General features: G+C 44.0%; 1 protein-coding gene across 1 annotated transcript; it reads left to right on the top strand.

Moving 5' to 3' along the window:
- The first annotated feature begins 40,954 nt into the window (after positions 1–40,954).
- Positions 40,955–102,749, top strand: LOC126088456 (lachesin-like). Its single transcript, XM_049906597.1, has 6 exons — positions 40,955–41,294; positions 56,690–56,931; positions 63,875–63,976; positions 81,607–81,715; positions 86,837–87,121; positions 102,220–102,749. Exons 1-6 carry the CDS (start codon positions 40,955–40,957, stop codon positions 102,372–102,374), a joined length of 1,233 nt encoding a protein of 410 aa, XP_049762554.1. The 3' UTR covers positions 102,375–102,749.
- Positions 102,750–144,179: the final 41,430 nt, after the last annotated feature.

Below are 144,179 nucleotides of genomic sequence, written 5' to 3'. Positions count from 1 at the left end.
CGCTGTGCCGTGCGTGTGATCATTGCTTGTACAGCCCTCTCGCAGTGTCCGGAGCAAGTATGGTGGGTCTGACACACCGGTGTCAATGTGTTCTTTTTTTCCATTTCCAGGAGTGTAGTTTGCATATGCTATATTTATAATAAAGTGGACGATTTTTCCACTACACTTGTGGGTCGATTTTCTGTTAAGACTGGCTTGGGCCACTGTCCAGTGCTAATCACAAGGCTACCACCTAGTTATTTTGATTGCTAGGCTAGTTTCGGTTCTCAGTAATGCTTGCATTAACAGCTGTCGATCCAGACGTGTGGTGGTAATACAGTATGGATCTTCCGTGTATTCAAACAGCTACTCTCCAGTGATAATTACGAGGGGCATCCAACACGTAATGCAACACATTTTTTCTTGGTTCGTGTATTCAAAAAGCTACTCTCCAGTGATAATAACGAGGGGCATCCAACAAGTAATGCAACTCATTTTTTCTCGGTCAGTTTCGGTTAAAAATGAAGAATTTGTCGTGGGACATCGTGGAATATTCTCTTCTTCAGCTTCTGTAGCTTCATGAAGTTCCGATCGATGGCGAAACTATACACAGCATACAGAATGTCGTCTGTATCGGTGTTGCATTCGGAGCAGGGAGGTGTAATTGAGTTTCTTTTGGCGGGAATCCTGATTCTGGCGTATATTCATAGGCGCTTGCAGAAAGTCTACGGAGACCTGCCAGCGAACAAAAGCACGGTGAGTCGTTGTATGAGGCATCTACTGTCATCGCAACTATGTCTCTCAAGCCCGTCCTATCACCAGGGTGTCGGCCGGCCGCACGGCTATGACTTCTGCAACGTTGGAGGGTGAGGGCAATCTCACTCCAGGTGATCGACGGATCGAAATCGAACAGCTCGCTACGCAACTGCGCGTCTCCGTTGGTAGCGTTCCCACACTCGTCAACCGCTGTGCTCCTCGCCGTCTAGCAGACGACCATAAAGAACAACGAAATACCATCGGCGGAACTGCGTGTCCGTTAAGAGGCTGATCGTGACAGTTTCTTGCAGGACATTGTCGCAGGCTAAAATATCATTTTTGTGGTGGTCCACAGCCCCTACATTGTGAATGAATACGTGTCCAGGTAAGCTGTAATATTATTATTAATATTTTGCTATTCTATGCAGTTGGCCAATTTTGACCTTTGGTCATTTTCAAGCACGTATCTTAAGATTCCAGCTTCATTTTACATTATGAAATATGACTGGTACATCTGGACAGGAATACGTCTTACTTCTGTTCGTATGTGACACAAGAACTATACACGATTGTACAGGGTTTCGTCTATTAGCCGCCACAAACAGAAAGATGTCACTTCATAGTATACTCACATACGCACAGAAGTATTCCTGTAGACAGGTGCCAGAAATATATTATAATGTAAAATGAAGATAGAATCATAAGATATCTGGTTGAAAATAACAGTAGTTCCAGATTTTCAATCGCATTGATGATGAAAGAAGATAATACAACCTACCTGGGCCACGTTTTCATTCACATAACCTGGTCACCCGGCGATGAAACATGGGTTCATCACTTCTAACCGAAAACAAAACGTCAATAAATGGAGTGGCACCACATCACCTCTGCTCCGAGAAAATTATCCAACGTCGCACCCTCAGCCGGTAAAATCATTATGACGGTCTTCTGTGAGTCTGTAGGGTTATTGTGTTTGATATTCGCCTTCATGGTGCTACAGTCAACTCTCAAATCGCTTGTACTAACCTCAGGAAATTGAAGAAACGCATTCAGTGTGTTCGTCGCAATAAAGATGCAAACGATCTTCTCGTTTCCCATGACAACGCAAGGGCTGACATAAGTCTGTACTCCGGAGAGGAGCTCACAAAAGTCATTGGTTTGTTCTCCCTTGTCCACGCTATAACCTGGATCTCGCACCTTGCGTCTTTCATCTAATTGGCCCTTTGAAGGATGCACTCCGAGCGAAGCAGGATGATGGGAAGGTTATTGGTTGGTTCAAACGGCTCTGAGCACTATGGGACTCAACTTCTGCGGTCATTACTCCCATAGAACTTAGAACTAGTTATACCTAACTAACCTAAAGACATCACACACATCCATGCCCGAGGCAGGATTCGAACCTGCGACCGTAGCGGTCTGGCGGTTCCAGACTGCAGCGCCTAGAACCTCACGGCCACTTCGGCCGGCGGGAAGGTTATTGATGCAACAAAGTTTTTGCCCCGACGTTGACCAGTAGTTTTGTATAATGCGAAAATATATGACCTCTAAGAAAGGTGGCGTAAGGCCGCCACGTTGAACGGAGATTATGTCGAAAAATAGAGTTTTGTAGCCAAAACAGGAATCCCGAAAGAAACCAACGTACTTTCAGAAATGTCTGTATTACATAACTTATTAAGTGTCGCACGTAAATGGCCACCACAATAATTTTTTTTAATTGCTAGGTTGGAGAGTATACTCCCAGATGCTTGCTGTAATAATGCTCCTACAATGGTGTGCTGGTAACATAGTAATTTTTTGCAGCTGCATCCAGTCCGACAACGGCAACTCATATTTCAAAATATAGGACATTTTCCCTTCAACTTTTGGGTTAAAAATTGTGTGTTCTAGAAAAAAAGTAGGACATGGCGTAAAATCAGGGATGCCATGGCATCCACCAAACATGTAACAGCTTAATCCTGACGTAAAAATGAAACTAATTGGTCACGGGACAGCGACGCCACTACTGGTGGGTGCACACTGCTTTCGCATGTGGACGAGGGGGTTTGAGGTCTACGCTCATAGCCAGGGGCAGGCAGAATGGCGCGCAGTGAGATGCCACATACGGGTTTGCAGCAGTGGATTGCACGACGCCATGGGTTGCGAGAGCGGGCGCTTTGCCAACTTAGTAGAAACGCTTTTCTTAGTTGAACACGGTGTACGCGCCTTGATTCGTGCATGAATGCGGAAGTGCAAATGGGTCAACCTTCGAAATCAGATTCCAAGTAATACAATGTATAGAATGCTCGCTGCACAAATTGATACTTTAGCTGCACAACGTTGTGAACCAAACAGGGAAGCTAAGACGAAATGGCTGCACGAAAAATTTGAAGACATCGAAAAAGAAATGATTGTCGGACGGACAGACTCAGCAAACAGGAAAACCAAAAGAACCTTCGGTGACATTAAAAGCAAGTGTGATAACATTAAGAGCGCAACGTGAATTCCATTGTTAAATGCATAGGAGAGAGCGGATAGGTCGAAAGAATACATTGAAAGCCTCAATGAGGGAGAAGATTTGTCTGATGTGATAGAAGAAAGTACAGGAGTCGATTTAGAAGAGATATGGGATCCAGTATTAGAATCATAATTTAAAATAACTTTCGAGGACTTAAGATCAAATAAGGCAGGAGGCATAGACAACATTGCATCAGAACTTCTAAAATCACTGAGGGAAGTGGCAACAAAACGACTATGCACGTTGGTGTGCAGGATATATGAGTCTGGTGATATACAATCTGACTTTCGGAAAAGTATCGTCTACACAATTCCGAAGACGGCAAGAGTTGACAAGTGGGAGAATTATCGCACAATCAGCCGAACAGCTCATGCTTCCAAGTTGCTTACAAAAATGATATACAGACGAATGGAAAAGGAAATTGAGGATACCATAGATGACGATCAGTTTCGCTTTAGGAAAGCTAAAGGCACGAGAGAGGCAATTCTGGCGTTGCAGTTAATATAGGAAGCAAGACTAAAGAAAAATAAAGACACGTTCATAGTATTTGTTGACCTGGAAAAATCATTCGACAATGTAAAATGGTGCATCATGTTCTAACTTCTTAAAAATGTACCGTTAATCTATAGGGAGGAACGGGTCATGTACAATATGTACAACAGCCAAGAGGGAATCATAAGATTGGTCGAGTAACAATGAAGTACACGTATTAAAAAGAGTATAAGACAAGGATAGCAAGCAATGATGGAAATAGACACATCAAAAAAATTTTTGTATCATCCCGATTCCCAGAGCTCCTGATAAGAGACGTTGAATGTGGATATTCTATCACAGACACAGTCCATTTGACTCTTCAGAGATGTCACTAAACCAGCCCAAAGATGTAAACAACCATGCATGCGCAGCGCCTTTTAGACGGAGGACTTCCGACAGCCGATAATTTCCAGTCATACCGCCAGGAAGGAGGTACACGGCTCGTGTTGTCTGTAATTCAACCGTGCCAAGACGGTCAATACCGCGGTTCGATTGCGTCGGCATTGTTACTTTGTGCCAGGAAGGGCTCTCAACAAGGAAAGTGTCCAGGCGTCTCGGAGTGAACCAAAGCGATGTTGTTCGGACATGGAGGAGATACAGAGAGGCAGGAGCTGTCGACGACATGCCTCGCTCAGGCTGCCCAAGGGCTACTAATGCAGTGGATGACCGCTACTTACGGATTATGGCTCGGACAAACCCTGACAGCAACGCCACCATGTTGAATAATGTTTTCCTTGCAGCCACAGGACGTCATGTTAAGACTCAAACTGTGCGCAATAGGCTGCGTGATGCACAAATTCACTCCCGACCTCCATAGCGAGGTCCATATTTTTAACCACGCGCTGTACAGATGGCCCAACAACATGCCAAATGGACCGCTCAGGATTGGCATCACGTTTTCACCGATGTGCGTCGCATATGCCTTCAACCAGACAGTCGTCGGAGACGTGTTTGGAGCCAAGCCGGTCAGGCTGATCTCAGTAGACACACGGTCCAGCGAGTGCAGGAAGGTGGAGGTTCACTGCAGTTTTGGGGTGGCATTATGTGGGGCCACCGTAAATCATTGGTGGTCATGGAAGGCACCGTAATGGCTGTACGATACGGGAATACCATCCTCCGACCAATAGTGCAACCATATCGGCAGCACATTATCGAGGCATTCGTCCATGGACGACAATTCGCGCCCCCATCGTGCATATCTTGTGAATGACTTCCTTCAGGATAACGAAATCGCTCGACTAGAGTTTCCACCATGTTTCCCAGACAGGAACCCTATCGATCTTGCCTGGGATAGATAAGGGCTGTTTATGGACGACGAGATCCACCAACCACTCTGAAGGATCTACACCGAATCGCCGTTGAGGAATGGGACAATCTCGACCAACAGTGCCTTGATGAACTTGTGGATAGTATGCCACGACGTATACAGGCATACATCAATGTAAGAGGACGTGCTACTGGGTATTAGAGGTACCGATGTGTACAGCAATCTGGACCGCCACCTCTGAAGGTCTCTCTGTATGGTGGTACAACATGCAATGTGTGGGGTTCATGAGCACCAAAAAAGGGCGGAAATGATGATAATGTTGATCTGTATTCCAGTTTTCTGTGTAGATTCCCGAAAGCTCGGAACCGAGGTGATGCAAAACTTTTTTGATGTATGTAAAAGAAAGGTTCAGGAGTGGAATTAAAATTCAAGGTGAAAGTGTATCAGTGATACGAGATGCTGATGACATTGCTGTCCTGAGTGAAAGTGAAGAAGAGTTACATGATCTACTGAACGGAATGAACAGTCTAATGAGTTCAGAGTATGGTTTGAAAATAAATCGAAGAAACACGAAAGTAATGAAAAGTAGTAGAAATGTGAACAGCGAGAAACTTAACATCAGGACTAATGGTCATGAAGTAGATGAAGTTAAGGAATTCTGCTACCTACGCAGTAAAATAACCAATGACGGACGGAGCAAGGAGGACATCAACAGCTGACTAGCAATGGCAGAAAGGGGATTCCTGGCAAAGAGAAATCTACTAATATCAAATGTCAGCCTTAATTTGTGGAAGAAGTTTTTGAGAATGTACGTCTGGAGTACAGCATTGTGTGGTAGTGAAACATAGTCTTTGGGAAAACCGTAACAGAAGAGCATCGAAGAATTGGAGATGTGGTGCTATAGACGAATGTTGAAGATTAGGTGGACTGATAAGGTAAGGAATGAGAAGGTTCTACGCAGAATCGGAGAGGAAAAAACACTGACAAGGAGAGGGGACAGGATGATAGGACGGAATGACTTCCGTGGTACTAGAAGGAGGACATAGATTGGAATACATCCAGCAAATAATTGAGGACGTAGGTTGCAAGTGCTACTTTGAGATTAAGAGTTTATCACGGGAGAGGAATTGGTGGCGGGCAGCATCAAACCAGTCAGAAGACTGATGACAAAGAAAAAAAAATATGAACCAGCTTACCTAACACGTGAAGAAACTTTGTAAGAACAATACGGGTTTAGCTTCAACACTTCATTTAATGTGTGATGTTTCTATCTTCATCATTTACTGTCCAACTAAGTTAAGACAGGTCCTGGGTGGACATCGACTGCTAGAAGCACTACCAATTGATTATCCACCTTCAAAATTATCTTAAAGTCTCTTCCCAGTAGGCATATGACATCGACATGGAAAATGAAGGGTTTGTGCAGACGTAATGTACAGAAGTCGATGTCGCCGGGGGAGCTGCATCACTGAGATTGCCAAGAATTTAGTAGCAACCATCAGTTTGGGGAGAAGAAAGACTAATACTCAATGAGCAACATGTCAGTTTATACTCAGTAGTTGATTTAAAATCTGACGAATTCCAGTTTATGCAAAAGTCGCATGCAGTGGGGGACTAAGCCCGTCGGAAGCCCGGGTCGGCAAAACAAAATGAAGCCCCCGGTTTACTTACGAATTGGTGTATGTGAAACTTGTATTCTGTAAAAAGTGAATAATAAAGATGTAGTGACTGACAAAAAATTCAAGTGTTTATAGGATTGATGAAGTCATTAGACTTGCCAACATGATGTGCGTACCTCTCCACAAAATGTATGAGTTTAGAGGCAAGGTATGTCGCCAAATCATACGTAGGGGCGTCGATATTACTGACGATCAGCCGTAACGGAACTTATTCTTTATGGATCTCCGGAGACCATATAAACTGGGTGCCACAGAACATAATTCTTTGGTCACTTCCTGTGGAATAGAAGAAGAAGAATTCAGCAGTACTGATGTTTCCCTTTACACTTTCCCTGAGGGGTCTTTGTCAATCTTCCGATACATTGGTTCACTCAGAAAGATATAAATCTTCTGTTCATAAACCTCAAGTGGCAACAGCACTATGGAGTTTCTCTTATCCGCTGGTAAGACCACCGAGTGAGCATCTTCTCGTAGCTTTCATAGCGCGGCCCTATTCATGGCAGAAGTGTTGCTTCTTGTGAGGTGGAGCTTTCGTGAGCACAAGTATCTCGTACTATTACTTTTGCAGTATCGCTAGGAACCCTCAACAGCAAATCAGTGAGAGGCAAGGTCCTCGTCTTAGGGGGGTAGGTCAAACCTTTCGCACACACGGATAGTGCTACGTTGTACAAAACCGTATCCGTTAAACTGCACACGGAACATAAAAAACTAGCTTCCTGCGGTAACGTCGCTGGCAACCGGGCGAACTTCAAAAATAACATTGAGGTGGACACTTTGTGGACCCCGTCCGACTTTGCCCAGGCCACGCCGTCAACCCATTCCAAGGAAATTCGTGGCAGGCTCCACTTACCAGATGAAACAGGTGTTCCGATACGCCGTCCAATTCATGGCGACTAAAATGGATCCTCTCCTTCGCTAGTGCTAGGCTCGTCTTTCGTGTAATGAATTCTGCAACGCTAGTCTGCATATAATGTCTCCCTCTGTCAAACTTCTGAAAAAGGCCATTTGTCTCGACACTTGAATAAACAGCACCGAAAGCTTACAATCTCGCCCGCTTATTGCCTAGCACGTCCGACATCGGGATTTGTATTGCCATCACCTCCGCGAAGAGGTGTCCTACGTGATTCCTGAAGTTTTAGCGGCATTTTGAATATTCTATGAGGTTTCGGGATTGCAGCCGGATCGTGTTGACTTCTTGCCACAATATTTCGGCTGCAACCGTCCAGCCATTTTCAGGTGAGTGTCCGCCACTGGAGATTGCTATTTTACGGTGCAGCTTGACAGCAAAATAGGGGCGGAAACGCATGTTCACTTGCGGCCGTCACAGGAGCGTCCCCTGCACAATGTTATATCCATCGCACCTTTTCCAGCTGCTGTTCAACGTATTTTAACATAACCTGGGCAGTTTACACCGACATAAAAAAACCTAAGAAGGATTCTCTAATTTTCACGATCTGACTAATTTGATCAGTTGTATTTTGATCGGAAGAGCTATCAAAAATTATTCTACAATATGTAGCTTTTTAACATCTGTAATAGTTTTTTCCCTAATATATTCACCCAACACAAAATTAAATTCAGTTTTTATCCCTTTTGGCATATAATAAGGTACTCTCTTTGAACCAACAGCGGACTCTTCAAGTTTTAAACTATTCCCTTTCATTACTTGATCATATTTCACCGTCAACTGTACCACTTGTGAGAAATTTCCCCTGTTTTCCAATGAAAAGTCTTTACGATGGTATTCAGAATGTGAAAGTCTTCAGTAAAATCACATGCTGTAGACTTTTCAACCGTGTCTTGCTTGCGGGTCCCTAGACGGTATTAGGTAGGTGTATCAGTTTCTTTGGCTCTTCAGTATAAAAGATTTGGAAATCTGCACAAAGAGATTAACACAGGACATCATCCCCTTCACCGAAGTGCATCCTCCACTGACATAGTCACATTCACTGGATGAAGAACAGAAATGGTAGTCAGCTATAGCTACGCGGATTTAACTGAGAACAATTCAGAGAGACTAGAAATATGAGAAATAGCTTTCGGCAACGAGATTTGGGGGTGGAGACGGAGGTGGCAGATTTCGGTGAACCTTACCACATGGCTGGCGCTGCTGCTCTCCCTTAGTACCGCGAAACACACGCGGTCACCAAATGACCGAAACGGCACTCGAATCCGAACGCAGGTATTCGGCTCTGCCTGAAGTCACGAACCGTTAAGCTTTACTGTCGCGCAGCGGAGCTCACCTGTGGACAGTACGTGGTCGCGGGCGAGACGGTAGCTCGTGGATATTCCAAGAAAACGTTCCAGAATGGGCATGGGGAGCGATGCTCAGGGGTTATGTTAGCTCGTTGGCACCTCACACTAGTGGTCCGCCCCGACAGCTGAGTGGTCAGCGTGACGGATTGCCGTCCTACGGGGCCGGGTTTGATTCCAAGCTGGGTCGGGGATTTTCTCCGCTCGTGGACTAGGTGTTGTGTTGTCTTAATCATCGTTTCATCCCCATCCGGTGCGCAGGTCGTCTAATGTGGCGTCGAATATAATAAGACCTGCACCAAGGCGGCAGGACCTGCCCCGCAAGGGGCCTCCCGGCCAATGACGCCAAACGCTCATTTCCACGTACCTCACACTATTGCGTCTACGGCAGAAGGAAGTAGTTCCAGTGACCGCTTGATGAGTGGTCAAGCGGCTAGATGTCGCCTGCTGGGTCATAGACCTGGCTGCTTCCTTTTTGACCCAGAAGTTTCCTAACCTCGAGCAGCATCGCTTATTGGGACGACATCGCGTTCTGTGTTCGTGCACTCCTCGAAACGAAGAAGTCATTCCGTTTAAACTTGAATCTTTTTAAAAGCCGCAGCTGTTTTGAACGATTTACTAATTCTAAAATGACGGCAGACGAGATCCGTCTACACATTTCGGTTCCTCTGTGTGCAAGGAATTTTTATTATACGATTTCTTTCGTTTCTGTAATTACTTAAATGCTTTAATCCGCGGCTGAATCTTTAAATAGTTCGAAATAAAATTGATATGTAAATTATAGACAGAACAGCGGTTTGTTCCTTTTCAAAAGATCTTGAGTCTGTCACCTGATTTCCTGTTCATTTACTCCTCTCATCTTTTGTTTCCAGCCTTGTGGGGCTACCCATGCGCTCGTCCCTGCCAATGGCGTTCTTGGAAGGATTCGCAGTACGATGTATATCGTTACAGTACCGTATGTAAACGCTAATGTCAATAAACATTTCATACCAGATCGATTACATAATCATTAGTGTTCATACATTAAAGTGCCGCGAGGATTTACTTTAACCAAAAGACTTACCTGAGACGTGCAAAGCACGTTGAGAAGCCTCAGCAGTGGTCCTATCCAGTCCTCGTACGAGAAAAGAGAGTTCAGTTACAGTCATATCCCAGGCGAGGTTCGTCTTGCTTACGTAATCATGAGCTTAACGACAGTAGTCACTGATCTATAGATAATTTAACTAAGAGGGCGACGAAAATAATAACTCAAGGTATGCATTGAAGTCAATTCCGTTGCCAAACCGAAATTACTGATGGTTCGCCTGAGTAGAGGATCATCGAATTGTGGGGCTAGAGCAGTTTTGGGTATTCGCCAATCAAATAATTCAGAACGTCCATAAGATGTCTTAAAACTGCAGAAGTTCAGGACCATTACTTTCAAATTCAAGCTGCAGCCACGCCGACGTGGAAGGCCCCTGGTGCCATCAGCGTTGATGGAGCTGCCACCACTACAAGGTTGCCAACCATAAGAAAGCAGCAGACATCGTTTGCATTGCTACCCCCAGCAAAGTTGGCTGCAAGCACCTTTTCCTGTAATCGTGACTAGAGAACTACAGAGAAACGCTCTCCCAACCACGTTTCCTTGCAGTTCTTTGTCGGCTTCACATCGTTGTTAGAATGCGGGATATGAGCCTTTTTAGTTTGCGCATTGTGGCTACCTTGGAAGCAACCATGTGAACATTCAGTCAACTTCAGTCAAGACGTTTGCGGTAGAATGCTCGTGGCAACTTCGGGCGTGATTCAGATGCCAATATATTATCTCCATCGCGAGTAACCGGAATTACGATTCCATCGATGCTAAGGCACTAAGATTTGTCACGTTGACCCTGTCTATACGTTAGTGCTACGTTATTTCTCATGGCTGCCTACTATCTTCCGTCAATCTCAGTCCCCAAAATTTATCTCAGGGTTTCCGATTATAACTCTCTCTCTATTGTATTGGTCCTCTTTTGTTATCTTTGTTGTTATTGCGTATTTTGCCTGCCCTACATCAAATAGGCAGCTCGCCATGTGCTACACATTTGTGGATCGTGTAAACTCCATTCTTTGTGACTACTTCGCATTTATGTATTCGTATCGTGAATATATCTGCCTTAGTTTCAACTCATTTTTATTACTGGTATGTAGTTTTCCTCTGTCCCCTTTATTAATAAGGCATTTATCAAGGCGTTATAATTCCTTGCATTAGATGATGAAGGCTCATGTATCCATGGTCCACGGAACGAAATATTAGCAGGTGAAATTGCTTTTATCTGCTGTCATAGAGACAGTCACTGTCAATACATCTCATTACCATCCAATAAATCCACAGCTCCAAACCAAAACGAACATGAAGATATACACAACTGTTGCAAGATGTTCTTAAGTAGGCGATGATCTGTAGCAATGCTATTTTTACATTTTTTTTTTCTTTTCACGACCTAAGATTCGGAGGTGAACATCTGCTATGAATTCAGTTTCGCAATTTCATTTATATGATTGTGCTTTTGATAACTGCGAAATTAAAGATGCTAAATACTCGGTTGCGAACATCTGCCGCTGAGATCGGTTTCGCAGTTTCATTTACATGATTGTGCTGTTCATAACTGCGAGATAAAAATGTAAATCTCGTGTGACTAGGGTCTCCAATCGGGTAGACCGTTTACCGGGTGCTAGTCTTTCGATCTGACGCCAGTTCGGCGACTTGCGCTTCGATGGGGATGACATGAATATGAGTAGAACAACACAACACCCAGTCCCTGAGTGGAGAAAATCTCGGCCCCAGCCGGGAATCGAACCAGGACTCTTAGGATTGACATTTTGGCGCGCTGACCACTCAGCTACAGGGGGAGGACAACTGTGACATTAAAGATGTTAAATACTAAACGTGAATCTTATTTCTAAGACTTGACGCCGACAGATTTATTCACCACATTTTTCTTTGGTCATCAGTCTACTGACTGGTTTGATGCGGCCCGCCACGAATTCCTTTCCTGTGCTAACCTCTTCATCTCAGAGTAGCAGTTACAACCTACGTCCTCAATTATTTGCTTGACGTATTCCAGTCTCTGTCTTCCTCTATAGTTTTTGCACTCTACAGCTCCCTCTAGTACCATGGAAGTCATCCCCTCATGTCTTAGCAGATGTCCTATCATCCTGTCCCTTCTCCTTATCAGTGTTTTCCGCATATTCCTTTCCTCTCCGACTCTGCGTAGAACCTCCTCATTCCTTACCTTATCAGTCCACCAAATTTTCAACATTCGTTTATAGCATCACATCTCAAATGCTTCGATTCTCTTCTGTTCCGGTTTTCCCACACCACTATTGCAGTATAACGGTACTGTAACCAAATAATAGCCAGTTTCTGTTGACGAGCAACTACCCTCAGATCGTAGTTAGAGTAAAAATGCTACCTAAGTACAGCGATAACTGCAACGGTATTGTTACTAACCATAACTTGTCAACATTCAAATCGTGGTCAAAAGACAAAGCCTGTAGGAGACTACATCGACACCAGTTATCATCTAGTTGTAATTACATTATACTGCGATAAATGCTGTTAAAATTTATATAACCCCACTTTTATGACAGTCAGTTAAAAGTGCAGCATTTCCGAGGAACGCGGTGGGAGATTAACCTGTGCATGAGGGCAAACCCCTGGCAGAGTTTCGAAACGCAGTTCCCCTACACATTGATATTATAAAGGCCATATAGGTTCCATAACGACAGTCCGTACGATTATTTAGGAATCTGGGAGCTTCAGTGTGTAAGACATTAAAAGAAGCGAATGGGAACCAAGCTCAGGAAGATACTGGTATCTGAAGCAAGTTACACATGGAAAATCTGTGATCATGTTACGTAGAGTGAAATAGACAATTTCACTGTAGGGGATTTGCGCTTGAATATACTCTTCGACTGTTACCCAGAAACGGCTTCGCGCCTAATTCCCGGCAGGGCGTGCGTTGGTACTTCCCAGACTTATACAGACATACCAGGATCGCTGAGGGGAGTCTGTATCTGACGGTCAAGAAGGAAGTTACCAGCCGGAAACAGGAGCGCAGTGTCCATTCCGATCTTACACGCTAAGCTTGCTTAAGAAACGTCTTGTAACAGAGCAGTGTTTGGCTGGAGACACGACGCTGGCACACTGCCTATGTGACGTTGCGGACGGGAAGCGAAGTGCGCTGCTGAACTTCGAGCGAAGGAATCGTCGTGTAGCGGAGTGCTATCAATGGAAGACTGGTGTACCAGTTACCACATGGAACAGCAACCATCCGGCTAAAAAGAAATTAACCTTGTGAGCACTTTATGGAACATTTCTTGCTGCAGTGTTCTAGCATGACGGAGTCGACTTCAACGTACAGTGCAGTTTGTTTTAGTGCTACCTACCGGAACTTCACTCCTTATTGTTCTGTAGTCGATTTATTACTTAGTCTTTGTTACTAGCGCAGACAGATTTGAAAAGAGTTGATTATTCGTTCTTTGGTGTTAAACTGCTTCTGCCCGTTAATTTATTCTCGTTACTGTGGGTCGGAATAAAATGGTATTCGCCGTAAATTTAACTTGGTCATTTATTCGTTTGAGTACCATGGTGGTATTAGGGGAATAGATTTGAGTGGTACAGTTGGTGTGAACTTGCTCAGTGAGTGCGTCCGGTTTTGATATTTATTATGTGAAAATTGTAACTTATCGAAGTTGATGCAGGAACTTTTGCGTAATTCTGTTCGATTTGGCTTCCTTCATCAACACTGTTTCGATCAAGTCTCAGTCTAGCTGTCCTGTTCTTGTACCAGGTTTTCCTGGACTTGTAGTTAGTTTATCATTCCATAGCTAATGGCTAATGTGTTAGATTAAAAAAAATGGTTCAATTGGCTCTGAGCACTATGCGACTTAACTTCTGAGAACTAATTAAACCTACTAAACCTAAGGACATCACACACATCCATGCCCGAGGCAGGATTGAACCTGCGAGCGTAGCTGTCGCTCGGCTCGGTTCCAGACTGTAGCGCCTAGAACCGCACGGCCCACTCCGGCCGACTGTTAGGTAAATACACCGCTGTTCTAATTTACCTTATTCTCATTCTAGGTGTTTAAATAATTTATTAATATTATAAGAGGTTGCTTTACAAATATACAGACAGGAAAATATCGCAGCACCAAAAAAAGGTTAACGAAGAGTAATGAAATTTCCGGAACATATTTGTAAAGGTAACATATGTTAGTCGTTAACTTCGGAAGGTCACAGGTTAATGAAAGGGGGAAATCTGGTGCACTAATAATCGGCGTAACCGTCAGAATGTTGAATGCAGCCATGCAAACGTGCATGCATTGTGGTGTTAAGTTGCTGGTGTTCAGTTTGCGGGATGGAGTTCGATGCTTGTTGTATACAACGCTGGAGCTTCCATACGATGATTTACCACATGTGCTCGGTTGGAGACGGATATGGTTATCGAGTAGGCTAAGGCAACATGTTGACACTCTGTAGGCCACAACTAAGGTATGTGGACAAGTGTTATCCCGTTGGAAATCACCCCTTGCAATACTGTACGTGAGTGGCAGCACAACGAGTCGAATCACCAAACTGACGTAGAAATTCGCAGTCAGGGTGCGTGGGATAACCACGATAGTGCTCTTACTGGCGCACGAAATCGTGCCCCAGACCACAACTTCACGTGTATGTTCAGTATATCTTGTATGCAAACTCGTCTGTTAAAAGCCCTCAATTGGTCTCCTCCTATCTAACACACAACCATCACTAGCACTGAGGCAGAATCAGCTTTCATCGGAAGACGCAACAGATCCCCACCAAGCAGTCCCGTGAGTTCTCGCTTGACGCTACTAAAGTCGTAAATGGTAGTGGTTTGGTGTCAATGGGATTCACGCAACAGGACGTCTGGCTTGGAGCTGTTCTTGGAGGAACCGATTTGTAACATTTCGTTGGGTCACTGTGGTGCCAAATGCTGCTCAAATTACTACTGCAGAGGCAGTGCGATATGCCAGAGCCATACGCCGAACACGATTCTATGTCCGCTCAATAGTGCCACGTGGTCGTCCGGAGCCCCGCCTCCACCCCCGCCCCCCTTTCTAACGACCATACATTTTCGTGACTACCGCTGTCGGCAATCACGTTCAGTGGCTACATTCCTGCCTAATGATGATGTGTGATGATGATGTTTGGTTTGTGGGGCGCTCAACTGCGTGGTTATCAGCGCCCGTACAATTTCCCAATCTTTGCTCAGTCCAATTTCGCCACTTTCCTGGATGATGATGAAATGATGAGGACAACACAAACACCCAGTCATCTCGAGGCAGGTGAAAATCCCTGACCCCGCCGGGAATCGAACCCGGGACCCCGTGCTCGGGAAGCGAAAATGCTACCGCGAGACCACCAGCGGCGGACCATTCCTGCCTAATCTTTCTACCACATCACAGAAGGAACATACAGTTTCTGGTAGCCCTGTTACGAGACCTCGTTCAAACGCAATGAGGTGTTGACAATCACGTATTTGTCGTCTTAAAGGCGTTCTTGACTAACATCAACTCACAACCTCCAATTCCAAAGGACACTGCGGCTCCTGACCGTTCCAGCGTGTATTTAAAGCAAACGCGACTTACAACCTCATTGTGGTGCTACTACCACCGCTCGTATGTGGCTGAGGCGAAATCTAAATAGCCATCATCTTTTAGATGTAGAAACAAGTCTTCCAGCTTTCGTTTATGGCGCACAACTGCTTCTATGGATTGATTCTTCTTCCACCATTGTATCCTTGGACAGTGGCAATGCAATGTGTAATTTTGTGAAACTTTGAAGACCCACCCCTTTTTAGGAACAGGCTACTGTGTGTTTGTGAAATATATTCTAGTTTTAAGTTTCAGAAGTACCAGTGACCGCGCTATTTGACCAGCGTCCTATAGAATGGCGTGTCCAGTGCTGTGAACTGCTGCAGGGTTGGGGTCCTACCCACACTCGGTTTATAGTAAGAGGGAGCTAACTAGACGGTTGCTGACATTTATAAGTGAAGTGTAAACTTCTGGGCAACCATTTGTTCTTTGTTACAAAATGAATGCAATACTGGTTTATTTTAATAAAATTGTTAGTATGCGAAAACTGTTTACTTGACGATCTAGCACCCTCCTCCCTGGCCTTTCAAGAAGAGCTTGTTAAAATTTCTACAGACCAGAGAATGCAGCACTCATTGTGCCCTAATGCATAGACATCGTGGTGTGGGCGGATGAAGCTACACGCAAGCAACACGGTCATGATAATTTCCTTTCTACCACTGTTGTGGGAATAATGAAGGCAGTGCCGGCCTACAGCAATCTTCCTATTCTAAATTGCTTGATTATTGTCTACTTAACCGCAAATGGTCTATAAATATCTGCGATGGATGAAGAAATATGTTTCAATGCTGGTGCGATTCGACGGATTACAGTATATCATTAATAATAAAATTGTACAACCGTCATGCATGCCTGAAATACTACTTGACTTAATGCTGTCACCATCACAGCCATAATCATTTCGTACACCTTATATTTTATATGGTGCACTCAGGCATCGTGGTGTCCACAGTTAGGCATGACAGGCGTTTTTTGTATGACGAGGCGAGGACGAAACATCCACATTACCGTGTTTGTGTGAAAACTACGTCCACTGAAGTTACATATCTTTTAAGTTGTAAATTTCTTTTCATTTTATTGTGTTACCAGGTTTTGACTAATAAAAAGGCTCTACAGATGCTCACTTAGAATTAAATTAAGTCTACAATACTAATTTACGCCGTTATATTAGGTCATCCTCAGGTATAACTGAAACTGACATGGTTATTACATTATGTGATGGTTACATAAATATTTATTACACAGGGGATGGTAGACAATGCCTATACAAGTACAGTATAAGTATACAAAGGATGTACGAGTTAAGTATGCTGTAAGGATGCTACGCACAATTCTTTAAAAATCTGGGCACACCATAATTCGAAAAACTCATAAATATTGCGTTTTTATTGGCAGAACGCTTAGGAAATGTACCAGGTCTACTAAAGAGGCTCTTTACACTGCGCTTGTCCACCATATTTTGGAGTACTGCTAGTGTGGTGTGGGATCCGCATCAAATAGGTTTGACGGAAGACACCGAAGAAGTTCAAAGAAGGGCAGTACGTGGAGACAGTGCCACGGATATGATACACGAAATGGGACTGCAGTCACTAAAACAAATTAGTTTTTCGTTGCAGCAGTACGTTTTCATGAAATTTCTATCGTCTGCTTTCTCCTCAGAGTGTGGAAATATTTTGCTGGCGCTCATCCTCACAGGGAGAAATGATCATCTAAATATAATAAGAGAAATCAGAGCGCCGCAGAAAGATTTAAGTGTTCGTTCTCCCCACGCGCTTTTCGAGAGCGGAATGATAGAAGGGTGGTTTCATGGGCCCTCTGCCAGCCACTTAATTGTGAATTTCAGAGAAGCCACATAGCTGTGGACAAAAACGCAAGCTATGTTTCGGGATGCTCTTGAAATGGGCCATGGCTGAAAGTGGCAGAGCTGAATAAAATATTTTAAAATACAGCTAGGTGGAATGACGTTATTCCTAAAAATCTTTCGAGGCTGTGGTGCCTACTAAGAATAAAATGAAGATTAGACTGATTGAGGTTTCTACATAGGATTTTAGCGATCATTTCTCCTGCGCTCCACAATTGACTGGAAGGGGAAGAAGCAGTAATAGCTGGTACCGTGGGACGTACTCCCTGCCATGCACTTCACAGTGGTTTATACAGGGTGGTCCATTAATAGTGATCGGGCCAAATATCTCACGAAATAAACATCAAACAAAAAAACTACAAGGAACGAAACTCGTCTAGCTTGAAGAGGGAGACCAGATGGCGCTATGGTTGGCCCGCTAGATGGCTCTGCTATAGGTCAAAAGGATATCAACTGCGTTTGTTTAAATAGGAACCCCCATTTTTTATTAAATATTCGTGTAGTACGTAAAGAAATATGAATATTTTAGTTGGACCACTTTTTTCGCTTTGTGATAGACGGCGCTGTAATAGTCACAAACGTGTAAGTACGTGCTAACAGTTAAACATTCCGCCAGTGCGGATGGTATTTGCTTCGCGATACATTACCCGTGTTAAAATGGACCATTTACCAATTGCGGTAAAGGTCGATAGGGTGTTGATGTATGGCTATTGTGATCAAAATGCCCAACGGGCGTGTGCTATGTATGCTACTCGGTATCCTGGGCGACATCATCCAAGTTTCCGGACCGTTTGCCGGATAGTTGCGTTGTTTAAGGAAGCAGGAAGTGTTCAGCCACATGTGAAACGTCAACCACGACGTGCAACAAATGATGATGTCCAAGTAGGTGTTTTAGCTGCTGCCGCGGCTAATCCGCACATCACTAGCAGACAAATTGCGCGAGAATCGGGAATCTCAAAAACGTCGGTGTTGAGAATGCTACATCAACATCGATTGCACCCGTACCATATTTCTATGCACCAGGAATTGGCAAGGCGACGACTATGAACGTCGTGTACAGTTCTGCCACTGGGCACAAGAGAAATTACGGGACGATGAAAGATTTTTTGCACGCGTTCTATTTAGTGACGAAGCGTCATTCACCAACAGCGCTAGCGTAAACCGGCATAATATGTACTATTGGGCAACGAAAAATCCACGATGGCTGCGACAAGTGGAACATCAGCGACCTTGGCGGGTTAATGTATGGTGCGGGATTATGGGAGTCAGGATAACTGTTCCCCATTTTATCGATGGCAATCTAAATGGTGCAATGTATGCTGATTTCCTACGTAATGTTCTACCGATTTTACTACAAGATGTTTCACTGAATGTCAGAATGGCGATATACTTCCAACATGATGGATGTCCGGCACATAGCTCGCGTGCGATTGAAGAGGTATTGAATATCATATTTCATGACTAGTGGATTGGTCGTCGTAGCACCTTCACCGGATCTGACGTCCGCGGATTTCTTTCTGTGGCGAAAGTTCAAGGATATTTACTATCATGATCCACCGACAACTCCTGACAACATGCGTCAGCGCATTGTCAATTCATGTGCGAACATTACTGTTGAGAGGAACGTCGTTACACGTATTGCCAAATGCATTGAGGTTGCCGGACATCATTTTGAGCATTTGTTGCATTAATTTGGCGTTTACTGGTAATCACGGTGTAACAACATGTCTTCTCAGAAATGATAAGTTCACAAAGGTATATGTATCACATTGGAACAACCGAAATAAAATGTTGAAACGTACCTACGTCCTGTATTTTAATTTAAGAAACGTACCTGTTACCAAATGTTGGTCTAAAATTGTGAGCCATATGTTTGTGACTGTTATAGCGCCATCTATCACAAAGCGAAAAAAATGTGGTCCAACATTAATATTTCCTTAGGTGTTTCACGACTATGTAATAAGAAATGGGGTTCCTATTTTAAAAAAAAACGCTGTTGATATCCGTTTGACCTATGGCAGCGCCATCTAGCGGGCCAACCACAGCGCCATCTGGTTTCCCCCTTCAAGCTAGACAAGTTTCGTTCTTTGTAGTTTTTTCGTTTGACGCTTGTTTCGTGAGATATTTGGTCCGGTCACGATCAATGGACCACCCTGTAGAGTATAGACGTAGATGTAACAACAATTTCTAATAGCAATAGCTACTTTTACTAACGTATATCTCTTTCACCTTTCAATGGATACAACGAGATAGTAGAAATTAAAGCAATCTTCAACCGCAGATTAGGCGGTGTTTCACAGAGACTTGGAAATGCTTCGGTTAGTATCCAGAGGCTACGATGCGGTGAATGGAGGCAGCTGGTCCACGGCAGTGGACGCAGCACGGTGAGGCGGCGTTGTAGGACGCCTCTCTCCCCTGTTAGGTTGGCCCGACGGCTAATGGACTTCCTAACCAAGGAGCCGCGACTCTTGTAACGCAGTTATTGCTCTTGCAGCGCAGCGCGGCGTCGTGTCGGCCAGTGGAAACTTGCCACGGGCAACTTGGCGGCCTCCGCATGCACAGACCCCAATAACAGCGGGGCCGCCCCCCCAGGCAGCAGGGCTCCCCATCTTACAAGACGGAGCGCGCCTGAGACCGCGTCCCTAAACGCCTTAATCAAATATCGGCACCTGTTATCTCCAAGTTTTACCCACGACTCAGGCTCATCAAAATGGAAATTTGTACTCTAGCTAAAATAACGCGGTCTGCGGCCAGAAGTTTAATATCTTGACGCTATCAAGGTGAACGAAGAGTAAGTTACAGCGAAAGTTTTTCTGAAGGAACGTACGCAGGACTGGAATACCCTCGTCGAAATTTTGAAGGTAACAGCGATAAGAAGCAGGAAGCAGAAGTTCATAGGCAACTTCTGCAGAAAGCAGCCTGCAGTTAAGAAAGGCGAAGGGCGTGAAAGGGAAGCAGTAGTTAAGATGGGAGTAATACGGGTTTGTAGCATATACCGTCAATTTGACTGTAAATTTTGTTATATCAGTCGCTCATTTTCTAGGAACCTTGAAGCTGGAGCACATATTTAGCCTTGCCATGCTCTGACGCGGCCATTGACCAATAAACACTAAAACATACTGATAATGACATAAAAGTAGTAACAGGTGCCGGCCGCGGTGGTCTCGCGGTTCTAGGCGCGCAGTCCGCAACCGCGCGACTGCTACTGTCGCAGGTTCGAGTCCTGCCTCGGGCATGGATGTGTGTGATGTCCTTAGGTTGGTTAGGTTTAAGTAGTTCTAAGTTCTAGGGGACTGATGACCGCAGCTGTTAAGTCCCATAGTGCTCAGAGCCATTTATTTAGTAACAGGTATAGCCAATAAACAAAAATTGCATGAGCATTGATTGATGGCCGGCCGCGGTGGTCTAGCGGTTCTGGCGCTGCAGTCCGGAACCGCGGGACTGCTACGGTGGCAGGTTCGAATCCTGCCTCGGGCATGGGTGTGTGTGATGTCCTTAGGTTAGTTAGGTTTAAGTAGTTCTAAGTACTAGGGGACTGATGACCGCAGCTGTTAAGTCCCATAGTGCTCAGAGCCATTTGTTTAGTAACAGGTATAGCCAATAAACAAAAATTGCATGAGCATTGATTGATGGCCGGCCGCGGTGGTCTAGCGGTTCTGGCGCTGCAGTCCGGAACCGCGGGACTGCTACGGTGGCAGGTTCGAATCCTGCCTCGGGCATGGGTGTGTGTTATGTCCTTAGGTTAGTTAGGTTTAAGTAATTCTAAGTACTAGGGGACTGATGACCGCAGCTGTTAAGTCCCATAGTGCTCAGAGCCATTTGTTTAGTAACAGGTATAGCCAATAAACAAAAATTGCATGAGCATTGATTGCTGGCCGGCCGCGGTGGTCTAGCGGTTCTGGCGCTGCAGTCCGGAACCGCGGGACTGCTACGGTGGCAGGTTCGAATCCTGCCTCGGGCATGGGTGTGTGTGATGTCCTTAGGTTAGTTAGGTTTAAGTAGTTCTAAGTTCTAGGGGACTTATGACCTAAGATGTTGAGTCCCATAGTGCTCAGAGCCATTTGAGGTTCGCAGATGACGGAAAACAGTGACGGAAAAAGAGTGGAAGGAGTATTTGAACGGAATGGATTGTGTTTAGAAGAGAGATTAAAAGATGAAGAGCAACAAAAGTAGGCAACGTCCTTGCCGCAGTGGATACACCGGTTCCCGTCAGATCCCCGAAATTAAGAGCTGACTGGCGTGGCCGGCACTTGGATGGGTGACCGTCCGGGCCGCCATGCACTGTTGCCGTTTTTAGGGATAAAGCAAAAAAAAAATAAAACATCATAACGACCTGGAGAGCGGTGTGCTGCCCACACGCCCCTCCTATGCGCATCCTCAGCTGAGGATGCCACGACGTTCGGATGGTCCCGATGGGCCACTTTTGGCCTGAAGACGGATTGCTGTGCAACAAAATTAAAATAATATTAATAGACTCTAATCGATGATGACGAAAACAGATTAGTAAATCACAGTCAAATGACATTAGAAGTATTGTGTTATATGGACAGCAAAGTAACTAGCGATGGCCAAAGTGGCGAATGTAAGTGCAGACTGGCCGTAATAACAAATGCATTTCTGTAAAAGAGAAATTGGTTAACACTAAATATAAAACAAAATTGTTGAGGCTTTTGTGGCCACTTGTTGAGAAACTGCCTATTGGCTTCTGTCTCGGGTTCTTCGGCCGACGTTCATCTAATGATATAAAACTTAAATGTTAGAAAGAATTTGTCCAGTGTGTAGCTTTGAACAGAAGTGGATGGTATGTCACACAACAAGTGACCAGAAACTTCTGAAATATGGTGTACTATAGGACTTCGGTGGAGTCGGATTTGGGTAGGGACTGTACAGGCGTCGGATCAATTTAACAACTAATGCATAAAAAACAAAATATTCTTCAGAACAAAAAATATAAATAAAATGGAAGTTAATTTTCAGATCAATATAGTCCTTAAAAGCAGGGGTCAAGCAAGAGAATAATGTTTAAAATATTGGGCAACAACGATAATAATTAAAATACAGGGTGATTCAAAAAGAATACCACAACTTTAGGAATTTAAAACTCTGCAACGACAAAAGGCAGAGCTAAGCACTATCTGTCGGCAAATTAAGGGAGCTATAAAGTTTCATTTAGTTGTACATTTGTTCGCTTGAGGCGCTGTTGACTAGGCGTCAGCGTCAGTTGATGCTAAGATGGCGACCGCTCAACAGAAAGCTTTTTGTGTTATTGAGTACGGCAAAAGTGAATCGACGACAGTTGTTCAGCGTGCATTTCGAACGAAGTATGGTGTTAAACCACCTGATAGGTGGTGTATTAAACGTTGGTATAAACAGTTTACAGAGAATGGGTGTTTGTGCAAAGGGAAAAGTTCTAGACGGCCGAGAACGAGTGATGAAAATGTAGCACGCATCCAGCAAGCATTTGTTCACAGCCCAGGAAAATCGACTCGCGGAGCTAGCAGAGAGCTGCAAATTCCACAATCAACTGTATGGAGAGCCCTACGAAAAAGGTTGGTTATGAAACCTGAACGTCAACTACCCGAGGCGATGGATCGGCCGCCAGGCAGTCCGTGACAGAGCACTTCATCACTGGCCTCCAAGAAGCCCTGATCTTACCCCCTGCGATTTTTTCTTATGGGGGTATGTTAAGGATATGGTGTTTCGGCCACCTCTCCCAGCCACCATTGATGATTTGAAACGAGAAATAACAGCAGCTATCCAAACTGTTACGCCTGATATGCTACAGAGAGTGTGGAACGAGTTGGGGTATAAGGTTGATATTGCTCGAGTGTCTGGAGGGGGCCATATTGAACATCTCTGAAGTTGTTTTTGAGTGAAAAAAAACCTTTTTAAATACTCTTTGTAAAGATGTATAACAGAAGGTTATATTATGTTTCTTTCATTAAATACAAATTTTTAAAGTTGTGGTATTCTTTTTGAATCACCCTGTATATTGCCCTTGACCACAGAAAGAAAACTACAATTAATATCGCTTCTGCAATCAACCATAGACATTAAGACATGTCTGAGACGTAATTAAGATCACCCACATGACAAAGAGCTAAACATGGCTCTGCGAATACTCCCACGACAAGCTACCCCTATGAGAAGCTACTATTAACTATCTATAAGAATACTACTCACACATCTCAACACAGTCTTCTGTACAACAGAACATGAAAATGAAACACTGTCACAGAGCAAAATAACAAGGAAACTTTCTTTCTACAAATGGCATAAATCAGTTCACTCGTATTCACAGTGTAATAACTAAGACAACCTTATTTACAGCAGAACATAAAAATCAGTCAGATTGATGACGTGTAATTAACGAAATTAAAATGCCTCTCACCTTCGGAGAATACATTCGAGTGGCCAGTTTTCCATCACACAACAACCGTAACACATCGCACTCTAACTATGGGCTTCCTGTGGTTAATATTACTTGTTAACAAATACACTCAATGCTCCATTTTAACTGTGCACTGTACACTATATTGGATCACTTGAGCACCACGATGCCCCTTTCTCCATTTCCACTGGAATCGACGTTCTGTGTTCTGGGAAAATACAATAACTGCTCCACTGGACTGTTTGTAACCCATACAGCCGTTAGGGATATCCCTTGGTGCTCCAGCCTGCAGAAGGCTTCCGGCTCTTAGCCGGGCACCAGCTGACTTCCAGTGGTCCGTCGCTGCTCGAGCTCGCCCGCAGCGGCGCCCCCAACCCTCTCGCAGTGCCATTGAAACGGGCCGCCGAGTACGACACTCTAGCCGTCGCCAAAATGAATGAGCCATTCCACAGGGCACAGTGGTGGTACAGAATAATGACAAGATTAGTTAGGGAGGGTGAACTAATAACGAGGTACTAAATCGAAATAGTAAGGAAAGAATGTTATAGCACAATTTGACTAAAACAAGGGGTGGCTGATGGGACACATTCTGAGGCATCAGCCTATCATCAATTTGGCTACAGACGAAGGCCCAACCCTGACTGCAGTAAGCAGGTTCTACCGGTTATAATGTGCAAAAGTTATACGGTAGTATCCGCAGCTCGTGGTCGTGCGGTAGCGTTGTAGCTTCCCACTCCCGGGTTCGATTCCCGGCGGGGTCAGGGGTTTTTTCTGCCTCGTGATGACTGGGTGTTGTGTGCTGTCCTTAGGTTAGTTAGGTTTAAGTAGTTCTAAGTTCTAGGGGACTGATGACCATAGATGTTAAGTCCCATAGTGCTCACAAGGGAACGTCCCCACCGCACCCTCCTCAGATTTAGTTATAAGTTGGCACAGTGGATAGGGCTTGAAAAACTGAACACAAATCAATCGAGAAAACAGGAAGAAGTTGTGTGCAACTACGAAAAAATAAGCAAAATATACAAACTGAGTAGTCCATGTGCAAGATAGGCATGATCAAGGCTAATTCGGGCTCAGAGGCGCTGTGGTCCCGTGGTTAGCGTGAGCAGCTGTGGACCGAAAGGTCCTTGCTTCAAGTCTTTCCTTCTGTGAAAACTTTTTTTCAGTTTATGTGACAACCTCTTATGTTTTCAACACTTTTTTGGGAGGGTTATCACATCCACAAGAAAACCGAAATCGGGTTGTTGTTGTTGTGGTCTTCAGTCCTGAGACTGGTTTGATGCAGCTCTCCATCCTACTCTATCCTGTGCAAGCTTCTTCATCTCCCAGTACCTACTGCAACCTACATCCTTCTGAATCTGCTTAGTGTATTCATCTCTTGGTCTCCCCCTACGATTTTTACCCTCCACACTGCCCTCCAATGCTAAATTTGTGATCCCTTGATGCCTCAAAACATGTCCTACCAACCGATCCCTTCTTCTAGTCAAGTTGTGCCACAACTTCTCTTCTCCCCAATCCTATTCAATACCTCCTCATTAGTTACATGATCTACCCACCTTATCTTCAGCATTCTTCTGTAGCACCACATTTCGAAAGCTTCTATTCTCTTCCTGTCCCAACTATTTATTGTCCATGTTTCACTTCCATACATGGCTACACTCCATACAAATACTTTCAGAAATGACTTCCTGACACTTAAATCTATACTCGATGTTAACAAATTTCTCTTCTTCAGAAACGCTTTCCTTGCCATTGCCAGTCTACATTTTATATCCTCTCTACTTCGACCAACATCAGTTATTTTGCTCCCCAAATAGCAAAACTCCTTTACTACTTTAAGTTTCTCATTTCCTAATCTAATTCCCCCGGCATCACCCGACTTAATTTGACTACATTCCATTATCCTCGTTTTGCTTTTGTTGATGTTCATCTTATATCCTCCTTTCAAGCACTGTCCATTCCGTTCAACTGCTCTTCCAAGTCCTTTGCTGTCTCTGACAGAATTACAATGTTTCTTTTGTTTCCTTTACTGCTTGCTCAATATAGAGATCGAATAACATCGGGGAGAGGCTACAACCCTGTCTTACTCCCTTCCCAACCACTGCTTCCCTTTCATGCCCCTCGATTCTTATAACTGCCATCTGGTTTCTGTACAAACTGTAAATAGCCTTTCGCTCCCTGTATTTTACCCCTGCCACCTACAGAATTTGAAAGAGAGTATTCCAGTTAACATTGTCAAAAGCTTTCTCTAAGTCTACAAATGCTAGAAACGTAAGTTTGCCTTTCCTTAATCTTTCTTCTAAGATAAGTCGTAAGGTCAGTATTGCCTCACGTGTTCCAACATTTCTACGGAATCCAAACTGATCTTCCCCGAGGTCGGCTTCTACCAGTTTTTCCATTCGTCTGTAAAGAATTCGCGTTAGTATTTTGCAGCTGTGACTTATTAAACTGATAGTTCGGTAAATTTCACATCTGTCAACACCTGCTTTCTTTGGGATTGGAATTATTATATTCTTCTTAAAGTCTGAGGGTATTTCGCCTGTCTCATACATCGTGCTCACCAGATAGTAGAGTTTTGTCATGACTGGCTCTCCCGAGGCCATCAGTAGTTCAAATGGAATGTTGTCTACTCCCAGGGCCTTGTTTCGACTGAGGCCTTTCAGTGCTCTGTCAAACTCTTCACGCAGTATCTTATCTCCCATTTCGTCTTCATATACATCCTCTTCCATTTCCATAATATTGTCCTCAAGTCCATCGCCCTTGTATAAACCCTCTATATACTCCTTCCACCTTTCTGCCTTCCCTTCTTTGCTTAGAACTGGGTTGCCATCTGAGCTCTTGACATTCATAAAAGTGGTTCTCTTCTCTCCAAAGGTCTCTTTAATTTTCCTGTAGGCAGTATCTATCTTACCCCTAGTGAGACAAGCCTCTACATCCTTACATTTGTCCTCTAGCCATCCCTGCTTAGCCAATTTGCACTTCCTGTCGATATCATTTTTGAGACGTTTGTATTCCTTTTTGCCTGCTTCATTTACTGCATTTTTATATTTTCTCCTTTCATCAATTAAATTCAATATTTCTTCTGTTACCCAAGGATTTCTATTAGCCCTCGTCTTTTTACCTACTTGATCCTCTGCTGCCTTCACTACTTCATCCCTCAGAGCTACCCATTCTTCTTCTACTGTATTTCTTTCCCCCATTCCTGTCAATTGCTCCCTTATGCTCTCCCTGAAACTCTCTACAACCTCTGGTTCTTTCAGTTTATCCAGGTCCCATCTCCTTAAATTCCCACCTTTTTGCAGTTTCTTCAGTTTCAATCTGCAGTTCATAACCAATAGATTGTGGTCAGAATCCACATCTGCCCCAGGAAACGTCTTACAATTTAAAACCTGGTTCCTAAATCTCTGTCTTACCATTATATAATCTATCTGATACCTTTTATTATCTCCAGGATTCTTACAGGTATACAACCTTCTTTTATGATTCTTTTATGATACCCGAAATCGGGTAAGGTAGAAGATTCTTTTTACCCATTCGCCAAGTGTACAGGTTACGTGGGTCAGTAACATATTCCTGTCATGTGGCGCACATGCCGTCACCAGTGTCGTATAGAATAGATCAGACGCGTTTTGCTTTGGAGGAATCGGTTTACCTATGACCTTGTGATCAAATGGTTTCGGTTCCCATTGGAGAGGCACGTCCTTTCGTCTACTAATCGCACGGTTTACCGGTGCGGTCGCAAAACACAGACACTAAACTTATTACAGTGAACAGAGACGTCAATGAACGAACGGACAGATCATAACTTTGCGAAAATAAAGAAAATAAACTTTTCACTGGAGGGAAAACTTGAACCAAGGATCTCCCGCTCCGCAGCTGCTCACGCTAACCACGAGACCACGGCGCTTCTGAGCTCTAATAACCTTGATGTTGCCTATCTTGCGAATGGACTACTCATTTTGTATATTTTTCTTATTTTTTCATAATTCCACACAAGTTCTTCCTGTTTTTTCGATTGATCTGTGTTGAGTTTTTCAAGGCGTATCCAGTGTGCCAACTTCTTTCTAAATCTGAGGGGGGTGCGATGGGGAAGTTCCCTTGTCAGAGCCATTTGAGCCATTTATACAGTAGTGAAGACATAAAGTATACAGTAACATGGAGATCTGCATCAAGTATTCCAGCTGAACACCATAAGAACAGCAACATGGAAGACACACAGAATTTTTTTTCTTATTTTTCGCATTGTAAGTAAGGTGACACCACACAGCTATTGAAATATTGAAATATGACTAGTTTAAAATTTTTCGTTAATCCGTTAACAAAATACCTGCAAGAGACATTGCTCAACTATCCATCCATATTGTGGGGAGGCAGGTGGAAAAAATTATTTCTATTGTAGCCGTTCTCAGCACTGGCTCTCTAACTACAATGTTGGCAACCATGATCAGCAAAAACGTGATGCCTGTAATTAAAGTTAACTGTGCCCACTCTGATGGAGAAATGAAGTTATTGTTCATTGAAGTTATTTACGCTGAGGATATAAGATGATGTCTGGGATTCATAGAAATTGCAGTTTAACAATTTTCACTATATTCTGAAAACGATAAGTCGTATAGTTCCAGACAAATGTTTACCCAAGGAATGCTTCTACCAGCTATTGTACTATCAGAGCAGTTCAGAGTCTATTGCGTGGATCCTATTATCCCTAAATAACGAAACCTTTCAATAATCGTTATTGATGTAAATGTTCAAAGTGAATGCTCGCCATAATTTGATTTTAATACTCATCAAACGCCACGCTAGTAATGATAGAAGGTCTGTCCTGCGGCGACATGTGAAAATACGACATACGCAAACTGAGAATAAATCACTGGAGTCGTTCCGCAATTAACACTTTACCCTAATGCAAACTCATCGTTACGTGCATACCGAATTACGTAATACGGCATCCATGGCTGTTCCTTGCAACTGCATATTCGCTGAAGGCCAATGAAGCTCTGAATTTAATTGTGCAATCAGCACACAGGTAAGTATCTGTAACAAAATTCTGATGAGGCTGGGCTTAATACTTTTGGCGAGAGAATTATTTTAGTTGCACTGCACGCAGTAGATGAGTTCTGAACTTGCCCTTTGGAGAGGCACAACAGCTATAATTTTATAGCTACCTTTCTGAAACGTCTCACATCTTTGTTACTATAGCGTATCTCCATTCTACCTAAATCTAAACATCCTAGCTTCATCTAATCACTTACTTAATCTATCTTGCTTCCATACTCTTAGGACAAAAAAACAGAAAATCACGAATTTCAACTAAAATATTACTTTGTGAGATCCAGCTTGCTGTCTCCATTAAATTACAACGTAAAAGGAACCCAAATATAAATTTTGAAGTTTATAGCTCCTTCCTGTTGCGCAGATGATTTTTATGCAAAACAACCAAATTTCGGAAACTGTTAAAGTTACTAAACTTAAACGTAATACATTATTATTTTAGCAACAGTCCTGACATGCTATTAACTTTTCAGATTATTTACTTTACTTTTAAGTTATTGCACAACAATCGTGACGTCTTAGCTAGTTACAGCGGACTAGCTGACACATAATGGAAAGCATATGAATTCTATATGGCGTGAGTAGGCTGCTTCCCTACAGTATGGCAGTTCACGTTAACGTCAGAATGATCGAAGATAATAGCTTGGTTCACTAAACTAGCAGTCGTCAGGCGACGCGCAACCTTGATGGAAGGAGAAATAGAAGCCAACTGTAGATACTGTTGTGGCACCAAAGGTACCTTCTATTGACATGAATCTATGGTTACCTCTGTTACAGTGAACGACAATTTGTCTGTCAAATACTTTGTTATCGAACTGGACGATTAATACTGCACATGAATGGACACTAGTGTGTTGATGCACTGCCGAATGGACGGTTCATGTCCTCTACTAAAGTGTTCCAATTCAGCAATAGCTTCAGACGTTCTGTCTGTAATGTCTTCACAAGAAACGGTGAGAAAAAAATCCCAGGTTCCAAGTCATCTACATCTACATTTATACTCCGCAAGCCACCCAACGGTGTGTGGCGGAGGGCACTTTACATGCCACTGTCATTACCTCCCTTTTCTGTTCCAGTCGTGTATGGTTCGCGGGAAGAACGACTGTCTGAAAGCCTCTGTGCGCGCTCGAATCTCTCTAATTTTACATTCGTGATCTCCTCGGGAGGCATAAGTAGGGGGAAGCAATATATTCAATACCTCATCCAGAAACGCACCCTCTTGAAACCTGGCGAGCAAGCTACACCGCGATGCAGAGCGCCTCTCTTGCAGAGTCTGCCACTTTAGTTTGCTAAACATCTCCGTAACGCTATCACGGTTACCAAATAACCGTGTGACGAAACGCGCCGCTCTTCTTTGGATCTTCTCTATCTCCTCCGTCAACCTGATCTGGTACGGATCCCACACTGATGAGCAATACTCAAGTATAGGTCGAACGAGTGTTTTGTAAGCCACCTCCTTTGTTGATGGACTACATTTCATATTGATTAATATCATACAAAAGCTTTTGTTGTAAGTTTACTCACTACTGAAAGTTTAAAAGGATAACTGCATTGTTAGTTCATTTTATGATTCAAAGTTCTGAATAATTATTTGAACAAGAATACTGCTGCATTATGAATAAATATTTTGAACTAAATGATACTACCTGAAGTATTTAGCAACATTTAGAAAACTAAATGGTGAAGATTTCATGCCAGGAATCACCGCTGAATCATGTCTACTTTTAGAAGCTACCACGTTCAAATTAGCTAATATCGTCTTCTACAAAGTGTCGGAACAAAACTGAGAATGAATGTCTTCGACAGTCACTTCCTTCCGTTAGGTGCTGGAATATGTAGACATCACTATACCTGACAAATTGAAAGGCCGGAGATATCCTCATATGTAGTCTAAACATTTTTTTGTTGGGTATAATCTTTTAGCAACAGAGTCATAAGCTCGAAAAGAATGAAGTCAATGACTTCTCTACTCTTATGATCTGATACTGGGAATGTCTGAAAATCAGTATAGTCCGAGACCATCGTAGGACCTGTTCATCTCGTAATGCTGTCGAAAACCGCATGCTGGAGGACAGTAGTTATCTACTGACGACTCGTAATGCAGTGGACTGATAGGCTTATATACCAGTTAACAGTGTAATAAGAGATTAATCTCAGTAAGGTAGCAACTACATTTAAATGAGTGTTGATAAGGCGAAAGACAGTTTTCGACTATTGGCTGTTGGTTTCTGTCTCCTGATATTCGCTCGTCGTTTGTTTAGTGTTTTTCTCTGACTTTTCGCCTGTATTTGTGGCTGGCATTGCCAAAAGTTCGTCCTACTTTGATGGAATTGACATCGAGACTGGAGATTATTGTGTAAATGTCACATCATCGGAGTCCCTTTCCCTGGTCAGTACTGTTGCGGTCCGCCGTTGTTACGATCAAGAATCGTTCACTGCAGCACAAAATTCACAAAATGTCAACAGTTTTAACAAGAATTGCGCAAATACGTATAAGGAAAAATATGTATACACTATCTGATCAAAAGTATCCAGACAGTTACTAGCGACCAATAAAATGCTTGTCCACACTTCGCCTGCTTGGTTCACTGGTTTACTGACGTGTCTGAATGTCTTTGGAGTAGTAGCAGCCCATTCTTCCCAAGAGCCGAAAATTTACTTGTATAATAATCTTTGCTTCTCTGGGTGTTCTGGAAAACGACTGCAGATACACGTCTGGGACATGTTTTATTAGATTCACCAAATCAATAACAACAAAATAAATGGAAATCGTGCTTTACTTTAACCTCGTACACCTTTGCGATGACTTCATATTAGCGCAGTGGTTAAACTTCAGGCAAAATATTTTACTAGCCGTAACTAAATATTTGCGGACCTATGTTTATATGAACTATTTTCTTTAATTTTAGCTGTAGAACAACTTATTAAAATATTTGCATAACTTCGTGAATCACCTATGTCGGGTGAACATTAATAAAACCGACAAACTGCAAGGGCAGGCCGGGGTGGCCGAGCGGTTCTAGGCGCTACAGTCTGGAACCGCGCAACCGCTACGGTCGAAGGTTCGAATCCTGCCTCGGGCATGGATGTGTGTGATGTCCCTAGGTTAGTTAGGTTTAAGTAGTTCTAAGTTCTAGGGGACTTATGACCTCAAAAGTTAAGTCCCATAGTGCTCAGAGCCATTTATGTTTATGTAAACTGCAAGGATGAATTCCTCCATTTACAGTCAGGAATCCGTCCCTGCAGTTTATCGGTTTTTCGTGTCTTGTTGGATTATATGCAGTTCGATGATTTTTGTTACATTTGTTGCACAAGTTTCCACGTTGGCTATATTACGTCCACTGGTGTTCCTTTTGTACAATGAACTTGTGTCAGCGATTTGGTATTTTTTGTGTTTAAGTGCAGGTTTACACGTATGTCTTTTAAGTACATAAGTTGGTGCAATCCATTCGAATGAAAATAACCTTCCATTCTCGTCAAACGGTTTCAATAACGCTGCTATAGCAGTGGATACATATGATAAAAAAACTCATATACTCGACAGAATACCGCTCTTCACATTTTATTTTGCATTGTCCAATCCATATTCTGTACAAATTAGACTATTCCTTCCATTCAATACATAATGCTGTTCTTCTTCACTTTCACGGAGGACAGCAATGCCAACAGCGAATCATATCACAGATGTTTTTCGTCCTGAATTTTAATCCCACTGTCCAAAATGTCTTCAATATTTGTCATAGCTTCTTCGGAGTATGGACTAAGGACTACAGGTGCTTCCCCGTCTTAGTCCTATTTAGTCCGAGCACTTCGTTCTAGATCTCCTATTCTTACTGGTTCCTCTTCCTTCTTCCACATATTGTACATTATCCGTCTTTCCCAATAGCTTACTACTATATTACTCAAGATTTCGAACATCATGCACCATTTTACGCTGTAGAACACTTTTTCCAAGTGGACATATCCTTTTAACGTTCAGAGATTCGCTCACAGTGAGTCGGAATACTATTATCATTGGCCACAGCGAGATTAAACGACGTCTGATGGCGTTGGAGTCACGTGACGTAGGACAGAAAGTACGTAAGTGGATCAGAGGCGGATGCGTAATTATTCTAGCATCGATATAGGCCTCAGCTGGAGAAATTCACTGATTGAGCAATTTTGGTAAAGGACAGTGAGGCGTGTCGCGAATCGATTTATCGCTCCGGGCTTTAGTACGCGCTCACGCGTGGCTTGTACAAATTCTCTGGCGAGCTCGCTGTCTCTAAGAGAGTTCGCCGAGGAAGCAGGTGGTTCTTAGCCAGAACGGTCGTGGACCATGTGGAGCACCTGGTGCTCCGGGGTTGTCGGCTGTGCCTTCGACGTCGGGCACGTGAGCTGCCTTCCGCCGTATCTGGTGGTATAGTGGGAATGGCCACTTTTCCACCGCGGCCTAAGGACTGATGCTGCAAACCGCCGTCTTCGCCAGATCTCTGTACTGTGTTCCGTCACGTTACAGCAAGCTGCATGTCTACGTCTCTCCTTTAATACCCTGTGAGGAGCATGAATTTGTTTCTTACATTTAGTAGTGCCGCAACGCTGCTGTAACTGTAGTTGCGACACGGTATAACAGCTGAGTGTCTTGCAAGGTGCGCTGACTTGGATAATGCTCTTTAACTGGGAGGGCTTCAAAGAAAAACCCATACCTGCTAATTACCATCTTCATCTTTAAAACTTTTGGTTTGTTTGACAAGGTTCAGCCTGATATTCTGAAACTTCCTACTAATAACAGGCTTGGTGTTTATTGTTCTGGTCCTTCGGTGAGACAGGTGCATAAGCGCATGCAATCTGGCATTCAGTAAATTATTCGGCTGTGAACAATCTTAAGTTTGGTGTGATTATTAACGCTTCATCTGTGTTGTTGTGGCCAGTCTTGTAGAGATGGTGCAGCCTGGGATCTGTAAGCATTGATGGAACTATCTACTTAAGACCGTTAGTGTGGGTCTTGCAACCAGAATAATTTCGGTTTCTTGAAATGAAGAAAAATTTTATTGACTTATTGTAGCTGCGTATTATATCATTTTCTACCACGAATTTTTTTACTTGTCCTTTATTACACTGTAAATCCGAGTAGTACTGAAAGAAAAGTTGCAGCTTGTCCCTAAATCTAATCTCCAGAGTGTGAGATTCACCCTATTTTGTGCCACGCTATATTGCGCGTGTTAATTTTGTTGTCTTTGCAATAATAATCTTGTTTACGCTTAATAACCAATTAATTTGGGCTGCTGGGCCGCCTTCTTCTGGAGAGTCACGTTTGCTACCACCATGTGCGAACCGCTTGCAATACGAAAATTTTGCTTCGAATTTTTTGTACAAATATCAGCTTCAAAATTCTTATTACCGTTGTTGTACACGCAGAAGATTCACCTACAAATTTGTTGTATACGTAAAAACGTCACCTTGAAATATCTTATTGCAGTTGCTGTATACGACTGCTCTTAAAACATTTCTTAAATTGAGTTAAATGTTACTGGATGTACCCAGTTAAGTTTCAGTTTGGTGTTACTGCGAGTTTATGTGCATTATTTCACGCACTGCTAAAACCTTAGAAGGGTTCTTTGGTTTTATTTAAAGCCTGTACCGTTAATATTAAGTAATTTACTTTCATGTCCGCAGCTCGTGGTCGTGCGGTAGCGTTCTCGCTTCCCACGCCCGGGTTCCCGGGTTCGATTCCCGGCGGGGTGAGGGATTTTCTCTGCCTCGTGATGACTGGTTGTTGTGTGATGTCCTTAGGTTAGTTAGGTTTAAGTAGTTCTAAGTTCTAGGGGACTGATGACCATAGAAGTTAAGTCCCGTAGTGCTCAGAACCATTTGAACCATTTTTTTTCATATGTTTATTGATGTAAAGAGCAATGGTAAATTTCATCTTATCCCTAATCTTTACTCTGTAGTGCACTAAATTTCGAAATTTGTAACAGCACTGGTCAGCCAGAACATTATGACCACCTACCTAACAGCCGGCATACTCACCTTTGGCAAGGATAAGAGCAGCGACGCGTCGTGGCATGGAAGCAATTAATCCTTGGTAGGTTGCTGGAGGAAGGTGGCACGACATTTCACACACAGGTCATCTAGTTCCCATAAATTCCAGGGAGGGGGGCGATGAGTTCTGACACCATGTTAAATCTCATCCGAGACGTGTCCGATCGGATCCAGATCTGGCGTGTTGGGGGCCAGTACGACAACTGGAACTCCCCATTCAGTTCCTCGAACCATTCCATCACGCTCCTGGCCTTGTGATATGGCGCGTTGTATCACTTGAAAAATGTCACTGCAGTCGGGAAACACGATAGTCATGAAGGGGAATACGTGGTCTGCAATCAGTGTATGGTACTCCTTGGCCGTCATGGTGCCTTGCAAGAGCTGCACTGGACCAAAGGATGCCCACATGAATTTTCCCCAGTGCGTAATGGAGCCGCCACCAGTTTGTCTCCGTTTCACAGTAGAAGACGGCGTATTCGCGCCCTCTCATCGGCACGTTGAAGAAGACATAAGCATTCAGCAGACCGTGCAAGGCTGTGCCACGTCCAATGTCGATAGTAATGTGCCAATTTCAGTTGTGGTATTAAAACTGACACAAGTCTGCGGAGGCCCGTCGTTAGAAATGTATGGAGTACTGTATGTCCAGACACCCTTGTAATCTCATCAGCATTCAAGTCTAATGTTAATTCAGCCACAGTTCGCCGCCTGTCTTGTTTTACCAGTCTGCCCAGCCTGCGACGTCCGACATCTGTAAAGAGAGATGGCCACCAAACCCTGAAACGTCTGAACTTGATTTGAGCTTGGTTGCGCCATGTGTTCGAGACACTTACCACAGCACTCCTTAAGTATCCGACAAGGCTTGCAGCTTCCGATATGCTCGTACTAAGCCTCTGGGTCATTACAATCCACTCTCGGTCAAACTGAGACAGATCGCACACCTTCTACACCTGGACAGCACGCTCACTGATACTGCATACACCTTGCGTGTGTCTGACTCGCAGTCATTCCTCGCCAGAGCACGCTGGCACCTCGTGGACAGGTTCATATCGATAGTAGGTCCGAGGTCATAATGTTCTGGCATTTGTTTCGGAGGGAGGGGGGGGGGTGAATCTTTTTAAAGTTGCTGGTTTATGTGAAATTTTGTAAACATAATAAATCGTAAATAAAATGTGCCAAAACGAATGAGATTGAATGCCCTTTTGCCCGGACTTTCCTCACGCTTCTTTGTAGAGGCGCATTGAGGCCTCAGGCAAACTGGGAACTAGCGTACCGGCTCTTCGTGTGCAATTGTCTAAGTGATAGAAGGGCCGGCCGGTGTGGCCGAGCGGTTCTAGTCGCTTCAGTCTGGAACCGCGCGGCCGCTACGGTCGCAGGTTCGAATCCTGCCTTGGGTATGGATGTGTGTGATGTCCTTTGGTTAGCTAAGTGTAAGTAGTTCTAAGTTATAGGGGACTGATGACCTCAGATGTTAAGTCCCATAGTGCTCAAAGCCATTTGAACCATTGATAGAAGGACTGAGAAATAGCGAATTGGCGACTAGGTTCTGGAAGCCTACGCGTCACCACAGAGCATGATCGGAGGAATTCCGGCTCTGTAGAGCAGGACTAGCGCCCATCTGTGTGTGATCTGATGCTAGGGTCCCACGCTGGTGTAGACGTAAGTGTTTCGAGGGCACTAATCTGTGAACGTTGTTGAACTGTGGTCCTACGCAGCAGACGATCTGCAAATGTTCCTGTGTTGACCTTCAATCAGCGCCTTTTGCGATTACACCTAGCACATGATAGTCGAGGCTGGATCGTGGATCAGTCGAAATGTGTCGCCTGGTAGGATGAATCATGCTTCTAGTTACAGTTACACCATCTGAACCACAGATGATCATGTGTACAGTCGGACCACGGGGTCGTACAACTACCACACATTTAGCAAAGTAGGACAGATCTCGTCTTTTGTTTATAGTTATCAGTGTTCTGCTTAGTGTGATGCGGCCTGCCAAGAAGTCGTCTCCTGCACCAAACTCTTTGTCTTGGAATAGCAGTTGCATCCAACGTCCTCAGCTATTTGTTGCATATGTTACAACTCTCTCAGGTACCACGGAGCTTGTTCCTTAAAACCTTCACACATTACTTATAATGCTGAACCTTCTCTTGTCAATGTTTTCCACGTCGTTTCAGCCGAGAAACTGCTCACCATTATCATTATATCTCAGTGACCTTCTATTGCAGCATATCTCAAACGCTTTAATTCTCTTATATGCAGTATTGTGCTGCACACATACGAGGGCAGTTCAATAAGTAATGCAACACATTTTTTTTCTCGGCCAATTTTGGTTAAAAAACCGGAAATTTCTCGTGGAATATTTTCAAACATTCCCGCTTCGTCTTGTATAGTTTCATTGACTACCGACAGGTGGCAGCGCTGTACGGAGCTGTTAAAATGGCGTCTGTAACGGATGTGCGTTGCAAACAACGGGCAGTGATCGAGTTTCTTTTGGCGGAAAACCAGGGCATCTCAGATATTCATAGGCGCTTGCAGAATGTCTACGGTGATCTGGCAGTGGACAAAAGCACGGTGAGTCGTTGGGCAAAGCGTGTGTCATCATCGCCGCAAGGTCAAGCAAGACTGTCTGATCTCCCGCGTGCGGGCCGGCCGTGCACAGCTGTGACTCCTGCAATGGCGGAGCGTGCGAACACACTCGTTCGAGATGATCGACGGATCACCATCAAACAACTCAGTGCTCAACTTGACATCTCTGTTGGTAGTGCTGTCACAATTGTTCATCAGTTGGGATATTCAAAGGTTTGTTCTCGCTGGGTCCCTCGTTGTCTAACCGAACACCATAAAGAGCAAAGGAGAACCATCTGTGCGGAATTGCTTGCTCGTCATGTGGCTGAGGGCGACAATTTCTTGTCAAAGATTGTTGCAGGCGATGAAACATGGGTTCATCACTTCGAACCTGAAACAAAACGGCAATCAATGGAGTGGCGCCACACCCAATCCCCTACCAATAAAAAGTTTAAAGCCATACCCTCAGCCGGTAAAGTCATGGTTACAGTCTTCTGGGACGCTGAAGGGATTATTCTGTTCGATGTCCTTCCCCATGGTCAAACGATCAACTCTGAAGTGTATTGTGCTACTCTTCAGAAATTGAAGAAACGACTTCAGCGTGTTCGTAGGCACAAAAATCTGAACGAACTTCTCCTTCTTCATGACAACGCAAGACCTCACACAAGTCTTCGCACCCGAGAGGAGCTCACAAAACTTCAGTGGACTGTTCTTCCTCATGCACCCTACAGCCCCGATCTCGCACCGTCGGATTTCCATATGTTTGGCCCAATGAAGGACGCAATCCGTGGGAGGCACTACGCGGATGATGAAGAAGTTATTGATGCAGTACGACGTTGGCTCCGACATCGACCAGTGGAATGTTACCGTGCAGGCATACAGGCCCTCATTTCAAGGTGGCGTAAGGCCGTAGCATTGAATGGAGATTACGTTGAAAAATAGTGTTGTGTAGCTAAAAGATTGGGGAATAACCTGGTGTATTTCAATGCTGAATAAAACAACCCCTGTTTCAGAAAAAAAATGTGTTGCATTACTTATTGAACTGCCCTCGTACATTATCAGAAACTTCAACTTCAAATTAAGACCCTTGTTTGATACCAGTAATGTTCTCCCGGCCAAGAATGTTGTCTTTACCGGTGAAAATATGCCTTTCATGTCCTTGTTTCGTACGTAAGGTTTTCTTCTTCGTCCAAGCTAGCAGAATTTCTTTACTTCTTTTATTTTGCGGTCCAAAACAAAATTTATTTGGCAAATTCAGTGGTATTTCAGCTCCTCGTCCTTTCAGTTTTGTTTGGTTTACTCAGTCCACATTGAAACACTTCCAAAAAGACGACTTTCAGTTCCTTGCCACTGTTACTGGCCAACATTTTGGAAGGCAGGTGACTGTTGGAATCACGTTTCTTCAGGCCTTCGAATGAAATATATGTAACTTCCGTGGAACTTTTGTCACTTTAAAAGCGGTTCTTCCCTCGTTTAGTGCTCGCCAGGAGCCACAACGCCCCATCGTTTCCCCCACCATACACACACACACACACACACACACACACACACACACACACCGGCACCCCAATCCCTCTCCTATTACACTGAAACAGACGCAGATATCGGTAAGAGCCTGACATAAGGAGATCGACCATGGCGTTTACTAACGAATGATTCACTGAATGCTACATAGTCGAGATTCGTCATCATTTCATAATTTCTTCATGTCCGACCTTGAACCTTTGTAAGACGATGGGTGACCACCAAATTCGCTCCAACAGATTGTCTGCTGTTTGACTAAAGCTATTAGAGTTTCAATAGAAAAGTGTCGGGAGGCAAGTGCTTGAAATCATGGGCTTTGAAAAGTCAGACATAGGTATACTGCGTTTGATGATTTCTCCAGTCCTCCCAAACCGTATTACCTCATTCCTTCCGAACTCTCACTCCAACTGATACAATCATCGATTTTTGTCGAACCTGCTTCACATGTCCCAGGTATATGTTTATGTATCACCTCTTCTTCCCATTCCTCTGCGCCACGCCCTAACCCACACTAGAGGATACATTTCAACAGGACTGTCAGAAATCAGTCTGCCGATGCCCAGAACAGTGGTTTTCCCGATTGTATTCACATGTCCAACATCAGTTTATGATGAAATTTCTCCAGGCGATCCAGACTTATACATACGTGTTCAACGACCTCTACCCGCACAATTAGTGTTTTATTCCCACTGTAATTGTCTACTGGTGCTAAATCGTAGTTACATGTGAAGGCGGAACACTGGATCTTGGCAGCTCAATTGATAAGAAACTCGGAAGAGAAGAATGGCTGCAGTGTTCAGAAAGATAATAATGGCAGGGAGATTTTCTTTGAAAATATGTGGCCCCTCCACGTCCCCACTAACGTGGTGACGAAACCAAAAGTTCTACTGTCACCTCCGCACAACATGTTAGTTTTCAAGTCGTGAGTCACAGGATGCGGGCTGTGATGTTATCCATGCGTCTGGGTAGGTTTACTCATTGACGTGGTCCATCACGAGACAGAAAGTGGACGAAAGCTATCGAAGGGTAGCGGTTTGTAAGGGCAGAAGGAAAAAAGTGCCCAGGCAAGCGCCAAGGGGAATAAGACCTCTGCGACAGTAGGACGGGTAGTAAGAGGAGTAGCGGCTTGCTAGCTGTGACAGTGCACGCAAGGTGTGGTTATGTTAGTGCGAGGTATCGTGCATTGTCACTTTGTCGTTGCGGAAGTTCGTTGAAGGGCTTGCTGCAGCTGCTGCGCCGCTGAAACAATTCAAGGTCGTCATACATTAGTGGGCGATCGGTCATAGATCAACTCACAGTGTAGAGAGTGTGTGTGGTTGGTTTTCATGCTGTGTACAGTACGGTTTCCCTGCGATAGCGTGTGTGTCGGCGGGTCGAGCATCTGGGGTTGCCAGTAGTAGCTGTGTTGCAGGGGCTCGCCAGTACTGTCGTTTTAGCGTGCTATGGACCATAGATGTTTAATTTCTTGCTAATAGTGGCTGGGATAGTGGTCAGCTAACCACATAAAGTACCGTACTGATGCAAGTGGCACCATTAGTAGAGAATTACGCGAAGAAAAACTGATTATTACGAAGCCCTTCTTTCTGTCATTCTACTAAATGATAGGAAAATATGAAGAAAGGAAAAGATTTTCTGCATCTCTCACGAAAGACTTTATGTACTGTATCGTCAATAATTGGAAGGTAAGCTATATTTGCAACAAGCTGGTCGCTAGACAGGTTATTAACCGCCAAGGCTGCTACAGTTGCCGTCGTTCGCCGCACAGTGCCGTTGCCTGGGGGCGCAACCAGTTGTAAATAGGCGCAGCGCGGAGGGCTCCTTCGGCCCTTAAAGGCGGGGCTCGCCGCAGACGCAGTCTCGGGCCGCCGTAATGTGCCGCTATTTGTAGCTTCCGCCTGAGATACGGCCGCGGCTCTGCCGTACGTTATACGCAGTCCTGGGGATGCCGTTAAAACTGCTGCGCCGCCGCCGCAAACCCCCGGCAGGCCCAGAAAAATCGCCGCCCTACAAATTTGCCGCATCGATAAAGAAAAGAGCCAGGCCCAGCCGTAGCCAGCGCGGAGGGCGAATTTGTCGGCCGCGAAATCTGTCTGGGATGGCTCCTCCCACTCCTCGAGAGGAGCTGGCCTTTCAGCCGGCGCCGCTGTGTAGGGGGGACGCGCTCGCTCGGAGAGTGCGCGGCAGTTCCACCCCTGAATATCCCCAGCCTGATAAACGATGGCCGCTAGTGTCACTTTTTCGAAAATCTCTTAAGGGCAACGTGGTGCCGTTTGCTGATTTATGTGCGGCATTTGTAGCGATACCTAGCAGCGTTACCAAACGCACTGTGCTGCAAGGTCACACACTCCACAATGATAGCTAGCAGATGGCTCTTCATTGAAGCTATCCCCCTTTAATGCACGGATGTGTGAAACTATGTGAAATACCTTTTCTTGACTTAAAATATGTTAAAGCTTGAGATAAATATGAGTTGCTTCCACAATTATAGTGCCAAAGGAAAGTTGCTGTATACTTCACTGAATCGGTGCGTTTAGCCTGTAGGGAGGTGAGTACTTATTGATGTTACACTCTTTGACTAACTTTGCACCACGGTGGCAGCTTGAGCTAACAACAATAAAAAAACTGATGTGCATTCGGCCAGTCAGGTGTGAGCTGGCAATGACACGTAGTGGATGTGTGGTCGTAGAGTGTCAAAGATGTCACGTGACAAATTGGAATGGATCTACATCTCTAAATCAAGTGTACAAGGCAATCGGCATCTTAATTCTGCAAAACACATGTACTGCAATATCGTATTTATTAGCCGACACAGGGCAAGCGACTATCGGTTAAAATGTCTCCCCTATACAGGAATATACCGGGTGATCAAAAAGTCAGTTTAAATTTGAAAACTGTATAAACCGCGAAATAATGTAGATAGAGAGATACAAATTGACACACATGCTTGGAATGAAATGGGGTTTTATTAGAACAAAAAAATTACAAAAGTTCAAAAAATTTCCCACAGATGGCGCTTCATCTGATCAGGATAGCAATAATTAGCATAACAAAGTAAGACAAAGCAAAGATGATGTTCTTTACAGGAAATGCTCAATATGTCCACCATCATTCCTCAACAATAGCTGTAGTTGAGGAATAAAGTTGTGAACAGCACTTCAAAGCATGTCCGGAGTTATGGTGAGGCATTGGCGTCGGATGTTGTCTTTCAGCATCCCTAGAGATGTCGGTCGATCACGATACACTGGCGACTTGAGCCAGTAATCAGTCACTGACGTTATGCTGTCCAGCGCCATCTGTCGGACATTTTATGTACTTGGTTTTTTTTCTTCTATAAAACCCAATGTCATTCCAAGCATGTGTGTCAATTTGGATTATTAAGTTTTCAAATTTATACTGACTTTTTGATCACCCGGTACATAATGAACGTGTGAGAACAGGTTGTAGACACACGGTTGATGACATATAGTAGTTGGGATCTGTCCGTGCAGCATGCTCGGATAGCCTAATACAGCCGACCAGTCACGCTAAGCGTGACGTCCGGGTTCGAGCTCCGGCCCGGCACAGATTATCATTTTCGTTTTTCCATTATATAGCTAAGGTTGTCCATATTCGCACTTGGGAACACATCTCATGTGTAATCTAAAAAATATTTAACAGAAGAGAAAACTGTATGGAAAGTTGTTCCGCATACCCTGCCTCCCGTCTAAACGCAACGAAGTCTGGACCCCCGGCGCGACTTGACTGAAATGCAAAACGCTGACCACTTTTTTCAGAAAATATCGTCAAACGTGACGAAACTCGAAGTTGCCAGTATGAAATTGCCACAAAGTGATAACGTGTAGGAATTCAAGCTAAGAGCCAATTTGGACGATTCAAGCAAATGTGATAAGAGACATGAAAAACATCCCAAAGAAGGACTTCCCTCACAGTTCCACATAATTGTGTGAACGTTCTGTGAGCTGTGCTCAAGGGCAGGGAGACTGTGTAGAACCCCTGAAGCCTTAAAACCACCATCTTAAGTTTTCTCTATTTTTATTAATCTGCTCAACTATTGGGACATCCTGACAAATCATAACTGTAATCTGGATGGGCCATGAAGCTATAATATTGTCAGTTCACTGATCAATCTCTATCAGGTCTATCAAGGAACTACCAATGAGTGTGCCTCACAATTAGACTTCCACCTGTACTTCTACGTTCGAAAAATCACAGAAGTAATGTCACTTTTACGAAATTATTCTTAATTCTTTATTTAATGAGAAAAAGTCTAGGTCACGAGTTTTTTTGTTATTGTGAATGGTTTAAACCGAGCGAGGTGGTACAGTGGTTATCACACTGGACTCGCATTCAGGAGGACGACGGTTCAATCCCGCCATCCTGATTTAGGTTTTCCGTGATATCCCTAAATCGCTCCAGCCAAACTCCGGTATGGTTCCTTTGAAAGGGCGTGACCGACTTCCTTCCCTTCCTTCCCCAATCCGAAGAGACCTATGAACTCGCTGTCTGGTCTCCTCCCCCACAAACACCCAACCCAATCCTTTACAATTATATCACTGTTATATATAAGAGTAGAAGCACTGTTTGTCACCTGTCGTCCTACCTATGTACAGAAATATATGAAAGAGATAAAAAGCGGAACTTCCTAACTTACACGAAGTACAGATCCGTTATTATCACCGGTGACACCTGGAGTAGCACGTTACCACTAAGAAGAAACAAAAGTCTTCTCTATTAAATCTCACTCTTGGCATTACTATTATAGTAGAATGGATGCAGCAAATCATGTACATATTGACGTGTGCTGTTGTATTACTTGTTAATTTCTTACAAACGCTACTGTACGAAAGAAATGTATTAAAATAGAGACATAAAGTTTTCTTTCCAAAATGAAACTGTCTTTTTATAGACACTGTGGTAGTTTGGCAACCAACAGACTGTTCAATATGGTGTGTTGGCGTTTGTGACAAATCTCATCGAACTTTCGCAAAAATATCATTCGCACAGTCTCAAAGATACCAAGAACAAGTAAGTTTGGCAACTGTCGTACATTGAGTTAAGCAGCTCGTACTGATACTGCGAAGAATGCTATATAGAGGAATCGAAAAGAAAACTGAAGATGTGTTAGATGATCAGTTTTTGTTTCAGAAACGTAAAGGCACACTGAGGCAGACTTTGCGACTGATAATGGATGCAAGAATTAGATAAATCAGGATATGTTCGTAGGAATCGCAGATCCAGGGAAATCTTTCTATAGGGTAAAATGGAGCAAAATTTTCTAAGTACGGAGAAGACTAGGTATAAGGGCAGATTGGTAATATACGTTGCGTACAAATAGCCAAGAGGGAATAATAAGAATGGCGCCGGCCGCGGTGGTCTAGCGGTTCTAGGCGCACAGTCCGGAACCGCGCGACTGCTACGGTCGCAGGTTCGAATCCTGCCTCGGGCATGGATGTGTGTGATGTCCTTAGGTTAGTTAGGTTTAAGTAGTTCTAAGTTCTAGGGGACTGATGACCACAGATGTTAAGTCCCATAGTGCTCAGAGCCATTTGAACCAATAATAAGAATGAAGGAACGAGAAAAAAGTTTGTTCGATCACACTGCTCATTTCTGGTTCCCGTACGACTAATGGTACTTGTACGAATAAACATACTAATTGTATGTATTGTATAAACCAAGCGTGCTGAAGTTACTACTGTATCACGATGCCGCGATCAGAGAGCAGATGGAATAAGTTTTTATTATTACGCCATTTTCAGTGCTGGAATTGAGATACTGATATCATTAAAATTATTAATTTTAAGCAAATTAAAGGCACCAGTTAGTAGTTCTAATAATGTGCTTGCTAATGTAAGTAAGGATTAAGAAACCTCAAGGCACCGTAAGATTTGTTGATGTAGAGAAAGCGTTTGACTATGTTAATTAGTGCAAGATGTTCTAAATTCTTAAAAAAAAGGGCACAATCTGGTGAAATACGGACAAAATACAATCAGTACAGGAACAAAGAGGAGAAGATGAAGGTGGAAGACAAATAACGAAATATTCAGTTTAGGTAGAGTATAAGACAGTGACGTAGACTATGCCACTACTTTTCAGGCACCGTAGGATTTGTTGATCTAGGGAAAGCGTTTGACAATATTAATGGTGCTAGATGTTCTAAAGTCTCAAAAAGAAAAAGAAAAAAATACGCAAAATCTGTGGAAATACTGACAAAATACAATCAGTACAGGAACAAAGAGGGGGAAATGAAGGTGGAAGACAAATAACGGAATATTCAGATTAGGAAGAGTATAAGACAGGGACGTAGACTTTGCCACTACTTTTCAGTCGATACATGTATAAAAACAGATATAAAAGAAGGGTTCAACAGTGGGATTCGATGATAAGGTTCAATGATGACGTTTCTATGCTCCATGAATGCGAGGAGACTTACAGTACTTGTTAAAAGGAACGAATAGTCTGTTGGGTACAAAAGAGAAACAAACACAGTGATTAGTATAAATGAGATTTGCAATAAACTTAACATCAAAAAATGGTGACCATAAAGTAGCCGAAACTAAGGTATTCTTCTATTCTGCTTTTCTGCTATTCTGCAATCGTGGATGCAAAACAACGCATGAGGGACGAAGAAAGAAGGAACTAAAATGCGGAGTAGCACAAGCAATGAGAGCATACCTGGCTAAGAGAGGTACACTACTATCAAAAACTCACTTTAATTTTTGGAAAAAACTTATTAAAATGTACATTAGCAGCAGGTAATTGCATGTTATTGAACTATGCACATGGGGAAACAGGAAAGGAAGAGAATCTAAGCGTTTGTGATGTGTTGCTACAGGAGGATATTGAAAGTTAAGAACACTAATGAAACAGAAATAAGGTTGAAACTTCCTGGCAGATTAAAACTGTGTGCCCGACCGAGACTCGAACTCGGGACCTTGGCCTTTCGCGGGCAAGTGCTCTACCATCTCCTTTTTTTTTTTTTTTTTTTTTTTGTGGGCATGTGGTCTACCAACTTTTTTTTTTTTTTATAATACAATAACAAACATAAACTGCTTCTAGCATTTTGTTTTAACATATAAGACGATGACTATAAAAGAAAATGCTTCTGGGAAACGTAAATAAGTGGATTTTTTTTAACATAATAGTGAAAAAAATAAATAAAATATCCTGCTTCTGGCAGTACAAACAATAACGGTCTACGTTCCTCTTTTAGGCGCGTACCTCGCTAATCCCGTCACACCTCGCGTTGGTGTCGGGTACGTCTTCACGTGTGTTTGTGGATCCTCTCCACTGTCCTGGTCCTTTCTTGTTCTGATACTTATAGACAATAATTACATTCTCCTACCCGGGACACCCCAACTGGGTGGGGGATCAAGCAAGGCACTCCCTAAAAAATTTGCGTAATATGTTCGATATCTCGGATGTCTCATAAGCTGTGAGTGATGTTCCTGTAGTAAGGCCCAAAAGTCAAGCACATTCTTACTGCCGTCTCGGAAAAGATAACGCACAGTCAAACCTCGAATCCAATTCACTGCGTTTGTCTTCGTTCGGGGATAATATGTCCTATCTGGGAGAAGTAGTGTGCGTGGTTCTATTGTTTGCGGCCCCACCCGAAGGAGGAAGGCGATCATTTTTTTGACCAAACACCAGACGTCCGCCGAAGGACCGCATATCAGGCGATGCTCCTCAGTGTCTATAACATTGCACTGCGGACACAGTGGCTCGTCCGCCATATGAATTGTATGCAACCTGGAACGAGTCACGTATTTCCCATTTACCACCTGATACCACAATGCGCGCGTTCCCGTATCGAGGTGTGGGTGGTGCACTGTACGCCATACCACTGACCACGTAACCGTTGGTTGGCGGCGCTCTACGGGATTATTCGGCCGTCGTCGAGTGAAGATGTGATATATATCACGTGCCGTTGCCGTCCTGGTAGTCGGTAGTTCCATATGTACATAACTGTGTTCCACAAAGAAGGTTCGCATATGGGCAAGCGATGGTGAGATGTGAGCCACCGTTACCGGAGCCGAAAGAGAAGCTGGAGCGAGTTCGTCTATCAAGCTGCCCGTCAGACTTGTCTGGTGTCGTGTCCACATCTTTATCATTGTGGTTACATAAATAGCCACTGCTCGGTCGCGTACGTGGACTAGTCCAAGACCTCCACGACTACGAGGAAGGATGAGGGTTTCGTACCCTACCTTAAAAAGCAGACCTGTGCTCACAAAAAATCCGAGTGCCGCCAGGATTCGGCGGGCCAACACCACCGGCATAGGAAGAACTTGTGCCAGGTGGGGGATGCGAGAGGCTAGATAAGTGTTGGCAAAGGTGACCCGTTGTATCATATCCAGTGCCCTTAACCTGTGACTTCGGACACTCGCACGAATTGTTTGCAGAAGATTTCTGTAACTCAGTGCCACCGTGCGTCGAAAGTCGGTAGTGAAGATAATTCCTAGGCATTTCATCTTGTTGATCGGCTGTAATGGTGCTACACTTCCTGTTGGGAGTCCTCTCCCGATGTTCATCGCTCCCGACTTTGCCATGTTCAGGCGACTTCCCGTAGCCATACAATACAAATTAATCCAATGCAAGGCCGCTCCTGCCTCGTCGCCTGACCTTGCTAAAAACACTAGGTCATCTGCGTATGTTCGGCATACAAACTTGGTGTGCCGTATCGTCATTCCTTGGAGTCGATTCCGGAGCCCGCAAAGCAGCGGCTCGACAGCGATGGCATACAATATCGTTGACAGCGGGCACCCTTGTCTGACCGATCGTGAGATGGTGATGGGCCCCACCAAGCGTCCATTGATGAGCACTTTGGATGCGGCTCCGTGGAGTAGTCGCATGACGACGGTGACAAAACTTTCCGGAAACTTCATTTTCATCATCACGTCCGTGAGATAAGCATGACTCAGCCTGTCAAATGCGCGATCGAAGTCTATCGATACCAATACACCCCGGAGACGACATGTTGATGCCAGTGCGATAACATCGCGGTAGTCGCTGAGTGCCGTTTGTATATTGCTAGCTCCTCCTAGCTGGGTTTGGTCGAGTGAAATCACTTGTCGTATTACGCGTTTAAAGCGTGCTGCAAGTATCCTGGCGTAGATCTTGTAGTCGCAATTAAGAAGGGTCAGTGGCCGGTAGGCCTGTATCCCTGTGCCGCCAGATGGTTTGTGGATGGGGATGATCATTCCTTCCACGAAGGAGGGTGGAAGAGGCACGTTGGGAGACATCAATTCGCCGTACATGGCAGTCCATCGTGGAATCATGAGATCTTTAAATGTACGATAGAACTCCAACGGAAACCCGTCGGGCCCCGGCGATTTGTGCGACGCTCCCTTATCAATCGCTTCCATTACGTCGTCAACTGTGATTTCACCTGTTAACTCCAGGTTGGCCGACTCGTCGAGACACGCGGAGAGCGTTCGTCGGACCTCATGAAAGGCTGCCTGATCGTGTTCCGCTTCTTCATAGAGATGACCGTAGTGTTCCACGAAAGCGTTGGCAATGTCTTTTTGCGTTGTCATGCGGCGACCATCTGGCAGTACGACCGTCTGTATTAAGGTTCTGCGGCTACGTTGTTTTTCTCTAATAACGTGATACATCGACGGGGATTCTCCACGGACTCGTTCAAAGGCCCTTGCACGGATTGCGACACCCTCCAGTCGGCGGCGCGTTATGGAAATTATTTGGGCCTGTGCTCGTTTTATACCGGCACGACGCTCCTGTGAAGGTGCTTGTACAGATAGTTCGCGGAGCATCGTGAAATAAAATTCCGTCGTGTACCGCCTCCACATCATCTGCTCTCTTCCGTATGCAATGAACGCTCGGCGCAATGCAGGCTTAACGCATTCCAGCCACCACTGCAACGTCGTCGGATATGTCGGGAGGCGTCGTTTACACACATGCCAAGTGTCTTCGACTAAGCGTCTGCACTCAGGTTCCCTAAGGTGTGCTGTATTCAGTTTCCAAACACTGCGACTCCTCCACACCTGTTGACGACTCAGGGAGACCGTGCATATATATGCTATGTGATCTGAAAAGGCGACAGGCCACAATTCCGCATCGAGGATCGCAGGTTCGAGACGACGTGTTACGTAAATGCGATCGAGACGACTTGCAGAGTGACTCGTGACGTAGGTGTATCCACGTCTGTCGCCATGTATCTGCTCCCATGTATCAATGAGATTCATGTCCAGTATGAGTTGCCGCAGCTCCGGGCATGAAGTATAACGGGGGTGTTGATCTTTTGGTGCGAGCACGCAGTTGAAGTCGCCTCCAAATAAGACATGTTCATACCGACCTAAGAATAGTGTTGCAATCTCCTCTGCGTAAAATCGGGATCGATCGCGCCGTCTGTCTGACCCCGACGGTGCGTAAATGTTAACGACCCGTACTCCCAACACTGTGAGCGCTAGTCCTCGCGCTGACGGCAGGTACACCACGTCCTCGGCTACTATGCCGCTACGCAGAAGTATCGCTGTTCCGCTGCCGCCGTCGGTAGTAGGTGTAATGTACGTATCGTACTCATAGAGGTCGGGGAAGCTCTCAACACATACTTCCTGCAGCAGAACGATGTCGACGTCTGACGCATGCAACATGTCTCGTAATAATTGCAATTTGACAGGCGTTCTGATCGTATTAATATTAATAGAGGCTGTTCGATATGCCTGCCGCTGTTCCGCAGTGCGTAAAGCGCACATGAACGCTTATGTTAATTTGTGTGCTGCTGCCCGGTGACATGCTGTCTGTGCGTCAGTCTGCATCTTCTGCGCGGTTAACATCCGATGGACGCAGCACTCGCCATTGCGGGTGCGTCGTCGGTGTGGGGGTCAGTATCGGATTCGTCGGCCCAGTTCCTGTGCTGGAGGTCCAGCTCCCGTCGTGTCTCTCCGGCCGGGCTGACCGAAGGCGGTGGCGTTGCTGCGGTGGGTGGAGGGACTCCGTCCGTCGGCTTTCCGTCCGGTGTGTCTGTATTCAACCCCTGCGTAGCATGATTCGCGTCGTACTGCTGTGTGGGAGGTAGATCCTCCCGTTGCGCATCCGGATGCACTGAATCGACGTTACACCCAAGTCCGTCTGACGTGGACTGCAGTAAGCAGGTATCCGACGGCGCGAGCCGTCGTTTCTTGTGGCGCTTCGGTGATCGTTGTTTGCGCGTGTGCGCCTCCGTATCCGAGTGCGGAAGTGACTCCCGGTGCTCAGGGACGAAAGCAGCTGTCGGCACAACAGCAGGATCAATTTCCATTTCTCCTACAGATCCTTTCCGCTCGGTTAAGTGCGTCGTCGGCGCCGGAGCGGCAGAGGTGTGCGTCGTTTCGTCACTGGAGGCGGTCTCTGTCGCAGTCGGTTGCCGTAAACTGTCAGGATTCTGTAGCTGGTCATTCTTCGGGATGGGATCCGTTCGAAATGCGTCCGCATACGTTAGTGGCAGCGGCGTCAACGTGGACGGAGGTACGGGTTCGCCGTTTGGAACTTGCACTATCCTCCGCTGCATACATTCGGAACGGACGTGGCCCTCTTTCCCACAGCCTGAGCATGTTTTGGGTTGTCCATCGTAGATGACGATAGCTCTGCATCCGCCGATGAACAAGTACGAGGGTACATGTCGTGTCAGTTCTATTCTGATTTGACGCACCCCATTGAGAACGGGGTAAGTCGTGAAGTTGGACCACTTTTCCTCAACGTGGCTAAGCACTCTTCCATATGGGCGTAAGGCGTCAACGACCAAGTCAGACGGAACCTCGAAGGGAAGTTCGAAAATACGTATGTTCCGTAAGCCCAGTCCTGCATGATCAATAGTTACTTCTCCTACATGTCCATCAGAGTGACAAAATTTGAGTCCATGTTTAGTATCTCGGATGATTCTGTCACATACTGCGTCGTTAATCAGCTTGACGTAAACAACACTGCTCACTATGGAGAGGTGGATTCCGATAAGTTCGTTGTAGTCAAGTTTAACTTCGTCTCGTAGGAACCTTTCTATTTCGTAGGCTTTCGGTCTCGCATATTCATTCGAAAAACTAATCTTGAGAGTCGACTTTCGGTATGCATGTGCCATTCTATATCGAGTCGTCTAAACGCACTAGTACCCCGACGAGGTAAACAACCGCGCGAGCGCGAACTTCTCCGGCAGGGACGTAAACAGACGTCCGTGCCGTAACACTGCCGAAGGCAGACTACTACGGTCGCAGGTTCGAATCCTGCCTCGGGCATGGATGTGTGTGATGTCCTTAGGTTAGTTAGGTTTAAGTAGTTCTAAGTTCTAGGGGACTGATGACCACAGATGTTAAGTCCCATAGTGCTCAGAGCCATTTGAACCAATAATAAGAATGAAGGAACGAGAAAAAAGTTTGTTCGATCACACTGCTCATTTCTGGTTCCCGTACGACTAATGGTACTTGTACGAATAAACATACTAATTGTATGTATTGTATAAACCAAGCGTGCTGAAGTTACTACTGTATCACGATGCCGCGATCAGAGAGCAGATGGAATAAGTTTTTATTATTACGCCATTTTCAGTGCTGGAATTGAGATACTGATATCATTAAAATTATTAATTTTAAGCAAATTAAAGGCACCAGTTAGTAGTTCTAATAATGTGCTTGCTAATGTAAGTAAGGATTAAGAAACCTCAAGGCACCGTAAGATTTGCTGATGTAGAGAAAGCGTTTGACTATGTTAATTAGTGCAAGATGTTCTAAATTCTTAAAAAAAAGGGCACAATCTGGTGAAATACGGACAAAATACAATCAGTACAGGAACAAAGAGGAGAAGATGAAGGTGGAAGACAAATAACGAAATATTCAGTTTAGGTAGAGTATAAGACAGTGACGTAGACTATGCCACTACTTTTCAGGCACCGTAGGATTTGTTGATCTAGGGAAAGCGTTTGACAATATTAATGGTGCTAGATGTTCTAAAGTCTCAAAAAGAAAAAGAAAAAAATACGCAAAATCTGTGGAAATACTGACAAAATACAATCAGTACAGGAACAAAGAGGGGGAAATGAAGGTGGAAGACAAATAACGGAATATTCAGATTAGGAAGAGTATAAGACAGGGACGTAGACTTTGCCACTACTTTTCAGTCGATACATGTATAAAAACAGATATAAAAGAAGGGTTCAACAGTGGGATTCGATGATAAGGTTCAATGATGACGTTTCTATGCTCCATGAATGCGAGGAGAATTACAGTACTTGTTAAAAGGAACGAATAGTCTGTTGGGTACAAAAGAGAAACAAACACAGTGATTAGTATAAATGAGATTTGCAATAAACTTAACATCAAAAAATGGTGACCATAAAGTAGCCGAAACTAAGGTATTCTTCTATTCTGCTTTTCTGCTATTCTGCAATCGTGGATGCAAAACAACGCATGAGGGACGAAGAAAGAAGGAACTAAAATGCGGAGTAGCACAAGCAATGAGAGCATACCTGGCTAAGAGAGGTACACTACTATCAAAAACTCACTTTAATTTTTGGAAAAAACTTATTAAAATGTACATTAGCAGCAGGTAATTGCATGTTATTGAACTATGCACATGGGGAAACAGGAAAGGAAGAGAATCTAAGCGTTTGTGATGTGTTGCTACAGGAGGATATTGAAAGTTAAGAACACTAATGAAACAGAAATAAGGTTGAAACTTCCTGGCAGATTAAAACTGTGTGCCCGACCGAGACTCGAACTCGGGACCTTGGCCTTTCGCGGGCAAGTGCTCTACCATCTGAGCTACCGAAGCACGACTCACGTCCGGTACTCACAGCCTTACTTCTGCCAGTACCTCGTCTCCTACCTTCCAAACTTTACAGAAGCTCTCCTGCGAAACTTGCAGAACTAGCACTCCTGAAAGAAAGGATATTGCGGAGACATGGCTTAGTCACAGCTTGGGCGATGTTTCCAGAATGAGATTTTCACTCTGCAGCGGAGTGTGCGCTGATATGAAACTTCCTGGCAGATTAAAACTGTGTGCCCGACCGAGACTCGAAATCGGGACCTTTGCCTTTCGCGGGCAAGTGCTCTACCATCTGAGCTACCGAAGCACGACTCACGTCCGGTACTCACAGCCTTACTTCTGCCAGTACCTCGTCTCCTACCTTCCAAACTTTACAGAAGCTCTCCTGCGAAACTTGCAGAACTAGCACTCCTGAAAGAAAGGATATTGCGGAGAGATGGCTTAGCCACAGCCTGGGCGATGTTTTTAGAATGAGATTTTCACTCTGCAGCGGAGTGTGCGCTGATATGAAACTTCCTGGCAGATTAAAACTGTGTGCCCGACCGAGACTCGAACTCGGGACCTTTGCCTTTCGCGGGCAAGTGCTCTACCATCTGAGCTACCGAAGCACGACTCACGACCGGTTCTCACAGCCTTACTTCTGCCAGTACCTCGTCTCCTACCTTCCAAACTTTACTGAAGCTCTCCTGCGAAACTTGCAGAACTAGCACAGTAGAAACCGTGTCATTGCAAGATAATAAACTGATTCTCATGTCATATGATGAAAGACAAAATATAAAATAAAGATGTATTAAAAATAAAGATTTATAAAAAACAAAAATTTTGCTCGCTGATTATCATCGGTTATTTGCCGAACACAGAGCGTAGGAAATGAAACAAAAGTGTACTGTATTCGCATGATGAGAGAGACTATGTTCTTCTTCTAGCCGTCAGCTGTCCTGTAACTTGGCTTGATCAGTAGCTGTGAAGCTCAAAGCGCAATTATAACTTGTCTGGCGGAGTGGTCAAACTAAAACTGCACTGAGATGCAACTGACGGGACGTAGCTGACAGGCCAGTGGATGGGTATAAAGACTGAAACTTCATCAAAGCAACATTTCTGCCTATACACCACTTCCGTACTAGTGATAAGAGTTCGATTATTAACTTGGCCACTTGTTTAGCGTTGCTTCGATATAGGAAGTTGTCATATGCATTGACATTTAAAGTAAATGTGTCTTGCACCCGTTCCTGCAAAAGTTTTGATTGTGTTATCCTTCCTGTATTGGTATTATTTATATTGTCAATGACTAATTTCATTAATTGTTCCTGTGACAAATGCGATATCCAGTCGTTCAGTATTGTAGGTCTCTTAAGCTGTGCAGTTATTGTTAAAGTATGTAAAGTTTCTGATGGAATATGATTTGACGCACAAGTTGTGACGACGTCACCCGTTTCACCGACTACAGTAATGTATCCTTTAATATACTAATTTTTTTAATTACGTTGGCTGTTCACACTACATATTGGAAAAACCACTATTGTTAGGGGACAGAAATGTATCTTGGTACATTTTTCAAATATTCAGTTCCAAAGGAAGTTTAATATACTTTCTTATTCATTTTCTAAATGATGGCATTCAAAATTTAAGATTATCATTCCTTTTTCTGAAAGTACAAAGAATTCTCCAGAAAATTAAGGTTTCTCCCCAAACGTGAAAACAAGTTCCAAGGTACAATTTAGTTAAGTACTACTAAGAAACATTCGATTGACATTTAATAGCGTTACATTCGAGAAAGTCTTACGAGTATTGTGTTTAGTGGCCTACACCGTAATTCTGGTGCATACCAATAAAAGATGGTTCAAATGGCTCTAAGCACTATGGGACTTAACATCTGAGGTCTTCAGTCCCCTAGACTTTGAACTACTTAATCCTAAATAACCGAAGAATATCACGCACATCCATCCCTGAGGCGGGATTCGAACTTGCGACCGTAGCAGCCGCGTGGTTCCGGACTGGAGTGCCTAGAAACGCGCGACCACAGAGGCCGGTTGCACACCAATAATCAGTCAGTGAAATCAAATAAAGCTGAAGTATCGTCAAAAACCAGTTACAGGATAGATACGTTTTGAAACAGACGCTATTGGAAAATATCATAAATTTCTATTTTGAAGGCAGGAAAAATCATTACGGCATTTAAGCATCATTCATCTATTTGCAAACATCACATGATCCATGGTAAAACCTTCTTCAGTTTCGAGGTTCAACACGGTGCACGACGGACAACGTGTGTCATAACAGTTCACTTTATACATACACAGTTATAAAAATATATACAATTTTCTTCAACATAAAATTGTGTACCTGAAAAATATAATTGTATTCCAAATAGCTTTAATTCGGTCTCTTGTTCGGTTTTAGGAAACTAAAGGGAGAACGCGTTTGGGGTTACGATCTATGGCGACCAGTTTGAATATGCACGAAGAGCGGCCTTATTGACTAACTTCTGAGCTAAATAACTCGGTAAGAGCACCAAGTATCGAACTTTTACCTTAAGAACTATTTCTCAGGAGAATTTACCCTACAACACCCTTACAAGCTTTTCAGAGTGTTTATGACTGCTCTGTGTAATAATGTGATACGTCTAAGATCTTTCGAAATCTACTGTATTCACATTCCTAGTTTCAGCATTTCATTGCTATATCCATTTATAATTAATCCACAAATAGCTTGGTCGGAAAATATAATAAATCAAGTTAAGCATTCCGAACGTCATAAACTGTTACACGTCAATCGACTATACATCAGATCGACACATAATAACAGAGATTTATGTGATTATAGTATTTATAATGTTAAGTAGTTGAATGTCACACAAATTTTCACTTCCACACTTCTGTAGAGTACTCTGATAAACGTAAGTAAGGGATGTTAAATGATTTTCTCTTTGATGGTGTGTTGACGTGATAGCATAATAACTGTCATATGCACCTCACTGTGTACTGCATTCTTTTCTAGCAGGTTGGTTATTACCTCCTAAACGAAACTATTGTTTTCTTTACTTCTTTGACATGCATAAGCACTGATTCACTTGGGATCTGCGGAAGGAACACCAGCATATCTCTGTTTTTGTAAATATGTACAACCTACTACCGCAGTCCGCTTGCTCAGCTGAGTGGTAACGTGCTCTGCACTGAGTATTGTGTTGTCCTGATCATCATTTCATCCTCATCACCGGCAGGCAAGTCGCCCAATGGAGCGTCGACTGAAATAAGACTTGTACTTGGCGGCAGAACTTCCTAGAATGGGGCTTCCCGGTCAACAATGCCACACGATTATTTTTTATCTACTACGTTTCGTGACGTGTTCCATAAAACTGAGGATAGACGAAAGAAAAAGTACATCTAAACTGCATCAAACTGACCGTAGATAAGCTTGTTGCTAGGGAAAGCCGTCCGGTTGTGGCCGAGCGGTTCTAGGCGCTACAGTCTGGAACCACGTGACCACTACGGTCGCAGGTTCGAATCCTGCCTCGGGCATGGATGTGTGTCTCATGTCCTTAGGTTAATTTGGTTTAAGTAGTTCTAAGTTCTAGGGAACTTATGACCTCAGCAGTTGAGTCCCATAGTACTCAGAGCCAATTGAACCATTTGAATCAGTTCTAAGTTCTAGGTGACTGACGATCTCAGCAGTAAATTCCCATAGTGCTCAGAGCCAGTTGAACCATTTTTTGGTAGGGAAAACTGGACAGCGATCGTCGACTTTTGTCTATTTCATTGTTTGTTCATAATTTCTGTATTTGTAACTGTCAATGTACTTGTGACTTTCCAAGAGCATCAAACAGTATACCTGAAACAACGCCCTGCAGAACGTACTGTAAATAAACAAGCATGCTGTGACACGATGCAGCGGCACAGTATTTGCCTTGCTTGGACGGACGTGCCGTGTGTTGCAGGGCTGCCTAGCCGCGAGGCGCGCAGCTACGACGCCGGCGTGCATCGCGGCGGTGGCGGCGGCAAGCACCACGACTCCGGCTCCGCAGCGGCCGGCGCCGCCGCCGCCTCCGGGGCGAACGCGCTGCGGTCCGCGCCGGCGCCCACCTCCATATTCGCCACCGAGAACTCTACCGTGGCGGTGGCGCAGGTGGGCGGCACGGCCACCCTGCCGTGCGTCGTGCGCAAATTTGCCTCCGGAGTGGTAAGTCGCTGCTCTTACACACGAACACTAAAGTGATTCTTCTGCCCTTCCTTGTCATCTATCTTGACTGATTTTATGCGTTCTGGGGTAATATATATAGTTAAACCAGGGAAACAGTAATTTTCTCGGCATATTGCACATGTTGTAAACGCCGTATTTGATACTAAATACTCAACAGTGTGAATTCAGCTAGATGAGTACTAAAGGAAATCCGCTAAATTTCATTTACGCGATAAATGACAAAAATCTGAAGGTGTAAGTTCGAGAAAATAGTTAGACGTTACAGTCACGAATAACGTAAACTGGAACAGTCACATAAATAACGTTGTGAGTAAAACAACAAAGCCTGTAGTAGAGAAGCTATTTACTTCAAGATTGTCCGCCCTCTTCTGGAGACTTCTGTGCTTTGTGGGACCTGTATAATTTGGGTCCGATGAAGGACAGCGAAAAAGTTCAAAGAAGGACAGTTGTTTTGCATTATTGAAACTAGGGGAGAGATAGCCACGGACATGATATTTTAACTGAGGTGGCAAGCATTAAAATAAAGGTGTTTTTCTTTGCAGTAGGATCTTCTCGTGAAATTTGACTCTCAAACATTCTGCTATGATTGCAGAAATATTCTTTTGGCACCCTCCTACACAGGGAGAAATGTTCATCACACAGTAGTATTTAAGAGTTTGTTTTCCAACTCGCCATTCCAGAGTGGAATGGTAGAGAAAGAGTTTGGAGGTGGTTCGATGAACGGTCTGCCAGGCACTTAATTTTGAAGTGCAGAGTAATCATGTAGACGTAGATGTAGATTACACAGTTCTTTTAAAGTTTCTACACACAAACAAACTTCATTTAGGCTCATAAAAGGTCCCCTCTCACCACACAGTTTGACAGTAAACTATTGCCACGCGGGATTAGCCGACCGGTTTACGGCGCTGCAGTCATGGACTGTGCGGCTCCTCCCGGCGGAGGTTCGAGTCCTCCCTCGGGCGTGGGTGTGTGTGTGTTTGTACTTAGGATAAATTAGGGCAAGTAGTGTGTAAGCTTAGGGGTTGATTACCTTAGCAGTTAAGTCCCATAAGCTATCACACACATTTGAACATTTTGAGAAAACTATTCGTAACTCACCGTAGCTTTCAATATTAGCAGGACACCTTGAGATGTACAACGGAATATATGTATATTGATGCAGTCTTCTCTAGATTTGATTTCTTTGTCTCTCTCGATGAGATAAGAAGATGTTCAAGGTTTTTGATGAAATTCCTTCGCTGACGATAAAAATAGACATCGCAAAGTTGCGCAAGTGATGTGCTTTTTGGGGAATCATTTTGACATTGCACTATAATAATTATTCTTCATCTTAAAAATCCTGTCGCATAATTGTCGATTTGTTTTCCTCGCCAAGACTGTTAACAGAAGAAATCTTTTCTCCACGACCTTCTGATTACTGTTCCGCACTTTTTCTGCTGCACCAGTCGCTGCCTGGAAAACACGCTTCGATCAGTGGCTCATATCTCTCCCGACCCAAGCCAAAAACGCAATTATTTTTTCAACGCTTGGCCACCCGGAGGTTCCACTACTGTCACTTTCATTTCTGGCAAAACCTAGCCTATATCATATGTCTGAACGAAATCGGTTATGATGAATAGGCCCGGTCCCCTTGAAAGAGTAAAACCTAACCAACCATCCTCAGTTTCTTGTTACATTTCCGCTCCTGTCCATCTCCAAAGTATTTGGCCTATATTGAACCCTGTAACGCAGTAGAAGTTATTACCTCATGTCACAGCACTATTCTTTCGTCGCTGATTCTCCAAAGACCTTTTTCGTCTCCTATTAATCCTCATAATTTTCAGTAACCTTCATTAGGTTTGACTCTGTTTTCATTTCTATCATTCCTCTTTAGTTTTGTCCTTCTTCGATTTAGTGTCACAGTCTGTGCTCACTAGACATATCAGTGTATAGATCCATTTATAGTTCTTTATATTACAAAAGAGCAGCAATGCCATTTGCTTATTTCTCTCTCTCTCCCAGTATTTTCGAACGTAATCATTTCCTTTTATCGGTGTTTTGAATGATTTTCATATTGTCAATTTCGCATTACCATAAGCAAAACTTGATTATGAACACTAATTGTACGCTTTAGATTTCGTTACGCAAGTTGGAAGAAATACTGCCAAGTTTCACTAAGGCAAAAATACAACATTTTTCAGTCATAAATTTGGTTTCAGGAGACTAAATTACGTACAATATTATTGTCATTATAATCTAAAATCATTCTCGGTCATTTAGTGGGAGCATAAGATATTCTCCGCTTATGCTGCAATAGAATCCTCAGACAAAACACTGCTTTCTCCGGCATTTAAACTATTAATGGAGTACACCGTGCGAAAATGTGATTACTCGTTTTCGTCATATGATGGGCTAAGCCGTTTTTCCGTTGCCTTCTTCTGCGCTGGATCGAACAGAGTTTAAAACACAGCTCTCGAATTTGGCGAGAGTGAGATTAAAATCTCGGTCCGACCGCTTTCGAGACGTAGTTTTTCTGTTCTCTATTTACCTCTTCGGGCGAACACTGGGATGGTTACTTTGAGAAGGATATTGGTGCCAGCACACTCTTTCGTAAGGGAGGGACAAATGAAGATAGAGGGATTGTGCTGTTCCTACTGGGATCATGTGAACGATGGTAACAGAAAACGTTCTAAATGTCAAATCTCACATTTGTTAAGAGACACCAAACACATGTATCTTTTTTTGTACGTAACTTTTTTGAATCCAAAAAATTGAGGATTCATTCTGATACCACAGAATTACGATGGCCACCTCATCACAGGAAAAAGTAATGACAAATTAGGAAGTCAATAATTTGTTAAGAACATTGTAAATGTCATACCAAGAAACTGGCTGGTTGCAGGTGCCAATAACAAACTTGTTGTAAGAAGTGCTATTAATTCAGAGGCATTACTTTTTATCTGTGATAAAAGATAGGACAGATATACAGCAGAAATATTTTAACTAATAAATCTATAGTCAACTAAACCATTGCTCAATTCTTTTATATTTTTTACAAAGAAATCAATTCACGAAAAAAATCTGTAAATAGTGTCTTCGGATTCTTTAGCAACCATGTTCTTGGGATCAGATGTTTACTTTAAGACTCCCTGTGCTGTTGAGGAGAAAACAGCAACTCCGTCAAGAGGTCTCTAATAAACATGGTTGTTCTTTCAGATGAAGTGATGAAGTACGGCATGACATCAACTGCCACGGTCTTTCCTCTTTTGCATACACTGATATTTTCCTGTTCTTCTATTTCAGAGTTAAATGTTTTTACTCGTTCTTCGACATGGATGAAAGACACTTTGATAATGCTGCATTCGTTGATTTCACACGCTTACATTGACAACAATGTTTCAGTAGCATTTTTAAAATGAAAGAAGTCAGTTGTAAGCATTGGAATGGCATTTTGAACGCCTGAGTGACATGCTTTTAGGCACAGATACCATGCAGCTTCTAGTAATGAATGTTTGAAACATTTTCTCCATTTCGACAAGTTCAATGATTTGCATCAAAGTAGCGAGAACACAGTAGCAGTGAAAACGCGCTTTTTAATAGAGTCACACTTCTGACGCTTTTCTTATGCACTCTCCGTATGACTCATTTATTTCTGATAATTTCAGAATATACGCATGAAATACATTAATGTACAACCTGAAGATGCACTGTTTCTTCACATGTTATAATTTTCTCACTGAATTTTATATCATTTAGCCTCTCTTACGGGAAGGAATACCATCAGCTGTTTGAATGCCATTGAGAGTGCTATAGCCAAAATAATCATATTTCCATTTTTTCCTGTACTTCATTATCTTCTGTTCGTTCTCTTACTTCACTTGTGTTACATCCTGGCTAACTAATATAATGATACACATCTACGGCCTGGTTAAATTTTTTGCTTCATGTTACATATCTATCAGTCTCGTTGGCCGGCAGTGATAGTAACAACTATATATCCGGTAGCGGTGAAATGAGGAGATCTCGATGGAGGTAATTCCTATTATTGTACAAGAGCTGTACATTCATCACCGAATAAAACATTTTTCTCTTATATTTAAAAACATCTTTTGATCGAGTTTCTGATATAAAATCTCGAACATCGTATATCTAAACCAATGTAACGAAAGTAACAGTTTGAAAACACAAGGTACAAGATGTAGCGGAAAACAGAGTTCCTATGAGAGTATACAGGGTGAATCACCTAAAACTTGCAGCGGAAAAATTGCGAAAATAGAAAGTGCGGTTTTCGCAGAATGGATTGATAGTCAGGGGCTCGTATTGTTACCCAATAAACAGATTGTAATAATATTTATAAAGTATATTTTTGTGCAAACATGTACATTTTTTAGTTGAACAAAGCCTACTGACATTAACAAAGTGAATGTAGAGTAAATCAGAATGTAAGTTGTCTTTGTTGCATGATCCTAGAGCGAGTTGTTTGCGAGATATCGTACTTTGAAAATTTCGCATACCGACAGCTGTTCAGTAACTGAGGTAGCACACAATAAAGAACAACAAAAGCCGGCCGGGGTGGCGAATCCTGCCTCGGGAATGGCTGTGTGTGCTGTCCTTAGGTTAGTTCGGTTTAAGTAGTTCTAAGTTCTAGGGGACTGATGACCTCAGAAGTTAAGTCCCATAGTGCTCAGAGCCATTTGAACAATTATTTTTTTTTTTTTTTTTTGGACAACCAAAGTGGGTACATTACTTATGTGGATTCTGACCAGTAAAGAGACAGGTGACCATCACAGGTTGTGTTCAAAATGACCACCGGCAGCGGAAATACACGCTTCCCGTCTGATATGGAACTATTGCTGCACATCTGCTAGCATTTCTGGGAGATGTCCCAGCAGGCTGCAGTAATACGACGTTGCCTATCATCGGTTGTAGTCGACATCTCGTTGCAGACATTGCCTTTCAATATTCCCTACAGAATAAGACTGTAGGCGTCAAATCAGGGTAACGGGTCGGCCAGGGTCCTCTGTGTCCAATCCGACGATTTGAAAACATGCTGTAGTACTCCGTGTACTATGGGCTGGACTGCCATCATGTTGGTACCGCAGCTTCCTCGTTGTCTGCAGAGGAACGTCTTATAGCATCGATTGAAGATGGTCTTTTAGGAGGCTTCGATATATGGGCGCGTTTAGCGTTCCGCCTATGAAACATGGGCCAATGAGCCGATGGTTCACTACCATACAACACGTTTACGCTCCATGGACGTTGACGTTCCGTCTGACGATGCCAACAGGGATTGTCAACAGACCCATAGCGGATGTTTCCGCTGTTTACCTCGCAGTGATTGGTAAATGTGGCTTCATCACTAGACAAGATACATGATACATCTGTAGTACTCTCACTTAAGCCCATGTGCCCGTGCAGCTTTTGATGGATAAAGATGTGATACGTATGGTGTGGTGTCACAGCCAGACACCACACTTGCTAGGTGGTAGCCTTTAAATTGGCCGCGGTCCGTTAGTATACGTCGGACCCGCGTGTCGCCACTGTCAGTAATTGCAGACCGAGCGCCGCCACACGGCAGGTCTAGAGGCACTTCCTAGCAGTCGCCCCAGTTGTACAGCCGACTTTGCTAGCGATGGTTCACTGACAAAATACGCTCTAAATTGCCGAGACGATAGTTAGCATAGCCTTCAGCTACGTCATTTACTACGACCTAGCAAGGCGCCATTATCAGTTACTATTGATGCTGTAAAACATGTACCGTCAAGAGCGATGTTCACCAATTATGGATTAAAGTTAAGTATTCCAGAAGATACGTACGTTTTTTGCTAGTCTCAATTCCTTGTCCTGTTCCAGACCTCACGCCAGCCTGCGTGAGTTTAAACGCGTGCCTTTTGGCTTCCTCATAGTGGGTTGGCTGTCTTGCCAATCCACAATATATGGCACGTATGTAGATCGAGAATGCGATTGCGCTGAAGCTAACGTGCGAATCAACTGGAATAGCAACAAGATCATTAATTTTCCCCTTCTCTATCGTCACTTATTCCCTTCTGTTATGTTGTACAGGTATCACACTACCACGTTCAATTATTTGGTTGACGAGGTTGATATATAATAGCTTATATGGTTAATGTGTACTGGTATATCGTGAAGAATATCCATACAAAAATGAACTGCATCCTTCCCACACTCCCCGTAAACCATGAGCATGTCGGCTTTTTCTCCATAGGTAAGCCCCTTCTTCCTCTCACCACCTACTGCTTGGACTCTCACACACTAACTGACTAGCAAGTCGCAGTGCACACAAGGAACACACAAGCACACTGTAAGCAAACGTAACAACATCGTACTTAGAAACTACGCATTTTGAGTGGTGGAAACAAGTGCCAGAGTCAAAACCTTTCCAAATACGATGTCTCGTAAACGACTCGCACTAGAATCCTGCAACGAGCGCCAGTGACGTTCTAATTTACCCTAAATTCAATGCATTGATGTCAAAAGGCATTGTCCCATTTAACGAAGGGTGTGTTTGCACAAAGTATACACTTTCTAAGTATTATTACAATCTGTTCATTGGTTAACAAAACGAGCCCTGATTACCAGTCCATTCTATTAAAACCGCACATCAGTAGCCCTTTCCATTTTTGCAATATCTGAGGTGCGAGTTCTAGGTGACTCATACTGTGTGTTTATTTACTTTAAACTAAAAATTATATGGTGTCCAAACTAACTATACTTGCGAATCGTAAAACTACCTATATTTACGTCCCTCCAACGACGCAGAAGAATGATTAATACAAAATGTTTAAAATGGGGTAAAATGAAGTCACAATTTTACATTAAGTGCACGTCCAGTCCCATAGATATTAGAAGCATGTAATGTGTATTATTTAAATGTGTAGTTATTATTATGTTGGCTCGTTTTTCAAAAAATTATCTATTGCAGGTGTCCTGGATACGAAGGAAGGACTATCACCTACTAACGGTTGGCCTAGCAACATACAGCAGTGACAGTCGCTTCCAGATTGTGCACGCTAGACACCTTCAGGTAAGCTCACACTTTTAAAAACTCAGCAAATCTTCAGCGTGTTGTGCTTGTCGTTATACGACCCCAATTCCTCATTTCATTATCCTCTCTCTAAATCTCTCAATTTACGGATAATTGTTTTACGAACTGTGGACTTAATTATGCTGCCACATGCGAACAATAATAACGTTTGTACATAAGAACAGGTTATTCATAATTTTTTTGTGTTTGAATAAATGAAACCATAATTTCTCCAACCTTAACAAGAAGTAAAATGTTCAATCCCATTTCTACATGCGCAATAGTACTCTGTCACAAGTTGTTGCTGTTAGAAGCTATTACAATTACAAAGGAATTACTTGTCACTCACTGAAAATTTTCAGCTTTGTTCACATATATTGTATAATAAACATCAGATTCAGAGGCCACTAGAACAGAAAGTGACTTGTAAATTCGGTGATTAACGCGAAACGGTATGACTTACAGAAAAAAACTAAATTTCATGTGGCGGGAGAAGAACAATAATTAATCAACGCTCCAGAGGAACTGACCTCGACTATTTCTTTTTTTTTTTTCTTTTTAAATCCGTGAAGGTTACACAGACCCTCGTGAAAATATATGGAGGTATGCAGAAGTTATGGGAAGAGAAATTTTAACTCCAATATTTATAGCGGTATTATGTTCGTCTATATGTAATGCCATGCACCGTAAAATATGTTTTTTCATGGAAGTAGATGTATTGTGACGCAGTAGAAAAATTCTCTGGATTACCTGAGATTTTTATGCTGTTTGTCAGTGGATAATGTATCAGTAAGCAGTCCCAGGTCAGATTACAAGAAATAAACACCAGTTCTTTAAAGCATCGAACTCTCATATGTAAAAGAGTTTCAATCGTCCTATCACTTTGCAAATAATTTAATGAGTTAAACATTTGCCTTTAAGCATGGAAGCGAGAAATAAGGAAAAGCTGGAAATAATTCTGACAGTTCGTTGGCAGTCGAAGGGACTGAATATACACTGGGAAATCACCGTACCATTCGGAGCAACATCAAATTTTCCACGTTTATCTATGTTTATGACATGATATCTACTGAACTATGTGTTGTACTGCGAGGTAATTTTGCAGGTTCGTTTAGTGGTACATGTGGATACATTTTTCGAACTGTGTGGCGAACAGAGTTAGTAGTAAAGTAGTAAATTAAAACGCCACGCCTGATGCGGAAGTCTGACTGCACAATCAGCGAAAATGTAATGGACAACAAACGTTTTTCTTCCATCATTTTTCGGGGTATGTTAGCAAGAGAAAACGTCGTAATGGCTTGTAACTATTTATACACTGTGTTGGCAGTAGCTAACTGCTCTCATTCTCAAATACTGGATGGATGATGCCCGAGTATTTGCATGCTGTCATTTACACTGCCTCAAGACAAACACAACTTCTAACAGTAATATTTGTCATACTGTGCTAAATTCTTAATGTGACATTACGCTTATTAATGAGTTGATTATTACAGCATTTTAAATTTTAAAAGTCCATCAATAATTCATTACACAAAATACACTCCTGGAATTTGAAATAAGAACACCGTGAATTCATTTCCCCAGGAAGGGGAATCTTTATTGACACATTCCTGGGGTCAGATACATCACATGATCACACTGACAGAACCACAGGCACATAGGCACAGGCAACTGAGCATGCACAATGTCGGCACTAGTACAGTGTATATCCACCTTTCGCAGCAATGCAGGCTGCTATTCTCCCATGGAGACGATCGTAGAGATGCTGGATGTAGTCCTGTGGAACGGCTTGCCATGCCATTTCCACCTGGCGCCTCAGTTGGACCAGCGTTCGTGCTGGACGTGCAGACCGCGTGAGACGACGCTTCATCCAGTCCCAAACATGCTCAATGGGGAACAGATCCGGAGATCTTGCTGGCCAGGGTAGTTGACTTACACCTTCTAGAGCACGTTGGGTGGCACGGGATACATGCGGACGTGCATTGTCCTGTTGGAACAGCAAGTTCCCTTGCCGGTCTAGGAATGGTAGAACGATGGGTTCGATGACGGTTTGGATGTACCGTGCACTATTCAGTGCCCCCTCGACGATCACCAGTGGTGTACGGCCAGTGTAGGAGATCGCTCCCCACACCATGATGCCGGGTGTTGGCCCTGTGTGCCTCGGTCGTATGCAGTCCTGATTGTGGCGCTCACCTGCACGGCGCCAAACACGCATACGACCATCATTGGCACCAAGGCAGAAGCGACTCTCATCGCTGAAGACGACACGTCTCCATTCGTCCCTCCATTCACGCCTGTCGCGACACCACTGGAGGCGGGCTGCACGATGTTGGGGCGTGAGCGGAAGACGGCCTAACGGTGTGCGGGACCGTAGGCCAGCTTCATGGAGACGGTTGCGAATGGTCCTCGCCGATACCCCAGGAGCAACAGTGTCCCTAATTTGCTGGGAAGTGGCGGTGCGGTCCCCTACGGCACTGCGTAGGATCCTACGGTCTTGGCGTGCATCCGTGCGTCGCTGCGGTCCGGTCCCAGGTCGACGGGCACGTGCACCTTCCGCCGACCACTGGCGACAACATCGATGTACTGTGGAGACCTCACGCCCCACGTGTTGAGCAATTCGGCGGTACGTCCACCCGGCCTCCCGCATGCCCACTATACGCTCTCGCTCAAAGTCCGTCAACTGCACATACGGTTCACGTCCACGCTGTCGCGGCATGCTACCAGTGTTAAAGACTGGCTGACACTGACGGCGGCGGTGCACAAATGCTGCGCAGCTAGCGCCATTCGACGGCCAACACCGCGGTTCCTGGTGTGTCCGCTGTGCCGTGCGTGTGATAATTGTTTGTACAGCCCTCTCGCAGTGTCCGGAGCAAGTATGGTGGGTCTGACACACCGGTGTCAATGTGTTCTTTTTTCCATTTCCAGGAGTGTACTTAAAATCTAATTTGTGTTGCCATGTGGCTGCAACTAGTACCGCCTCCCGGGATAGTGTTTTAATAATATAGATATCAGACGGAAAGTTTATAGCCAGGAACATTTCTTTCATATCCATGAAACAAAACCAAAATCTCTTTGCGTTCTTGCGGAACAGCAACTCCTAAAATGGTCTCAGTACCAAACCATGATGTGAAAAAAATTTCTAACGGAAATGGCTTCGTGACACCTGATACCTGTTTCAGCTGTTATTCTATAGTTATTTATTCACAACTCTGTCTATCTCTTTGGCTGAAGTTAAAGTAGTTTACAGGTCTCGGTCCCTTGAGTCGTCAAGAGAACTAAAATTACGGAAAAGACAAAATAGGTCAGAATTGTCAAAAATTCTTAATTTCAGTTCTCTACAAATTAATTGTAACCGTTGGGACAGCTGCTTTCTAGGGGAAAGTGGACGAATTTTTGAAACCCCATACAGGGAACGCAACTATTTCTGAGAATCAAACAGCGTGTGGGGAGTATGTGATGTTACTGTTTAAAAAAGTACGGACTGTAATTTAAGTGAAGTTAATTAAAATAAAACTTTTATCTAAATCTTCCTGAAGAGCTGATCTTGTGCCCTCTGCGTTCACGTACCATGTAGCGCCACTCAGAATGACTGTTGTTAGTTATTTGGTCCCTGAAATGTATACTGTCCGACGCTCCTCCCATGCTTGTACGCCCTGCGAGAGCGCGGGACACAACGACTTCAGAGGATAACTAGAAAGCAAGAGCCAACCAGCTTATTCCGGATCCTAGAGGCTAAAATTGTGTGTTAAATCTTATGGGACTTAACTGCTAAGGTCATCAGTCCCTAAGCTTACACACTACTTAACCAAAATTATCTTAAGGACAAACACACACACCCATGCCCGAGGGAGGACTCGATCCTCCTCCGGGACCAACCGGACAGTCCATGACTGCAGTGCCATAGACCGCTCGGCTAATCCCCCACGGCACCTGGAGGCTACAACGATATATTTGTCACCTAGTCTTTTTGTGGCAAACGTGTTTATCTATTTAGCGTATTTCACTATAAACTGAAGTACAGCAACCACAAATGAATTGTATAATTTTACAATATAAATAGAACTAAAACATTGAAACATCAAGTTAATGTCCAACAGTTTAATCAGTACAGGGGCTGCGTCTGTCCAAACACATATAGTTTTCCGGAGTAAGCTCGATTGTTACAGGTTTTACAGTGTGTTTGATGATCTAATGGAAGTGGAGCTTTTCAACAGTGGATACTTTCTGCACATATGCTATGGCCTGTACGAATCCCGGTAACTGTGAATTGTCCTTCACACACGTCGCGGTAATTCCGTTTCGGATGCTTTAGTACCAGGTCTTATGAGAGCCTGTGTAGCGGCACTCAACGTTTATGCACATTTCCTTGTTACGTTGAAGTCCATTGCTTGTAACGATTCTACCAATACGATAGGTGACGGCCTGGAATTCAGTCGGCTTATTCCAATTGCAGGCAAGATAGAATCGACTGAGAACTGGCGAATTTTAATTAATATTTCACATTTTTCGAGAAGGGTATTCTACCTTTGAAGATCGGGTGGCTCAGATTGCCTTAGAGGTAGTAATCAGTGAAGACGAGTGGGTCTGATGCAGCCTTATATTCTCCTCACTGTTGCGTTTCGACTTTCCTCACAAGTGAAGAGGCCACACTAGAGGACGGTAATCGGCAGCAGAGTAGACGACTCCTCAGGAAGAAGATTGTAGTTTTTGTATCTTCTGCGCACTATGAGGTACCATTCAGCATCTGTATGTTAGTACGGCGATGAACCATGAACCATGGACCTCGCCAGCGGTGGGTAGACTTGAGTGCCTCAGCGATGCGTACCGTAGGTGCAACGACATTGAATGGGTATATGCTGAGAGGTCCGTGGTTCCTGAAGAGGGGTAAGAGTCTTGATGATTGCCTGACCTGGCCTTGTAACATCAACAGAAACGGCCTAGCTGTGCTAGTACTGCGAATGGCTGACATCAAGGGTAAACAATACTCGAAATTTTTCCCCAGGGCATGTAGCTGTACTGTATGGCTAAATTATGATGGCGTCCTCTTACGTAGAATAGTCCCGCAATCGGGGGGGGGGGGGGGTGGGGGGGGGACTACTCAGGAAGACGTCGTTATTAGCAGAAACGAAACTTGTGTTCTATGGATCTGAGAGTGGAATGTCAGATACCTCAATGGGGCAGGTAGATTAGTTTTTTTTTTTTTAAAAAAGCGAAATGGGTAGGTTAATGTTAGATACATTGGGAATTAGTGATGTTCGGTGGCAGGAGGAACAAGACTTCTGGTCAGGTGAATACAGGGCTATAAATACAAAATCAGCGTTAATGTTGGAGAAGATTTAATAATCAGTGAAAACAAAATTGGAACGCGGATAAGCTAATATGAACAGCATAGTGAACGCATTATTGTAGCCAAGATCGACACGAAGCCTACACCCGCCACGGAAGTACAAGTTTACATGCCAACTAGCTCCGGAGATGAGAAGAAGATTGAGGAAATATATGATGATGATGAGATAAAAGAAATTATTCAGATGTTTAAGAGAGGCGAAAATTAAATACTCATGGATGACTGGAATTCGATAGTAGGAAAAGAAAGAGAAGGAAAAGATGTAGGTCGATATGGACTGGGGGAAAGAAATGAAAGAAGAAGCCGCCTGGTGGAATTTTGCACAGAGCATAATTTAACAATAGCTAATACTTGGCGTAAGAATCATCCGAGGATATTGTATACGTGGAAGAGAGCTAGTGACACCGGAAGGTTTCAGATTGATTATATAATGGTTAGACAGAGATTTAGTAACCAGGTTTTAAATTGTAAGACATTTGAGGGGCAGATGTGGTCTCTGACCACAATTTACTCGTTATGAACGGCAGATAAAAACTGAGGAAACTGCAAGAAGGCAGGAATATAAGGTGTTGGGAACTGGATAAACTGAAGGAACCAGAGGTTGTAGAGGGATTCAGGGGGAGCGTTAGGGAACGATTGACAAGAACAAGGGAAAGAGATTCGGTAGAAGAAGAATGGGTAGCTTTAAGAGATGAAATAGTGCAGGCAGCAGAGGATCAAGTAGGTAAAAAGACTAGGGCTAGTATCAATCCGTGGGTAAAGGATAAAATATAAAAATGCAATAAATGAAGCAGCCGAAAGGGAATATAAACGTCTAAGAAATGGCTAAACAGGAATGGCTAGAGGACAAATGTAAGGAAGTAGAAGCACATATCACAAAGGGTAAGAAAGATACTGCCTACAGGAAAATTAAAGAAACCTTTGCAGAAAAGAGAACCACCTGTGTCATTGTCAAGAGCTCAGATAGAAAACCAGTCCTAAGCAAAGAAGGGAAAGCAGAAGGGTGGAAGGAGTATATAGAAGGTCTATACAAGGGAGATGTAGTGGAGGGCCATATTATGGAAATGGATGAGGACGCAGAGGAAGACGAGAAGGGAATATGATACTGCGTGAAGAATTTGACAAAGAACTGAAGAACCTACGTCGAAACAAGGACCTGTGAGAACACAACATTCCGTTATAGCTTCTGATGGCCTTTTGAGAGCCAGCAATGACGAAAATCTTCCATCTGGTGAGCAAGATGTACGAGACAGGTGAAATACCCTCAGACGTCAAGAAGAAAATAATTATTCCTGTTCCAAAGAAAGTAGATGGTGATAAATGTGAAAATTACCGAACTATCAGTTTAATAAGTCACGGATGCAAAATGCTAAAACGAATCATTTATAGGAGAATGGAGAATCTCGTAGAACCCGACCTGGGGGAAGATCATTTTGGATTCAGTGGAAATTTAGGAACACGCGAGGTAATACTGACCCTACGACTTCTCATAGAAGGCCGATTAAGGAAAGGCAAACTTCCGTTTCTGGTATTTGTAGGCTTAGAGGAATCTTTTGACAATTTTGACTGAGATACCCTCTTTCAAATTCTGAAGGTGACAGGGGTTAAATACAGAGAGCGAAACACTATTTATAATTTGTACGGAAACCAGATGGCAGTTATGACAGTCGAGGGGCATGAATGGGGGGGCAGTGGACGAGAACTAAGTGAGACAGGTTTGTAGCCTATCCGCAATGTTATTCAATCTGTAAATTGAGCAAGCAGTAAAGGAAAGGAAGTAAAAATTTGCAATTGGAATTTAAGTCCAGGGAGAAGAAATAAAAACTTCAAGGTTTGTCAATGACATTACAATTCTGGCAGAGACAGCAAATGACTTGGAAGAGCAGTTGGGCGGAATGGTCAGTATCTTGAAAGGAGGATATAAAATAAACATCAACAAAAGCAAAACGAGGATAATACACTCCTGGAAACTGAAATAAGAACACCGTGAATTCATTGTTCCAGGAAGGGGAAACTTTATTGACACATTCCTGGGGTCAGATACATCACATGATCACACTGACAGAACCACAGGCACATAGACACAGGCAACAGAGCATGCACAATGTCGACACTAGTGCAGTGTATATCCACCTTTCGCAGCAATGCAGGCTGCTATTCTCCCATGGAGACGATCGTAGAGATGCTGGATGTAGTCCTGTGGAACGGCTTGCCATGCCATTTCCACCTGGCGCCTCAGTTGGACCAGCGTTCGTGCTGGACGTGCAGACCGCGTGAGACGACGCTTCATCCAGTCCCAAACATGCTAAATGGGGGACAGATCCGGAGATCTTGCTGGCCAGGGTAGTTGACTTACACCTTCTAGAGCACGTTGGGTGGCACGGGATACATGCGGACGTGCATTGTCCTGTTGGAACAGCAAGTTCCCTTGCCGGTCTAGGAATGGTAGAACGATGGGTTCGATGACGGTTTGGATGTACCGTGCACTATTCAGTGTCCCCTCGACGATCACCAGTGGTGTACGGCCAGTGTAGGAGATCGCTCCCCACACCATGATGCCGGGTGTTGGCCCTGTGTGCCTCGGTCGTATGCAGTCCTGATTGTGGCGCTCACCTGCACGGCGCCAAACACGCATACGACCATCATTGGCACCAAGGCAGAAGCGACTCTCATCGCTGAAGACGACACGTCTCCATTCGTCCCTCCATTCACGCCTGTCGCGACACCACTGGAGGCGGGCTGCACGATGTTGGGGCGTGAGCGGAAGACGGCCTAACGGTGTGCGGGACCGTAGGCCAGCTTCATGGAGACGGTTGCGAATGGTCCTCGCCGATACCCCAGGAGCAACAGTGTCCCTAATTTGCTGGGAAGTGGCGGTGCGGTCCCCTACGGCACTGCGTAGGATCCTACGGTCTTGGCGTGCATCCGTGCGTCGCTGCGGTCCGGTCCCAGGTCGACGGGCACGTGCACCTTCCGCCGACCACTGGCGACAACATCGATGTACTGTGGAGACCTCACGCCCCACGTGTTGAGCAATTCGGCGGTACGTCCACCCGGCCTCCCGCATGCCCACTATACGCTCTCGCTCAAAGTCCGTCAACTGCACATACGGTTCACGTCCACGCTGTCGCGGCATGCTACCAGTGTTAAAGACTGCGATGGAGCTCCGTATGCCACGGCAAACTGGCTGACACTGACGGCGGCGGTGCACAAATGCTGCGCAGCTAGCGCCATTCGACGGCCAACACCGCGGTTCCTGGTGTGTCCGCTGTGCCGTGCGTGTGATCATTGCTTGTACAGCCCTCTCGCAGTGTCCGGAGCAAGTATGGTGGGTCTGACACACCGGTGTCAATGTGTTCTTTTTTCCATTTCCAGGAGTGTATATGTAGTCGAATAAAATCAGGTTATGCTGAGGGAATTAGATTATGAAATGAGACACCTAAGGCAGCAAATGAATTTTGGTATTTTGGAAACAAAATAACTGATGATGGTCGAAGTAGGGAGGATATAAAATCCAGCCTGGAAACGGCAAGAAAAGCTTTTCTGAAGAAGAGAAATTTGATAACGTCGAGTGTAGATTTAAGTGTGAGGAAGTCGTTTCTGAAAGTATTTATATGGAATGTAGCCATGTATGGAAGTGAAACTTGGACGATAAAAATTTCGACAAGAAGTGAATAGAATCATTTTAAATTTGGTGTTACAGAGGAATGATAATGATTAGACGGGTAGATCATATAACTAATGAGGAGGCACTGAGTAGAATTGTGGAGAAGAGAAATTTGTCGTACAACTTTAAAGAAAGAAGGGATCGGTTGAGAAGCGTGTGAGATAAGAGTCGTAGAGGGAGACCAAGAGATGTATACAGTATGCAGATTCATAGAGATGTAGGTTTCATTAGTTACTCGGAGATGAAGAAGCTTGCACAGGATAGAGTAGCATGAACAGCTGCATTGAACTGGTCTTCACACAAGACCACAACAACAACAATGTGATCTTAATGCTGTATCTCAGCTTTTCTCCTCTGTTTCTTGCGGAACAAGATTCGGTTAAGAGTTACTCCTAAACGCTAGGGGTATTCAATAAGTAACGCCACACACTATTTTTTCCAAAAGCATATTGATTTTATTCAGGATTCGAGTACTCCATATTACTCTTCACTCTTTTGAATGTAATACGCTATTTTTCTACATAATTACGTTCACAGCGACGGCATTAGACCAATTTCTTGGGGGAGCTCGCATGATACCACACTAGTGGTCGACGTTGGAGCCAATGTCCTCCTGCATCAGTAAGCTCCCCATCATCCTGGTACTGCTTCTCTTGGAGTGGATCCTTCACTGGTCCAAATAGATGCTAGTCGGAAGGTGTGACTTTCGGAGTATTGGGGGGGGGGGGGGGATAAAGAAGAACAGACCAATGAAGTAATGGGTGTGCGAAACTGCGTTGTCATATTTCTGAGGCGATGAACTTGCTGAAGTATTTTCTTCGATTTCTCGACAGTACAGCAGTACACTTCCGAGTTAATCGTTGCCCCATGAGGGAGGACATCAACCACAATAAACACTTCAGAGTCCGCCTGCTTAGCTAGATGTAAATTTCTTACCCCCATGCTAGCGGGACCGGGTTCGATTCCCGGCTGGTTTGGAGATTTTCTCCGCTCGGGGACTGGGTGGTGTGTTGTCCTCATCATCATTTATTCTCATCTCCGGCGCGCAAGTCACCAAATGTGGCGTCAAATGAAATAAGACTTGCACTTGGCGGCCGAACTTGCCCGAACAGTGGCTTCCCGGCCACCGATGCCACACTATCATTTCCTTTTTTTGTACACCTTCAGGGTCCAGAAGATCGTCGACAGGACTTTACTGGCTGAAGGTATTGCTTTGAACTTTTTCTTCGGAGGAAAGGTGCTGCGGTGTCACCCCAAGGATTGCCGTTTTGTCTCTGGTTCGAAGTGATGAACCAATGTTTCATCGCCTGTGACGATGTGAATGTTCTCGATAAAAACTTTTCACGATTAGCCTCGTAACGTGCGAGGAATTCCGTACAGATGGTCCCTCGTTGCTCTTTATGGTTGTCTGTTAACCGGAGAGGAACCCAGTGGGCATACTGCTTTCAGTACACCACCTGGTGCACGAGTGTGTCAGCACTACCAACAGAGACAGCCAGTTGTGCTGCGAGATGTCTGAATGTGATCCGTCAGTCACGTGGAACGAGAGTGCCTAGACGTTCCAACATTTCAGGAGTCACAGTTGCATGCGGCCAGCAGGCATGGGGGAGATGGGACAGGTTTGTGCGACAGTGTTGCGATGATAACAGACGCCTCGCCCCACGACTCGCCGTGCCTTTGTTCCTACCAGGGCACACGTTTATGAATATGTACAGTGCTCGTGTTTACCGCCAAAAGAAACCCTTCGTTGTAAAGAACCTCCGTCACGTATGTCATTTTGTACACTACGTATAGCGCCATCACCAATGGGAACTTCATGAATCAGTAGGGGATGAAGCGGGAATATTCCGCGATCTTCCATGACAAAGTTTGACTGAAATTGGAGGAGGAATAAAAGTATTTCATTACTTACTGAACGCTGCTGGTATTTTGGGGAGTCTTGGTGGTGGAGGACTAGACAATAAAAGAAGACTTCTAACTCTGCATTGACAATTCGATTGTTAATATGAAATTTGGTAACTTTGGTCTCCGTTCGACACGGTGTTAATCTGCAAGGGATATATGTTCAGCAGCTTCAAGATTGCTCCGTTAAGTGGCCAGAGCCAAATCGTCTGCATAAATGAACTATCATGACACTGTTTTAGGAAGAGAGATGAGTGTAAGTTGAAGATGACTGGTGCCAAAGTGGAACCCTGGGGATTAAGTATGTTCTACCTGATTAATCGATTGCCGAAGAGCACTTGGAATTACGTCTCAGATAACATGTTGTTTACGAGCCTGATTACGGATGCCACTGTATAACAACTGCTAGTTTTTACAGCAATTCTTGTTTCTATATTGTATCATAGGATGCTATACGATCAACAAAAGCCAGTGATGATTGAAGTAGTCGTTGGAACATAGCTTCTGTGAGTGTTGTTAATCTGAGTACACTGTCTGTACAGCTTCTTTTAGGTCAAAATGATACCTGTTCGATGCGAGTAACTTATCGGATTTTTGGACGTATTCTTTTAAGGGTGAGTCATTCCAAAAACCAGTAGCAGCAGGTTAGGAGGGCGACTGAACGACAGCTACCAGATTTAGTCGCCGATTTACCAGGTTCAGTGAAGCTATGACTTTTGTCCTTTTGAAGACATTTGGAAGATTTCAAGACAGCATAATATTGATTGAGAAACTCACAATCCAGTTGCGAGTCTTGTTTCCACAATTACGTTTTTACCGATAATCTTTTTCCTTACTGTTGGTTTTTGTACCTTTTACTGTTATATGTGGTATCTTCTTACAATAGCGGGCAAACGCTTTAGTCTCGTTTCACTGAACTAATGGTTAGCATGGTTTTAGTAATCGTTAGCTTTATTTCTGGAAATACTGAAAGTTATTAAATTGTGGTTATTTTTAAAGAAAGAAAAACAATAATTATGTTATACCTTGTTAAATGTAATTAGAAAACTGTAATTTCCCCCCATGTAATCTAAGCATGTTCATGCTTCATTCTACAAGAATAATTCTTTAATTTTGTAATTTAATTTCATAAAGGGAATTATTCTCTTAATTCTGTGTTTTTAAATTTTTTTATATTTAATTTAAATTGGTATTAAGTTTTTATTTATGTCTGATAATGACTTACAATATTGGTAATCAGTAAATCGTGTAAGTCGAAACAAAGGAATCAAAATTATTATGTAGAAATAAATCCTGTTGAAAGTACATTGCAATCCTCCAATTTGACATTGCTACATTTCCCTTTTACCATTTGTAGGTTAAAGCGACTCCACGATCTTTACAGATCAATATGCTATATGTCTAGACAGAAGGCAGATGCTATTGAAGCACTTGGTATTGTTCGAATCGGGGGAACATTGCATTGAATGTTATCAACGTGAGACTATGCGTTCTTCCAGGCTGAGAAAGAATTCGGGTGAACATTAATAAAACAGACAATCAGCAGGATCGTATTCCTGACTGGAAATGGAGCGAAACATCTCCTATGGACGTGTGTCTGGAAACGGTTGGAGTATGTGCAACGAGAAGAAATCGTCCCAGATCACACTACAGTGTGCATCGCATCCACATCACAAAAGATGTTCAAAGTGGCCTCCTTGTGATTGCAGGTGACCGGGGTGGAAGTGATTGGCGTGCTGGATATACATAATCGTATTTTGTCTCACACCATGTTGGTGGGCCACTTGCCTGGAGCTTATACTAGGGTTAGGGCCAATATCCAGTAGAACCTGGTTCTCCAAATCTGATGAACGTGCATTCTGCCGCCTCCTTGCACTTTAGTCTGTCTGAGAATACACATGATTACACAAACGCCCAAAAATCGCCCTAATTTTGTGAGATGTTGTTGGTGTCTGTGTGGGTACTTGTTTTGGCATGGCCATTTTGCTTCTCGACCGTTTCCACCTGCTTGGTCGTACACAAACACCATCTCGGCTTTTCCCCAACATGAATACCGGACTACTGGGCTGTGCTGCGTCAGTCACACAGCCTACAGCACACAAGGAACATATGGCACGTGGTCAGAGGGACTGTCACTCGTCAGCACCATCAAACATGGCAACGATGCGTTTTCGGACACATTTTTACAGGACCATTTTTTCTCTATTTCCAGTCAGGAATCCATGCCTTCTGTTTGTCGGGTTTGTAAATGTCCACCCTGTATTTCATTACCAAAGCAAGTATCACTTTCAAAATAATATCATGAATAAGGAAGGGCGAACTGACTGTGGAAATGATACAACACGCCATTGTATCAAAAGCTTTAGAAACGTATATCGAGTAAAAATATCACATATTTTTGGAGTATATGATAGTGAAGAGGTCTGTTTCGAGCAGTTGTAAGACAGCTTCTGGATTCCTTGTATCGGCACCGTACAATATTCTAAAACAGAGCAGCTTGTTTTGTGGAGGTCACCTACGATGGCTCATATTATCGTAATCGACTATAGACGTGAATAACAATATGAGGGTGACACAAAAAAACTTGTTGTTCGCCTCCAACTACTGTAAGTGGAAGACTTTAGTGATAGGTAGGAGACTGAAGTCAAATAACCCGAGTGTACTAGTTTCTCTCACAATTCCTTCAGTTGCATATGACAGTCTGTTTAAGCTGAGAGACTATAGAGAAAAACTACCTAGCACAGGTGACAGAGTTAGTTGTTTTCACATTACCTAATGTAGCCCGACAATTTCTGAAAGGCATTATAAAACAGACAAAATTAATGTATCCTAACACGGCGTTATGTCACAAAGAGTTTAATGGTACTCTCTTTCTAAGCATATTCATTTATGTTATTTACTACTAAACGCTGTGTAATGGTTGCATTATACATCAAATTGATGAGTAAGATGGAAACCTAGAATTCGCTCAAGCATGATCATAATATAAATAGTCACTGGAACACGAACATTTTATATATACGTACATTTTTCTTCGTTACAGCTGGAGTGTTTAATCACACATTGTATTTAACTGCTTTTGCCGTGCTTAAGAATTCGTCATACAGCATACCTGAGTGACCGGTATGATGCGGCCCTCCACAACTTCCTTTCCTGTGCTAACCTCTTCATCCCATGGTGCCACTTACGCCTAATATTCTCTATGACTTGTTGGTTATATTCAAGTCTCTGTCAACCTATACAAATTTTGTCCTCAGTGATTCTCTCTAGTTACATGGAAACAATTCCAGCATTTCATAGACGACATCCTTTATTACCTCTAAGTTAGGAAGCTACGGTAACTGAAAGTACAGACAACTGCAAGCACCTGTGTTTGCATAATGTGTAATTTGTCACAGGTTTCTTCCCGCGGTGTTTTATAGAACATTTTTTCGAGAGTATTAAGCCGTGGCCTACGGTTAGTGTCTTTGACTAATAATCGAACGTATTGGATACGGGTTTCGAACCCAACGACTGCTAAAGATTTGATTACAAATAAACAGCAATGGCCGCCGATGACTACCGCCATTAGAAGTCACCTTTGGTATGCCAACTGCCTTGTCAAATAGAGCAGAGAGGTTCAGGGCTTTCTATTGATCCTGAGATGGGACAATGCCCCTAAGATCAACAATGAGGAGTGATCAATGGAAACCGCTACGTTAAAGATGCATTGCGTGTATACACAGCAAATATGGCCTCTGATTTTTTTTTAAAAAAGGTGATGATGACCTCTCCATTGGCAAAAGATTGTGGATTAGTCCTTACATTCTGATCTTTGGTGTGGAGCTGCCGAGGAGATGATTATGAGAAAAAGGTGGAGCAACGAACGGAAGGCTAACATGGAATGTCAGAAGTTTGAACGCGAAAGGGAAGATAAAAAATCAGAAAAGGGTGATGTAAAAGATCAGTCTAGATATACTGGTAGTAAGGAAGCGAAATGGTATGAAGACCAGGATATCTGGCCAAAGTAATCCAGGGTGACGTCAACAGAAGCAAGAAATGGAAAAACGGGGGTTGGATTCGTTCTGAATAGGAAGGGAGGGCAGAGAAAAGTTACTGTGAACAGTTCAGTGGTAGGGTTTTTCTGATGAGCATCGACAGAAAACTTACACCGACAATAATAGTAGGGGTGTACATGCAGATGTCGTGAGCAGAAGATGAAGAGAGGATTTGTGTGACGTTTCTGAGTGGATAATTCAGCGCATAAAGAAGGTGAAAATGTAACAAGCATGGGAGACTGGACTGCGTCTGCAAAGATAGGAGTTTAAGAAAGGCTTACTTGGAGAGTATGAGCTCGGCAGTTGGAATGATTGAGTAAGGAGACTAATTTTCAGAAATAAATTTCAGCTGGTAATGGTGAATACTCCGTTCAAGAATGACGATCGGAGATGGTATACGTGGAAAAGTCCCAGAATGAGTTTGCTGAAGATGTCGATATTGCGATAAGATATACCAGAGGGGTGGACTTCTGTAAAAAGAACAGTCACAGATATTGGAAAGAGAAAAATGGCTTTGAGCAATATGGTACTTAACATCTGAGGTCATCAATCCCCTAGAACTCAGAACTACTTATACCTAATTAACTTAAGGACATCACACACATCCATGCCCGAGGCAGCATTCGAACCTGCGACCGTAGTGGTCGCGCGGTTCCAGACTGAAGCACCTAGAACCACACGGCCACACCGGCCGACTTGGAAAGAGAAACATTCGTACACGTAAGGTAACTGCTAAGAAACCTGCGGTAACAAATAAATAGTTCAATTGATCGGGGAATGTAAGAATACAAAAATGTTCAAGTAAATACAGAAACCGAGAAATATAAATTACTTAGGAATGAAATAATTAGAAGGTGCGGAAAAGCCAAGGAGATGACGGCACCAAATACGTGAAGAAGTAATCGACGGAAGGACTGGTTGACTGTACATATCAGTTAAAACAATCTTGGGTGAAATGGAAAGCAAGGTAGGCAATATGAATAGTGCAACATGCAGTCCACTGTTAAATCCCGAGCAGTAGCAGGAGAGGTGAAAAGGAAGATGTGACAGAAGAAGAAATTAAAAACGTTGTGAAAGAGATAGGGGAACCAATATTAGAGACAGAATTTAAAAGAGTTTTGGTAAACTTGAGAAAAAATAAAGCAGAATTGGTGGTTAACATTGTCTCAGTATTTATAATATCACTGGTGCAATTGAAAACCAAACGACTGTTCAGGTCGGTGTGTAGAATGTACGAGACTGACGACACGCTACCAGACTTTAGGAAAAGTATCATCCTCACAATGTCTGTAGATCGAAGGAAGAACGACGGAAATAAAGGAAAGGTTCAAGAGTGTGACTAAAATTCAGGGTGAATGGATATCAATGATAAGAGTTTCTGATGACATAGCTACTCGCAGTAAAAGTGAAGAAGAATGACTGAATTCACTGAATGAAAATAACGGTCTACTTAGTACAGAATATGCGTGGAGAGTAAACAGAAGAAAGAGGAAAGTAATGAGAGGTAGAAATAACGATAATGTCGAGAAGCAAAACAGGTGATCTCAAATTTTTAAAAAAATTAACGATTTCTCCTACCTCTGAAAAAAATTACCCATGAAGAGGAGGACATAAGAAGCAGACTAGCAGAGGCAAAAAACGATATCCTGGCCAAGAGGAGTCTACTACTATCAAACACTAATTTCGGTAAGATATTTCTGAGAATGTACATTTGGAACAAAGACCTGTGTGGTAGTAAATCATGGACCGTGGAAAGAAAATTACAAATTATTTGAACAGATAAGGAATGAGGGCGATCCCGTAGAATCGTCGAGGAAAGGAACGTGTGGAAAACACTGTGGTGGTAGAACATGTGTTAAGACATGCGAGAGAAACTTCAATGGTGCTAGAGGGAACTGTAGAAGGTAAAAACCGTAGAGGTAGAAGGAAATTGCAATGTATCCAACTAATATTTGAGGACGTATGTTGAAAATGCTGTTCTGACATGAAGAGGTTGGCACAGAGGAGGAATTCGTGGGGACCTCTGACTAGCTGGAAGACAACTTAAAAAAGTCTGTAAGTCAATGCTTAATCTTATTACGAAGAGCTTCTGCGCAAGTTTCTCGACATCATGTGGGGTTCTTGCAACAAGCATGCTGTCAATAATGATCCGTGTATATCTAACTTTAAATGTGTAACGTGATGATATACAAGCCTCAAAACACCGTATTTAGTCGTTTGTGGTACCCTTTAACAGTACTAATAGTTTCGGGAAAATTTAATTACAATACTAGTAGTGTTGTAAAGTATCAATCAGTTTTATGAGGGAATCTGATGATATATCTTTATCTCTTACTCATTGACGGTATTTTTACTTCAGTCTGACATCTCAGCGAAGCTATATTAACAAAGAACTCTGAACAAGCTTTACAACTACAGGAAACTTCCGCAGTCTTTAATTTTAACAACAGAAAGCAGAAATAAATCTTGTTAATTCAGTGTGTTTACTGACGTCTTCGTAAAACTGAAGTTTCACTATAAAATGTTTTAAGGTGCTCAGAATTAAAATGCAAACAAAATGTAGTTTAATTCCAATGTTTTGCTTCTTCAGATAGCCCATTAATGTCAGATGGTATTCTTAAGCATTTTTTGTCACGATCACAGTTTTACATATAACGTAACATTTCATTATTCACAGAGCTGGGCCTTGCAGATAAAATTCGTGCAACCACAGGACGCCGGCTGGTACGAATGCCAAGTTTCCACGCATCCGCCGACCAGCATATTTGTTGAACTGAAAGTCACAGGTTAGTGTCATGTAGTGTTTCAGATTTCTTATATTCCTTACAAAAAGTACCAACAGGACGATATTGGTCGAAGTACTTTATTGTTTTGTTTACTGTTTTTCAGACATGTGAAAAGAGTACATGAAACAGCGAAACTCAAGTGATTTCATAGTGAAATAAGTCGAAATCGTATGCTGCTTATACACTGAAGGATATTAAATTTTTCCACCATGAAACACTAGTTCAATACTTATCAAACGTAGTCGAGACTTTCATCAAATGGAGTGTATTTTAATGTCATCTTGAGCAATTTCGTACCATCCCTCAGATAAGTGATTTGTCAGTCTATAAAGATCACTGGATCTAGGCTGGTCTGGAAGTTTTCGTAGTGTCATCGCACACAAGACATGCTTTTTGAATGACAAATCTGAGGATCTGACAAGCCAGCCAAGTATCCATACATTCCTCCGATGGTCTGTTGTGTGAGCTGCATTGTCGGCTCGTACATTATCATGCAGGAATATGCCGTTTGGTACCCTCGTCATGAAGGGTTAATGGTCAACCATTTTTGCAGATACTGGTAGACATTCGGTATCCCTTCAAGAATTTCCGGATAAGATAAACTGCCATATTCAGTACCTCCCCAGCACATGAGTCCAGGGACTGGAGATACGTGGGTTTCTAGAACTGTCACTTCCGGAGAACTTTCAACAGGCCGTCAAACTGACCAATATAATGTTCGTGCAAACTGTCATCACGACGCTCCACTCTCAGTCATGCCAGTGATTTTCGCCTTTCTCAAGCACTGAACGATGGAGGTTAAATGCTCTTGTACATGTTGTCTGCAAGCTGGAAATTACCAGCAGCGTTTGACACGCCATGTGGCAATTATGTACTGTTACATCTGTAGGAATGGCCTTTTCCTGTACTGCCAATATAGAAAATAAGCTCGTATAAGAACGAAATCTCTATCAACGTTTCCTGAATTGATTGTTGGAGTGCTGACACCATAGTTTACAGACAGTCTGGGTAACCAGTTATGTTGGCCAGTGATGCAATAAATATAGGGATCACGTCAACCGCTTACGCATCAACTACGGCCTGAAGATGGCTCATTGAAGCGCCGAAACTGGTAGCTACAAAATAAATAAAATCATATTGATGGCTGAAGGCTTTTCATTTTCTTACAATAGTAGAAGGTCTTGATCCCCAAGACCTGCATTTTAGGTTAGCAATTTCGTAGTGTTCAGTGGAGGCGTCCATGGTGAAATGCTTCCCATTGCTGTCGGTGTAGGAAATCTGTCGCGAAGTGATAGGTATACGGCAGTGACCTACCTGTCTGTTGTTAAATGAAACGTAATAAGTGAAAACATTCTGTTTGTACTTAACATGAAGTATATTTTCTATACAGGATGGTTCAGATGCCCCAACCGTTTCGTTTTATGCAGTTCACACTGCGTTTAGGAGCGATACCCCGAAAGTAATCGAAATAAGTTCCGTCTCAGAGCTTTAAACGATTGTTAGCAAACGGAATCATACTGTAAAAAATACGAGTATTGGTCATGTGTTACGAGATATTTATGGACCAATATATACTTTACTTCTGCCACACTTTTCCAAGAGTTTCCAATCTTTCTTTGATGTAACTGAGTTCATGATGTATGTCAGGTGTTGATCTTTGCCCCAAGCGCTGACCACTTATCTTTCATCTGGTCTTTCGATATATTTTGTATTGGTAATTCCCTCAGTCTGTACATACACTGACGGAAGAAATAGCAGTACCAATAACGAATTTTGCAACGTAAACGATGTTAGTAGGCGTATTCTACATGTGAAAGATGATGTCTATTCAGATTTCAAGCCAGTCGCATAAGAGCCGTGTTAGTATAGCCACTATGAGGGTGCAAATCAGATCTGCTTTAAATGCACGCATTGTAACGGCCGTGAGCATTAGATACCATTAAGAGTGGATGTGGTGAGTTGATGTTAGTCAAGAATGGCTTTAAGGCGGCAAATACGCTATCATCGACATCTCACTAAGTTTTAACGAGGTCTTGTTAATAGGGCTACGAGAAGCCGGTTTTTTCTTGTGCGATGTTGCCGAAAGACTTGTCAGGGACCGAGCGAGGTGGCGCAGTGGTAGCACATGGGACTCGCATTCGGGAGGACGATGGTTCAATTCCGCGTCCGGCCATCCTGATTTAGGTTTTCCGTGATTTCCCTAAATCGCTCCAGGCACATGCTGGGATGGGTCCTCTTGAAAGGGCACGGCCGACTTCCTTCCCCATACATCCCTAATCGGATGAGACCGATGACCTTGCTGTTTGGTCTCTTCCCCAAAACAACCCAACCCCAACTTGTGAGGAATGCAGCCATTGTACATGATTGCTGGCAGCAGTAGTCAAGAGACTGTACAGTCGCAAGAAGCCCGGCCTCCAGCCAGCCACGTAGCACTACCGAGAGGGTAGACAATCGTGTTCTGCGTCGCACTACATCTGCGGCAGCAATTTGAGTAGTAGTCGGCATCACAGTGACACAACAAACTTTTGCAGATCGGTTGCTTTAAGGGCAGTTCCGAGCCAGACGCCCTGTAGCGTGTATTCCACTGATCCCCAGCCACCGCCATTTGCGGCTGAAGTGGTGTCGAGCCAGATCTCATCGCAGGAAAGGACAGAGGTCTGTTGTGTTGTCTCATGATAGCTGATTCTCAGTCAGTGCCATTGATGGTAGTGTGTTGGTTACAAAGAGGCCAGTTGAGGATCTGCAATCAACCTGATCCATGCTAGACAAACTGGACCCAAATCCGGAGTTACAGTCTGGGTTCCAATTTCATATGACAGAAGCAACGCTCTGGTGGTTATCTCACGAATCCTGACTGCAAAATTTGTATGTGAGTCTGTTTGTGCTGAGTTTCATGAACAGCATTCCAGAGGTGGGGGGGGGGGGGCTGTTTACAAGGGAATATCTTCCACATACGACTGTTATAACCCAACATACTGTAAAGAGTGTCGACGTGTTGCCTTGGTCTGCTCAGTCATCAGATCTGTCTTCAATGGAGCACATGTGGGACGTCATCTGATGACAACTCCAGTGTCATCCAAAGACAGCACTATTCGTCCCTGTATTGACCGATCAAGGGCAACAGACATTGAACTCCATCCTACAATCTGACATCCGGCACCTATGCAAGACGCTGCGTAGACGTTTGCGAACTTGCATTCAACATTCTGGCGGCTGTACCGGTTATTAATGTACCATCATTACGCATTTTCAATGGCTTACCTCGCGCTTACAATTACCTGTGAACTTGCAACGTTATTCATTGTAATTTATCGACATTAGTTTCGCCTCCCGTGAAGTCATAACACGGCAGTATCTCACCTCTAATAACGCTGGTTTCATGGGTAGACCTGATAGGTACTACACTCCTGGAAATTGAAATAAGAACACCGTGAATTCATTGTCCCAGGAAGGGGAAACTTTATTGACACATTCCTGGGGTCAGATACATCACATGATCACACTGACAGAACCACAGGCACATAGACACAGGCAACAGAGCATGCACAATGTCGGCACTAGTACAGTGTATATCCACCTTTCGCAGCAATGCAGGCTGCTATTCTCCCATGGAGACGATCGTAGAGATGCTGCATGTAGTCCTGTGGAACGGCTTGCCATGCCATTTCCACCTGGCGCCTCAGTTGGACCAGCGTTCGTGCTGGACGTGCAGACCGCGTGAGACGACGCTTCATCCAGTCCCAAACATGCTCAATGGGGGACAGATCCGGAGATCTTGCTGGCCAGGGTAGTTGACTTACACCTTCTAGAGCACGTTGGGTGGCACGGGATACATGCGGACGTGCATTGTCCTGTTGGAACAGCTAGTTCCCTTGCCGGTCTAGGAATGGTAGAACGATGGGTTCGATGACGGTTTGGATGTACCGTGCACTATTCAGTGTCCCCTCGACCATCACCAGTGGTGTACGGCCAGTGTAGGAGATCGCTCCCCACACCATGATGCCGGGTGTTGGCCCTATGTGCCTCGGTCGTATGCAGTCCTGATTGTGGCGCTCACCTGCACGGCGCCAAACACGCGTACGACCATCATTGGCACCAAGGCAGAAGCGACTCTCATCGCTGAAGACGACACGTCTCCATTCGTCCCTCCATTCACGCCTGTCGCGACACCACTGGAGGCGGGCTGCACTATGTTGAGGCGTGAGCGGAAGACGGCCTAACGGTGTGCGGGACCGTAGCCCAGCTTAATGGAGACGGTTGCGAATGGTCCTCGCCGATACCCCAGGAGCAACAGTGTCCCTAATTTGCTGGGAAGTGGCGGTGCGGTCCCCTACGGCACTGCGTAGGATCCTACGGTCTTGGCGTGCATCCGTGCGTCGCTGCGGTCCGGTCCCAGGTCGACGGGCACGTGCACCTTCCGCCGACCACTGGCGACAACATCGATGTACTGTGGAGACCTCACGCCCCACGTGTTGAGCAATTCGGCGGTACGTCCACCCGGCCTCCCGCATGCCCACTATACGCCCTCGCTCAAAGTCCGTCAACTGCACATACGGTTCACGTCCACGCTGTCGCGGCATGCTACCAGTGTTAAAGACTGCGATGGAGCTCCGTATGCCACGGCAAACTGGCTGACACTGACGGCGGCGGTGCACAAATGCTGCGCAGCTAGCGCCATGCGACGGCCAACACCGCGGTTCCTGGTGTGTCCGCTGTGCCGTGCGTGTGATCATTGCTTGTACAGCCCTCTCGCAGTGTCCGGAGCAAGTATGGTGGGTCTGACACACCGGTGTCAATGTGTTCTTTTTTCCATTTCCAGGAGTGTATTTGGCAATGCGTGCCGCAAGTGGATCAAAAATGTAAATGAAGTGATTATGATGAGCCCATGAACAATCAAGTTGTAGTGGTCTGAAATTTGACGTATCTCAGTATAAATTTGATTTGTGAATTACCTTATTTCTGGTGATTAGAAAAAATGGAAAATTTGTCCGTTCCGGACAGGAGTAACAGTTCATGTTATAGTGTTTTAGAACCCTTAATGCTCAGATATTACAAAACTTGTTCTTCTGGAGGTGCAACATTACGCTTCTTACAACAACATCGTTTCTGTACGAAAATCAGAGGCGGTGGCAGAGATCGCCGGAGCTCCGGACCTGCACCTGCGCAGCGGCAGTGAGCTGCGGCTGATATGCAAGCTGAGGCGGTCCACGGAGGCGCCCGAGTTCGTCTTCTGGTACCACGACGACCGCATGATCAACTTCGACGAGGACCGCGGCGTGGCTGTGAGCAAGGGGCGCGGCGGCAGCCAGCTGCTCATCCCGAGGGCGGAGCGCACGGACTCCGGCAACTACACGTGCGCGCCCTCCAACGCGAGGGCCGCCAGCATCACCGTGCACGTCATCGAGGGTGAGTGCGATCCACAACAAACCGCGACAATGACAAGAAGTACTGATCCGAACCGAATGCGGACAAGTTCTAAAACAACCATTTAACAATTTTGCTTCCGAAACCAGTATCTCCTTGTGATGGCATGTCTCCCTGCTAGACTTTGATCGTCTCCTAGGCTTCACTAAAACTGTGTAATTTTCTGTCATTAATATTAACTTCAGGGTTTCATCCTCTTTCACTCTTTTATAATCATCATGAGCAGGGGCTAATCTCTCATCATCTCACAATTACCTCCATTGTGACCGTTGCGTCTACTGTAAGCTTTAGGGTCTGGTCGGTAAGACAAATGAGCGTGAAAATGGAAAGCATGTGCAAGGAAGTGGAAACATGAGGTATTTAGGATAAATTATTGCTTCTAGTGATTGTCAGATTTAGCAGATACGAAGAAATGACTGAGGAAGCACTATTTTCAAAATATGCCTACAAACTGGCAGTAAACTTAAACAATTGGTAATGTTTACTCGTAACCCTTCCTAAAAATACCTTCCAGGCTTCGTTGTGCTAGGGCGAGCATGTAATTGAAGCTTCCACAAGTTAACAGATCATCCTGCAAATTATACATCGTCAAAGAAAATATTTCCTCAACCCGACCTTAGCTGGTAAAACAGACAGATGATATTATGGCCTGAGGTCCAGATGCACAGAGTGAAATAAGCAGACATTGGAATCATAGAAATTTCCTGGTGGATGAAAACTGTGTGCCGGACAGAGACTTGAACTCGAGACTCGTCCCAGTCCCGAGTTCGAGTCTCGGTTTGGCACACAGCCAGGAAGCTTCAAATCAGCGCACACTCTGCTGCAGATTGAAAATCTCATTCTGGAATCGGAAGCAAATGGTAACATATAACATTCAGGTTAACCTGGTCGTGATATGTACTAATAATTACAATGCAGAGAAAACGTGAAGAAATTAATGAAATAATGAAAAGTATAACATGATGTGAAGTTGAAAGTACTTGGAAATTGGAATGTGCACGTAATGGAGGTAAATGTAGCCATAAATAATGTGAAAAATGGGCTACTCGCAATCGAACGAGAGAGGGAGTGGTTAATGATGTTATGGAGATATCCTTCATTTCTTAAAGTTTTATTCATGAACCCCGTCAAACAGAAACATAATGGAATCATGGTACTCTGGAAATATGGTAGTAAAAGTCTGAAGGGCCCATAGGGGTATCATTTGGACTGTAAAAGGGTTAGCTGAAATTTGCCAAGGTAGGACAATTTCTTTGAACCTGAGCATAACTAACTCAGCACGTCGGTCTTAACGGAAAAATGGCTCTGAGCACTATGGGACTCAACATCGTAGGTCATAAGTCCCCTAGAACTTAGAACTACTTAAACCTAAATAACCTAAGGACATCACACACACCCATGCCCGAGGCAGGATTCGAACCTGCGACCGAAGTAGTCCCGCGGTTCCGGACTGCAGCGCCAGAACCGCTAGACCACCGCGGCGGTCTTAACGGAACAAAATCGATAGATGTAAAGGTAATATCCGGAGTATCACAGGGAAGTGTGAAAGGACCGTTGCTGTTTACAATGTACATAAATAATCTAGTAGAAAGCGTCGGATGCTCTTTAAGTTTATTCGCAGATGAATCAGTTGTCTATACCAAAGTAGCAACGCCAGAAGGTAGTAAGAATTTGCAGAACGACATGCAGAGAATTGAGTAATGGTTCAGACTCTGGCATTTGACTCTGAACGTAAATAAATGTAAAATATTGCGCATACACAGGAAAAGAAATCCACTACTGTACAGCTACACTATCAATGACAAACAGCTTCAGACACTGTCTGCCGTAAAATATCTAGGCGTAACTATCCAGACCCACCTTAAGTGGAATGACCACATACAACAGATTGAGGGGAAAGCAGACATCAAACTCTGATTCATCGGAAGAATCTTAGGGAAACGTAACTCATCTACGAAAGAAGTACCTTATAAGGCGCTAGTTCGCCCGAATCTTGAGTATTGTTCATGTATCTGGGATCCCTATCAGGTGGGACTGATAGAGGAGATAAAGAAGATCCAAGGAAGAGCGGCTCTTTTCGTCACTGGATCGTATAGCTGGCAGACGTTACAAGAGATGCGTTGTGCATCACGATGAGATTTACTATTGAAACTTCTTGACAGCACTTTTAAGGAGGATTCGGAAAACATATTACATCCCCCCCGCACATACATCTCGCGTATTGACCACGAGGAGAAAATTCGAGAAATTAGAGCCAACACATAGGCTTACCGACAATCATTTTTTCCCACGCGTTATTCGCGAGTGGAACAGGGTTGGAGGGATTAGATAGTGGTACCGAAAGTACCCTCCGCCATACATCATTAGGTAGTTTATGGAGTATGGCGTACATCTACATCTACATCTATACTCCGCGAGACACCTTACGGTGTGTGGCGGAGGGTACTTATTGTACCACTATCTGATCCCCCCTTCCCTGTTCCATTCACGAATTGTGCGTGGGAAGAACGACTGCTTGTAAGTCTCCGTATTTGCTCTAATTTCTCGGATCTTTTCGTTGTGATCATTACGCGAGATATATGTGGGCGGTAGTAATATGTTGCCCATCTCTTCCCGGAATGTGCTCTCTCGTAATTTCGATAATAAACCTCTCCGTATTGCGTAACGCCTTTCTTGAAGTGTCCGCCACTGGAGCTTGTTCAGCATCTCCGTAACGCTCTCGCGCTGACTAAATGTCCCCATGACGAATCGCGCTGCTTTTCCCCGGATCATGTCTATCTCTTCTATTAATCCAACCTGGTAAGGGTCCCATACTGATGAGCAATACTCAAGAATCGGACGAACAAGCGTTTTGTAAGCTACTTCTTTCGTCGATGAGTCACATTTTCTTAGAATTCTTCCTATGAATCTCAACCTGGCGCCTGCTTTTCCCACTATTTGTTTTATGTGATCATTCCACTTCAGATCGCTCCGGATAGTAACTCCTAAGTATTTTACGGTCGTTACCGCTTCCAATAATTTACCACCTATGGCATAATCGTACTGGAATGGATTTCTGCCCCTATGTATGCGCATTATATTACATTTATCTACGTTTAGGGAAAGCTGCCAGCTGTCGCACCATGCATTAATCCTCTGCAGGTCTTCCTGGAGTACGTACGAGTCTTCTGATGTTGCTACTTTCTTGTAGACAACCGTGTCATCTGCAAATAGCCTCACGGAGCTACCGATGTTGTCAACTAAGTCATTTATGTATATTGTAAACAATAAAGGTCCTATCACGCTTCCTTGCGGTACTCCCGAAATTACCTCTACATCTGCAGATTTTGAACCGTTAAGAATGACATGTTGTGTTCTTTCTTCTAGGAAATCCTGAATCCAATCACAAACCTGGTCCGATATTCCGTAAGCTCGTATTTTTTTCACTAAACGTAAGTGCGGAACCGTATCAAATGCCTTCCTGAAGTCCAGGAATACGGCATCAATCTGTTCGCCAGTGTCTACGGCACTGTGAATTTCTTGGGCAAATAGGGCGAGCTGAGTTTCACATGATCTCTGTTTGCGGAATCCATGTTGGTTATGATGAAGGAGATTTGTATTATCTAAGAACGTCATAATACGAGAACACAAAACATGTTCCATTATTCTACAACAGATTGACGTAAGCGAAATAGGCCTATAATTATTCGCATCTGATTTATGACCCTTCTTGAAAATGGGAACGACCTGCGCTTTCTTCCAGTCGCTAGGTACTTTACGTTCTTCCAGCGATCTACGATAAATTGCTGATACAAAGGGGGCAAGTTCTTTAGCATAATCACTGTAGAATCTTAAGGGTATCTCGTCTGGTCCGGATGCTTTTCCGCTACTAAGTGATAGCAGTTGTTTTTCAATTCCGATATCGTTTATATCAATATTTTCCATTTTGGCGTCCGTGCGACGGCTGAAGTCAGGGACCGTGTTACGATTTTCCGCAGTGAAACAGTTTCGGAACACTGAATTCAGTATTTCTGCCTTTCTTCGGTCGTCCTCTGTTTCGGTGCCATCGTAGATGTAGATGTAGATAACTAGAAATTCTAGAGAAGGAGACAGAAAATTGGGAATTTAAAGGGAACATAGATTTAAATTAATTATAAATGTGATCGTGTGAAATAAGTGCTCTAAATTTGGTGTAGCTGAGAACTGGTATAAATTAACGAATATTAACAAAGCTTCAGCTATCAAAATTATGAAAAATGTAAGTTCAATGGAGTTACGCCTAAACTACGAAACTCCCCCAGTTATGCATGAAGATGATCGTTCGCCTATTAGTGGGGATAGAATTTCTCTCCCTCAGTGACCTCTACTACGTCCCTTAGACAAGCAACATAAATGGCCTAGATAAGTTTCAAGCATTAGGAATATAACAGTTTGCATTATGCTACTGTTATCACAATCTGAAATAACAGTGTTAGCGTTGTTCCATTCATTTTAGTTTCTGAGCCCTGTAACGTGTGGAGAGCAAAGGTACACGTGTGGGGCTTGTCAACCATACAGTGAAGAGGTATGGTGGGTCTCGATGTTAGAGCTTCTCACTGGCAGTTGTTTTCCAACATTAAGCTGGCGAGTGACATGTTGCGCTACGGTCCGTCAATCCGCTGTTGCAAAACTCTACACTAGAACAACAGTCTCTGGCAACAACACTTTTTCCCAACTGAGAATTGGTTTCAGCAGAGCAGATTTTCGGAAATCGAGGTTCTCGCTGTAGATTCATGATACAGTGGACCGTGAAGAGTGTTACACGATCTCAATGATAAAGTATCTTGCAAGTCTGACAGCCAAGATCCGATCGTGTTTCAGTAATCTCGTACTGCAGGTACGAACGAGAGTGACGTCAATGGCCAGTACAAGATATGTCGATATGGCAGTCACTTGTCGTGCTAAAGTATTAAGTTCGGAGTGGTGACAGGGGCGCTCTCCTTGCAATGCTACAATTATCTATAATAAATCACTACTTTCGTGATTGTGTCTATGTGTTTATGAGTTTGCATACGTTTTTTTGTGTACTTTGACGTCTTTTTCGTAATTTTATGCTGTCACAAGACAGAATTTGTGTATCTTTACATATGTGAAAATAGTCATCTGAATTGACTACCCGAATGCGCATTTTCCTTTGACACGAGAATGAGAACCATGACGTAGAAGATCTTAGAACTAGACACGCACCTCACTTTGTCAAGGTACAGTTTCTACTGACCTGCCTAACTTCGTAGGAAGCAAGGATCATGAGAACCTGTACGCTTTTTACCCATCCATGTGTGCCTGAAGATAGTAAAGGCGATCAAATTTGATGACTGTAACTTTGACTGCCGGAGGTAATTGGATACAGTTACGCATTGTCACCTAATGAGCCACATAATGGCTAATGGAAGAATGGACGACTTGTTATGGATATCATCAAAAAAGTTTTGCATCACCTAGGCTCCGAAAGTTCCGGAACCAGTACGGAAAGTTTACAGATCAACATAAACATGATTTTCGGCCTTTTTAATGCTCATGAAAACCACTCATTGCATGTTGTACCACCATGCACCGAGACCTTCAGAGGTCATGGTCCACATTGCTGTACACACCGGAACCACTAATACCCAGTAGCAAGTCGTCTAGCATTGATGTATGCCTGTATTCGGCGTGGTACACTATCCACAAGTTCATCAAGGCACTGTTAGTCGAGATCTTCCCACTCCTCATCGGCGATTTGGCATAGATCCTTCAGAGTGGTTGGTAGGTCACGTCGTCGATAGGGTTCATATCCGGAGAACAAACTGGCCACTCAGTTCGAGCGATGTCGTTATCCTGAAGGATGTCATTCACAAGATGTGTACGATGGGGGCGCGAATTGTCGTGCTTGCAGACTAATGCCTCGCCAATATGCTTCCGGCACGGTTGCACTATCGGACGGAGGATGGTACTGACGAATCCTGCAGCCGTTATGGCGCCTTCCATGGCCACAGCAGGGAACCTCCACCTTGCTGCACTCGCCGGACAGTGTTTCTAATGTGTTCAGCCTGACCAGGTTGCCTCCATACAGGTCTCCGGGATTGTCTGGTTCACGGCATATGCAACATTAATCGGTGAAGAGAACGAGATGCCATTTGGGATGTTGTTGGATCCATCTGTACCGCGCTGCATGGTGTCGTGGTTGCAAAGATGGGCCTGAAATGGTTCAAATGGCTCTGAGCACTATGGGACTTAACATTTGAGGTCATCAGTCCCCTAGAACTACTTAAACCTAACTAACATAAGGACATCACACACAACCATGCCCAAGGCAGGATTCGAACCTGCGGCCGCAGCGGTCTCGCAGTTCCAGACTGAGGCGCCTAGAACCGCTCGGCCACACCGAACGGCAGATGGACCTCGCCATGGACGTCGGGAGTGAAGCTGCTCGTCATGTAACCTATTGCGCACAGTTTGAGTCTTAACACGACGTCATGTGGCTGCAAGAAAAGCATTATTCAACATGGTGGCGTTGCTGCCAGTGTTCCTCCGAGCCATAATCCGTAGGTAGTGGTCATCCAACGCATTAAAAGCCCTTGGGCGGCCTGAGCGAGGGATGTCAAAGTTCCTCTCTCTCTCTGTAATTCCTCTATGTCCGAACAACGTTGCTTTTGTTCACTCCGAGACGCCTGGACACTTTCCTTGTGAGGAGCTTTTCCTGGCAGAAAGTAACAATGCGGGAACAATTAAACCGTCTAGGCATGGTTGAACTACAGACAACACGAGCCGTGCCTCGGGCATGGATGTATGTAATGTTCTTAGGTTAGTTAGGTTTAAGTAGTTCTAAGGTCTAGGGGACTGATGACCTCAGAAGTTAAGTGCCATAGTGCTCAGGGCCATTTTAACCAACACGAACCGTGTACCGCCTTCCTGGAAAAATGACTGGAACTGATCGGCTGTCGGATCCCCTCGGTCAAATAGGCGATGCTCTTGTATTTTTGTTTACATCTTTGGGCGGATTTAGTGACATCTCTGAACAGTCAATGTGACTGTGTCTGTGAAACTATATCCACAGTCGACGTCTATCTTCAAGAGTTCTGGGAACTGAGGTGATGCAAAAAACTTTTCGTTGTGTGTATATTTTCGCACCTACAAGCTTACGTCCTGATCACAATCATTATTTAAAAAATTAAATCAAAGTTCCTCAGTTGAGTACTAGCCATGACAGATGTAGAAGCTCACAGAAAAGTGTCCAGTTTGCACGACGGTTGGAATACATGCCAGATTGTGTGCGGTTCCTGAGTCAAAACCGAAGGGCGTACTGTTTACAGGGGATACGGAAAAATTTCATTAGCTGCCTGAATACAGTGAACTGTTTTGGTACTTTCTGATCGAGTTTTGTCTAGCAGAGTGGAAGGGAAATGTCATCAGCAAACATTTTTTGAAACCAGTTCCTAGACAGACTGTTTTGAAGACGGAAGGAGCAATGAGTACGCTAATAGACAAACGCTCCACCATTCACCCTCAACTGAGGATTGATTACCTGCAATCATGCGAGGTCAGCGTGAACACTCTTCCTGCACATTACACACCGTGCCATGGGCCTTGACTGTGTCTTGCAAACGTGTAAGTATAGTGTGGTAGGCCGGTCAGCTCCGTAGCGACATTCATATCGTCTCTCGACAGCGGAAATGTGCTCAGACTTCAGCCGGCCGGAATGGCAGAGCGGTTATAGGTGCTACAGTCTGGAACCGCGCGACCGCTACGGTCGCAGGTTCGAATCCTGCCTCGGGCATAGATGTGTGTCGTGTCCTTAGGTTAGTTAGATTTAGGTAGTTCTAAGTTCAAGGGGACTGATGACCTCAGAGGTTCAGTGCCATAGTGCTCAGAGCCATTTGAACCATTTTGTTCAGACTTCCAGTTCCGTTTGTAACATGATGCTATTCTCCTACCCGTAACTAACTTTCGGAGCTATTATATCTCGATAAAAAATGAAATAGCTCTCTTTTGGGAATTTCAACTTGTAGACATAAAATTAAATTTTCTGTTCAAAAATGTTTTAAATGGCTCTGAGCACTATGGCACTTAACTGCTGTGGTCATCAGCCCCCTGGAACTTAGAACTACTTAAATCTAACTAACCTAAGGACATCACACACATCCATGCCCGAGGCAGGATTCGAACCTGTTAACGTAGCGGTCACGCGGCTCCAGACTGTAGCGCCTAGAACCGCACGGCCACTACGGCCGGCTAAATTTTCTGTTCCCGGTGGATATAATGTCGTAAACTCCTCGTCGCTGTTAGCGACTAACGAGGTTGCATACCAGATGTTTCACAATTCCTATTACGTGCTTCTTCGGGTTGTAACGCGGACTTAGTAGACGAAGTTTTGATGAGGCACATATGTCTTGAAACTTGATGTATGGATCGAAAATAACTTCGAAATCGGATCACTTTCCAATCTTTACGGCCTGTGCTCAGCGGAGACAATGAGCTCTGACCAGTATGCCCTTCTGGAGCCTACTGCATTCGAATGTTTCAAGTACTCATTGTCGGGTATTCTTCTACGTTGCAAACGACGTCCTCTTCAAAGTCGAAAGTGCGGAGCGACCGTGGAGTGCGTCAGTGCTCTCTCCAAGTTACTAACGTACCAGTTTCTGGCAGCTACCGCTGCAGTCGGATGAAAGTGGTATGTGATGACAGAATTGCAATAGTGACTACGTATGGAACCCTCTTCTCAAGTAGTGTGTGTTCCAGGCGCGAGAGATCTGAAAGTGATCCGATCTTCAAACTTACTTTATGTCCAAACGATACATTTATAGAGATAGGTTCCTTATCAAAAACTTCGTTCGATGAAGACTCAGTTAACACCAGTGCCATAACTGAGGCAATTGGTCTCAGGAAATAGCAGCTATACAACTAATGCTTCTGGTACCGGGTGTAAAATTTGGATCTCATCCCCCTCCCACGTTTGCGACCGCATCAAATATTTATAATCCTCACATCTCCCCTTTTCTCATCCGTCCTTGACCAGTTGCTATATTTCAATGTGAAGTACGGAAAAAGATTATTTTGACCAATAGTAATTTTAAATCTAGATCACATTGATTGCGTGTCCCGAGAAGAAGTGTCTCAAAGCTCAATTTCAAACTCCAAACAAAATAAATCGTCGTAACTTGTGTGTCGTTTCGGAATTGCAGTGAGCCAAAGCTTAATTGATTAAGAGCAATTAATCATTGCTAAACTTTGCTTAGTTCTTGAGTTGTTTGATAATACGGATCCATGAAATAAAACTTTTGTCCACATTGAGAGGACACTGGAGAATACTAAGTTTTTGATAACCTTTTTTATTTTTTTACGTGAAGCATCTTAAGTGACAACTCAAAATCTTACGCGAAACACTTGTGCGTTGCTTGTTAACTTCGCTTCTTTTAATTGGAAAACTTGTGACATCTCGCTGTATCCTAACTCTATCCCCACGCTATATGAGAAAAAAGTGGAAACTGTGTTGAAAGGGCAACTCTTTTGGCTTTTATGAAATTTCAAATCGATAAAATGGGTTTCTTATTTGCTTCGTAATGAAAAGCACTTCAGTCATCGTTATCACAGAAAACACTGAATAGACAAACAAACCCTCATTGCACTTTTTGCTCTGCGAATAATTAAGATATATTTATTTTAACGAGAACAAATGGAAACCTTTTAAGATTTTATCCCTGTTTGTGCTCACATGTGACTGACGTATTTTCTTCGTTGATCCAAACTGACTTATCATTCTGTTCCAAATGACATTGTTTCTATCTCCTCCATTTCGGTATAAATAGAACTAGTTAACTGAGACTGTTTTGTCTGATAGATGCTCTGAGATACGAAACTATGAGCTTATGCTGGATTAAGACTCTCTCGTAGCTATGAGTGTTCATGACGACTGTCAGCATGATGTAGAGGCTTAGTCTGACGTTTGGAAAGACTATTTAGTCACCGTATTTGAGAATGAATTGCAAGAGTAGTTCTGGTCTTGGTAGTTTGATGGAATTACTGCTGTGCAGCAGTAACCCGGAGTTCATAATTTTTCCTTACAATTATTCACCGTCCACCTCACGACTATAAGTTTTACAAAAACTCACGCGTTTAGTCTTCAGATATTTCTTGTTACACTCGTAGTAGAGCCCTCTTGTGTCGAGAACAAAAGGGTATATTTTATTCAGTAAAGGCAATCCACAGATAGTTTCAGTATTTCTTCTCCTTCCTTCCCTCCTCTTTCTTTCTCCCCTTTTTAATTACTGTTCAGTATTTTCAGTGGTCATAAAAGCGCGCTCTTTAGGAACGTAACGTATCCCTGTCACGGCACTGGGAGACACAAAACTTTCGCTACGCACACCGTTATGATTGGAAACTCGCAAATTTCGGGCTCGTATGGAGGAGAGAAGAAGACAGTCTTGGTTGCGATGCAGAAATTATTGTTTATTAACTTCATTACAGAAAAGTCATGGTTACTAAGTTGAAATTACTGTTAATTAACTTCATTAACTTATCATATAGTAGTTCTTTTTCAGCGTGACTTTGTTCAAGATTTTACTATTTGCATCGATGCTACCATTTGACTCGCGGTCCAGTTTCTAATTTATGTGACCATTTGCACCTAGTACTGTCTTTTGGTTTTATTTCAGATTTGACACATTTTTATTAAGAAAATTTATGCTGCAAATAACGTACGTTTTCCAGACTTTCTGCTTCAACAGAGTGGTTAGTTATTCATAAAATTTCCTGATTAATATTCTCAAAAGTAGCGCTTCGTGGTCAACTAACTCCATCTACCGTAGTGAATCCATACTTGCCACAGGCGCAGCGTGCCTCAGCGTTGAGTACTGTGCATGGGGTAGCAGGATGTAGGAAGACGATTAAAGCATTACAGGTCTGTTCTGCCTCGTAATCACATTACGTGTTCCGAAAGGTAATTACACTGAGGTGACAAAAGTCATGGAAAAGCGGTAGGCACGTATACGAATGACCGTTACCAGATGCTATAAAAGAGAAGTGCTTTGGCAGAGCTGTTATTTGTACTCACAAGGGAACCTCCCCATAGCGCCCCCCTCAGATTTAGTTATAAGTTGGCACAGGGCTTGAAAAATAGAACACAGATCAGTCGAGAAAACAGGAAGAAGTAGTGTGGAACAATGAAAAAAATAAGCAAAGTATACAAACTGCATAGTCCATGGGCAAGATATGCAATATCAAGAAGAATGTAAGCTTAGAAACACCGTGGTCCCGTGGTTAGCGTGAGCAGCTGCGGAACGAAAGGTCCTTGGTTGAAGTCTTCCCTCGAGTGAGAAAGGCTTGTTTTTTATTTTCAAACAATTATTACCTGTCCGTCCGTCCGTCCGATGCGATCACTTTTTTGGGAGTGATTATGACATCCACAGGAAAACCTAAATCGGGCAAGGTAGAAGAATCTTTTTACCCATTCGCCAAGTGTACAAGTTAGGTGGGTCGACAACATATTCCTGTCATGTGGCGCACATGCCGTCACCAGTGTCTTATAGAATATATCAGATGTGTTTTCCTGTGGAGGAATCGGTTGACCTATGACCTTGCGATAAAATGTTTTCGGTTCAAATTGAAGAGGCAAGTCCTTTCGTCTACTAATCGCACGGTTTTTCGGTGCGGTCGCAAAACACAGACACTATTACAGCGAACAGAGGCGTCAATGAACGAACGGACAGATCTTAACTTTGCGAAAATAAGAAAGTAAACTTTTTACTCGAGGGAAGACTTGAACGAAGGACCTCTCGTTCCGCAGTTGCTCACGCTAACCACGGGACCACGGCGCTCCTGAAGTGAGACTAACCTTGATGTTGCCTATCTTACGCATGGACTACTCAGTTTGTAAATTTTGCTTCTTTTTTTCGTAGTTCCACACAACTTCTTGCTGTTTTCTCGATTGATCTGTGTTCAGTTTTTCAAGTCCTATCCACTGTGCCAACTAATAACTAAATCTGAGGGGGGGTGCGATGGGGAGGTTCCCTTGTCAGGCGAGTCTTGTCAAAAGGTTTCCTGCGCGATTATGGCCTCACGACGACAATTAAGACTTTGAACGCGGATTGGTAGTTGGAGCTAGACGTATGGGGCATTCCATTTCAGAAATTGTTGGGAATTCAGTATTCCGAGATCCACAGTGTCACAACTGCGCCGAAAGTACCATATTACAGGCATTAGCTCTCACCACGGACAACGCCGTGGCCGGCCTATGTTCTTCATTTAACGACGGAGAGAAGCGGTGATTGTTAGGGTTGTCAGCGTAACAGAGAAGCAACACTGCGTGAAATAACCGCATAAATCAAAGCGTGACATACGACAAACATATGTGTTAGGATAATATGGCGAAATCTGACGTTAATAGACTACGGTGCTGACGGCTAGCAAGAGTGCGTTAGGTAACAGCACGACATGGCCTGCAGCGCCTCTAATCCGATCGTGACCATATTAATAGGACCCTAGACAACTCGAAAACCTTGGTCTGGTCAGGTGAGTCCCAATTTCAGTTGGTTAGAGCTGGTGGTAGGGCTCTAGTGAGGCGCAGATCCGACGAAGCCCTGGGACCCAAGATACGAGCAAGGCACTGTACACACAGACGGCGGCTCCATAATGGTTTGGGCTGCGTTTACATGGAGTAGACGGAGTCCTTTAATCCAACTGAACAGGTTAGAGACTGGAAATGGTTATTTTCGGCTACTTGGAGACCATTTGCAGCCGTTAATGTACACGGCGTCCCCAAACAACGATGAATTTATATGGGTGGTAGTGTACTGTGGCATTTGGCCACGGTTGTTCTTTGTTGGTTTGAAGAACATTCTGGACAATTCGAGCGAAAATTTGGCGAATCTCATCCCCCGATGTGAATCCCGTCTAACATTTGTGGAACGTAACTGAGAGGTCAGTTCCTGCACAAACACGTGCACCGGCAACACTTTGGCAGTTATCTGTCAGAGAGGCAGCATGGCTCAGTAATTTTGCAGCTGACTAATTTTTCAGCTGACTTCCAACGAATCCATGCGATGTGGAGTTATTGCATTACACCAGGCGAAAGGAGGTATCCGGTGATTTCTATTACGCCAGTGTACTACACATCTTTTCCGTTATTCCCTCCTTTACTTTGTGGACTATAACTTACACGAAAATGACAGGTCGCAGGTTTTGCTTTCTAAAAGTTCATTCCGTTTATTTCAATATATGAGATTTTCCTCTACTATTTCTCCTGCACATGACGGCGCCTTATTTTTGAGGATCTCGTATCATCCACATCTATAACTTACTTATCAACATATGCCGGTAATCCCAGATCCCAATTTTCCTAATTTCATCGTATCCCTAAGAACGGTCAAGCCCTTATAATTCGATTGTATTTCAGTATAGGCCAATGCGAAGAGGGCTTGAATTAGGTGAAATACGCGTCTTTGATGAATAAATAAAGAGTAATATGTGAGTCAGGGGACATACCCGCAGGCTTCAAGGAGAACAGAATAACAAGGAGAATAGAATAGCTGCATTTCCCAAGAAGGCAGGTGCTGATAGGTGTTGAAAGTACCGAACTATCGATTAATAAATCAGTGTTGCAAAATACTAAGAGATAGAAACCGACCACATGGAGATCATTCCGGAGAAATGTAGAAGCACGTGAGGTTAAGGAATTGCAAACATACGTTTATAGCATTTGTACACATATAGAAAGCTTATGACAGTATTGATTCGAATACTGTTTTTGAAATTAAGAAGGTAGGAAGGATAAAACAGATGTAACGAAAGGTTAATTACAGTTTGTTCAGCAACTAATCGGCAGTTAAAATAGTCGATGGGCATGAAAGGAAAACAGTGGTTGAGAAGTGTAAGGCAGGGTTGTAGCCTATTCCAGATATTATTCAAAAATGGTTCAAATGGCTCTGAGCACTATGGGACTCAACTGCTGTGGTCATAAGTCCCCTAGAACTTAGAACTACTTAAACCTAACTAACCTAAGGACATCACACACATCCATGCCCGAGGCAGGATTCGAACCTGCGACCGTAGTGGTCGTGCGGTTCCAGACTGTAGCGCCTTTAACCGCTCGACCACTCCGGCCGGCGATATTATTCAATCTGTACATTGAATAAGACATAAAAGAAACCAAAAGTAAAATCTGGAGTACGGATTACCGTCCAGGGAGAAGAAATAAAAAGTATAATGTTTGCTGATGACAATGTAACTCTATCAGAGACAGCAAAGGACTTGGAAGAACAGGTGAAATGAATGGACAGTGCCTGGAAATAAGATGAACTTCAACAAAAAACAAGGATAATGGAATGTAGTCGAATTAAAGTAGTTGACGACAAGGGAATCAGATTAGGAAACGAGACATTTAAAGCAGTAAATGAGTTTTACTATTTGGGCGGAAAAGTAACTGATGACGGCCGAAGTACGGAGGATATAAAATGTAGACTGACAATGCAAGAAATGCATTTCGGAAGAAGAGAAATTTGTTAACATAGAACATAGATTTATGTGTGAGCAAGGCTTTTCTGAAAGTATTTGTCGGAGTGTGGAATTTGAATTACGGACGACAGACAGAATATAGAAGCTATCGAAATGTGGTGCCACGGAACAATGCTGAATATTAGACGCGTTGATCACATTAACTAACGAGGAGATACTGAATATAATTGAGGACAATAGATATTTAGGGCATTAATTGTTAAGAAGAAGGGATAGGTTGATAGGACACATTCTGAGTCATCAAAAGATCACCAATTTAGTACTAGGAGGACGGCAAAAATCGTGGAGAATTCGAATGAAGAGGCTTGCACAGGATAGAGTAGCATGCAGTGTTGCGGTAGTCCAGTCTCCGGATTGATGAGCACAACAACAACAACAAACGACAACAATAACAATATCAACTTCGCAACCAAGACTGTTTGTTTCTCCTCATTCTACATACTGGACAGTGTATCACTGCGCCAGGGAGTTCTATACCTCATAAAGAGATTTACCAACTGTTTGTTCGTGAGTATAATAGGAAGTGGCCTAGCCGCTCGCCGGTGACTTCAGTTGCGACGCCCCGCGTGTTGCAGGCGAGAAGCCGGCGGCGATGCAGCACGACAGCCGCAGCGCGTGCCCGCCCCCGGCCGCCGCCCCCGGGCTGGTGGTGGCGCTGCTGGCGCTGCTCTGCCTGTGGCCCTCGCTCGTGCTGGCCCCTGCCTGCGCGGTCCAGCCTGCGAGCAGCTGACGCCGCTGTCTGCTCTGCGTGCGCCGCGGGCCCCTGCTGTGACAGCAGGGCGGCCACCCGTGACACAACAGCTACTGTGCGCCATCAGTGTCAAGCCAGTTCACCAGTGCTGATTACACGTCTCATGCCACTTGTCTATGTGCAGGTGACTAGTGATGACATTTCAGGCGTGAAGACAATGTATGGACGTACAGAGAATATTTGGTGTTTGGGGCCTGGAGATATTTGTATATTGGTACTTTACCCATCGACAGCGCCCAAAACTTACTGTATACAGCATTGAGTACAGGACTGTATTATTATATACAGTAAGTGATATTTTGTCACACGTCAGATGGTCTACTTTCTGTAAATTGTATAGTTAAATAAAGTATTTTGCCAGCAGCAGTGTCGTTACACGCCATGTTTCTAAAATTAGTTTCCACAACTGCAATTATTACTTTCCTACTCGTACACCTATTACAGTTCTATGATGAAACTGTCGTAGATGTGTTTGCTCATTCTTATCGATTTGTTCCATCGAACCTTCTGAATTATAAGCAGATTTTGTGTAAAATTGTAGAGGAGCAATTACAAGAATGTACCTTCAAATATTTGGATTTCTCTACTGAAGAATCTTCAAGAAGACGGACCTTCTCTTCATCGTAACTTGTAGTAGGAACCCAAGAAGTTCCTTTAACGCTACTGAATATCTATATTGATCATTGGTTTCGCTTAATTTACTTCGTTATTTAAATTTCTGTGTACCTCTCTTTCTCCGAGCAGTTTAGCACCGGCCGCCCGAAGTGGCCGAGCGGTTAAAGGCGCTACTGTCTGGAACCGCACGACCGCTACGGTCGCAGGTTCGAATCTTACCTCGGGCATGGATGTGTGTGTAGTCCTTAGGTTAATTAGGTTTAAGTAGTTCTAAGTTCTAGGGGACTTATGACCACAGCAGTTGAGTCCCATAGTGCTCAGAGCCATTTGAGCCAGTTTAGCACCGCTCCTTACCCCTTCCTCCTCATCCTCCACCTTCTGCATTTCCCCCAATATATCTTGGCTTGTTTCAGTGATCACATCAGTTTCAATCTTCCCAGACATATAACTATCAGCAGTTCTGCATTCAGGCGGATCTGTGCCACAATGGTAAGAGTCACTCATCAGGTAAGGAATGATTTTACTGCTCATATGTTGCGTATTGGAATTCATCCGTTATCAGAAATCCAGGATCGACTACTGCATGTAGATATAGCTTTCGAGTAGTATGTGAAAGAAACATTCGTATTGTCACATTTACACAGCAAATTAAAAAGTTTTACACCTGCAATAACGACGTCGATTGTGATCCTATGACAGCATACGCCACGAGGGGGATAGTAAATATACTGATAATGGTTTCAAAGACGTCCGCCAAAAGATAGCCTATTGGCATAGGTACTAAAGCCATCTGTTTCTACCCTTTATAAGGGAGTGCTCGCCACCAGAAGGCTCCGTGTGTTGCAAACATGTAAAGCAAGCAGGCAATTACGCCTCAGAGACGCTCTCGTGCTTCATACAGTCAACACGGGGAGTCTGAGAGGGTCCAACTCTGGCCCTTAAGTTCGTGCAGACCACATGCAGACTGCTTTCTTTCACTGCTGGTCTAACAGCTGAGAATGCGTATGTCATCGATAATAGTTCGTGTTAGGACAGCAACCAGCCACAAATTTACTTTCAGTTTCTTTATTCAAAGGGTACCGTCACCGGTTTCGAATCGTCCAACTGATTTATGAAAACAAACACTCGAAACCGACATTTCACGACAGTTTATCTGTAAAAAACACACCACATGTCATAAAGAAAGCATGTAAACCGTCTGAGGATGAATCACAACGATTAGAAACCGGTAACGGTACCCTTTGAATAAAGAAACTGAAAGTAAATTTGTGTCTGGTTGCTGTCCTAACACCATCAACATTTGTCTTCAAACAACAGCCACGGTCTCCATCATCTCATCATATGACAAAATTGCATGCGATAATAGTTCGATCTTCGTAGCAATGTAAAACAATGTAATACCGTTGACGAAGAAATGAGAAATCAGGCTCGGAAAGGCATTTCGGATGTCCGAACCACTCTCAAGTTGACCTGTGTACCAGAGAAGTGATCAACAATCTGGTGGGAAAGATCTGGATAATAAATTATAGCAGTAAGATCAAGCGCCTGATATATATTTTCAAAGTCAGTCTCTACTACAGTTTAGGCATTGGAAATGCTTCTTAGCAGCTAGTGGTGATGGCAATGGCAGTATAGCAACCCACGAAATTAGATAAGTTGAGTCAGAGCAGTGTGGCGAAGCAGCGAAATCACCAGTGGTGAACTTTGCTACGTGCACTGTGGAGACAATCCTGCATTTTGTTTGTTTCAAATAATGATGCAAGTGCATATCTCTCCCAGTCCTTTTCTAGAAGCGGAAACCTTCATACATGAATAGATTATGCACTCTTACATGGTATAATGTGAGGGACATATTGCCTTTTATACTTAGCATAGTGCAGGCAATATCTGTAGAATGGTTCTTAACATAATACTGCTACATTCATCACAGAAAAGTTACTGTATTGGTACATTATGCTGTACTATTGAGTTTAACAGGCAAACTACGTTACACTTTATACCTACCACAACACTGGCGATGTGTGCAATGTGTTTCTCAACATACTACTGTTATATAATGAAATAGTAAGCTACCAGTTGCATCAAGGAAATTCAATATCTTTACCGGTTTAGGTCACAAAGTACTCTTCTTCAGAAGTTTGTTCCTATCACACTATTTGCGAATGTGAACAATAAGGTACATAGTGCAAAATACCATGGTCCTGAAACGTATACAGGACCAATACGCACTACAATACTGAATCCACTAAATGGATTTAGCACTATGCACCTTATTGTTGACACTTGCAAATAATGCGAGAGGTATAACCTTATGAGCAGGGGCACTAAGTGCCCGTAAACGGGAACGAAATTAAATTTCCTTTAGGCTACTGGTTGCTTATTATTTCTCTATATATGATTCAGTTGCTGAGAATGGATAAAATACTGTACTACTGTTACGACTTGTCAGAAATATTCGGGACTATCTAGGACGTCTGAACCATAACTGACTATTAATGCTATAAAAATTTCAATATTTCATCCAGGTTCGGTTAGTCAGACTTTACTATGTACAGCTCAAAATTTCCAGAGTGATTGAACATTATACGTAACTGAGTATCTACTATTGGCATTATACAAAATTATAGTGAGTAACTAAAACCCATGCAGTGGGATATATATACAGGGTGAATCACCTAACGTTACCGCTGGATATATTTCGTAAACCACATCAAATACTTACGAATCGATTCCACAGACCGAACGTGAGGAGAGGGGCTAGTGTAATTGGTTAATACAAACCATAAAAAAATTCACGGAAGTATGTTTTTTAACACAAACCTACGTTTTTTGAAATGGAGCCACGTTAGTTTTGTTAGCACGTCTGAACATACAAACAAATACGTAAACCGTGCCGTTCGTTGCATTGTAAAATGTTAATTACATCCGGAGATATTGTAACCTAAAGTTGACGCTTGAGTACCACTCCTCCGCTGTTTGATCGTGTGTATCGGAGAGCACCGAATTACGTAGGGATCCAAAGGGAACGGTGATGGACCTTAGGTACAGAAGAGACTGGAACAGCACATTACGTCCACGTGCTAACACCTTTATATTGGTCTTTTTTACTGACGCACATGTACATTACCATGAGGGGTGAGGTACACGTACACACGTGGTTTCCGTTTTCAATTACGGAGTGGAATAGAGTGTGTCCCGACATGTCAGGCCAATAGATGTTCAATGTGGTGGCCATCATTTGCTGCACACAATTGCAATGTCTGGCGTAATGAATGTCGTACACGCCTCAGTACATCTGGTGTAATGTCGCTGCAGGCTGTCACATACGTTGTTTCATATCCTCTGGGGTTGTAGGCACACCACGGTATATATTCTCCTTTAACGTACTCCACAGAAAGAAGTCCAGAGGTGTAAGATCAGGAGAACGGGCTGGCGAATTTATGCGTCCTCCACGTCCTATGAAACGCCCGTCGAACGTGTACCTCACCCCTCATGGTAATGTACATGTGCGTCAGTGAAAAAGACCAATAAAAAGGTGTTAGCATGTGGACGTAATGTGCAGTTCCAGTCTCTTACGTACCTAAGGTCCATCACCGTCCCCTTTAGATCCCTAGGTAATTCGGTGCTCTCCGATACACACGATCGAACAGCGGAGGAGTGGTACTCAAGCGTCAACTTTAAGTTACAATATCTCCGGATGTAATTAACACTTTACAATGCAACATATGGCACTGATTACGTATTTGTTTATATGTTCAGATGTGCTAACAAAACTAACGGGGTTCCATTTAAAAAAAACGTAGGTTTGTGTTAAAAAATATACTTCCGTGCATTTTTTTATGGTTTGTATTAACCAATTACACTAGCCCCTCTCTCACGTTCGGTCTGTGGAACCGATTCGTCAGTACTTGATGTGGTTTACTGCCAGGTACTCCATATCAGCGACCTCAGTAGTCATTAGAGATAGTGAGACAGCAGAATGGGTTGCTCTGAAAAACTCTCGGACTTCGAACGTGGTCAGGTGATTGGGTGTCACTTGTGTCATACGTTTTGACGCGAGTTTTCCACAGTCCTAAACATCCCTACGTCCACTGTTTCCGATGTGATAGTGAAGTGGAAATCTGAAGGCACACATACTATACAAAAGCGTACAGGCCGACCTCGTTTGTTGACTGAGAGACTACCGACGGTTGAAGATAGTCGTAATGCGTAATAGGCAGACATCTCTCCTGACGATCACACAGTAATTCCAAACTGCACCAGAATCCACTACAAGTACTACGACAGTTAGACAGGAGGTGAGAAAACTATTATTTCATGGTCGAGCGGCTGCTCATAAGCAACACATCTCGCTGGTAAATGCCAAACCACGCCTCACGTGATGTAAGGAGCGTAAACATTGGATGATTGAACAGTGGAATAACGTTGTGTGGAGTAACGAATCACGGTGCACAACGTGGCGGCCTGATGACAGGGTGTGGGAATGGCGAAAACCCGGTGATTGGCATCTACCAGCGCCTGTAGTGCCAACAGTAAAATGAGGAGGCTGTGGTGTAATGATGTGGTCGTGTTTTTCATGGAGAGGCTTGCACCCCTTGACTATCACATCACAAGCCTACATCGATGTTTTATGGACCTTCTTTGTTCCAGCTGCTGAAGAGAAATTCGGGGCTGGCGATTACATCTTTCAACACGATCGAGCACCTGTTCATAATGCACGGCCAGTCGTGGAGTGGTTACACGACAATAACATCACTGTAATGGACTGGCGTGCACAGAGTCCTGACCTGAATCCTACAGAACACCTTTGCGATGTTTTGGAACGTCGACTTCGTGCCAGGCCTCATCGACCGACATCGATCACAGCAGCACTCCTTCCCTTAAGAAACCTTCCAGGAGCTGATTGAACGTATGCCTGCGAGAGTGAAAGATGTCAATAAGGATATGTTTCGAACATCACCATATAGAATTCGGGCATTACCGATGGAGTCCGCCATGAACTTGTAAGTCATTTTCAGCCAGGTGTCCGGATAGTCTTCACTATACGTCTGTGTGTGTGGATGTGTGTGTGTGTGTGTGAGTACGTGTGTGTGTACGTGAGTGTGTGTGCCTAGTTTATATGTTTCATATCTTAGCCAATTCACTCACCGAAACACAAGCTGTGCTCTCAAATTACAGTATTGATTTTATGCAGAAAACTTATAAGTACTTAACACAAGAAAGAAATAAGAAAAATCAATTAGGCTGTAAATAAAGGGATGAATATAAGATAATGTGTAAAAGTATCTCATATGACTTAAATCGAGCTCCAATTACATTTGAACCAAGTATTTCAATTCACTCTCCCTATAGTGGCCTTAGGTATCTCATATGATTTAAATCAAGCTCCAATTACATTTGAATCAGGTATTGCAATTGACTCTCTGGCCTTAGAAGAAAGATTTTTGATAATTCACATATCACTCCAAATAAGGTAATAACCCTTACGATATGTATAATAAAACCTATATTTTGCTTATATATTAACATTAACAACAATGGGTCTCTCACTTGAGTTGGTGATTGAAATAAACGCAGAATAAACTCTCATAAAAAATGAAGTTAGGCCATGTAGACACAACATTGCAATTTACTTTGACCCCATTTAACAAATAATACCACTTAATTATGTACACTCCTGGAAATGGAAAAAGGCACACATTGACACCGGTGTGTCAGACCCACCATACGTTCTCCGGACACTGTGAGAGGGCTGTACAAGCAATGATCACACGCACGGCACAGCGGACACACCAGGAACCGCGGTGTTGGCCGTCGAATGGCGCTAGCTGCGCAGCATTTGTGCACCGCCGCCGTCAGTGTCAGCCAGTTTGCCGTGGCATAAGGAGCTCCATCGCAGTCTTTAACACTGGTAACATGCCGCGACAGCGTGGACGTGAACCGTATGTGCAGTTGACGGACTTTGAGCGAGGGCGTATAGTGGGCATGCGGGAGGCCGGGTGGACGTACCGCCGAATTGCTCAACACGTGGGGCGTGAGGTCTCCACAGTACATCGATGTTGTCGCCAGTGGTCGGCGGAAGGTGCACGTGCCCGTCGACCTGGGACCGGACCGCAGCGACGCACGAATGCACGCCAAGACCGTAGGATCCTACGCAGTGCCGTAGGGGACCGCACCGCCACTTCCCAGCAAATTAGGGACACTGTTGCTCCTGGGGTATCGGCGAGGACCATTCGCAACCGTCTCCATGAAGCTGGGCTACGGTCCCGCACACCGTTATGCCGTCTTCCGCTCACGCCCCAACATCGTGCAGCCCGCCTCCAGTGGTGTCGCGACAGGCGTGAATGGAGGGACGAATGGAGACGTGTCGTCTTCAACGATGAGAGTCGCTTCTGCCTTGGTGCCAATGATGGTCGTATGCGTGTTTGGCGCCGTGCAGGTGAGCGCCACAATCAGGACTGCATACGACCGAGGCACACAGGGCCAACACCCGGCATCCTGGTGTGGGGAGCGATCTCCTACACTGGCCGTACACCACTGGTGATCGTCGAGGGGACACTGAATAGTGCACGGTACATCCAAACCGTCATCGAACCCATCGTTCTACCATTCCTAGACCGGCAAGGGAACTTGCTGTTCCAACAGGACAATGCACGTCCGCATGTATCCCGTGCCACCCAACGTGCTCTAGAAGGTGTAAGTCAACTACCCTGGCCAGCAAGATCTCCGGATCTGTCCCCCATTGAGCATATTTGGGACTGGATGAAGCGTCGTCTCACGCGGTCTGCACGTCCAGCACCAACGCTGGTACAACTGAGGCGCCAGGTGGAAATGGCATGGCAAGCCGTTCCACAGGACTACATCCAGCATCTCTACGATCGTCTCCATGGGAGAATAGCAGCCTGCATTGCTGCGAAAGGTGGATATACACTGTACTAGTGCCGACATTGTGCATGCTCTGTTGCCTGTGTCTATGTGCCTGTGGTTCTGTCAGTGTGATCATGTGATGTATCTGACCCCAGGAATGTGTCAATAAAGTTTCCCCTTCCTTGGACAATGAATTCACGGTGTTCTTATTTCAATTTCCAGGAGTGTATTACTGGGTAAGGTGTACACACAGGACGAGAATAAAGCAGTTGGCGTACTGCACAAAGAGGTGAGAGGAATAAATATCTTGTAAATCAGAAACAATTCTTTGAAATCATAAATAGCCACTCAGAGCATCAGCTTCAAAACCATTAGCTGCTTACTTAACGGCAACAGAATTACCAGCCATTACGTGCCTAATACCAAACAGCCTTACTGTTGCCTCTTCTGGACCAACTTACTGGGCACCCAGCAACTGACACCAGTATACACACGATATGCCACTAAGCATGCATAGTACTGGTCACTCCATCATGTTTACCGCTGTGGCGACACTCACACCAATGCACTGCCAAACAACTTGTTATTTTCACTTAAGGATGAACCCCGTACTTACACTGCTCACGTACCAACTGCCACACAGGTCAGAACACTTTCCCCATAATGGTACGCCACAACACCCACTGTGATTGACTGGAGGAAAAACTCCAGTGACATGGTCTGTAACATAAGGACAAAAATAATAAATGAGTATATATCAGTACTGATCATCAGGTATAAGGATTACTGGCGCACACAAAAATTTCGATGTTATCATATCAAATAGAAATATGGTTGAAACACCTCCACAATCTTGCATTCTTAGTAGCAAACTACCTTGAATTTTATGCTTACCATAGTGCTGACGATGTCTTCAGCATGTTTTTTAACATAATACTGCTTTATGCCCTAAATAGAGAGACCATGCTATCGTTCCTGGAGTTTTCTATTTTTTAAATGTGATGTCTTATTACACATCCAGATTTGGCATGTAAGTGTCTTCAGGCAGTTTTGGGTCATAAGTTACAGTATTTGAGTAATGAAGTATAGTGGCAGTGATCAGGAATTATAACAAATGAGCAATGAATTGCTTGATGAGGACTGAAAAATTCTGGCAACAATGCAGAAAGCACTCATAGGCCTCAGCCAACGGAACAACTACATGGATGCATTGTGTCTGTTCTTTTGGACTGATCTGAAGGATCAGACACCTCGAATTCATTTAAATGATTAACATATATGGACAATGGATCCACTTCCTTCAGGGTGGATGTCCAAGTACCTCTCACCTACCGCAGGAATGTATGAGTAACGAGTATGGAGAAACTGGACAGGGACTGCAGATACGGGATCATGGTAGGAATGTGGGTCGGCTGTGTGGCATGACGAGGTAGTCTGCACAGTTGTGATAACACTGTGTCCTGGATGGAGCAGTGGTTAGCACACATGCCCGGTACGCAGGCGATCCCGGGATGGAATCCCAGTTTGGTACACATTATCACTCGTCACTGCTGATTCCGCATAAAGCCCTGAAGCAGCTGGCATTAGTAATCCCATCCTTTTCCTTTCTTTTCTCCCCACCTTCAAATTCAATTTGCGTGTAATGTATCAGAGATGTAGATTCCACGTGGTGTCTGTTCTTTTGGACATGTGCAGAACAACAGACACCACACATTCATGAAACTGATATCCCTAGATGGACAAATACTTTCACTATCTTCCGAGCAGATGCACAAGTACCTCCAAGATCCCGCAGGAATCTCTGAGTAGTGAGCATGTAGGGAAAGGACAGGAACTGCGGATATATGGTGACCGGTGAGGATGTAAATAGGCTGTGAGTCATGCTGGATAGTCCCCGCAGTTGCAATAACGCTGGGTTCTGGGTGGTACACTGGTTAAAGCACTTGCCTAATAAGGAGGAGATCCTGGGTTCGAACCCCTGTCCAGTACAGATTGGCACTCGTCACTTCTTATTCCGCGTAATGTCCCTACACAGATGTCACCAGTAATCCCTTTCTGCCCCCTCCACATTAGATTTATGTATAGTAGAGCAACTCCTTACACCCATTTTAAATTTCTCACCGTTTATACAGTGTGTAATCGGCGTAGAAGGGAGTGAGAGGCCGAAGGGGACGGTAGTGACCTTGACCACAACCTTGAAGGAGATCTGGCAACAATTCAGACTCCGCTGATACTCCCCTAGTTATGCAACTGTGTTGGCGTGAGGTCCATCTGTTTTCATGCGCCAGTAGCTTGAACTGCAGAAGCTTCTTTCAGTTTGGTCAACATCCCAGGCCTTTGATATCCGCAGCTCCGATAAGACAGTTGCAGACACAGGGCGAGATGTACGTCCTTCAGCATGATATTGGAAGTGGCTGCTGGCACTATAGTTGCAGTTCTGGCGCTTGCTGTGATTTACACTATTTTAGTTAAAACTCTACAGACTGCATTTGGGTTTTGTAAAACTTGCTGAATACAGGCTGTTCTTAATGGGTTAATTTTTTTGGTTCCCTTGAAAAACCGATCAACAGGTAGCAGTACTGAAAGTAGTAGTATTAGCAGTAGATGTAGTATGATAAAATCTTCTCAGTTTGACAACCGAGTCAGTGTCTTGTTCTCCAGCAACGTTTCAGCAAGTTTCTTACTTGCCATCTTCGCCTGAAACGATGTTGGAGAACAACACACTGACTCGGCTGTCAACCTCCTAATAGACGTAGTTTAGTGAGGATGGTATAGGTAATCGGAACTGCAAATACCGTAATAACCTTCCCAGCACCTGCTGAAGTACTTCAGGGATACCACAGAAAACTTCAATCACAGTGGTTGAATGAAGTCTGGAGCTCCATTCTGCTACATTAGACCAGTATGTTGAAAATAGTGCTTTCTTATTTGGTTCACCGCTAGTGAACGATATCGTCTTGCAACGAAGTAGTGCTGTAAAACGTAGGTGCTACACTATTGATTAATTTCTCTCTCGTAGTAGCTGCACAATCTGCACTATCAGCTGCCGATAGGACCAAGGCAGTGAAGTTTCGTTTCCATTTTGTGTGCTGCTACTTACCAATCGCTGACCTGAAAAACTGACTCAGCATCCGTCTGTAAACAATGAAGTGCTGGGCTCAGAAGAAAATGGTAAGTGTTACCGTTATACAATTCATAGATTTGGGAGTAGGGTTTCTCCAAATCAGAAAAAAAAATCACGGAAAAGTAAAGAGAAGATAATTATAATGCGAATGTCTTATATAAGATGAAAGACGTTTTAGTATCGTTCTTAATCTTTACATTTGTTACATTTTCTACCAACCCCATACCCTGTGTAATCTAACTGATCCTTCACTTTATGGAATATGTTGGTTAAGAGGTACTTTTTAACTACCTTTATAAACAAGACTGTTTTAGAAATACCTTTAATCTCCAAGCGAAATATATTGTGGGAAACACGGCCTTACGTGAGGCATGCCACCCAACTGAATACATTCTTATCTTAGCGTGTCATCAATCGTATGCGTGATGAACAAATGTGTGAAAGAACAGATGCCATCTTTATATCGTTAAGGCTAACCGGCTGATGACCTTATTCTGTGTGGATGCACAAGAATTGCCTGAACTCTTACGGGACTCGGTGAATTGTCTGCCGCTAGTAATGGGTATAATGGCAGGGGCACTACGATTGTAGTGTGTGGACTATAATGTGAAAATGTAGGTCTCACTGAGAGCGTGTCGGTGAAAAGGCCCTGCAGTCGCACTATCCTCTGTGCCCTCAGTTACTCAGATGGGATACACATCGTCTTGCGGCTCCTCCGAGGTGCCACGTCGCGAGTGCTGGCCAATGGCCGTGTGGCGGACCCTATTTATGTCATGCGGTCGGTCCGTCAAGGATGTCCGCTGTCGATGCTTCTTTTCGCCGTCGCCCTTGAGCCACTGTTACACGGTTTGAGGAGCCGTTTCACACGAATAACAATGAGGGGGAATGCTTTTATCTGTCGCGTCTATTCAGATGACGTGGTGTTCCTGGTTCTATTGGAGGATGAAGTGCGAGAGGCACTGGCATGGATCAACCAGTACGGGACTGCTGCGGGCAGCCGTGTGAACCTGACGAAATCTAGTGCTATGTCCGTCGGTAGAGGTCTTCCAGCAGTAAGTGCTGCTCCATTGCACTTAGTGGACAAGCTCAAATGTTTGGGGATCACCTTCAAGCAGTGCACGATCTCATTTAACTATAAACGCCTGCTTCAAGCTATCCGCACGAACGTTCGTGGCAACCTCCTGAGAGCATTGGACGTGTTAGAAAGGGTGGATTTTGTTAACACTCATCTAGTCTCGCGACTACCCCATTTAGCACAGATTTTAAAGATGCCAGCCCGCATCTCGTGGTCGTGCGGTAGCGTTCTCGCTTCCCACGCCCGGGTTCCCGGGTTCGATTCCCGGCGGGGTCAGGGATTTTCTCTGCCTCGTGATGGCTGGGTGTTGTGTGCTGTCCTTAGGTTAGTTAGGTTTAAGTAGTTCTAAGTTCTAGGGGACTGATGACCATAGATGTTAAGTGCCATAGTGCTCAGAGCCATTTGAACCATTTTTTAAAGATGCCAAAGGCAATGCAATGGCACACAGACTTCAGGCGGCATTCTCCTACTTCGTTAGCGCGTGTCTTATACTCAAAGTCCGCTACGACATGCTGACACTTCCTCCTCGAGCTGGCGGCCTTGGCCTTGTCAACGTCGAAGCGAGATTAGCTGCCCTTTATGTAAGTACGATGGTTAAATCGTAGACCCACCACCGATCCGGATTATCGGGAAGCCTGATTGACGAACTGGCCCTCCCTCTTGAGTAGCACCTGTTGCAGTAGCCCATATTTCTTCCTCGCTCTCACATGTCAAAACCTTTTTCATCGAATACAGTTATGCCCATGCCGACTTGCCTAGTATCAGAAGCCCTACCCCACGTTATGTTTACCGCCTAATGATGAGAAATCATACTCGGAATGTTGTGGAAAGCCGACATCCTACGATCGGATGGCCCGTGGTTTGGCTTTCTGTGCACCATATCCTCCTCGACCCGAGCGCTCGTGCGACCTGGTATCTGGTCGTTAATGGAAAATACATGACACAACTTCGTCTCCTTTTTTTTTGTCATCAGTCTACCGACTGGTTTGATGCGGCCAGCCAGGAATTCCTTTCCTGTGCTAACCTCTTCATCTCAGAGTAGCACTTGCAACCTACGTCCTCAATTATTTGCTTGACGTATTCCAATTTCTGTCTACCTCTACAGTTTTTGCCCTCTACAGCGCCCTCTAGTACCATGGAAGTCATTCCCTCATGTCTTAGCAGATGTCCTATCATCCTGTCCCTTCTCCTTATAAGTGTTTTCCATATATTCCTTTCCTCTCCGATTCTGCGTAGAACCTCCTCATTCCTTAACTTATCAGTCCACCTAATTTTCAACATTCGTCTATAGCACCACATCTCAAATGCTTCGATTCTCTTCTATTTCCGGTTTTCCCACAGTTCGTGTTTCAGTACGATACAATGCTGTACTCCAGACGTACATCCTCAGAAATTTCTTCCTCAAATTAAGGCCGGTATTTGATATTAGTAGACTTATCTTGGCCAGAAATGCCTTTTTGCCGTAGCGAGTCTGCTTTTGATGTCCTCCTTGCTCCGTCCGTCATTCGTTATTTTACTGCCTATGTAGCAGAATGTCTTAACTTCAGTGACTTCGTGACCATCAATCCTGATGTTAGGTTTCTCGCTGTTCTCATTTCTACTACTGCTCATTACCTTCGTCTTTCTCCGATTTACTCTCAAACCATACTGTGTGCTCATTAGACTGTTCATTCCGTTCGGCAGATCATTTAATTCTTCTTCACTTTCACTCAGGTTAGCAATGCCATCAGTGAATCGTATTATTGAAATCCTTTCACCTTGTATTTTAATTCCACTCCTGAACCTTTCTATTTTTTCCATCATTGCTTCCTCGATATACAGATTGACGAGTAGGGGCGAAAGGCTACAGCCTTGTCTTACACCCTTCTTAATACGAGCACTTCGTTCATGATCGTCCACTCTTATTATTCCCTCTTGGTTGTTGTACATATTGTATATGACCCGTCTCTGCCTATAGCTTACCCCTACTTTTTTCAGAATCTCGAATAGCTTGCACCATTTTATGTTGTCGAACGCTTTTCCAGGTCGACAAATCCTATGAAAGTGACTTGAATTTTCTTTAGCCTTGCTTCCATTATTAGCCGTAACGTCAGAATAGCCTCTCTCGTCCCTTTACTTTTCCTAAAGCCAAACTGATCGTCACCTAGCACATTCTCAATTTTCTTTTCCATTCTTCTGTATATTATTCTTGTAAGCAGCTTCGATGCATAAGCTGTTAAGCTGATTGTGCGATAATTCTCGCACTTGTCAGCTGTTGCCGTTTTCGGAATTATGTGGATGATGCTTTTCCGAAAGTCAGATGGTATATCGCCTGACTCATATATTCTCCACACGAACGTGAATAGTCGTTTTGTTGCCACTTCCCCCAATGATTTTAGAAATTCTGATGGAATGATATCTATCCCTTCTGCCTTATTTGACCGTAAGTCCTCCAAAGATCTTTTGAATTCCGATTCTAATACTGGATCCCCTATCTCTTCTAAATCGACTCCTGTTTCTTCTTCTATCACATCAGACATATCTTCATCCTCATAGAGGCTTTCAATGTATTCTTTCCACCTATCTGCTCTCTCCTCTGCATTTAACAGTGGAATTCCCGTTGCACTCTTAATGTTACCAACATTGCTTTTAATGTCACGAAAGGTTCTTTTGACTTTCCTGTATGCTGAGTCTGTCCTTCCGACAATCACATATTTTTATTTGTCTTCACATTTTTCCTGCAGCCATTTCGTCGTAGCTTCCAGCACTTCCTATCTATTTCATTCCTCAGCTACTTGTATTTCTGTATTCCAGATTTTCCCAGAACATGTTTGTACTTCCTCCTTTCATCAATCAACTGAAGTATTTCTTCTGTTACCCATGGTTTCTTCGCAGCTACCTTCTTTGTACCTATGTTTTCCTTCCCAACTTCTGTGATGGCCCGTTTTAGAGATGTCCATTCCTCTTCAACTGTACTGCCTACTGCGCTATTCCTTTTTGCTGTATCTATAGCGTTAGAGAACTTCAAACGTATCTAGTCAGTCCTTAGCACTTCCGTATCCCACTTCTTTGCGTATTGATTCTTCCTGATTAATGTCTTGAACTTCAGCCTACTGTTCATCACTACTATATTGTGATGTGAGTCTATATCTGCTCCTGGGTACGCCTTTAACAATCCAGTATCTGATTTCGGAATCTCTGTCTGACCATGATGTAATCAAATTGAACTCTTCCCGTATCTCCCGGCCTTTTCCAAGTATACCTCCTCCTCTTGTGATTCTTGAACAGGTTATTCGCAAATTACTAGCTGAAACTTGTTACAGAACTCAATTACTCTTTCTCCTCTTTCATTACTTGTCCCTAGCTCATATTCTCCTGTAACCTTTTCTTCTACTCCTTCCCCTACAACTGCGTTCCAGTCGCCCATGACTATTAGATTTTCGTCCTCCTTTACATACTGCGTTACCCTTTCAATATCCTCATACACTTTCTATATCTGTTCATCTTCAGCTTGCGACGTCGTCATGAATACCTGAACTATCGTTGTCGGTGTTGGTCTGCTGTCGATTCTGATTAGAACAACCCGGTCACTGAACTGTTCACAGTAACACACCCTCTGCCCTACCTTCCTATTCATAACGAATCCTATACCAGTTATACCATTTTCTGCTGCTATTGGTATTACCCGATACTCATCTGACCAGAAATCCTTGTCTTCCTTCCACTACACTTCACTGACCCCTACTATATCTAGATTGAGCCTTTGCATTTCCCTTTTCAGATTTTCTAGTTTCCCTACCACGTTCAAGCTTCTGACATTCCACGGCCCGACTCGTAGAACGTTATCCTTTCGTTGATTATTCAATTTTTTTCTCATAGTAACCTCCCCCTTGGCAGTCCCCTCCCGGAGATCCGAATGGGGACTATTCCGGAATCTTTTGCCAATGGAGAGATCATCATGACACTTCTTCAATTACAGGCCACATGTCCTGTAGATACACGTTACGTGTCTTTAATTCAGTGGTCTCCATTTCTTCCTGCATCCTCATGTCGTTGTTCATTGCTGATTCTTCCGCCTTTAGAGGCAATTACCCACCCCTAGGACAAGTGAGTGCCCTGAACCTCTATCCGCTCCTCCGCCCTCTTTGACAAGGCCGTTGGCAGAATGAGGCTGACTTCTTATGCCGGAAGTCTTCGGCCGCCAATACTGATTACTTATCAAAATTTCGGCAGTGGCGCGGATCGAACCCGGGACCGAAGACGTTTTTGATTATGAATCAAAGACGCTACCCCCTTTTTTTCAACTTTTTTTTGCTCCTAGAACCGCTTTTTTTTATTGAGCAGACGGAGAGTACATATATATATATATACACAAAGCAACAGTTCTTCATGGTACCAGTTAAACATATACAAATGAGAGTTAGGTAAACAAATTATTAGAATAACATTAAATACAACAAAATATAACACATCCTGTTTTCTTTGTTTTTTTTTAATAATTTGTATTGAACAAACTAAAAGTACATATATATTCACTATGAAAGAGTTCTTCAAGGTACCATTTAAACATATACAAATGACTGTTAGTTAAACAAATAAAAAATATTAAAAAGAAAAACATTAAATACAACAAAATATAACATATTCTATCTTCTTCTTCTTTTTTTTTTTTTTTTGGTCGATGCATGAGAACGTGGATAAGGGTGTTGCATCATGTGACAAGGAGGCATGGTACACTCCAAATTTGAGGGGGGTCAAGGAAGACGCTGCGCAAATAACCGGCAAAAGTTTGTCGGTAAGATGGTTTTCTTGTGAGGGTGCTATGCGCGGTCACAACTTTGTACCAGAAGTCAAGGACTGTATGCGGACCACTCTGAAAGAGGTATTCTAAAGCCTGTCCTCGAAACCAGATGAGGGCATGGTGCTTAGCAAGAGGGTAGTGAAATGTCTGGGGCAACAACAGGAAATCCGGGGTTACCGTCGTTGGCGGGGCACGGAGGTAAAAGCTCACGATGCGTTGGATGAGGAGCCATACGTTTTGTTTCAGGGGGCACGTAAGACGGTGCTCGTCGGTGTTTCGAGCTGACAGTCAGGGCAGAGTGGGGAGGTTGCCAGTCCTATGCGATAAAGCCGGGAATTTTCCATAGACTAAAATATACCAGAGTGCAGACACAGACGACGGTAAAAAAGGTGCATGAACACACTCCCAAACCGTGCGCCAGTGAATGTCAGGAAGCTGTAGCACAATGGGGTCGCAAGGGCTGGACAGCATAAACAAACGATAATAATCTTTTGTACGGGGAGGACGGGTGTCTGGAAGATCGGCCTGAACGTAGCTGAGTTCTATGAAACAATTGGCGACGTGGTACAATAATGGAGAAATAGGTGCCACATCGATCGGTGGATCGAGAGAAGCTGGTCGGAGGATATTTAAGAGACTGTGTGTTAAGGACGGGACCGGCCCCTGCCAGTGTCGCAACAGAGTGTGGACAAAGAGTGCAGAGATCGTGCTCGCACTTTGACGAGTCCGAGGCCACCTTTTGCAAGAGGCAGTGTTAGAGTGTTGTAGCGGACTTTGAAAAGTGCCCCTGCTGACACGAAAAATCCAAAGGCTGATTGGATGCGGCGGCCAAGGGGTAACGGCATTGGGAGGATCTGGGCGACGTGTACCAGTTTTGGGGCGACATACATGCTGACATAGGACACACGTTGGAGTTGGTTTACGTTACGGTGCACTTGACCGCGGACATGGTGCCGAATCGACTGCAAAAGCCGCCGGTAAGCCAGGGCCACTGTGCGGTGTGTGGAGCTCGTAAATTCGATACCCAAGTAACGAAGGGTGGCACTGACTGGGAGTGGGGTCGGCACCATAGCCGGGAGGCAGCGCCCAATGTGCATCATAGTCGATTTACGGACATTAAGAATGCTACCAGAAAGACATCCATACTGGTGGATCCATTGGATGGCGTCATTAAGTTCCGTGGAGGAGCAGGTGAGAAAGAGGAGATCGTCCGCATAAGCCCTACAGTGAAAGGTGTAGTCACGCAAAGTGAGGCCCTGCAGTCTAAGGGTAAGTCCAGCGATGAGGGGCTCAAGTGCAATGGCATATAGTAAAGTAGACATAGGGCATCCTTGACGCACAGAGCGGCATATAGGAATCGGTCCTACAAGCCTCCCATTGACTTGTACCATCGAGACCGCGGGAAGTAGTAACCGGCGAATGGCATCGACAAAAAGTAATGGGAACCCCATACGTGTCGCCACCATGAGGAGGAATGGGTGTCGAACGCGATCAAAGGCACTCGTGAAATCGACGGATACGAGTGCTGCACGAAGGCGACAAACCGACGCCAGTGCAATGAGGTCACGGCATTCTCCTAGGGCTGTTTGTAAGGCGGCCCCACAACCACGTGCAGTCTGCTCAGGTGAAAGGACCGTAGGTAAGACGGTGCGTATGCGCGCTGCTAAGAGGAGTGCATAGATTTTATAGTCTGCATTCAGTAGTGTAAGAGGGCGATATGCAGACATGAGACCCCCCCCCCCCCCCCCTTCGGTTTAGGCACAGGTAGAAGAACGCCCGGTAAAACTCCACCGGGAGACCATCTGGTCCGGGTGATTTGTTCTTGGCCCCTTTGTTGATCGCATCTACCACCTCTTCTGCGGTGATTGCAGACATCATGGACGTTGACTCCGCTACGGTGAGGGTCCGATCAGGGGAAAGACGGAGATCATCAGGAATGGGCGCCGCCATCGGTTCATCATCATAAAATTGGCGATAATGTGTAGCAAAGGCAGACACCACTGCCGCCTGTGTTGTGTGGTGAACACCATCGGAGGTCGTGATATTGGGGACGAAAAGTCGACGTCGACGACTATGGTCGGATGCGGCATGGATTGTGGATGGGGTTTCGTCGTGGAGGTGGTCTTGTCGTCGGGAACGCACCACGACACCATGCAGTCGTGCACGTTGAAGAGTGAGGAGACGAGCTTTAGTACGTTGTCGTTCCCTATGGGTGTCAGGTGATGGAGGGAGTGCATCGAGCTCACGGAGGACGGCGTAGTGAAAATTTGTGGTGTCTCGATGCCATGCTGCTGCTTTCTTGCCACATTGTATGAAGGCCTTTCTGATTGCAGGTTTGGCACATTTGAGCCACCAATGGAACGTGGATGTGTACTGCGGAAGGCGTCTTTCGCAAGACGCCCATGTAGTGGCAATACATTGACGGCAGTGTGGATCATTAAGGAGGGAGGTATTAAGCTTCTAGTAATCTCTGCTGCGCCACATTGACTGAGGTGGCAGAGCCAGGGAGCAAATGACAGCGCAGTCGTCCGAAAAAGCAAGGGGCCATCGTTCAGCTTTGGCGACTTCATTGCCAAGGTGGGCAGAGACATAAAACCGGTCCAGTCTGCTCGCAGAATGTGCTGTATAATGGGTAAAACCAGGGTATTGCCATGAATTTTCTCCCAAACGTCCACTAGATGAAAATCTTCGATTAAGGTGAGCTGCGCAGGGCATGGCGAATAACCAGGCATTTGGTCTTGCGGATGGAGGACACAGTTGAAATCGCCTCCCATGATAAGGCGATCATAGTGTCCAGGAAACAGGGGCGCCACGTCATGTCCAAGGAAAGTGGACCGCTGCCGACGGTTCGTGGAGCCGGACGGAGCGTAGGTATTGATGACGCGCGTGTCGAAGATGGTAACAGCCATGCCTCTTCCACAGGGAAGGATTGTCGTGTCCTTGAGTGGGATTCCTTCGCGTATGTAGGAAGCCACTCCACGTCCTGATTGATCACATGTGGACGTGTATGAATCGTAGCCGTAGACTGGTGGTAGTGCGGCAAAGCGTACTTCCTGAAGAAGGGCGACGTCGACGTCAGACGCCCGAAGCATGTCACATAGGAGTTGCAGCTTGGGTGCAGTACCGATCATGTTGACGTTCAGTGTGGCATACCGGTACGTTTGTTTCAGTGGCGGTGGACGCGCATCTACCATCACCAAGGGAAGTAAGAGGAGGCCACCGACAGGAAGTCCCGTCCCATCTGCTGCAGTGCCTCGCTTTTGATGTTAACAGGCAGCCTTGTCCAGCGGAGGCAACTCATCCGGAGGAGGGGGCGTATCTTCGTCAATGTCGTCGGCCCATGCTCCTGTGCCGTGGGTCTGTCCAATGTCCATGGGAATTGCGTCGTGGTGAGAGAGGTCCGGAGTTGTCGGCGGGGAGACAGGCGTCTCAACCGGCGCACCGATCGTTACATTGTGCGTGGCGACCTCCATAGTGGTCCCGTCCTGCGAAACGTCTTGTTCATCGTGAAATTTGTCCGCCGACCTCTGTGTGGAAATGTCGGCTGGTTGGGTGTCGTCTTCGTCATCGCGGGTGGCGACGCTTTGAGAGCCCGTGGGTGAACGGCGACGGCGTTTGCGCCTACGTGGCGAGCGTTGTTTGCGCACGTGTTCCTCAGTGTCGGACGACGGCAAGAAGGAGCGTCGACCTGGTTCGAAGGCGTCGGTGGGTACAATGAAATTGTCAAACAGGTGTTGTGAAGAAGTACTGTTCTCCTCAGCGTCCGGTGCGGGAGCGTGTTCGGTGGCAAGCTTGTCAGGTGGGACGTCCGCACCGTCCATAGGTGACTGGGACGGTGGGACGTGCCGATCGGAAGGACCGGGCGACGGACTGGACGAAACTGTAGACGTGGCGAGAGCCGCTGCGTAAGTGACCTGTAGGGCGGTCATCGTGGGTGTGACGGACGCTTCCGACAACGGGAGCTGAGCGACACGTCGTTGAATGCATTCAGATCGTAGATGACCTTCTTTCCCGCAACCGGAACAGGTCCGAGGTTGGCCGTCGTACATTATAATGGCACGGCAGCCTCCGATACGTAGATAGGAATGCACGTGTTTCTGCAACTCGATGCGGACCTGTCGAACACCGTTTAAAACGGAATAAATTTGAAATTGTACCCATCGTTCGGCAACATGTTCCAGAACGTTGCCATAGGGACGGAGCGCCTCGATGACGACGTCTGCAGGTAGTTCGAACGGCAGTTCGAAGATCCTTATCGTCCGTGTGCCGAGACCTGCGTGATCGACGGTAACGGGTCCGACGTTGCCGTCGGAATGACAGAAGCGCAGTCCACGTTTTGCGTCTTGAAGCACCTTGTCGCACACCGCATCGTTGATCATTTTGACGTAACCGGTACTGCTAACTATGGACCAGTGGATACCAATTAGATCCGTTGATGGTATTTTAACTTCATCGCGAATAAATCGTTCTACCTCCAGGGCCTTGGGTCGGGCGAAGTCGGAACAAAAGTTGAAACGTAATGTCTTCTTCCGAAAGTCGTGCGTCATGGTGGTCTAGAAGGGAAAACGGCACTTACAGCGGCCGAAGTAAACGCAAACACACCGTGCGCGCCTCGCCCGCAGCGCTCTGGCGCGTGACCGCCTCGCAGCACTGCCGGCGGCAGACTGTGCCCCTAGACCATAGGTACTTCGTCTACATTCCATCAAAATGACAGATTCGCCACTGTGTCCTCGTTGGCACACGCTGGATACGGACGAACATCGACGGATTTGTGGATCTTCTGCAGAGGTGCGGCAGCTGATTCAGAAGATGCTTGTGTTTCTTCTACGTACGGCTCCCCATGACATTGCACCGAAATGTCTTCTGTTCCCAGATGAGACATACTTCCCAAGTACGAAGACTAACGCTGTGATGTCGATAAAAGGCCTCTCGATCTCTTATTTGTTCTGCGAATGTGATAAGAGTTTTCTTGATTTTTGGACGTTCCTGCAAAATCGCTTTACATTTCTCGCGCACTATCCGCGATACCGTCAGTACTATGCCAGCTTTTAGGGTAGTGCCTTCTTCGATCTCCCCTGCAGGCTGGCGTGTCCCAGGTATGAGAAGCTGATTTCAGTGAGTCTGTGTAATACGAGGACTCGGACCAATGTACCGGCAAATGCAATATTTGTCGTGAAGACGTGACTGGAACAAGTCTGACTGCCTTGGGATTCAGTATGCGTCTACCCACAGGTTGGCGGTAAGCAAATGACATTTTGTCTGTTCTGCCAGGAGGTCGTTTTCTTTAATTTATATAATTCCCTTTTTTTCCTTTACTATTTATTTTGTTTGTTATTGATGCTAATTACACATAATTGTTTTTGTCCTGATGGGCATCCTGTGTGATCGCAACAAATATATAAAATAAATAAATAAATTAGTATGATATATGTTCCAAAATCAAAAAACCTAATGTCGAAAAAGTATACTTGTTTAAAGTTTCAAGAAACATTTTTTTAACTTTATGCAGAAGGCAATAATTTATTTCAGAACACCAGAATTTTTTTTTTCTCAATATAAACAGAAAACAAGCGCTTCAGGTGGCTGCTGGCGTAAAGTACAAAAAAAAAAAAAAAAAAAAAAAAAAAAAGATAGCTAGAGCGTGTGACATGTAAGCAGGAGATCCCGGGTTCGATTCCCACTCGGGGCACGCATTTTCAACTGTCCCCGTTGATGTGTATCAACGCTCGTCAACAGCTAATGGTATTGATTTAATTGTAATATCGCAATAGGTTTTGGACGTTGCTTTGACCGACCAGTCTTGGTTGGTTAGTTTAAAACAGGGGTCGGGGGTGGGGGGAGGGAGGAAGGGACCAAAGAAACATTCGGTATTAGTGTAATTATGATAACCTTTATATTATTAGATTTTACTTTAGCTATCCATACAGCAGTTACGTCATTTGATTACTGTTGTTCATCCGTTATACAATCAGCCGGCGTGATAATTGCCTTTAAGCCTGTTTTGAGAATGGTGTAAGTGCTAAATAGTACTGTAACGGTAAGATGTGGGCCGCTCTACACATGTATTTCACGTGTACGATGACTAAATACATTGCTCTTGCAGAATATGGTTCAGGCATTTGGCAAAAGCAGTGAGCTGCTCGTACTGCAACACCTGTACAGAGTATTCATTAAATTGCACAAGGTGAACAACAACTGGGGGTTCGATTCCCGGCTGGGTCGGGGAATTTTCTCCGCCCAGGGACAGGGTGTTGTGTTGTGCTCATCGTCATCCTGCATCCTCATCGACTGCAGGTCGCCGAAGTGGCGACAAATTGAAAGACTGACACCCGGTGAACGGGGGACCCTAGCGGTACGATTAAATAAATTAAATGAAGTATGTAACTCTCGGGCAATTTATAACAACTATTAGGTCAAATACACATTAGATTCCTCGAATCAAAAAAAAGAGAGAACTAAGAGAACTATAGAAGTAATTAAATCTTCAGAAGTCGAAAAAATATTTACGGTTTACAAGACTTTCTTACATCCATCGTATGCGGCGGCTGGAGTGACATTAGTCCACCGATATAAATCGTTGCTAAGTGTAGATTAAGTAAACATTCTATTCACAGTTTTTGGAAACACGACGAGGAAAGAAAATTGTGGCCACACATAGTCCTTATACAAGCGAGAAGTGCACTCCAGCGCAGTCAACATGTTCTTTACTCGTATAGTTGCCTAACATAATAGACTACCGATCTGCTCTTTGTGCAACTTGCAGCATGAATCGTTCCCCTCCAGTGGCCACCAGCAAGACGCCATACTCAGATATCGGCAAAAGCCTCCATTCAAGAGTCAACCTCCAAAGGACGATGCTCCTTGTATCTAGCACCGATAGAGGTACTCAAGATGCCCTCCGCCACACACCACACACCGTTAGGTGGCTTGTGGAGTATGGATGTAGATGTTGATGTACATGTAGCATGTAAGTAGAGAGAGACACCGTGTACTGCTAAAACGTCGAGTGATTGTATAAGAGATGGTCGTCAGTGATATGTCGTCGTGTTGAGATTGTGACCAATGGTTCCAAAACCATCTGTCTTTACCTGTAAATGAGTCACGATACACAATATACACCTTGTCCACAAGAGTATTCTTTTTTAACGCCATTTGGTCAACAATGCTTATAAAAACAGCACCTCTAGTATTTTCCACAAGCACAGCCAGTAGCACCTCAAGACGGCAGCAGAGAGTCGAGTTTTGTCAATGGTGAATGTCATTTAATGGCTCAGAACTGTGCAGTGATAGTTCGTCGTGAGCTCGATCGATATCACTGACTGGCAATGTGGTTATAAGTTTAGAGTCACTTCGTCTGTGTCTAAAGTATGACAATGTCAAAAGATAAAAACGTGTATTGACCTCTCGAATGTTAATATGTACCTGTTATCATAAGTAAATCGTCTAGGGACCATTAAAATTTCAATACTAAAAATGATACCAAATAACGAAATAATACTGATTGCATGTATGTAGTAGGAAGGATAGTCGATTAAACTATTAGCTGAGTTAGGCTAGACAGAATGCGAAGAACAGTAGAAATGGCTGCCACTTTTGACAGTAATATTAACTCTAATTTGACTGGAAATTGGATCGAACTCATCCATAGATGACAGACACAAATATTCTGCTTCAGATATGTACCAGAGTTCACCAGTCGTAGCGGAGAGCGAGCACTATAGTATAAGTCTTTTCGGCAGCTGTTTTCAGCCGGTGAGAAATATGGAGATCGCGGTGGCCAGGTCAACAGTCGTACGCCGACTATAGGTCAAGACGGCACAGAAAACTTGTACTCTAACGTTACCTTGTTGGAAGATGTCATCACGGTGAGCTCGGAGGCAGTATAAAGCCACCCATTTTATCACCTCAGTTACCTATCATCTGCTGTCCAGTTTATCAACTTTGTGACCCACAGGTGATTGTGTTTGTGAACTCATAAACACCATACGAATATTGTTCCGTATGATGATGACCAATGCAATCTGGGAACCGTAGTTTGCCTCGAAGTTCATAAATACGGAGAACTTCATTATGATTCAGTAACCGGTCGCGGTGGCCATGCGGTTTTAGGCGCTGTAGTCCGGAACCGCGCGACTGCTACGGTCGCAGGTTTGAATCCTGCCTCGGGTATGGATGTGTGTGATGTCCTTAGGTTAGTTAGGTTTAAGTAGTTCTACGTTCTAGGGGACTGATGACCGCAGATGTTAAGTCCCATAGTGCTCAGAGCCATTTTTTATGATTCAGTACGCTTAACCGGGAATCATCCGCAAAGATTACGTACTGCCGCTCTTGTATCAAATGCTATCAGTGGTTCCACTAGTGCCATGTGTCCCAACACTCACTTACAACAATGGTTACTGTGCTGAGAGTCAGCGGCGCTGCAGACGTCGTAGCATTCACCATGGGAATAATGTCCATTTTGTGACTCAAGGTGCGCAATGCAGCTGTACGATCCTGCACAGCCGAACAAACCTTTGGTCTCTCCTCTCTGGCACAAGACAAGCGCCGCCGCTTAGATGGGCCGCAGCGTAGCTTTGGCCACTCCTTAGCTCACTACTTTCAAGTTTGCCGTTTAAGTCATATATGAAGAGCGGGAATAATGATTTAACACGTTCATGCTGGCCCTGCGAATTGTACTTCTCGCTGAACGACAACATGCTTATTCAGCTCCCCTAAATCTGGCATGTCCGCCCCCGGTAGTTGAGTGGTCGCCGGCACGGTAGCTCGGCGTGTTCGGTCAGAGGGTTAGCTGCCCTCTGTAATACAAAAAACTGAGTTAATCGATCAACAACGAACAAAACGGCTGCCTTACGAAGTCCGCCCCGAGCAGATGCAACGAACAAAAGTGAACAAAAATGAGTTAAAAAAAAAGAGTGGTCAGCGCGACGGACTGTCAATCCTAAGGGCCCGGGTTCGATTCCCGGCTGGGTCGGAGATTTTTCTCCGCTTAGTGAGTGGGTGTTGTGTTGCCCTATTCGTCATCACTTCATCCCCATCGACAAGTAAGTCGTCGGAGTGGCGTCAAATCGAAAGACTTGCACCCGGCGAAGGGTCTCCCGATGGCAGGCCCTAGTCACAATACATTTACATTTATTTCACCTGGAATCGCTGCCTTTTGTATTTGTCGACGTGGCACTGCGGTCGTGAACAGTCTACGTTAGTAAACAAGAAGTAAAAAAAAAAACGACGCACTATGAGGGAATTATCCGAATGAGACGGAGATCGGTATATTTGATGTACATATACAGACATACAAATCATTACAATTTAAGAAAATTTCGATCATTTTTTGAAGAGCAAGAGCACCACAAACTAAATGGTTCAAAAGGCTCTGAGCACTATGGGACTTAACATCTTAGGTCATCAGTCCCCTAGAACTTAGAACTACTTAAACCTAACTAACCTAAGGACAGCACACACATCCAAGCCCGAGGCAGGATTCGTACCTGCGACCGTAGCAGTTTCGCGGTTCCGGACTGCAGCGCCTATAACCACAAACTAAGCTAGTCAATAACACGTTGGTCAACCTCTCGGTCCGGCATGGCATCTCATTGTCTGGATTGTATGTATATATGTATTAAAGTGGGGATCTAGAAACGGAGAAATGGCTCTGAGCGCTATGGGACTTAACTTCTGAGTTCATCAGTACCCTAGAACTTGGAACTTCTTAAACCTAACTAACCTAAGGACATCACACACATCGATGCCCGAGGCAAGATTCGAACCTGTGACCGTACCGTACATGCGGTTCCAGACTGTGGCGCCTAGAACCGCTCGGCCACTCCGACCGGCAACGACGGAGAGTCTTCTTCCCGCTGTAGCCCTCAGCGGTTCACAACCACACAACAGATCACAGAAGTCCACCCAACCCACCACCGCCCCACTCTGAACCCAGGGTTATTGTGAGGTTCGGCCCCAAATGGACCCCTCCCCCCCTCTTGAACATCTGACACCAGAGGAGTGTAACCCCAAATGTTTGCGTGGTAGACTAATTATGGTGTACGTGTAAGTGAAAAGGTGTTTGTGCAGCAACCGTCAACGCAGTGTAACTGAGGCGGAATAAGGGAACCAGCCCGCATTCACCGAGGCAGATGGAAAACCGCCTTAAAAACCAACCACAGGCTGGCCGGCACACCGGACTTCGACACTAACCCGTTGGGCGGACTCATGCCGGGGACCGGCTCTCCTTCCCGCTCGGGAAGCAGCGCGTTAGACCGCGCGGCTAGCCGGGCGAGTGACATTGCCTGGATTAGTATTGTCTTCATTGATGAGATCCTCTTCGAACTGAGCACCAGTAACGAGCGAAAACTTATCTGGAGACTGCCTGCACTGTCGCCCTCCTGCAGCCCAACAACAAGGAGCGATGATCTGGGATGCCATTTATTTTCGAAGCAGAACCCCTCTAGCTGTCATCCGCGGCACACTTACAGCACAGCTGTACGTCGACGATAATCTACTACCCTTTTGGTTGCCATCTTGGCAAACTATCCTGGGCTTCTATTTCAGTACGATAATCCCCAGCCACACACAGCGAGATTCTACTGCTTTCCAAACCCCACCTTCGAACATTATGGGCTGGACCCTCCAATCAGCTCGAATTTTTGCCGATCTAACACGACAAATGGACAGAATTTGGCACAGTGCTTCTGAGAAGGACATCTTCCAAATCTCTCAATCATTACCAAGCCAAATAACTGCTTGGATAAGCTACAGGTGTGGACCAACGTCCTAAATAATTGTTCAGTTTCTGAAGCTGTTTCTCTTACATAGGTCGTCCAGTTTTTCTGAAATTTCAGTTGTTTGTCTGTTTTTCAAATACATCACGTCTCCCGATTTCTATCCCATTCGGATAATCTACTCTTGGTGCGTATTTTTCTTTAAATTTTTAGTACATGAACTTTTTTTAAACAGCGAGAGATCAGATACAATAATGTTACAATGAAACTATATCAAATTAAGTGGTATCTCATTTCTTCAGAGCGCTCTTCCGTTGAAAGGCCCCACAAAATTGCATTTAGAACTGTTCATTGTACCTTGCTGATATGGAATACATCACATGTTATAGTATTGATTCCAGTACAGCCAGTAGCGTGAGCCACTAGTGTTCACGCCACCCGATGGGAAAATCTAGCGTGAGCCACCGGTGGTGCACGCCGGCGTGAACGTGTTAAATATCTCTGTGCACGCTGTAATTTGTCTATCCCCGCGTTACGAATGAGATCGATACGTAATTCCCAGATCCATCACTTTAAATTGATTCTAGAAACCAAGTAGGCTTCCACGCGATTGTTTGCTGTCTTAAAGATTTGACAGTTCTGTCCTTTCAGACTTTCCGCTACACTCTCCAATAAGTGAAAACAAACCATTGGTATAGCCCTTCTTTTTACTACGTTCAGTATCCCCTACGTATCTAGAAAGAGTGGCACTAGCGTTTTGTGTTGCAAATATCACTTGTAGATTGATGGCATTTTCCTAGTATTCTCCTAATGAATCACAGTCTGCCACTTGCCTAAACCGTGACTGAGACTATGTGTTCGATCTATTTCATATATCTACAAACACCGCGGGATTTGCATGTGCTGACCTATTCCAACCGTGATCAACTGCTAAAGCTGTCACGGGATGCTAATGTTTGGAGCTTTGTAATGGACAAAACATTAAATTTCTGGATATTTACAACAAGTTCCCAATATGAGACTATGTGATCGTTCTATTTCATATACCTACAGACACTCATGTATTTGTATGCATTGACCGATTTCAACCGTGACTCGCCGGTACTGTAGTCACAGGATGCCAATTTTTATCGCTTTGTGATGAGCAAAACATTAAATTTCTGGATACTTAAAACAAGTTCCCAATCTTTGTGCCACTTTGAAATCTTATCAAGATCTAATTGAACTTGTGTTAGATTGTCTCCAAAAGCGGCACAATATCTACACTGGATATTTCAGATTGTTTTTCACTGCGGAAAATCGTAACACGGTCCCTGACTTCAGCCGTCGCACGGACGCCAAAATGGAAAATATTGAAATAAACGATATCGGAATTGAAAAACAACTGCTATCACTTAGTAGCGGAAAAGCATCCGGACCAGACGAGATACCCTTAAGATTCTACAGTGATTATGCTAAAGAACTTGCCCCCTTTCTATCAGCAATTTATCGTAGATCGCTGGAAGAACGTAAAGTACCTAGCGACTGGAAGAAAGCGCAGGTCGTTCCCATTTTCAAGAAGGGTCATAAATCAGATGCGAATAATTATAGGCCTATTTCGCTTACGTCAATCTGTTGTAGAATAATGGAACATGTTTTGTGTTCTCGTATTATGACGTTCTTAGATAATACAAATCTCCTTCATCATAACCAACATGGATTCCGCAAACAGAGATCATGTGAAACTCAGCTCGCCCTATTTGCCCAAGAAATTCACAGTGCCGTAGACACTGGCGAGCAGATTGATGCCGTACTCCTGGACTTCAGGAAGGCATTTGATACGGTTCCGCACTTACGTTTAATGAAAAAAATACGAGCTTACGGAATATCGGACCAGGTTTGTGATTGGATTCAGGATTTCCTAGAAGAAAGAACTCAACATGTCATTCTTAACGGTTCAAAATCTGCAGATGTAGAGGTAATTTCGGGAGTACCGCAAGGAAGCGTGATAGGACCTTTATTGTTTACAATATACATAAATGACTTAGTTGACAACATCGGTAGCTCCGTGAGGCTATTTGCAGATGACACGGTTGTCTACAAGAAAGTAGCAACATCAGAAGACTCGTACGTACTCCAGGAAGACATGCAGAGGATTAATGCATGGTGCGACAGCTGGCAGCTTTCCCTAAACGTAGATAAATGTAATATAATGCGCATACATAGGGGCAGAAATCCATTCCAGTACGATTATGCCATAGGTGGTAAATCATTGGAAGCGGTAACGACCGTAAAATACTTAGGAGTTACTATCCGGAGCGATCTGAAGTGGAATGATCACATAAAACAAATAGTGGGAAAAGCAGGCGCCAGGTTGAGATTCATAGGAAGAATTCTAAGAAAATGTGACTCATCGACGAAAGAAGTAGCTTACAAAACGCTTGTTCGTCCGATTCTTGAGTATTGCTCATCAGTATGGGACCCTTACCAGGTTGGATTAATAGAAGAGATAGACATGATCCAGCGAAAAGCAGCGCGATTCGTCATGGGGACATTTAGTCAGCGCGAGAGCGTTACGGAGATGCTGAACAAGCTCCAGTGGCGGACACTTCAAGAAAGGCGTTACGCAATACGGAGAGGTTTATTATCGAAATTACGAGAGAGCACATTCCGGGAAGAGATGGGCAACATATTACTACCGCCCACATATATCTCGCGTAATGATCACAACGAAAAGATCCGAGAAATTAGAGCAAATACGGAGACTTACAAGCAGTCGTTCTTCCCACGCACAATTCGTGAATGGAACAGGGAAGGGGGGATCAGATAGTGGTACAATAAGTACCCTCCGCCACACACCGTAAGGTGGCTCGCGGAGTATAGATGTAGATGTAGATGTAGATGTTTAATAAATCAGGTGTAACTGATGGAGCTGACGTGAGCGCTCTTTTCTCTCATACTTCGAAGCAACATAATTCTTCTTGTTTTATAGATTCATGCTGTAGATTTCGGCACCTGCTAAACACAGTAGGAAAAGTGAAGGGAACTTTTAAGTGACAGATTGAAACTGAGAACAGTAATCATTCCGCTATGGAGCATTTAAATCATTCAGCTTCCGGAGCTGCTGTTTTAACAACGTATAGTGGAGATTTGTGAAATACACAACTCTTGAACTCTGTGCTAGCAGAATTAAAAATGTGAAAGCGGGTTGTGAATCATGCTTGGGTAGGTCAGACGGCAAGGCCATTGTCCCTGAAAGCCCAGGTTACAGTCTCAGTTGAGCACTTCTAATGTCAAAAAGCACTTCTAATGTCACAAAGCTACATGTCTATAGATATTTCTCGTTCAGAATATGTCGTGCTGTCCTTTGTTTCCCTGTGACGATAATGTCAGATCACTTACTTGGTATCTCCACTGAAGTTTGCTACGTTTACACTACAACACTACAAGGGGCAATTAACGGTGATCTCTCATCGAAGCGGACATGCGGTCCGGTTCCATTAGCACCGTCACACTAAGGGAGACACGGGGCAGCGAACTATTTGCGATTGGCTCTGCAAATCACACCACAGTCGCACAATATGTGTGGAGTAATCGCCACAATCCGCTCGATAAGATCGGCGAATAATCTAAAATACTCATAGAAAAGTCCATGAACACGTATTTGTTTGATGCGTCCGACCAATATAGAATAAAATACTCTGTAAAGGAATGTCACACAATGAGAGGGCAGGAGACCACAGGCAGTGATTTGTTATAAATAATAATTAAGTTTTGAAGTAAACCAGAATTTGTAGGTTAAAATTTAAAAAAAAAAATTGTAGCCCTGATGAACTTACCTTTCGATAATCCTGTTACAACGAATGTATATGTAGCACCAAGACGTCTTGGGTCTGCGTTGCTATGAAATCTTCATTATTATCACTTTATATATGGCAACTGACATCTTGCGATGAGTGTGTACGGCAAATTGTTGTGAGAGAAGAGCACCTGCTTCGGAGTGAAGTATAGCGACAGAAGGCTCAAACTGTGTTCATGCTGCAGTCTGCTACACGTTTCTCACAAACAGAACTGTACGAGCATCGTTAACAACATCGCAGGGCTTTCTAGTGATTCTTCGTTTTGAGAGGACATATTGTGTAGTCTTCCCCTTTTGTAGTAACGTCAAATCAGGATGGGAGGAGTTGAAGGGCCTCTTTCCACCTTTCCTGCATTATTTATGCTCACATTTTATGTGACGACTTCAGTACTTTAAGTGTTCCCCACAACGACGCGGCACGCTTGAGTTGTGTAACACGTAGCATAACAGTGGGGCCGCTGAATTGTGAACGTGGTGAAGCCACGCACACAAAACCTCCATATTTGTCAAACGATTATGAGGAAACTATTCCATTAAATACTGTAATAATTTCACGTCAGGGTCTGACACCGCTGCTTGATTAGCGTCTGGCAATCTTTTTATTATTAGTCATAGTTATTACCATGTTTTGAATGTAATTTACCATTCCTCGAGTGTGCATGAAAAAATTTAGTCGCTGCTACTTCAGTTCTAGTGAACTGTAGGCTATACATTGTTGGGTAAGAAATGTAGCTAACATATCGAAGATGTTGGACTCCAACGCTACCATAGGCTACCGTTGGAGTTGCAAGGCTACCGTAGACATTCATACATAATCGGGAACTATGGTAGTTTTACTCGTAGCCTTGGTCAGTAAAGATTTTAACCGCGTCACCTGTATCCCAGGTGTATTGCATACTTATCGGGTGTTACCTCATTTCGACCACTTTTTTTGTGTATGCATTCACTATCTCAGTAGATTCCCCCAGAAACTGGTAGCGGAGAACCATCTGGAAACTGAGTGAGGATATATGTAAAATGCCACTAAACTATGCAACGTTTTTGTTCTACATAGCTAGTCTCCTGCTGTTAGATAAAAATAAATGGTATTTATAGCAGAATTGAAATTGTGAATCTTTAATTCAGGTTTTGTTCGAAAATTGTTGCTGTATAACGTGAAGCAGAGGGATATTGTAGCCAAAATATAAAAGTAAATCAATGTAGATTTACTATGTAGCCCTAAAAAACGCAACTTCCTCAAATAAAAGGCGGAATTGAAAAAAAGGTTCTAAAGAAAAACGTATCAACCATTGCTTCAGTACTTCGTCGAGCTGATAGGAAACGTATTTTCGTTACTCATAAACAATTTTGCACTCATCAGTCATAACAAGAACTCTTGCCTTTGATCTTTATGGAGAAAGTTCAATTGAGTACAAATGAACGATAATTATATACGTCTTTTTATGTTTGTGTCTGTAAACTGTACTCCAGTAAAAAAGTAATTGGTTTGGTCATATAAATACATAGAAGTTTCGCGAGCAAGTAATATTTATTACTTATAAATTACTATTTAAATCTTGTAAGGTTACAAAGTACACAGTCGACTAACACTGACACATGTGTGGTTCTGATTACGTGCAAAATAAAATGACAAAAGTATCGAACCTTCGTTTTGGTACAGCGCAGCTCTAGAAGGTAGTGTTACGTGTTGCTACGGAAAACAGTCTAGTCTAATTGCAATTTAAGTAGTGGAGACGCATCGCGTCGCCCTGCGATCGTGCTGCAGACGCATACACCGAGGAGCCAAAAGTCATAGGACAGATATATGCCGGTATACAGATGCTGGTTGTATCGCCTACACAAGCAATAAAAGGAAAAAGCATTGTTGGAGGTATCATCTGTATTCATGCGATTCATGTGATAACGTTTCCAACGCACGGCGGGAATTAAGAGACTCAGAATGTGGAATGATAGTTGGAGCGAATACAAGGGACGTTCTATTTTGGAAATCGTTAGGGAATTTACTGTCCGAAATACACATTAGCAAAAGTGTACCGAGAATATCACATTTCAGGCAATATCTCTCACTACGGACAAGCCAGTGGCTAACGGCCTTCACTTAACGACCGAGAACAACGGCGTTTGTCAGTGCTAAGAGACAAGCAGCACTGCGGGAAATAACGGCAGAATTGAATGTGGGACGTACGACGAACGCATCCGTTAGTACAGTGCTGGAAATCTGCGTTAATGGGCTACAGCAGCGAACGATCAACGCAGGCGCCGTTAACAACGCCACCATATCGCCTGCAGCGCGTCTCCTGGGCTCGAGACCATTTCAGTTGGATTGTAGAATGAAGGCTTTCACGACCGGGTGACATGGCTGTTGATACACTTTCCGGGATGTGAGGTCGTGGTCCAAGAACTTTTCTGCTCCTTACGTTTCGTCCAGAACTGCGCTGGACTTCCTCAGAGGCGCTGCTCCGCTGAGTCTTGCCGGCAAGACCTCACATCCCGGAAAGTATATAAACAGCCATTTCAGTTGGAGCCTAGATGACTGGAAAACCGTGACCTGGTCATATGAGTCCCGATTTCAGATGGTAAGAGCAGATGGTAGGTTACAAGTATGGGGAAAACGCCAAGAAGCCATGGGTTAAACTTGTCAACAAAGCACTGTGAAAACTGGCGGTGGAGTATGGTGTTGTGGGGAATGTTTGCATGGGATGGACTGGGTCCAACCGATCGTTGACTTGAAAACGTTATGTTTACCTAATTGGAAGCCATCTTCAGCCATCGATGTACTTCACGTTGTCGAACACCAGTGAAATTTTTATGGATGACAGTGCACCATGTAAATGGGTCTCAGTTCTACTCGATTAGTTAGTGGAACGTTCTGGACAGTCGAGCGAAACGGTTGGTCATGCTGACCGTCCGACATGAATCTCATTGAACATGTATAGGACATAATCATTCAGTTCGTGCTCAAAATGCTGCACCGGCAATATTTTCGCAAGTAAGGGTAGCTGTAAGGCAGCAGTGCTCTGTAGTTCTGCAAGGACGCCCAACGATTTGTTGAATCCAAGGCACATTAAGTTGCTGCACTACGCCGAGCAAAATGAGATCCGACCTGATATAATGGGCTATCCGGGGGCTTTTGTCATCTCAGTGTATATGGCGTGGTATACTTATCTCTACGACAGGTAGTCTATCCTATTGTCCTCAGTGTCAAAACCTTATTCACAAAACAACGTTTAGTAACTATTTCTTGTAGCGATATGTTAATTTGAAGAAAGACTTTAAATGTGTTCAGTGTGTGCACTGTCTAAGCTGAATCAGAAAAGTGACATCAAAAGATAAGAACATGAATGGTGGTCTTTTGATGTTATTTACAAATGATATATGCAACAGAGTGATAGAACAGAAATTGAAGATGAGGCAGTGTAGTAGATAGTGATTTTTTTAGGCTATCGATTCACACTAATTCATATTCTGTTTAGAATGTTGCTAAAAATATTCAAGGTTCAGTAATAGAGCTGTGTAGCCGTACTGTATTGTATTATATGTTAACAGGAGGTCTAGAAATGACGTAGAGCCTTCGTCCCCGCCGCAGCTGCAGTGGTCCATAACCCCACGACGATAACCGCACTTCACTTCACCCCTCCGCCGCCCCACACCGAACCACACTTTCAGGGTTATTGTGGGGTGCAGTGTGTGCACTGTGTCTCACACCAGACGAGTGTAACACCTATGTTTGCGTGGTAGAGTAATGATGGTGTACGCGTACGTGGAGAACTCGTTTGCGCAGCAAACGCCGATATGATGTAGCTGAGGCGGAATAAGGGGAACCATCCCACAATCACCGAGGCAGATGGAAAACCGCCTAAAAACCATCCACAGACTGGCCGGCTCATTGGACATCGACACCAGTCCACCGGGCGGATTCGTACTGGAGACCAGGCGCTCCTTCCCATTCCGGAAAGCCGTGCGGGCGCTGTGTAGCGGTACTGCCCACGCTGGCGCTGATGTCTGCAGATGGTGTACACACAATGGCAATGATAGTCTGCAGATGGTGTCGCCATGGTTGTTATCTGCCGCGGTGCTGCCTGTTCACTGCAAACCGCGTTTCCTGCCTCACCGCTTAGATTAGCGCATATGCTAGCCTTTTTCTATTCAGTTCAATATGTCAGACAGTGATTATAAAAATAATAGCAGGAAAGATGACATTTGGAATTCAGTAGGGAATGAACTTTGAAGCAACAACTGGAAATGAATAATAGGACTGCGATATGTGGATGGAAAAACCTCTAGTCGTTTAATGAGTAACTTTAAATATCTGCCAGGTAGTGAAGCGTATTTTACGGCCGAACAGTAATTGTTTCCCCTGTACAAGTCAAACCACGTACACAAATTTTTAATTTAAAAGCAGCAGCGTTTGTGACATTTTTGTTGCAAAACTTTAAAATGTCTGATTATTGGCATGTGTAATACGAAACGAATGAGATGTTAACTTTTGTTGAATAAATAACAGCACAGCAGATACTACATTACACTAATGTTTTTACTTTCATTGCAAATATACAGGCTTGTATGCTGTGACTGCAAACTGCCTCACTCAACATCATTTTGATACAGATAGTGCAAACCATTCATATTACGTGGAATTAACTATTCAACTGAGTTAAAAGAACATTCTCAGTTCTACAAATCAATGGCTGTAATTATGAAATGCCGCCCTGTCTTAGGTGTCTTGCAACGGTTCGAAAGGCTGCCCCCGTCAGTGGATCGAGTCCTCCCTCGGGCATGGGCGTGTGTGTTGTCCCTAGCATAATTTAGTTTAAGTTAGAGTAAGTAGCAGTTTGGTCCCACAGAACTTACCACAAATTTCGAATTTTCCAATTGTGAAATATACGTGGTGGAAAAACAATATAAGTAGTATATGATGACACAGAAATTCAAGAGAAACTAAGACCACCAAATTTTTTGGGAGTAAATATTGTCAACAATAACTACCTAAGGCTTGAAATAATTTACAAAACTTTCTCTAATGGCAAATGCAGCAATAGTAGCTTGTCGTATTCTAAATGAAGTGATGGAAAAATCGCAACACCAAAAAGTAATTTTGGGCATTGAAAAGCAAAGTAAACGCCAGACCCCTGAATGCAAGAATGCAAACCTGCGTAATTCTTTTGCCCAGGTGCCGGATTTCAGTTTTTGGAATAGTGTTCGATACCTGTTAGCCTTGGTCAGCCAATACAGGAACTGTTAATACTGTTTGTGGATGACGCTTGAGTTGTCGTCCTGTGATGTCCCATACGTACTTCATTGGAGTCAGATATGGTGATCGATCAGGCCAGGGTAACATGCCTACACTGTAGAGTATGTTGGGTAACAGCAGCAGCGGTACGTGGTTTGGCATTACCCTGTTGGAAAATACCCACTGAAATGCCCTTCATGAATGGCAGCACAGCAGGTCAAATCACCAGACTGACGTACAGTTTTGCAGTCATGATTTGTGGGATATCCACGAGAGTGTATCTGATGTCATGCAAAATCACACTATGGACCTCCACCGCAGGTATAGGTCCAGTGTCAGTGGTACATAGACAAATTCGATGCACGCCCTCAACTGATCTCCTTGTGACCAACACACTGCCATCACTGGCACCTACACACATTCAGCTTTGATGAGAAAACACAACAGAGCTATACACTTCCCTCCAATAGGCTTCGCCTCGCACCACTGAAGTCGCAAATGGTGGTGGTTTGGGATCAGTACAATGCACCCTACAGGGGGTCTGACATGTAGATGTCTTCGACGTAACCGATTTTCAGCAGTACGCTGTGTCACTGTGGTGTCAACTTCCCTTCATATTGCTGCTGCAAATGCAGTACGATGCGCCAGATCCATACGCCAAATACGATGATCTTCTCTCTCGGCAGTTGCACGTGACCGTCCGGAGCTCGGTGATCTTGCAGACTGTACATGCTCGTGGCCATCGCTGATACGATCTCTTTCAAACTAAGTGAGTATAATGGCATCTTTGCTGCCATAAAGGCATTCCAAATGGAAGTTGCACTCACTATCGTTACAGCATATTTATAAACCTGATTTAAATCGGCATAAAGGGCATAAAGGCGCTACTGGCGCCAGTCTTATGCAATTGCGGCGAAAACTTTCAGATTTAGAAACACGCCTACCGACCTCTGTTTCTGTCTCACAGCTACTCCTTAGTGTTGTGATTTATTTCCGTCAGTATACGTGAAGGCTTGTTGTCCTAGCTGTGGAGGGTCTAAAAATTAGGGAAATGCTCCATCTTAGTTTTTCGGCATTACAAAATTTTGTAAGACATACGGTCTTATCATGGTAGACTCCTTTGTCTCCTGGAGTGTGACGAGGGCCTCCCGCCGGATAGACCGCTCGCCTGGTGCAATTCTTTCGATTTGACGCCACTTCAGCGACTTGCGCGTCGATGGAGATGAAATGTTGATGATTACGACAACACAACACCCAGTCCCTGAGCGGAGAAATTCTTCGACCCAGCCGGGAATCGAACCCGGGCTCTCAGGATTGACAGTGTGTCGCGCTGACCACTCAGCTACCGGGGGTGGACTTTGTCTCTAGTGATCGATATAATATTCTCCTCTTATGAACCAGCACGCCAAAGATGCCCAGCTATATATCGTGATTTCCTTCTGCAGGATCGTTTCTAGCTATGGAAAAAGGATACATACGGAACAGCTTAAGAGCGAGACTTTCGCCACCATTCAGCACATGAAGGCAAGGTGTATTCTGTTTCAGAAGATTTTCCGGAGTAGTAACATTCATATAGTTCTCTACAGATTTGTAACGTTCCTTAGATGCTTCGGAAACTGCACTGTCACAATTTTTTCCATAACCATCTACATCGATACAAATTAATCCGGCCCAACAACGCCCATGAACACCACAGAAAATACATTCAGGTAGCATCAATAATTTGATCCATTGATACAATTTCGATATCCCTTGAGTTTTTAAACCTTCAATACACTTTCTCCAGGTTTCAACGTTAGGCTGTGGCAAATTTATGGACTTTAATTTCTTTTAGAATAGTGTTTATGTTATGGGAGACAAATGCATACACATTTGCTAATCACACTCGGACACTGTGACCTACGGTATGGTTCAAATGGTTCAAATGGCTCTGAGCACAATGGGACTCAACTGCTGTGGTCATAAGTCCCCTAGAACTTAGAACTACTTAAACCTAACTAACCTAAGGACAGCACACAACACCCAGCCATCACGAGGCAGAGAAAATCCCTGACCCCGCTGGGAATCGAACCCGGGAACCCGGGCGTGGAGAGCGAGAACGCTACCACACGACCACGAGATGCGGGCACCTACGGTATGAAACGTGTCACAAGAAGCGAGACGCGTAGACAAAGCATTAACAGAAATGACTGTTATAGATGAATATTACTGACATCGTAACTGATAGTGAGGAGTATACTGAAAAGCAATAAAATTAAGAGCATATGTGAGGGAGTAATATTTCGTGACACAAGTCTCATATTTACTTTGAGGGGAAGAATTTTAACCGCCCAACGGCGGGGGAATGAGAGGGATGCTTTATGCCTTTTTTTTTAAAAAAAAAAGCTGTAATCTGGTCAGGTACTTTATATTTTAAAATTACCAAAATTATTTTTATCCTTTTTTTAAAATGAAACCTGATACCAGATTCTATGTACGTTTTAAATCTGAGTAGTAGATTTCATTTTCAGCAATAAATGTCATATTCAATATTTTCAGGTTCAGAACCTTAATTAGACACCAATATCTCTTTAAAAGTAAGTGAAAATCAACGGTAAACAACAACGAACAAGATTAGAATTTTTTCGAATTTTCTTCTGATGGTCATGAAGTCTGAAGTAAGTCATTCAGAGTGCATTAATATTTCTAATAGTGCGCTAAAAATATTTTTCAGTTTTTAGATCCTACTACCACATTGCTATGTGTTTAAAAATTATGTTGTTAATATAATACAACAAATATTAGCGATTTTCCTTTTTTTAAATTTTTGTTAGTTTAGGCATGAAATAGTCTTTCCGAAACCGCTTGGTAAAGTGCATTATGGAAAAGTTCTTTGGTATTGCTAGAGTTAAGAAAAAAAATGAGAAAATGTGACACCTACCACAAATATTTAAGAAACTGTAAAACAAAAACCGGGTACTGCTGATAATAAGAAATGATACGTTCTAAAAAAAAAAAATGAGCAGCCGCTCGACCATGGAATCAAAGTTTTCTCACCTCCTGCCTGTCATAGTACTTACAGTGAATCCTGAGGCAGTTTGAAATTCCTGTGTGATGTCTGCCTATTACACATTATGACCCTCTTCAACTATTGGTGGTCTCTCCCAATCAGATGATATGGGGCTATCTCTGTATGAACAGTATGCATGTACATGACTTAGAATTGTGGGTCAATATGGTGCCAATGGAATCTAATGAACTGCCAATAAGTTTGAAAGAAATAAAAGCTGAATTCTGTGCCTACAAGAATGCTTTGTTTTCTATATTCTGTACTGTTAGTAAGATAATGGAAGAACCTGTTGGTTACCGCATCACATGTGTAACAACTGAATAAAAAGAATATAAGCACATATGTTTTTTTTTATTTCTCACATTATACTGTAAGTACTAAAGCTTTGTTACAGTATTCCCATTGCAAACATGCAACAGCACAAAACTGTGTCATTTGACTAAATTCTCAGTAAAAGAACATTGCAAGCCAGTACCTGATATAGTCGTTATCGTGGTAGGACATAGCGTTCATTAACTTCTAGAAAAACCCATTGCAAGTCATTACCTGTTATCATGGGTATCATGGTAGGGCGGGTGAAGCGTCAGGACTTTGTTGTAAGCGACAATATGTGTGCAATGATTGTAGGATCATCCAACTGTGGCAAGAGAAATGTCCTCATGTCTCTACTAACACATCCAGATGGAGTCCACTTTGAGGATATATGTGTATTTCCCAAAACACTGTTTCAGCCCAAATACCAACTATTACAGTAGATATTGCAGGCTGTAGATGGTGTGATATACGTGGCATCCAGTGAGAGCAGTGATATCCCTCCACCGAAAAAAGTGAAGCCAAACACAGTGTTCACATTTTTGCTCAGCTTCAGCCGCCAGACCCAATATTTTTCCACCTAATCCCGCTAACTCCGTTTAGGCTACCCATCGAAACCTACCAGCCGGCAGTGGCTGCATCATGGCCTACATGAATATCTTCTGCTGAACCTTCCGGGATGTAAGGTCGTGGTCCATGAAACTCTTCAGCTCCTAACGCTTCGTCCAGAGCTGCGCTGGACATCTTCAGAGGGGTGCATCTCCTCTGGTGAGTCTTGCCGACTGACGGGTCGGACGTCTGAGAGCGACTTATATATCGTAGAAAGTGGGCGTGGCCAGAGTTACACTTGATATGCAGAGATAATCTTTGTCAGAGATAAAACTTAACTATCGATCGTAATCTCGTCACGGATAAAACTGTCTAGCAATTCTGTGGCAAGAGAAATGTCCTCATGTCTCTACTAACACATCCAGATGGAGTCCACTTTGAGGATATATGTGTATTTCCAAAAACACTGAAGATGTCCGGCGCAGCTCTGGACGAAAGGTTAGGAGCTGAAGAGTTTCATGGACCACGATCTTACATCCCGGAAGGTTCACCAGAAGTTATGTCATCTGGTCATGAAAGCCTTCATACTACATGAATGTGTTATTTACATTCAAATATAGAATGTAACTTGAAACGACAGATGCATTGAACCCCATATCCAGATATGGATTACTTGACTTGGTTTGTCTGTGGACACATTGGCAAAGTCCTCCAAGCATCCTGCCTCAAGGAAATAAGGCAAATAAGGATCAGTCAAAAGTTCCATGCTGAGCCTCGTTTTCTTGAGCATTGCCACGTAATGAAAGGCGGAGTCCAGGGAGCACTTGGCCATGCATACATTCTGGAACATTTTGAAAACCTTCGCAGGCAAGAGCAAATTGGTGTCGTGCTTATCACCCAAATTGGGAATGTTGAATTCCAGACAGACATTCGTGGCATGTTCATAATCTGCACTAGTCAAGGCATTGCCTGTGAGAATACTGGTAAATGCAGATATGTGAACTGGATCATTGCATAATTTTTATCCTTCTCCGATTCGGTCATGGGGTAAATACATTGTTTGTTCTTTATCAAAATTTTTCATTTGCTAACTATGCCATTATTTGCTAACTATGTCATTATCAGGAGAAAGAAAACTGGCGTTCTACGGATCGGAGCGTGGAATGTCAGATCCCTTAATCGGGCAGGTAGGTTAGAAAATTTAAAACGGGAAATGGATAGGTTAAAGTTAGATATAGTGGGAATTAGTGAAGTTCGGTGGTAGGAGGAACAAGATTTTTGGTCAGGTGAATACAGGGTTATAAATACAAAATCAATATAGGGGTAATGCAGGAGTAGGTTTAATAATGAATAGGAAAATACGAATGCGGATAAGCTACTACAAACAGCATAGTGAACGCATTATTGTGGCCAAGCCCACACCTACTACAGTAGTACAAGTTTATATGCCAACTAGCTCTGCAGATGACGAAGAAATTGAGGAAATGTATGATGAAATAAAAGAAATTATTCAGATAGTGGAGGGAGACGAAAATTTAATAGTCATGGGTGACTGGAATTCGAGTGTAGGAAAAGGGAGAGAAGGAAACGTAGCAGGTGAATATGGATTGGGGCTAAGAAATGAAAGAGG

The sequence above is a fragment of the Schistocerca cancellata genome, chromosome 6 (assembly GCF_023864275.1).
Source record: "Schistocerca cancellata isolate TAMUIC-IGC-003103 chromosome 6, iqSchCanc2.1, whole genome shotgun sequence".
NCBI classification, from domain to species: domain Eukaryota; kingdom Metazoa; phylum Arthropoda; class Insecta; order Orthoptera; family Acrididae; genus Schistocerca; species Schistocerca cancellata.
This window is presented reverse-complemented; position numbering and strand designations above follow the sequence as displayed.

What these genes read in the sequence shown, in the direction of transcription:
- LOC126088456 (XM_049906597.1), top strand. Translation starts at nt 40,955, where the DNA reads ATGCCGTTAAAACTGCTGCGCCGCCGCCGCAAACCCCCGGCAGGCCCA. An exon ending in GCAAATTTGCCTCCGGAGTG is followed by an intron (nt 56,932 to 63,874) that starts GTAAGTCGCTGC and finishes TATCTATTGCAG; the next exon opens with GTGTCCTGGATACGAAGGAA. An exon ending in TGCACGCTAGACACCTTCAG is followed by an intron (nt 63,977 to 81,606) that starts GTAAGCTCACAC and finishes CATTATTCACAG; the next exon opens with AGCTGGGCCTTGCAGATAAA.